The following is a 144,179-nucleotide window of genomic DNA, read 5'->3' on the forward strand; positions in this document are numbered from 1 at the left end:
CAACCAGGGCACCAGTTGTTTGGAAAGAGCCACTTGCCAGCATGTGAAGTACGGCAAGCAGCTTGGTTTCTGTTGGGATGGTGCGGGGTGTCACCAAAGTGGGGGCCAACTGCAGTTCAATGTTTCGCAGCAGCTGCTGAATGGCCTGCCAGTTCAACCGGTACCTCTGTATGATGTTGTGTTCCCTGAGGCCCTGAAGGGTTGTTCTTGGGCGGAATATCCTCTCCTGCCTTCTGCGCTGCCTTTGGGGTCCCTGCTGGTGTTGTTGTAGCTGCTGTTGTTGCTGCTGGGCTCTGCGTCTGCGTGCACGCAGGATTAGGATCACCTCCATGGCTCCCTATTGCTGCTCTGCTGCTCTGCTGTTTGTTCTCTGTGTTCTGATTAAATACAGGTGTGTTTGCCCCATTTTAACGCCTGCCCTGACCCAGGCGTTAATTTTTTACGCAAATCGGGCTGTGCGTCATTTACTGGTTCCGCCTCCCGGCCGTGCGTCATTTTTGCCCGAAAGCATAAATACGACACACGGTCGTTTAAGCCATTTTTTTTACGGGAACGCCTGCCTTGCATATAATTAACGCAAGGCGGGTTGCCGCATCCAAAAAATTACGCACATGGCAGAATTTTTTTGTCCTCGGGCATCAAAGTTTAAATACAGGGCAACGTTTGCGCTGATTGTGCGTCAAAATGTTTGACGCACAATCGCGCACACAGAGTATAAATATGCCCCCAAGGGTCCAGCCATGGACCTGTTTGAGGACAACCTCATCCTGAAACAGCAGCAAACATGTGGACTCCCAAAAATGATTTAGGTGAAGGGAGCCCACCGCATCCCAGGTGCACCATGAAAGCCTGGAGCACACCCTTGTCCCATCATAGCAAGACTCATACATGTCCGATACTGGGACATGAGTACCAAGCAGCTCGCTGTGCCCCTCCATTGCATATAGGCAAAGCTCGGGTTACCCTCATCCCCAATTTCTGTCTTTGGGTCCAGAGGCTGCACCACAATTTCCTCTAGGTCAAGAAGGCTCTGAGGGAACAGGACAACAAGTAAACAATGACTTATCCGGCGCAGCTTTGATTAGCTGCAACATGCAAAACTCACTTTTTATCAAGCCCAGAAGCTGGTCATGATTGGCGGGATTAAATGTCAGGTCGCAGGAGTGTCAAGACACTGCAACCACCCTAAGAGGTGCCGGGGTGGCAGCATGGCAAAGGAGAATTATGAAACACTTGAAGTAGAAGTGCAGGTCAAAACTTAAAACGCCTAGTCTGAGGCATCGTCCTGCTCACCCGAGCAGATTTTGGGACTTATGGGGAGACAAAAGGGGCTAATGGGATCGTAAATGTGGCACTGGATATGCACCCAAAGTGCCTTGTGGGTTGCCTGGGAGCAGGCTGCGATGATCCTAAGTCGGTAGTTAAGAGCAAGATTGAGACAGAGGATATGAGGCACCAACTTGGTAAAGTCATTCCAGTAAGGTACTGGGTGGGGCCAGAAGGTGGTAGTGACACATTTTAGTTAGCAGTGTGTTTGGTTGGGGCAACAGGTGCTATGTGCATTTGGGAAAGTGAGCAATTTGGAATCTGCAACGCAGTGTAGCAGGGAGGGGGAGTGATGATTGCAGAGGGATAATTGCATAGTTGATAGTTGTTGTAGTTAATGTTCAAGCAAGATAAATACGGACAGTCAACATAGCTGAAGCATAGAGGATATTCACTGTCACAGTCTGAACCCCAGCCAGCTTAGGGCCAGCATCCCCGTGTGTGGTCCTTTAACCATACAGTGGGATGTCCAAAGTTATTATGTCAACCCTAAGGAATCCTGGAATGTCAATAGGCAACAAAGTCAGATAGGGAGTGGTACCCCAGTACATTAAACCAGATTACCCTGAGATGGTTCTCCAACAAGAGACTCACCTCCTAGGTAATAGGTGTAATGCCCTTTACCATTGGGGAAATAAAAAGATTACTAATGTGGGGCATACAATCTCTAGAGGAGTAGTAATGTTTGTGAGGAGAATGCTGTCCCTGGTCGTTTGGCAAATATGGCCCGATCTGCTGGGTCCCTAGGTGGTGCTCTCTGAGACCTGGAAGGGGGCATCTTAACCATACCTTCAGTAGATATCACAACAGGACTTCACAACTCAATACTACCAGCCCTAATCACTCTGCTACACAGAGCAGAGTCTTCCAGACTCCGGGATGTTGGTGAACGCAACACCGAGTGATAGCATTCACCAACATCCCCCCACACTCCTGGATTCAGTCAGATGACCTTTAGCAGACTTCCTCACTGTCCAGGCACTGACAAATGTGTGGCGTACCCTTAACCCAGCAAGTCAGCACTCTATCCTTTTACATGGGGTTGCATGATAGTCTCTCAAGAATTGATGACTTTCTCACGCAGAGTCTCAGCTGTTAAAAGCCAGTGAGGCCACGAACTTAGCCAGGGGTATTTCTGACAATTCTCCCCTGTGGCTGGTGTATGTTTGAGCTGAGAAGACACACACTACCTGCATCATATGGAGCCCTTGGAGCTAAAAATTAGAAAATGGATGTTAGCCACAAAAGACCATTCTTTTCAGGTAAACAGCACATCAGTTGAGTCTCCCTTCATGTTGTGGTGGCCTATGAGAAAGTAGTGAAGGGGGTAGATCTCAACATGATGGCACAAGGGAAACAACTAAAAAGGGACACATTGAAGGTTCTTGAGCATGAGTTTGTGTCCCTTGAGGCCAGCTTACCTGATGAGGAAGGTTTAGAGGGAGCTCACATCCTAGCCCTGAAGCAAAAATTATACTGAGACGTGGCACAGGAAGCTGCAAATATGCACCATAGGGCAACACAGCACAACATCAATGTACTGGGGGACACAATAGGAAAAATATTGGTCTGGCTGGACAGGTATGAGGCAGTGGATAGATGGGTTTCTGGGATCTGGAAGGAGTCAGGGGAACTTGCTAGTAGTGGACAAACCATAGCCCAAATGTTTGCCCACTACTGTGAGAAAATCGATTATGCAAATTATTTTGCCACAAATAACAAAGCAGGTGAGCTTCTGGGTGACATCCCCCCACCCAAGCCTCACTACAGAGGACAGGGAAGCCTTAAAGGACACACTTTCCCTGGAGGAAATTGTAAGAGCCATCAGGTATGTAAAGCCAGTCAAAGCATCAGAGCCCAACAGGTTAACAATGGAACCCTATAAGTTGACAGCCACTTAGCTTACCTCACATCTGAAGCAGATGTATGAGCCGAGCCAGAAGGGGTGAGTACTCCTATTGGACCAGTGTCAGGCTTCCATAGTGGTCATCCACAAAGAAGGGAAGCCCAGGGAGGACAGTATCTGTATCCTGAGTCTACAGACAAGACACAGTTCGAAAAAATATCAATGACCTAACCAAGCATCCAGGGAATAACCACACCGATTCTTGGCAAATCATGTAAAACAATGGGAACTGATGAGACATGTCCTACACAAACAAGCTGCCATTCCCCAGTATATGATAGGGCAAGCCTGACATCAAGTACCTCAATCCATCATGAGGATGGCAGATCACCACCCAATGCCCCCTCAAACCCCTGAGTACGCTACTTTGACCCTTGACACCGTCAGGGGCCTGCTGATTCTGCACAGTGAACTGAGTTGAGGTGACCACAGTCAATCAGTGTTCGTACATGCAACAATGGTCTTGTATGGCCATTCAAATTGCAACAGGAGCAGTGATGACCAGGGTGCCATCACTGCATGAGAGCACCCCTGCCGTACAGATTGTATTCAATTTCATCAATCTGCCAAAAACATCCATGTTTGACTAACTGAACTTTGAAAATGTATGTTGTTAACACATCATACCTAAATGTATCCACACATGTCCCAGCTAGGTGGAGCAGGCTTGTTGCTGTCAATTTGCGGATGGACAAATGAGTACAATTTACATCATAAAATGTGTATGTCACATGATAACTTACAACTTATCATGACCAGTACAAATGTCCCCCATTGTGAAACATGTCCAGATGAAATGGGGGGGGAGGGTCATTTGGTTAGTGTGACACTACCTCCCAATATGTTGAAAATGGGTGGCTGTGTAATCATGGGATACCCTATGGAGGCCAGGAAGCTGTGTTGGGGAAAGGTCCTGGTCCAGGTGTGCAGGATCTTCAAGGTGGAGTGCAGAGACAACCAGATCAAGCATCGGTGGCCAGACCTCATTGCCAGGGAAGACGATCTCTTTGATCACCTTGTGGTTTGAGTTGGCTGAGCTGCTGGTAAGTAAACCTCTAACATTGCAAAATCCTCCTTTGAATGTGCATGGCAATAGGACATAAGGATAACTTTAGCATGCCATGAGAAAGGTGAGGACATCAAGGGGCAGATTTAAGGAAAGTGGCATTGCACCCAGTGCAGTGCCACTTTTCTTGCACCCCTTAGCACCCTCCTGCCGCCACCATCTGTGCGCTGTAGCTAAGATACGGTGCACCATGGCACAGTATACGGGGCAATTGCATCATAATTCTTGATGCTTTTGATGTGCTGTTCAGGGTTGTTCCCATTAAGTTGCCAAAAACCCTGACCAGTACATAGTGGGCCATTAACATATAATGGTGTGTCCCCTTTTTTTGCCACATGCTCTGAGCAGGCGTTAAAATGTGCAAAACAAAATGAAGCTAAATGTTCCTTTACGTTTCAATGTGCCATTTCTTCAGCCCCCTAACAGGCAAATGCCCACTTTGCATACATAATGGCTGGCGCAGGCATAATGTAGCACAAAGGGTGATAAAGTTGCACAATGAATGCATTGTGCCACTTTGTGAGCCTATGGGCAACATTATGCCTATGCCATGCATGATGTACTCCAGGGGGCTATTCCCCCATTATGGGGTCCAAATAATGAAAGGCACAAGGAAAACAGAGAGAAATCTTTGTGTTAATCATTCCAGTGTTTTCTATGCCTGCTCAGACCAGGCATCAAAACGGGGCCCACCATTAATTATGATGGGCTCCTATGTACTGTCCAGGGTTGGACCAAAATCTTGGCACTAACCCTGAACTGTACATCAATACTGTTCACAATTATGATGCTGTTGCCCCCTACCCTGCACCATGGTGTGCCTTATCTTGGATACGGCTCACACATGGTAGCGGTAGGGGGGTGCTAATGGGTGCAAAGAAAGTGGCGCTGCATTGGGTGCTGCAACACATCCCTATTATCTGCCCCTAAGCTTTGCACAATTAACAGTGTCCTGTCCCCCAGTAAGTGTGACGGATGAATCAGAGACATGTATGTATGGGTGAGACGTGTCATCAAAAAATGCTGTTTACAATGCATGTTTGTTCTTTCTCTACCCAACAAAGTTACTGATGACATGTTCTCCTCATGTTTTAGCTTCCACAATGACTCCAGCCCGGAAACAGAAATTCACAAAACAGGTAGAACGGTTCCAGCATATTTGCAAGGTCCAGGCTAGTAACAGGAAGATGGCAAGGTGGTACCGCACGGAAAAGTCATCCGGGGTGTGGAAGGCCTTGTTTAATGGGGGACCAGCTCAACAGCCTGCATTCACCTCAACTAAAGGAGTGTCCTCAGCACCCAGAGTCCGTGGTGCTCCTTCAGGTCTGGCACCCTCAATATCTGCAGCACATCAGACAGCACCAGTGCCTCAACAGTCACCATCATCTGCCACTGGGTCCAGCTTTGAGACAGACATGCATAAAGACCTAGCCATGGTCAGAGCTAGGTTGGGCAGACTTGAGGCCGACAATGCCAGAAATTACAACTTACTAAACTATATCAAGACGAAGCTGAAGAAGTTGGAAGTGTGGCCACTCACCACTTCCCTGGTCCTTTTTTCCCCCAGTGTGTATTGTTTTAGTGGGTTTTAGTGTGTTAGACATAGGTTAGGTAGGATATAGTAGGTTAGTTTTAGGATATAGTTAGTGTAGTTTGGGGGTGAGATTTAGGCATTGTTTTTGTTTGGGGGTAGTTGAGTGGGGGGGTTATGTTTAGAAGTATATATACAAAGAATTTAAAACAACAAAAAAAATAAAACAAATGTAAAACATACAAAAAAATATATATTTATTTAGAACATAGCATTAATTAGTATATGTGTAGCTTTAATTCATGTTGTCCTACACGTCTATTGTCTCTTAAGAGGGGTGAGGAGACAATGTTTATTGAGTGGCGATATATGTATTTGTTAAGTTTAGAACAGAATAGATAGCTGTAGGGTTAAGTTAAGACAAGTTAGTATAGGTTAGTTTAGTGTGTGTTAGTGAGTAGGTTAGGTTTTTAATAGGTTGTGCTTTTATGTACCAATAAATCCTGTTATTTTTTTACAATTAGGTGTCCATGAAGATTGACTGCCTGCGTGTTCTCATGTCTGCACTGGCCAAGGTGGGGAAATGCCTTAGGGTATGCATTCTGTATTGATTTATATGTATAACTATGTGTATCCCCAATGACCAAGGAGCTGCCTAATTGGCAGTGCTATGACATCAGCTACTCAAGACAGTTTTCAGCACAGTTCCTGACACTTTGATTGTATATGGATATAATATCTTTGACAGGTAATGATGCAACATCAAATGTCATTGCTAAGGTCTGTCACAATCATTTTAGAAAGGTTTTGCACATTAAACTCCACCTTATTTGGGGGATGGATACTGGCACGCTGACAGATGCTTGTCACGGGTCTTAAATATGCTCCTTTGTTGTATTGATACATTCATAAGGGAAATTTCCTAACACTTGAGTTCTGAACCATTCATGCCACATATCAACTTGCATGGATATATGTTCAATACATGCTTGGGAGGCTCTGTAAGTTGTTTGTAGTCCACAATACTATTGGTCACCTTTATCATATTTAAGTCCTAGTGTGTGCCTTTGTGTCTGACAGTAAGCCACACGTCATTTGGTTCTGTTCTCATTGAGATTGCTTCACACAATGCAGACATTTGTATGAGTTGATTAAACACTGAAAAAAGTGCATGGTACATGTGATTATGGTGATTTATTTACATGTGCAAGTTCAGTTTCCAATGCAGTACAATGTCCAGTTCATTGACCCCAGGAGAGATCACAAGCCATTTAATGTACATTCAGAGTCCAAGGGTGAGAGACATGTCATGAGACATGTGTAGGAGAAGTATGCATTAGTGAGGAGGTGTCCAAATTGACGATAGGTGGTTGAGTGAACAGGGCACATTGCCAGCTGTCACAACACTGTTGTTATACCTTCTTGTAAATATGGAGCAGTGGTTAGCGCCACCGGATCATCTCAGGAAGTGACACTCTGGTGGCGCTAGGGGCTCCTAAATCTGCCCCTGAGTGTTACACTTGGGCAGGTGGATCAGTGGCAACAGTGAAGCAATTGCTGGGATAGCTGAAAAATGTTTGGCACATATAGGAGGGAAGGTGTGGGTGCATCTGAAATGTTGGTCTATTATTGCCCAGGTTTCAAGGAAAATGACTAAGTGCAACGTAGCGCCACATTTGGCAGTGCCACAATCCATCACTTTCAATACGGTTGGATGCACCATTTTAAAGCGTATATGGTGCAGCCCTGTGTTGGCCCCTGCATAAGAGAAATGTTTGCTGCCGAGTGCCAACGCACACAACCTTGTGCCATGGTGCAAGGATGGCTGGGCGTTAGAGGTGATGGATTTTTGGCAGGAAGGGACACCTTCCTGCTGAAAATACAATCTTTTCTGGGCATTTGCACTTTCTCTGTGTATTACACGTTGTGTATATGGCGAAGTACATAGTGCCACCAGAGCGTCCCTAAAAGTGAGGCTCCGGTGGCGATGAGACCTTTTTATTCTGGCACTATGTGTCCCAATGCAACCCTTTTGCATGCATTCAGTGTGTCCTATGTGCCTCCCCCTTCTGTCATTTGTAAAATTCCAGATAGTCCTCCCCTGCAACTTACCGTCCATTAGTAGTAGGTCTTGGTAGTCTGTGCTGTCCTGCGATTATAGTGACCAGCTCCTCCAGGATGATCGCTGGCATCATCTCCTCCAGGTCCTCCAAGGGTGTGGGACTTCTACCTCCAGTCTGCAGTGCTGCCTTTCGGTTCCTGGCAGGTTTCTCTTTAGTTCAGCACTTGCAATTGTGCCAGAGCTTCTTACAATCTGCGACAGTCCTCTTCAACTCTGCCACGCTGTTGACTTTATCTACTATTGCCTGCCATTTAGCCTCTCTCCTACCTATTGGCAATTTGGAGGTGACAAAGAGCTAGTGTTGGTGCTCTGTCTCTGACCAAGATGTCATTCTCCTCCTGACTAAAGCAACACTTCTGCTTCCTCTTCTCCTTATCCTGGAACTTTGCTGGTCCCTCCTGACTCGTACTGGGCTAATTGGGATCTCTCTGGGGTCTCTCCTGACCTGCATTCTCCATCTTGTCTCCCACTTTTTATTTTCTTGCTTGCGCATTCTTTTTTTTACACTAATGCTGCTCAATATGGTGCTAACATGCTTTGCATAAAAAAACATGCTGCACAGCGTTCTAACACCACTTTTACAGCATTAGTGTCATTTTCTTTCTGGCATGTCGTAATGGTTATCGTCATTTTTTTACGCTAATCATTCCTTAGCGCCATGGTGCGTCATTTTTTAAATATGGTGCATGGATGGCAATGAGGAACGGCAGTTGCACGTCATTTTTCTTAAATCAGGGCCTTAGTGTTAGATCAGGGCTCTACAACGTGTATCCAGGACAGCCATATCCAATGCAGGTGGGTTTAAATTCTATGTACATAATGTAAATTTGCATGCAATTAATCTAAAATTTTAAATAATTAACGTTGTCTGTAGTTATTCTGAAGATGTAGCGTAGATCCCATGCTTCTGGATCTATGCTAGATATTGCATAGCGTAGCTGCATCTGCCTTGCCCGACTGCTGTAGTACACATATGGGTTCATTACGAGTTTGGCGGTACCAGGATCGCCATGTTGGTGGCGGCGGTCATACCGCCATTGGGGCAGCCGAGAAGACGGCCAAATTATGACCATGGTGGTCTTCCCAACAGAAGACAGCCAAACTACCGTCAGTACTGCCAGTGTAGTCCTGATGCCACAAACGGCGGTAGCCACCTAAAGGCTGGCAGACACCATGGTCCCGCCTGACATATTACAAGGCTGCACACTGCCAAGGTTTCCGCCGCAGTAGCACCATCACGGAAACCCTGGTGGGAACCAACTCTATAAAAGGAGACACTCACCTTCAGGAACACATACCTGTCTGGAGCCGCCATGGAACCTGAACTGGACATCCTCCCACTACTCCTGCTCGCACAACGACTCCAGAACCAGCAACGGCGACAAAGACAACGGTTGTGAGTACACACACCTACCTGACACTGTAGGGAAACCCCAAAGTACACATGCACACACAAAATACACATCCGGGACGGCTGGCGAGGGCGACACACACGTAACCACACACCCATATGCACACACCCACATCCCACATACACACATGCAGACCTATAGTGCACACACGCACACTCATACTACACACACCACAGCCAACACACGTGCTATACACACACCAACCAGCAGACACACAGAACCAGCACAGTCTAACACAACAATACACAACAGCACTGATTCACACAACAACACCACAACTACTCAAACGCTTCAGCAAGCGATTTCATTACACACCTCCACATGACACTACATACATACAATAACACGTAACAACACCTGACAACCAATATACACAATCACACAGCCATACAACGAAGCGTATGTCATACCACGCTAATACAACACACAACGCATCTGACATATCCATCACCACACACACGCACACACAACAACCATATAAGGGCACACAACACCACAGTTACACGTCAACACAAACAAAAGACAGTTTATCAATATACATGTATGTACCAAACACAAACATCCTACACACAATACACAGCCATCACAGTGGGACAAATGGCAGTGCAACACACACACATGCTGGCCAGATGCAACAGCTAGCACAACGAACACACACACACGTCACACACACACAAACCAAAGCTGCCAAATACAAAACAGCCATGTGGAAAGAAAGGCAGGACAAGCATGTTACCATCAAATCAAACAACAGGTTGGCCCAGATATATTAAATATACAAAAAATTGAATAGAAAAAACTATGTACAAATAGAAGGCCATTGGCCAGTCCAAAGTGCCAAAAGCACAAATGGCACCTCTGTGTGCCCCTGCATGACTCCTGACTGCTAGATCACCTCCACAGGGTAGGGGTATCAAGGGGGCAGGTAGGCACCTCAAGGATTAGGAGAGCGGGGGGCTTTGGGGCTTAAGTTTGGGAGAGGGGTCTTTGGGCTTGGGCTTGCGAGAGGGGGGCTTAGGGTGAGCTTTAGGGGAAGGCTGGGAACAATTGGGAGGGGTCGGCAACTCAGCAGGGGTAGGGGCATGGGTACTAGCAGGGCAGGGCAAGGGACGACTTGGAAGTAGAAAGGCTGGACTTGGGGAGGGACAAAGACCGTTTGGGATATCACGGGTGGGAGAGGAGTAGGGAACAAGGAAAACTCAGAGAGGAAATGCTTCTTAAACATACTGGGGCAGTCATGGCAAACAGGTTTGGGAGTGGTTGTAGGAGGTGTTGGTATGGATATCTTGGGTGCAAGTGCGTGAAAGGAATGCTTGTGGTGTGGGTGTGTGTTGCATGAGTGATTGAGGGTGTTTATGTGTCTTGGGAGGAGGGGGGGGGTGCTGAGAGATGCCATGCTGGATGGGTGACTGTCTGTTGGGGTGATGTCTGCAAATATGGAAGATGTGCTGCACGTGGGTGTGTCAGTGGTTGTGGTGGCTGCAGATGTGGTGACTGGGGTGGATGTCTGCAGTCTGATATTATGCTGACTGTGGGTATGATAGGAGTTGTGGCTGTATTAGTAAATGTTGTTGTAGTGGCTGCAGTTGTGTCTGGTGTAGTGTCGGTGAAGGAAGGGAATGGTGGGGGAGTCTGTGCAGGTAGAGGATGTTGGTGTGTCTGCAGGTGGGTGTTGTTTGTGTTCATGCCGGTGGTGGGTCTTGTGGTGCTTGAGGTGCTTGTGTTTGTCAGTGGTATCCTTGGCTGTTGAGGTAGATGCATGCTTGTGTGTCTGTGTGCTTTGGCTGGGATTGGGAAGAGGTAGGTGGAGGGGGGACGGTAAACAAAGGGTGACTGGCTGCCATCAGTGTGGAGACCAGAGCCTCAAAGGATCTCTGTAGGCTAGCCAGTGCACCATGAATGCCATCTAGGAATGCATTGCTCTTCTGGACTTCAGCTGCCAGTCCCTGGATGGCATTCACGATGGTCGACTGACCCACAGAGATTGACCTCAGAAGGTCAATAGCCTCCTCACTGAGGGCAGGAGGGCTGACTGGGGCAGGGGTAGAGGTGCCTGCGGCGAAGGAGACGCCCACTCTCTTGGGTGAGCGGGCATGGGTGGGAAGCTGCAGGGATGGCGGTGGTAGTAAAGGGGGTGGCGGACAATGATGGCACTGGGGTGCCCCCAGAAGGGTCCACCACCGCCATGGATTGTCCACTGGAGGAGGATTGCGAAGATTACGTGGAAGATCCGGTCTCCACCGTGGCACTCCCCTCGCACTCCATGCCACTGGGTCCCTCGCTGTCGTTAGTAGCAGCACTCTGGGTCCTGTGGCCTGCAGGATCCTCACTCGCCTGTGCCCCTTCTGCTTTGCCTGCCAATGCTGATGCTCATAAAGAGAGAGAGAGAGGAAGGGAGAGAGAGAAATAGGAAGAGAGAGGGTGTGAGAAAACAGGGCTGATTGCAGAGGCCCCCTAACTTTTTGCCTCCATTTTCCACTTTTTGCTGGTGTTTTCCTGACTCTGAGGGTGCCCTGGGTACTGCTAACCAGTCCCAGGGCCTGTGCTCTGTGTAAAATCAATATGCAAATTAGGCTAATTATAATTGGCTAAGTTAACCTACCTATAAGTCCCTAGTATATGGTAGGGCATGTAGGTTTAGGGACCACAGCATAGGTAGTGCACCCATAGGTGCACTGCTGAGGTGCCCAGTGTCATTTTAAAGGCAGGCCTGCCTTGTTGGTTGCTTTTAAGTTAAAGTTATATGCAAATTCGACTTTGGAATTAAAAGTAGTTCCAACGTCTTAAACTACCTTATTTTTACATATAAGTCACCCCTAAGGTGTGCCCTATGTGCCCCTAGGGCTGGGTGCCATGTAACTATAAGCAGGGACCTTGTAAAAATAGTTTTATAAGCCCTGGTGAGGTAAAAACAGCCACATTTGTTTTCCCCTCATTGTAGTGAATGGCCTCCATAGGCTAGAATGGGGAGACTTTATTTTATTATAATTTTAAAAGTCCCCTTAAGTAATGGATACCAAGAGTTTGGTATCAAATTAATTGTTATAATAAATCCCACAACTTCCAGTTGTTGGATTTAATATAACTTGTTCAGGTAAAGAGTTTTAGACTTTACCTGAAAAGTTGCTAATTTCAGCCCTGCATTGTTTTTGCTGCTGTGCTCTGATTGGCCAGCCTCTGGCAGCCTGGCCAGGCTGCCTTGATGAGGTGTGAAGTGGCCTGGCTTCACACAAAGAGATGTGTCTGTGGGGGGGGATTTCCCCTCAGAAGATGGTGAGGCAGGAAGGGGGAGGGCTGCCAAACTGGTCTTCAAAGGCAGAGAAGGACATTTGGAACAACCCAGCAACACCCCCACATCCTGCAACCCCAGACAACTAGGTGCACCCTTGATTAGATTAGGAGAGGGCAGGAGAGGGGTGTGTTTATGATTTTTAGCCACATCAGTGGGTGGGCTGAGCCAGGTGTAACCTCCAAAAATCTGATTCAGCCATGATGATTTTTGAAGAATGTTGCCTCCTGGGATTGACTTTTGCCACACTTCCCAGGGAGTGGTCATCACAGGGGGAAGGACCCTGCACCTGATTGGAGAATCAGGACCCCCCTGTTTTTCACCCAGGGGCAAGGATAAAACTGGCAGACCTGCACCCACACCTCAGTTCCCTACCACATCCAACAAGGAAGAACCAAAGGAGAAGAAGGATTGCCCTGCTGGACCCCTGGCCTGCACCTGGAACCTGCACTCAGAAGGACTGCACAAGCTGCACATGTGGGCTTCACCACAAGAAGGACTTTGCCTGGCTTCAACTGGTTCAAGGAGGAACTCCCTGTTTGGTACAGGTGAAAAAATGCTAACCAGAGTCCCTGCACCAACTCCTGAAGAAAGCAACCAGCTGACCACTGCCCAGTGGCCAAAAAGGAGTTTGCGCCAGGTGCATTCTGGGAGTTGTAGTCCACGCCCCCCAAGGATCATCTCAGAGCTTCTGGACCCTCGGGTGAGCTGTGGACCCCAAAAGAACCTTCAAAGAACATCTGGGAGAAGCCCCAGAAGTTTGGAGAAGTTTGGAGAACTTTTGAAAAAAAAGGTCCATAGAGGGACTGACCCGCCACGGCAACTCTAGCCGGCTTGCCTCAACCGCGACCTGGCCTGATTTGCAGGTTCGTCCCGGTAAAGAAAATCTCCAAAAAAGAGACTAAGGCCCTCATTCTGACCTTGGCGGGCGGCGGAGGCCGCCCGCCAAAGTCCCGCCGTCAGGTTACCGTTCCGCGGTCGAAAGACCGCGGCGGTAATTCTGACTTTCCCGCTGGGCTGGCGGGCGGTCTCCTTCAGACCGCCAGCCAGCCCAGCGGGAAAGAGGCTTCCACGATGAAGCCGGCTCGGAATCGAGCCGGCGGAGTGGAAGCTGTGCGACGGGTGCAGTTGCACCCGTCGCGTATTTCACTGTCTGCGCCGCAGACAGTGAAATACATTTCGGGGCCCTCTTACGGGGGCCCCTGCAATGCCCATGCCAGTGGCATGGGCACTGCAGGGGCCCCCAGGGGCCCCGCGACCCCCCCTACCGCCATCCGGATCTCGGCGGTCCGACCGCCGGGATCTGGATGGCGGTAGGGGGGGTCAGAATCCCCGCGGCGGTGCAGCAAGCTGCGCCGCCGCGGAGGATTCAATGGGGCCGCGGTACACTGGCATGGGCACTGCAGGGGCCCCCAGGGGTCCCAGGACACCCCTCACTGCCATCCTGTTCCTGGCGGTCACGACCGCCAGGAACAGGATGGTGGTGAGGGGGTCGGAATCCCCATGGCGGCGCAGCAAGCTGCGCCGCCATGGAGGATTCCTCAGGGCAGCGGAAAACCGGCGGGAGACCGCCGGTTTTCCGTTTCTGACCACGGCCATACCGCCGCGGTCAGAATGCCCTTGGGAGCACCGCCAGCCTGTTGGCGGTGCTCCCGCGGTCGTTGACCCTGGTGGTCAATGACCGCCAGGGTCAGAATGACCCCCTAAGTCCGAAGGTAAACTTTTAACCGAGGCCTCCCACGAACTGTAGGCGAGCAGGGCTCCATCGTGGTCGGCCTTAAACTTTGACTTTGCCCCGGGCGAGGTGCAACCAGATGACCCGATTGGCGCTTTTTGTTTCTAGGCGCTAAAAAAACAATAATTCTTTAAAAAATCATATCTCCAGTTCCCCTTATCCAATGTTATTCATTTTTGTGTCATTTTAAAGATAAAAATATAATCTATTTTTATAAATTGGTTTTGGATTTTTAAACTGTTTCCTTTGTTTTATTTAATTACTGTTTTTTGATATTTGAATGCTTTACATTCTGTCTCCTAAGTTAAGCCTCGTCGCTCGTTGCCAAGCTACCAAGGGTTGAGCTGGGTTTCATTTACTGAGACCTAACTGGACCTAAGTGGAGGTTAGTGGGCTATTGCTAAGTGTAGGTACTTACCTGCCTTCACCAATAACCCATTTTCCAACAGAGGGTTAACAAATACCTCACATACACACATGTAAACATGCACATCTGTGACAGTACATATCCTGGCAAGGCTGTCTCAGGTGCCAATACACATTTCCTACATAATGTCACAACATGTCACCACTACCCATCCCTGTATGCCAACCTTCACACCTACATCTGCATCCAAGTAAGTCAGCATGACTGGAGTCATCCACATTATCACCACCATAGTCATGTCTGCATGGACATCATGCCCAGGGTGAAGTACAAATGTCTCCCTGATTTCACATCATACCTCTCCATACTCTTATCACCCATTGGAAGTCCATCTGACTGAACCAAACACATTGGGTCTGTACAGTTACAACAGCTGATCAGTCAATGTCCTTTGTTAAATATCCATGACAGTGAAGACTACTCCACTCACGCACCACACAGCATCTGTCTGTCACATTACATGGCTGACCCAACACTCTGTACAGTAATGCTAATATAGATCAAATAACTGATTACGCCACTACAAGTTAGACACCCATACAGGTGACATCTGAGGTGTACAATACAATTCTGGGGTACAGGCATGTGATTAGTCTCACCCAATCACAGAGGAAGATCTGCAGACACCAACCACATATATATCACAACTAATCATACATCTAAGTGCATCTACAATGGCCCATATTGTACATATCACACATCCATACTCAATGACTGAGTGCAGTGTCACAAATGATGAACCTCAGGAACACACATATGACATCATGGTCCACATACAATACCACCACACATGCCATTTCACCAGTAGGACTTCACAACATGATAACACAACCCTCACTCACACCATTCCAGAATTGTGAATACCTGTACCTACGTCCAGACAACACACATCTCAGACGGTAAATGCATGTAAGCATTATGCACACATGGCCAATACCACTGCTTTTGCACTGACAACACATCCCACTATTACACAGGGCGGCCTCAGGAGAGAAAATACAACCTTGATTTCACATCATCATCTCATAATTCATACAATACCCAATCCTGTCCTAATCATCCATTTCAGCTAGGCCAAGGGTAGCAGACATTGTCGCACTCCATCACATGTGCCCCCAAGTAACCATTGAGACATGATGTAGGCAGCAACTAAGCTATGTTGCACTGTAATTGCTAGGGCATTGCATACATGGTATTTACTTTACATATTGACAATGATGAGGACTGCCTAGGCACTTACCACCTCTATTACTATCCCATTGGGTTCAAGGTTTCATCCCCACAAGTCTAACGCTTAGAAATGCATGATGATTGCAATCAGACCAAATCAAAGGTACATTTCAAATTATCCCACTTTAGCAACCTTCACATACCCCATAGATAGCAGATGACCAATACCTGGGGATACAACTATCAAGCCATTATTGCAGTCCTATACAGGCCATATTTTTGGTGGAAATGTAATGGCTACCTCACATGGAGTCCATACCATTACCAGTACTTGATGTATATAGTCCCTATGATAAAAGGTGAGTCACACAGTTGCCTGTACAGGTGTGCTAGGCAGATGGGAGTTGACTGACACCTTAGAGCCACAAATGCCCAAATGCAGATGGATGGAGTAGGTCATACTCAATGGGTAGGGTGATACACAAGCTCACATCCATAGTAAAGGCAGGATGGAGTCACACATGTGCCAATGTGATTAGACCATCTCCACAATGCAGACATGGAGATGTCTTGATATGGGAGATGTACATCCCCTTGGAGCACACCATCAAAACACATCTACAACTTATACTCAGGCCTGGTGATTGCTACCCATTCCCAGTAGTCTACATACATGTAGCATTGACTACATTGTCACCTAGGCTACATGGAGACAGCTAATCCGATACAAACCGAGCCAAGTCCCAGGATACAGTCAGTACTCACCCCTTTGTGGCTGCTGTGCTCCCCTCAAATGCCAATCTACCTCAGGATAGGCCACCACTAAAATGCAGGCCATTGGAGGAGGGGGGTCAGGCTCCGACAGGCACCCCTCCCTTCTTGGGAGGACATCCCCAGCTGGGCCTCCGTCCTCTTCTGGGCCCAGCGTCTCAGGTCCTCCCACCGCTTGCGACAATGGGTGCTCCGCCAGCTGTGGACCCACAGGGTCCATACTTGCTTGGCGATGGCACGCCAGAACCTTTTCTTCTGATGGGGGTTCACCTGCATGGATGACACAGACAAAAGGGTAAAGTCATGTACATTGGCACCAAACCAACAGGAGTGGCCTATACACATCTGACTCACCAAGTGCCCACACATGCCCATCCTCTCTGCCCATACGGCTTCACTTTATGGCCTCTGCATGCATATACTCCCTCACCGGTACACTTACCCCATTCACCATCACACGAACCCCTATCATACATGACTATGGCATTGGGCTCACCTCCTCCTCTGGTGCCCCATCGAGGACCCCTTCCACAAGCTTCTCCAGATCTTCTGGGGTGAAGGCTGGGGCCCTATCACCTGCAAGATGTACCAGAGACAATACACAGCAGCTCAGGTGGTGGAGGTCTAGCTAGCAACAGTGTCAGCAGTTAAGTGAACAAAGTTGCAGAAAATGGCAGTCACGGCCGCCGCGTACAGGACCGCCAATGCCGGCGGTCATCGCCACTGGCCCCAGTCTGCTATAGGCAGCAGTGGTAACCAATCACAAGTTGCATGGTGGTTACAACTGCCTACCGCCATGATGACATATGCAGGTGGACATATGGCACTTCCAACTGTCCAGTGCAGCAGGACAGGCGGCTGCCATTTTGTGCCCACATCATGCATTGATGTGTCAATATAAGTGCACCATACACATATTCGGCCAAATTGTGGAGTAAGCCTATGTTGTGCCATTGTGGTAGTGCAAAGACATGTGACATGCATGACACAGTGACGTGATGTGACAGTATATCTGTTGATGGGCATACTTAGATACTCGGAGGCACATAGGCGGTGGAACTATATTGCTATATCCCATTACTATTCTAATGATCAGTGCAGGACAGCTCAGTCTGCCACATATGGTACATTACACATTTTATATATGTCCTATGCGACTTACAGGTTCAGCATTGTGCTGCAAGGTTGGTGTCCAAGGCGCTTCAGCATGGCCATTATAGTATACGTCAGCAGTGCTGTGCATGTCCTACAGTGTTAGGTGTGTGCTATTTCGACATGTTCTGCTTACGTGTGTCAAGTGCATTTCTCAATGTACATTCTCACCTCTCTACCTAGGTATCCTGCCATGAGGAGATTGAGACAACCACCAGTGTACCATCCACTAGTTGACCTTGCAACCATGGGAGAGGCATATCATCCAGACTGTGATGTAGAAGCCACAGGGTTGGGGGGGATTGATGTGGGCTGGGTGAGGCGGGGAGTGGTAGACTGACCAAGTGTCCCAGACGGGCCAGGTAGGTCATCAGTGTCCAGACATCCAGGCGTGTTGTCCTCACTGGGGCCTTAATCCTGAGGTGGGATGTCAGTCTCTGGTATCCTCTCCATGGTGGCACTGGCAGGGGTATCTGTCTGTGGGTGGAGTGAGAGAGGAAGTTCAAAATTGAATGTGTGTTTAGTTATCTCTTTATCATATGCATACATGATTCCCAGCAATGACAATGACATATGCTGCACAGCATACCATTGGTAGTAGTTAGTCGTCTGTGACGTGTACCATACTCGATTTAGTTTGGTATCATTCAGGTTTAGTAACTCTGGCTGTGTGGATGGGTACTGGTACATTCTGATAGTTCACATGACTGTTCTGCACTGTTAGCTAGTGACTATTCAGGCTTGCTAGTTGTGAGAGGAAATGGCAGGACATTGCAGCAAGGTGTCCCAGTGGGAGGAGGGTATGGGAGTATGCAAGGTTAATTGTCCTGTCTGTGCATGTTGTGCATGGAGTCTGCCATCTTACATTCCATACCATGGTCGGTCAATTTCTGGGTTTTGAATCTTGATTAGTGGCCATTTAGATTAGTCACAGTGCTGTAGCTGTGTTTAGCCTTGTTTATCATTGTGTTGTGCCACTGCATTGCTGTCATTGCCATGTAGTGGTCCTTAGACGTACCATCTAGTTAGTATAGCTAGTCCAATAGTCATACATGCAAGGGATGTGATGTGATGTGCACAATCCAGGTGTTCACATAGATGGGCTAGTGCATTGTGGGTGTCATAGTGATATTATTAGCCAATGCTATCCGTGCCTTTGCCAAGGGCTGTGTGGGCAGCTGCGCTGGGTGGAGGTGTGGCATGCAGGAGAGGGGCATTAGGTGAAGAGGTGGGATGTGTAGTGAGACATGCAGAACATTGGGGAGTATTTGGGTGATGAGAAAGCATGCAGGACATGACAATTGTGTGACATGGAGGTTGTGGGTACTTACCAGAGTCCTATCCGCCAGGTATTCCAGTCAGGCCCTCAGAATGCAGAATGTCCAAGACCTTCTCCTCCCAAGATGTGAACTGTAGGGGAGGAGGTGGGGGCCCAAAGCCAATCTTGTGCACGTTGATCTGGTGTCATGATGTCATGGAACGCACCTTCCCCCTAAGGTCATTCCATCTCTTCCTGATATCCTCCTATGTGCGTGGATGGTTGACTACGAAGTAGACCCTGTCGACTATTCTCTTCCACAGCTCTATTTACCTGGCTATTGAGGTTTGCTGGACCTGTGCTCCAGACAGTTGTGGCTCTACTCTGAAGATTTCATCCACCATGACCCTCAACTCCTCTTCTGTGAACCGTGGGTGCTTTTGTGGGGACATGGTAGTGGTTGTGTTGAGGGTGGGGGGGTGTTGTGTGTATAAGGGTGCAGTGTAGGGTGATTGATGGGGTGTGGGTAGTGCGTAGTGGGTGATGGACATGTGGTGTGTGTGTGCTCGTTATGTGTGTTTTGTGTTGGTAGTGCAGTTGTGTTGTGTGAGCTGGGTGAGATTTGTATCTGTGCCCATGCTGTAATGGTGCTATATGAGTGTATTTGCCTGCTTTCGGTGTATGTGGAAATTGATTTTGTAGCACAGGATCGTGGGTTGTGTGGGGGGGTGTTATAGAGTGCAGTGAGTAGGTGTGTCTGGTGTGTGTATGTGTGTCAGGTATGGGATATTCAAACTGTCCATTGTGGTGTGCTCTGACAGTAATGGGTTCTGAGCGCTGTGGTTCGCATCGCCAATAGTTTTCCGCTGTGAAAGAACTGCTGTGGTTCATAATCTGGTGGGTGGAATTTTGTCGGACTGGTGGTGCTGTTGGTTGACCGCCTCTTTCCCGCCCTCCTGTCTCCTGGCGGTGTCGAATTTCTAGCTGTTTTTGACAGTCTTCATGGGGTGAGTCGTAAGACGGCGGTTTAATTACTGCCAACATGATGGTCTTTTGGCGGCCGCCAAAGTCGAAATGAGGCCGATGGTCTGAGTTTCCTATGGGCAGAATGGTCTGAGCCATCAGTCCCTCATAGCACTGTCTATCACACATTTATGGTGTTTTATACTTTCTCTAAACTGTTGCATCTCTGACATTTCTAGAAGAAAAGTTCCTCACCCACGTCAATGCTCTGATATAATGGCTCAAATTAATGCTCCTTCTGAGAAATGCCAAGACCATTTCAAGCAAACGGAAAATGAGAAACTAAAATGACCTCACTCAAAATAACCTTGTTATTCCACAGGTCTCTACCTTTCTTGCAGTAAGTACATTGATTATTTGCACTCAACTCTACAAAATATATTCTTTATTGTTTCACAGAGATATTCATGGTCATAAATCATTTTCCTACATACAAACGTAGCTCATCCGCAGATCTAAGGTACATGAGTTCTAGGAAAAAACACCAATTGACAACATTTTGCTGTATAGGTCACTTGGGTAACAACTTATCACTAGAATAAATTAGGGGGCGGATTTACTGCTCTTCTATGCACAACAACACAGCAAGACAGCTTGCTACGCTGTGTAGTGTGAGTGGGCAGAAACGCTACCTATTTACAAAAATCGAGAGCCTTTCTTCCCCATCCTTGTGCTGGAGCACTGTGCGCTATCACCATCACAGGCAGCATTGTGTATTTTGCAGGAAAGGATGCGTCTGGCAAGGACAATGAAAGTCCTTAGTAAATTTGCCCTTTAATTTATTTCAGAGAACAATAACGCCATGTGACATGGCCACGTTTTTTAAGTTTCCCTTTGTGTTGCTTTTTTCAGAGTATTTATTGTGAAAGATAGTTTATTGCTTCCACATTTGAACAGTGACTCTGCACTCAGATGAAATGGCATTGTACTTATCAGTCTTGATAGAGCGTTCCGTACCTAATAAATTACCTGTATCTGGACGCTCTTAGGTCGATGAATCTTTTGACCAAGTGGGGCTCTCTTCACCCGAGAGTAATCAATTTAATCAAATCAATAATCAATAACGAACATAAGCAATGCCCTGATCAACATAACACTTCACAATTAATCCAGAAAACATTTCGGCGAACCATGACCTTTCGGCCATGAATAACCACACCAGTTTATTCAAAGTTAATGAATTTATTTCCCTATATTAACAAAGCTAGCACGATATAAATGTGTCTCAACACCAAATGATATATGTAAATGAACATTAATAGCTGTCCATAACGGCGAAACAGATGCAATCTATGCAGCATTTGAATAACAATGCATTCGATAATAGCAACGCAAACCACTAAAACTATAATCTGTAATGGGCTAATTGCATACATTGGTCAGCATAACAAGGTCTCAAATTGCATCGTGCATCAAATGAATCCTCATCTGTCCTCAAATTAGCATCTGCATGTGGGACTTCATGCAAAAACAATTTAGCAACATTAATTTAGAAAAACTCCTAACTAGGGCTCTTATCAAAAATCAGCAGTTGGTTACCTAAAAAGAAACACAATGCAATTGTACATTTTTCCTTTCATATTTACCAAATTCAATCAGCATTCAAGGAAGTCTTCGTCTCACAGGTACCGGTTTCGATCAGCATGGGACGGGGGCAAAGGGGCAGGGTGGACGGGGCAATTGCCTCACAGCGGCAAGATAAAAGACAAAACTACTACTTCATGCAAAGGGACAGATCAAAGTTAAAGTCTCTAGGGCGAGAATTACTTAAAGTCTCTAGAAGATGGCAAAATGACGAAGTCAGCAAGATGAGCCATAATGGCTGCAATGTCCTGCAAAATGGCGGGTAATGGGCGATGGCAAATGGCAAAATGTCCGATGTCTATAGCAAAAAAATGGCAATGGCAAAAATGGCTGGTAATGGCAAATGTCCGGGTAATGGCCGCTTTCTCCTTGTGCACCAGGTTTTAAATAAACAACAGTTCAAATCCAGTAGGGTCTTCCATTGGAGGGTTCATAGGTTGGCTTCAAATTGTCCAATCAAAAACAACAGTTCTCAAGCTTCTACCTAGGCATACATTATCCTTGGAGTCGGGAACGTAAGTTGCAACATATTTTACCAATTAACTCACTTTCAGAGCGTCCATTGTCTGCACCTGCAGATTGACCTTGGAGCAAAGAAGAAGATGCCAGGCTGGCACGAAACCTTAAAGATAAGCATGTGAACCGATCTCACTGGAAAAGTACAGATTCAAGCAAGAATACACGTTTATTAGCACATTGGAAAAACACGAGCATCTAAACCGTGAGACAAGGCAACTAGGCCAAAGCCTCCACTAAAGTTATGCTAAGTTAAAACATTTCAAACAAGCAAATCATGGCACATGTTTACGGTTATGTCAGATTAGTACAATTCTAATACATCACGTTATATAAAGCACGCTTATAAATGTTGGCGAACTACTCTGAGGGCACATTTGTCCCCGTACAATCTTTATTAGTTCGGTTAAAGTCACACTTGATTATTGCATCACTACGTTTATGCGCTAATAAATGTAAAACCTTCGTTTCTGCGTCATCAGTCTTTTATCAGAGAAAACAATTGATACGGATTTTGCAAATTGCACGTAATGCAGTAGAGTAGAATTACTTCTAGTTTTACTCAGTACCAAGCATGAATGTTGTGGTGCCACTGTGCAATCCTCATTGCAATTGCAGTTTTACTTCAAACTGCCACCATCTTTTGAGCACAACACTCATAATCTGAAGGGCAAAATGGTTAGGCTTTTCCAGGATCAGTTATTTATGTGGTTGGGTGTGTAATAGCGTTGTGGCGCGTGTGACTGGTATGAGATGTAGTTCTTTACGTAGTTCATTGATTCCTAATATTCCACTATACCTATTTGCATCGTGAAACGTTAAATGCTTTTCTTGTAGACGCAGTGATATGTTCGGTCACACTTTCTGCCTATGAAAATCTATGGCTTTTGATATTGCCAGTGTAAACAAGTTGTGTGCCATTGCGCACACGATTTGCATAAACACTCAGTGGAGTGGCATACCACATCTCATTTGCAATATTATACAAAAAACACCTTAAAGCAGAGGTTTACCTTCATGTGAAGTCAGAATATTCTATTCTCGGTTGCAAATGTTTCCCTGTGAATGACGATTAGTGTTCTCTGGAAGTTACCCCAATCATTCACCTGTTTATGAAGTCTTACTATTAGACAGGGACTGACAACCACTGTGAAATGCCCAACCTAGACAAGTGAGTAGTCTCCTGCCCATCCCCAAGGACCTGTGATGGGCAGCAGGTAAGAGGAAACTGTTGAGTAAATATAAAGAGATTATCTACTCACCTCTAAAGTCACAGTAGCCACAGTACTGATTAATGTTAAATTCACCACTTGTATAAGAGGAGCCTACTGTCTTTGTCCTCTTCATTATGCTGCTGATTAGGTTTTCCAGTCTGAAGCACATTCCTAACATTCTTGAACAATGATGTGGTTATTCCATTGCTACAATATCCCAATCTAGACATAAGTGTGTGTTCGATTTTTTTGCTCCTTTACTTTTCTTAGGTAATGCACGAGAAGGAAGTTCCCATGCTTCATGTATTTCAGGATAACCATTAATGCCCACTTCCCCCTCCGTCTATGGGATTTCGACTCATTAATCGTAAGTGAAAAAGAATTATTAGTGTTTTGGCATGATGTGCTTGGAATTGTGAGTTATACTTTGACATATTTATGAATTGCATTGCTATTCCACCTAAATATTGGCCCAAACATTTATTCTGACCATAATATCAAGTATAGTAATAAAGCATGACAATCACTTAAATTTGTTTCTTGGCACTAAAAAAGTAGAAACATATGAACAGAAGAATTATTAATTAAACAGAAACGTTTTTTATCCTTTATAAAATGTGCAAAGGAAAATTGACTGAAAATAACTATGACCAAGGTATTCCATGTACTTGCTGCAGCCACAAAGAAAGCCCCATCTCCATAACTGGCTGTACTCAATTTAGGGACATGTAGAAGAGGATTGCTGGTTGGATATCAGAATGTTCAAGAACTTGTACAAACAAAATCTTGAAGGCATATACTCAGGTGACTGGGAATAGATTTATTTATGCACAATGGTCTTAGCCTTGAAATGAATTCTGGCATGAACTGGAAATCATTGCAGGGGTTTCCTGGCAGTGGGTCAGAGTTTTACAAACTGCAGAGAAGACACAAAGTGGAGTTCTGCTCCATTGTGACCAAACAATATCTTGCCCATGAGTTGCTTGGGGACGTTTTTATTTAACAGTTTAATGAATTGTAAATAGGAACTTAAATATTTGGGTATGGTGAATCCTCCCTCATGAATGCACTTGCTTCAGTCTTTGTTAAACTGGAGATAGAATAGCAGTACCGACCCCCAGCGTAGACACATTTTCTGATGTCTGTTAGACCCGAGTTAGGATAGCATATCATATTTGGTAATTTAAACACTATCCCCAATGCCTGTTAGATTGGAGCTAGAATGGTAAGTCAGATCTCCCAATGTCTGTTCTTCTCCAATGTTTGTTATTTTGTAGTTAGAACAGTAAAGCTGGCCCTAAAGAATGTATCTACTTTTTAAATGTTTGTTAGAATGGACATATAACAGTAAATTTGGTACCTCAGATGTATGTACTTTGAATTTAAAATAGTACATTTAATTCCCCCTCCGTATGTTTATTATATAGTTGTTAGAATTCTAAATCAGACCCTACCTCCCCCCTCATGTGCACTTTCCACAGTGTTGTTTACACTGGCATTAGAATGATAAATATCCCCTCCACTACATTGTAAGCACTTTTCCTAATGTTATTTAGACTGGAATTAGAATAGCCAATGTGACACCCCCATGTCTAATGCATGCACTTTTCCTAACATTGTTAGATTGGAATTGTACATCTACAATCAATTAGCAGAGGTAACCTCCCCTAATTCAATACAAATTCAAATCAAAGCAAATTCAATTATTTAAACAAATAATTTTTATTTCAAATTGCAATAACATTATTAACATTAAATACATATATTTGCTGGTATACTGTTGATATTTTTGGACTACAGCATTTTGGTGGTCAATATTTGTGCACTTTTATTTTGGGAAAGCAAAGTTGATATTTTAGTTATTGATATTTTGACAATATTTTTGTGCTATGATATTTTTTGTGGTTGATATTCTGTCATACAACAAGGAATGTTTAACTCTTGCATCACTTTTAACACTATGGGGAATGCCCATGGACCAATTATGGGATACCCCCTTGATGCATAGTAATGCACCAAGCTATTTGCATCACTTTAAAGGCTTCTTTCCAGCACAAAAATAGTTTGTACTTGAAAGCAAACTCTATCAGAAGGTGGAATTTTCTGAACCCTGCAACACCGCTCCCCAATTTTCAGGCAGCAAGAAAGACCGGGACAAAATAAAGAAATTTCTCTTGAAGTGACTAGAGTGCCTGCCACACTGGGAACCGCACTGACACCCAACGACCATGCACGCAACCTGGGATTCATCCTGGACTCATCGCTATCAAAGACCCAGCAAGTCAACGCCGTCTCTTCCTCCTGCTTCAACAGCATCCGCATGCTTCGGAAGATCTACAAATGGATCTCCACTGAAACCAGAAGGACGGTCAGCCAAGCCCTCTTAAGCAGCAAACTGGACTACGGAAACGCCCTCTACGCAAGAACCACGGCTAAGCTCCAGAAAAGACTACAACGCATACAGAACGCCTCTACACGCCTCATCCTGGACATCCCCCGCCACAGCCACATCACAGCCCACCTCAGGGACCTCTCTGGCTCCCCGTCAACAAAAGAATCACGTTCAAACTCCTCACCCACGAGGCACTGCACAACACAGGATCAGAATACCTCAATAGACGACTCTCCTTCTACACCCCGACCCGACAGCTTCGCTCCGCTGACCTTGCCCTCGCCACCGTCCCACGCATCCGCAGAACGACCACCAGTGGCAGATCGTTCTCCCACCTCGCCGCCAAGACTTGGAACACTCTTCCCACCCACCTGCGACAGACACAGTATCCCAGTTTGAAGTTTTAGGCTGTTTGTATCATTTTTTCATATCTAGTCAGACAGGTGTTTGTCATGTGCTGAGTCCTAATACGGGTCAGCAAAATCGCAACTGAATGAGAAACCAATACAATTAAGGTATGTCCCACTACAATTCCTTCTCTTTGTTCAATGCCAATGCAAACAGCTGCAACTGAATTCAGACAAGCCAGAAGAGCTAAAGCTCCTGGATCCAACACAGTTGACAGGTAAGCAATTGGCCTTATGATCCTCCAACATTTTTGAGTTAGGAAAGTTAATGCACACCAGTCTCTCCCATGACAAGCGAGATAGAACTCCATACCGTAATCAAGCAATTGAAGGATGGGTACATTACATATTTTTTCTCTTAAATCCCAGAAGGCCTTCTTACATGTGTCATCATATTGTACCAGATCTCTGTGAGTAAGCCTTATTAAAGGCTTTGCAGTCAGATAAATGTTTGGAATCCACTGAGGACAGTAGGCAACAAGTTCCCAATAACTTCCTCACCTCCATCTGGGTGAACTGAGGACCCTTTTTCAGAATTGCAGAAACACATTCTTTTGAGACTTTCCTTGCTCCTTTTTCAATCTGATGGCCAAGTCATATCTTTTTTTACAGTACTACATCTTTGTGGGTGAAACACTGTGACCATTGTCAGCTACATTATTCAGGAGTGGTCTGTGCCTAGTGGATAGTTCTCTTTTTTCGTTGATGCCACAGGAACTCCATCAATATATTGCAGAAGTACTGAGTTACTTGGCAACTGAAAATCCTCCAAATCGTTTGATTTTTAGTCAGATCCTAAGGAAAGACTTTCAGTATACTGCTATGGAATTCAACATCAAAGGAAGACTTTATTTTGCAACTGGAATGCAAAACGAAATTGACAGTCCTCATACAAAGGAATGGAGAAGATTGATTGGCATAAGTTAATTCAACAAAAGAAGTGTGTGAAGAAGTATCCTTGGACATTGTGGTTCTGCTTTGAAGTATGTGGTAGTTTTGATGGTTTCTTTGTCTCATTGGCTGGACGTTTCAGTGTCATCTGATGTGACATCCATGACAATTGTGAATTTCTTAACTGAAGTGTTTGCAAGGGAACGGAACCCAAAGATTATATTGACTGACAATGGAGTTCAGCTCACCTTGAAGTTAATGTGTAATTTCCTACAATCGAGGCAATCAATTGGGCTGCTTCTATCTCCTCTATGATACCTTCCAATTGTAATCTTTTGAGCTCTAATTTAACTTGTTCTTGTAGACTCAAAGGGATACTTCTGACTTTGCTAGCAATTGGTTGTGCCCCCTGTTTCAAACAAATATGATGCTTGTACCCCTTAATGCATCCTACTTTAGAGTTAAAAACATCAGAAAACTCACTTATCAAATCATCACCAATGCTGTTAATTTTTTGAACCTGTACTTGTGGTACAGAATTAGGATTTAAAATAACTTTTGATGAGGCCAACTTTAAATAGTATCAAAAACTACAGGTACATATACTTTCAGCACAACATCTGTTTCTCTTAAATACAATGCTAGCCTCAAAATACCCCTTCAATTCAATTGGTTTTCCACCATAGCTGAAAGGAGTAACATCAGGATCATATAGTACTACTTTTCCTTGAAAATGTTTAAGATAATCAGACTCAGAAACCAGCGACACTTTTGCTCCCGATTCCATCATCATGGAAACGTTAACGCCATTCAATTCCACCAAGTCAGATGGATACTCACATTGAATGTTGGGCACACAGTTGACATCATTTACAACTTGAAAAATGAAATCATGTTCCCCCTCACATTCAATTTCATTGATTTTTGTTTTATATTTCACAGAAGACTTACAATTTATCAAATTTTCCCTTCTTCCCACATTTGTTACAAATAATGTTCAGAGCAGGACTATCCCTGGTATTGGCCAGATGAGTAAAAGAACCACATCTAAAACATGACAATTTTGGCTTAAAAATTACCTGACTCTTATTTTTGGATTTTACATTAAGTGCCTGCACATTAACTGAATTATCTTCGGGTTTGTTCAATTCTTCAGTACAAGTCATCGAGTGCTCCATTTATTTAGCTATCATTAATACCTCATCTAACATCGGGTCACTCTTAGCCCAAAGTGCTTCTCTGACTTTGTCACTCTTGCACTCAGCCATGAATTGATCTTGAATCCGCTCATCAACATTATCACTAAAATTGCACATTGAAGCCAGTTTACGTAACAATGTTGCAAAATCCTCAACTGATTCATTGTAATTTTGTTTACGCTTACCAAAATAATATCTTTGGAGTATAATAGAGATTTTAGGCAAATAATGTTTATCTGATTTCAGTAAAGTAATATCAAATTCATTTAAATCACCTTCCCCTGCTTCCGACGAAATAGATAGTAATGTTTCTAAATCTTCTTGTCCTTCAGCTCCAAGACAATGTTGTAAAACAGAAGTTTTCCTTTCAGAGGACAAGTTATTACCACAAACACGTATGAAAGTCCCAAAAACTTTTTTCCATTTAGGCAATGCAATTGATGGATCACCCGCAACAGATAGAAAAAAGGGGGGTGGAGTAACGTTTTGCATTTTATATTTTGTAATACATGTATATCAATACGTGAAAAAAATATGATAATTTGAAAATATGATAATATAATAATAATCTTGGTTTGTAAATTCTGATGAGTAAAGCTGGTTAATTTTCCTGTTAATGTTCATGTAAGTTAAATAGATGAAGCAGATAAAGTCTCTTCTGTCGAGTGAATCTTTAGTTCCACAAAGACTCTAGAAATGTTAAAATCCGTGCAGAACGAGATAACACCTCGCGAGTAATATTGAATTTCACTCAGCGCGAGTTGTGTTTATCTTTGAAAGCTTGAGCCGTGTACTCCAGCAATGCTCGTTGCCAAGAAACAAGTAAATGTTAAATGAAGCACCAAAACATCCGGCAATTTTTTTTTATAACTAGCACTGTAGAAATGTCAAAATGAGCTGCATGAAGACGAGCCGTCTGAGCGCGAGTAATCTTTACTTTTACTCGGCGTGAGGAGTGTTTATTTTTGAGTGCCTGAAGTGTGTACTCTGACGATAAGCGCTGCCAAGGAAACAGGTAAATGCTGAGGGAAGCACGAGGCAACTTTAATGATAAGATAGTAATCGTTGAAGAAGAAATATAAAATCTTGAAGCACCGATGACCAGGAAAATACAATTTTGAAATAGGAGAGCCATAATCATTCAAATTAATCCACGGTACCTTTTCCTGCAATAATAAGTGTTGAAGTTTCCATTGAATTTAAATCTTCCGTGAGTTCAGCCGGATCGTTGCCAAATTCTAGTAGGTCTTGCTCAGAATGTAAAAAGAAGCAAACACTGGTAATCCTTGGAAACAGTTAGATGTATTTATTTAGATATTCAATCAAAGAAACTCCAACCACCTTCAACATAAAGCCTCTCCATCGACTTTAGCTCCTTCCTTTCATCTCCATTCTAGAATCTCCCAATGGCCACAGGAAAGAGGAGAGAAGAGCATACCAAGTATAACATAAACAAACCTTACATAGAATAGAAAGAGAAACACAAACAATTCTATAAAATAATACTATACAATACTACACTTTGATCACTAACTGGGTCTGCACCTGATTTGCATTTTTCTGCATCTGGGGAATATATTTATTTTGAAGTCAAAATGGATTATGCCTACACTCCTGCTTCCAGTAGCAATTGTTACAGCAGAATTGACAAGCAGCACTTTTTCTTTGAGTAACTTAATAATTGCATCCACTCCAGAATTATTCACAACTCCTCTTTCATGACTTTGTATCTATATCATCTCAGTCCCAATTCTTGAACCATTCATTCCAGCATTATCAGGTGGCACAAAATCCAAATCCAAACCCATTAACTGATTCTTTCCCCATCTTTGAATCTGTTTGGTCTGGGCAACCATCAACTTCTCCTTCATCTTCTTCTGCTTTACGTCAAGCCAATCACTAATGTACTTCAATACCCTTTGTCTGTCAACACATCACACACTGCTGAATATGTGAACTAAGCTCTGGACGCAGATCTATAGCAAAGGCTGATACGAAACCACTAACACCTTCTTTCTCAGGATCTTCAACTCTGCTGTAATTTTTATAATCTTCATAAGCCTCTCGTAGAAAGTATGCACTAACTCTTTCAGCTCTTGTGTAGCTCTCAAGATCTTTGCCCAGTTAACTTTCTACTCTGGCACCTACCTTTTTCAAATACTTTATCATTGCTCTATATTTGTCAGCAACCACCTTCATTGGAGCATTGTTAAGAGCAATTCTAACTGGTTCTTCAGTTGGCCAAGCGACAGCAGGCTTATTCTCAGTCCAAATATCACTAGGAACAAAAACCTCAAATAATGTATACAAATCAATCAGGAGTATTTTTGAAATTGTTACTAATCTATGAATTTCCTTCTACCACCTTTTAGATTGTTCTCACAATTTTCTAAAAATTGTTGTGAATGCAAAAAGATCACCTCTAGTCCAAGTGCAATAGCATATAATTTTCTCCATGCACCTATCTCAGAGGTAATTATGAAACAGTCTCTAATTAAGAATCAGCCACCTTCATTTTTCATTTTCTCAAATAGATCAGTAAAGGGAGCTTGTAAAGTCACCAACCACAATTCTTGTATTTCTGCTTTAGTCAAATACATTTCATAGTTTCTCTGTGCATTCCTCATTCTGCTAATGTCAACCTGCCATTTGTCTGTTAACTCCTAAAACTTATCATGTGCTTCCTTCGCACACTTCACTGTTTCTTCGATCAAATATCTCCTTATCAACATTGTAAGACATCAGTGTATTTAAATAAATGTCTCTTGTAAACTTTCTCTAAATTCAGTCTGTTGAAGCCCAAACGTAATGTCCCTTTCTTTAAAAGGGCCAGTAGAAATAGTAGCAGACATGTAATTTGAAACTGGAGAGACAGCAATAGTATCTCTGCTAGTACTACTCTAGTACTCGGCAAAGTCATCATTACATTCTCAGGTGGGGAACTTACCGATGCACCTACTACTGCAAATTCTGTCAACCCCTGTGCCTGTAAATTTATACTCTCTCCTGCTGCACACATATGCCGTACTATGGAAACCTGCACCTGTCTCTGCATCCCATCTGTGTATAGAGGAGGTCTAAAATTCAAAATGTCATTTGAAAAGTCATCCTCTTCATCCCAGCCCTGTTCTCGGCTATGCTTCTCTCTGTCCTCCAAATCAGGTTTCTTGGTGTTTGCTGTTTCTTTCACTCTTGCAGGGAAAACCATTCCTCTTTGTACCATATCCTCTCTCCAGTATCTCTACGTATTGTTGCACTGTTAAAATGAACCCTTGAAACTTCTTTGTTGAGGGTTGGTGAGACTGATGAATAGATTTTCAGCTGATTTTTCACTCTCTTCCTCTCCTTCTGGGTATCTGTCTCCATCTTGCATTTCACCAAACCATATTTTCGAACCAACCAATAACCAAACTCTTCTTAAACACAAATCACAAAATCACAAATAGGAATACTGCAACAAAATCACAGTGATCAAACCATCAATTGAACCAAAAATCAACATCACATAACCAAAAACCTCACATGATGTATAAGAATCCATCAAGCAATACAAACCAAGATACCACAATATCCTCAGTAATACACCAGAACACTCTCAAACACAAGCATCATTCAACACTATTCATACTTACAATCCTTTTTGCTCAGGAACTGCACTGTAAGTTAAGAACTCAGCAAAAAATCTGCAAAGAAAAAACTCTTAGAAAATCCACTAACACATGGCAAAACGGTCCCTAAAGCAGCAAAGATGTGCTCTTATCTCTCAACCATAATCTGCTGCGCAATATTTGTTGGTGCGGGGAAACCCTTACATATGTGTGCCCCAAAATATTATCGTAACAACTCGTCCACAGGTTGATGAATTGAAGACAGAGTTAAACCTCAGTTTCATGAGGCAATGTGTCCCCGAGGTAAGACACCTCACAGCATATCAAATACAGTCAAATAAGGGCCCACTCTATAATTGATTTCTATATCAGGAGTACAATATAAAAGTTTTTTTTTTACAAAAATTTAAAAGTGCAGCTGTGAAATTCCACAACAGAAAAAGGATGGGAGACTTGGTCTTCTTCTTTACCTGTTTAGTGGATGCCATGATTCTGAAGGAAAAGGCCTGGTAAGCCTGTAAAATGCTAATCCCAATATGGTGGATTGTCCAAAGTAAACTATTGGTAGTTCCTAAATTCCTAATCCATGATGAAGCTTGAATCTTTACTTTATCAGTTTCAGTTTGAATAATATAAGGAAAGGACACTATTTTGCATGGCCCTCCCTCCCATTTTTGGACTCATGCTGATGGTGTATGGAGTTTCTTTACACAGTAGGGCGCTGCTGTCCAGTGCCCCATATTTGTTCTCTGACCCCTAAAAACATGTGGAAGTGGCCTGTCCAGGATTGCTATTTTTAATTTACCTTCAAGTCCCTAGATTATGACACTCTGTGTAACCAGATACTGTAAGTTAAATGTCACCAATGGACTGCAACACTTATTGTGCCATCAGTAAAGTGATAAGTGATAACCTAACTCTAGGCCTGCCACTGCATCCTAACTGTGCAGTTTTCAAACTGTAAGTTCAACCTGACAAAATGCACCTTTTACTTTGCTTAAGTGTTTTTTTTTTAAGTCACCCCCAGGGTAGTCCCTAAACACCCAAAGGGCAGGGTTCATGGTGTTTAAAACGTATGACGTGTATTTAAGTGTTACATGTCCTGGCAGTTATAAATCTCCAAAGTTGTTTTTCACTGTAACAAGGCTGTCTCTCCCATAGAAAAACATTTGGTTACATTATAACACTTAGGAATTACTAAAACCATGATTCAATTACTCAAATTAATAGGAATTTAAAATCAAATCTGATGGTAAAGTCAGATTTTAAATTTCTATTTAGAAAATGTCACTTCTACAACATTAGCATTTTCCTGCCTAAAGCTTCTAGTAGCCCTTTCAGATATAATATCCAGTTGTCACATAATATCCAGCTGTCACCTGGCAGCCTGCTGAGAGATATGAACTTCCCTTAAGTAAGGGAAAAGAAGGGGCTTGGCTGTGAGGAGATATGACCTTCTTGTGGCAATATTACCTAGAGAGTGTGGCCAGCACCTGGACAAGCTTCAAAGGGGCAGCCCATGTAACAGACAAATGTAACTAACACCTCGCACTACCCCTGCCATTCTTCAAGCGTCCGGAGTAACACCAATCCCAGTATGGGGGGGCATCACCAACACTGGGTTTGTAGGGAGAGTTTCACATTTCCCTAAACACACCTCATGGTTGTTCCCAGAGATCTGCCCAATGGATGAAAGATTCTACCATGTTGGATTTTGGGACAGCAGGACACTTGGGATTGTTTAGGGCCAAATACCCTGGAAGTTAAGTCAAAGGGGGTAAAATTACCCCAGGGAACATTTTTTCTTCTTAATTAGGGAGCCACCCTACCCACAAGATGGTGAAAGGCATAAAAGCGGCAACTCTGGCTACCTTCCTCAGAACACCTCTAGACCTGTGGATGACTGAAGGACTGCACCTGCTAAACCTTGAATTCAAAAAGAAGATTGTACCTGCTGTAGCCTGTGGAGGGAGACCCCAAGATTTGGACGTACTCCAATTTGTACCCAGGACTGAAGAGTGGTCTCTAAGGGCTGGTTGGCTTGCCTCCTGTTAAGCTCCACGTTAGAAATGGGGTCTCTAGTTGGCATTGATTTGCACCCAAGCTCACTTCCAAAGGCCCAGGAACTGGACTTGCCACCACTTTTCAAGTCAGGACTCTCAGCAAGAGAGCCCAGGCACTGGCAGGTGATGTTTTTGATGGCCCTGAGACTTCTTAACAGGAGGTAAGCTCAGTTCAAACCCTTGGAGAACCTTGGAAAACAGGATGTAAAAAGCAAAGTCCGACCTTTTACTCAAGGACAGAAGCAGCAAGCAGCAGGCCAGCACAACAAAGCAACAGGTAGAGTGGTAGTCCATCCTGCAGCATCCAGCTCTTATTCTTAGCAGAATGTCCTCAGTCCTAAAGTGTTCTAACTGTGGTGTCAGAGGTTCAGAACTTATACTCATGTCTGTCTTTGAATTAGGCAATCTTCAAAGAGGTCTTTGTAGTGTGCAAGACCCTGCCTTTCCCTGCTCTGGTCCCAGACATACTCCCGGGGGTTGGGTACTGCTTTGTGTAAGGACAGGCACAGCCCTATTCAGGTGCAAGTGTCAACTCCTCCCACCACTCTAGCTCAGGACACCTAACAGCCTGGTGATGGGCCATCAGGATATGCAGAGCATGCCTCAGCTCCGTATGTGACTGTCTAGAGTGAATGCACAAACAGCCCAACTGTCATCCTGACCCAGACGTGTATTCAGCAGACAGGCAGAGGCACAGAATGGTTAAGCAAGTAAATGCCCACTTTCTAAAAGTGGCATTTTCAAAGTCACAGTTCAAAAACCAACTTCACCAAAAGATGTATTTTTAAATTATTCCAAGGTAATTCCCATGCTACCTTACAGAATAGATAGTCCTTGCAATAATGAAAGATGAATTTAGCAGTATTTCACTATCAGGACATGTGAAAAACACCTGCACATGACCTACCTTTTAAACTCACTGCAACCTGCCCATGGGGCTGCATTGGGCCTACTTTAGGGGTTACTTACATGTAGTAAAGGGAAAGGTTTGGGCCTGGAAAGTGGGTGCTGTTGCCAGGTCGAAATGGCACTTTACAAATGCCCACACAGACACTGTAGTGGCAGGTCTATGACATGTTTACAGGGCTACTCATGTGGGTGGCACAATCAGTGCCTCAGGTCCACTAGTAGCATTTGATCTACAGGCCCTGGGCACACATTCTGCACTATACTAGAGACTTACTAGCAAATCATATATGCCAATCCTGGATATGACATGGATTAGACAGTTAGCATGTGCATTCTAGCACTGGTCAGCAGTGGTAGTGTGCCCAGAGTCCTAAAGCCAGCAAATATTAAATTCAGCACAGGATCAACAACAAGAAGCCAGAAGCAAAAGGCCATGGGAAATCATATCAAGCTGACAGGTCTAACACTCCAGGAACATAAAAGCAATAAGAAGTCCAAGATTGTGCTGAGCCCAGAGGCCAGTTCCAACTAGATATGCCCTGGATCCTGCTGGAGGCTTCTGGTAGACTTAGTTCTAGCTCCCAAGTAATGCCCCAAAAGGTAATAGACTCTTGTGTTGGTGTTTGAGTGTATTCTTCTCCCCCAAGGACTGCAGAACTGGGCACTTACAAATGTTTTCCAAATTTCCTCTAAAAAGAACCAGAGGTTCATACCGGGGAACACTGCTGAAGCCGCAGCCTCAACCGGTGTATCACAAGTTGGATTCACCTGGCCAGGCATCCCATGCAGAGTCTCTTGTGTCTACAACAACCATCTTCAGTTGCCCTGTGAATGCTAACAGACTTCACTGAGGCCTGCACAGAACCTGTATCCGACTGCTGACAAGATACTTCCAGATAGAGATGCTGGGCATCACCGTCATGTAGCTCCTTGCGTCAATAACAACTGTTCCTCATTTCCTACCAACACAGAGTTCCAACAATCTGTTTTTTGGATCTAACCTGCAGCCCGACCCACCGATGACCCAGTCAATGAATATTTCTCCCCAGGAAAATGACCAAGGTCCTGATTTACAGTTTGGCAGACGGGGTTACTCTGTCACAAACGTGACGGATATCCCATCCGCCGTATTACGATTCCATTATATTCTATGGAAATCGTAACACGGCAGATTAGATATCCTTCACAGTTGTGACGGAGTAACCTTATTCACCAACTCTAAATCAGGCCCTCAGTCAGAAGTTCCGTGAAAAGTTTTACCACGTTCACCGGCAACCTATCTTACTGCAGCCTTGAAAGAAGCACAGAGTGAACAAGAATGTCTTGTTTGAGAACGTAGTGCTGGCCTAGGTGAAAACAGCTAAATAGAGAGGAATAAAACAAGACCGCAAAAGTGGCTATTGTTAAAATAATAAATGAAGCTGAAAAAAATATATCTAGGTTAAAGTGCACAGTAGCAGGCCTAGTATGCTAAAATAACGTGCATGGAGCTATTACTAAAATGGCTACACAACACCCTCCCCTTGTCGGTTGAAGGAGGTTCAAAGCCTAATTATATAAAAATTACTAAAACTCAACCTAAGATATATGTGTAAAAGATGTCAATAATGACAAGTGAAGAGGACACAAGAGCATATATAAAAGGACAATTCTAAATGTTAACATGTGGCGTAAAAAGGGGCCGAATTTCAAGAGTCAGAGTCATTTTGCCAATTGAACCCGGGACAATGGAGGACAGTAAATCTTCCACTTTGGCAGGTGTTAGAGTTAGAAAGGCTTCGCCGAGAAGGACCAAGCAGCAGTCGTGTTCTATAACCTGAGCCTAAGCCATGGCAGCAGCATTCCATGGTGTGCCCTGTAATGAGTTCAGAGCTGCATCCTCCAGGAAGGGCAACTCGCAAACATACCCTCAACACGCATATCCGGTAATGAACCGTCAGCGAGAACATCAACAGATCAGCATCCAATGAAAGCAAGTGCTGCGTAGAAAGACAAACTTTCAGTGCATGTTCAAATGAGCACCAAAGGCACTGAAACACGGGCTGCACATAATGCAAAACTGGTCTGAATGACAGGGACCAGTCACACTCCAATTGCTCCATGACTGTTGCTCCAAAGTACTGCATCATGCGCTGGTGGGAGTGCCATTATTCCTCCTTGTTGCGGCGGGAAAGCCATTGCACATAAAAAATAGCAATAGCAAAATGCCAAGTATTATAGCCAAAGTTATTGGAAATACCCCGAAAATACTGGAGAATATTGAGTGGATGACTGATGGTATTAAACTGAATATGGAGGAGAAGGTGCGAACGAAACCAGAACCAACAGCCTTAAATTTGCGATTCCAGTAGTACTGGACACATTAAATATTCATCCCATTTGTTCACCAAAGTGTCTCGGAAAGTTGGTAATTAAAAGGGACTGTATCTCTGCTGACGACCTTGCCCCCTGAAGTGCACAGATATCGCGTGCAGATGTGAAGGCCACATGTTTTTGAAACGGTAAAGCTTTGAGTCTGTTCAACTTGTCAAAATTCACATTAGAAGTACCAATATGGGGCCAGATGTCAGCTACCTCTTTTAGTCTAGTGGGAGGAAAAAGTATGTTCCCGCAGCAAAGTAACAATCTTAGAGACCGAAAGAACATAAACTATTCTGGCTCGCATCCCACAACAGTCTTCACCATTGAGGAGAACATAGCTGCTGTTTGAAAGCACCTGGAACGCAGGTCTAATCAAGGGGACTGGAACTCCCTTCAGATAACAAGCCAAGTTCGCTGCAGACGTGTTACATGCCCCATGCAAGGACAGCTGTTTACAAACCACTGAATGGCTGACAGAAGTCTTGCATTCACTACCGCTAAGAAAGACTTCTTTCATGCCACTGAGATATTTGTACGAGAAGGGCCTCTCCCACACCTCATTGATGTAACTATCTCCCAGCCTTTCATATCTGCCTACCGGAATGTGTTTTAAACAGGATGTGAATTGTAGTGTGGAAATAGGCAGATTAATGAACCAGTGTATTAACCATTCAGCATATAGTATTTCAGCCACAGTAAAAGGCACCTTTTCTAACTTTTCGATGTTTAGCATGACATCCGTCACTTCGCTCTTAGCCATTAGTTGTTGTTGTCGCATTAAATTAAATGTAGAAAATATGTCCCTTGCGCTAACATGTTGCCAGGGAATGCGACCTGCCTTCAGTGTTTGAAGTGTCCAACCCAACTGCATAATGGACCTCAGCTGACTTTGTCCATGGTGTAAAGAAGACATATCAGTTTGTATTATGTCTATAGCAGAAGAGGCGATGTTACTTAGGGTGTAAATCTGGTCGGATAGGATATTGATCCCATTATCTACAACAGCTAATGCCTTTCTACAAATTCGCAATGGCATTAATGAAATAGCAATTTAGGAAATCACTAAATTGAGATTTCTAAATAAATAAGCCTTTGCTATGCAACGGGTCTAGCATTTGCTTGCGTTAGAGCTATTAGCATTGTAAACTCCTAACCTGACTTTTCTTGCCACATAAACTAATAATGAAAAGTAAAACAGTTTCACATATGCGAGCAGATAGTTGCCATGAGTGTGAAGGAAACACAGAAAAGGAAACAGAAGTTTGCTTGATGTGAAACTTATCGGCAAAAGTGAAATTGTCCATGTAACCAGCAAAAGTGCAATTATCCATGTAACAGGGTCGATGTCATGCAAAGCACTCAAATTCTGCCCAGGAAATGAAAAGATAAAGTACTCCAGAAACCAGCTGAAAACACAGAGCCCCGTATGTTTTCAGTAGTTTGCCGGTGCACTCGAGGAGGGCTAAACACCAGAAAAGGCATGACGTGTGCATGCCTTTCACAAATGGAATCAATCGATTTTTAAAAGACAAGCTCACAAACTAATAAAAGTGACGGGCGTGACGTGGGCTTAGTTAGAAGCCCACAGAGAGATTACAACATGGTCCAGAGCGCTTGCACGTGCTCGACCCTAAAAATGGAAAATTAAGAAAAGTGATTTTACTTTACATTTGGGTTGCAAATACAGCCATGCCTTCACCCTTATCACCCATGCAACACCCTCCCAAGGCACAGAGGAGTGTGGAACGTTCCCTTCTACTAGCACAACACCTCTGTTTTTCTTTTAACTGTCACTGCCAAGTGTGATAAAGGTTTTTTCCATATCCCAGGTTTGACTGCTTTTATAGCGCATGGTGGCTAAGCATGTGTGGTGTTGAATACAAATGATGGTATTTGACAGCTTAAGTTTTTTGATGTGGTAAATCATAGTGCCCCTGTAATATGGGTAAAGCATTTCTAGGAGCATGCAAGAGATTCCTTGAGAGACATGCAGTGGCTGACAAACTGTGTCACTATAGTGTGGAGGACCTGGGCAAAGCATCCATTGTCTTACCTAGCATTATGGTAGGATTCATTTTGGAGTTGCTGCCACTTGCCCCAATTCCAATTGTAGTTGCTGGAAGTTAACTACTGTGGCACCACCTACTCCACTTCCTCTCATTGGTTAATCCCTATTAGCTTTTGTGCTCAATCTCAAGCATACATACAAGAGCTTGCTGATTAATAGCTTGACCAAGCCACAATGCATGACAAGTCCAAGGGCCTGATTTAAATGTTGGTGGACAGAATTAACAGAGGTGGACAGAGTTATCTCCGTTGGCCTAGAGGAAGACTTAACGTTCACAGGTCACAACTATTCTGCCCACCAAGTTTGGAATTGACTGCCAATCCAGCAGTAATTTCTAAATCATTGTCAGGAACCGTCGTCGCAGGGTTTCCTGTCAATGCTGTTCACAGTTTGGTGCATGGCTCCATCAACATGACGGAGCTCTGCATCAAACTGTTTTCTTTATCATCTTCAAGCAGAAAATCCATAATCATGATTTTCTGTTTGAAAACAAAAAATGAAATGCTCCTATCACCATGCAAGTCCTTCCCCATGGCGAAGAGAGTTCAGCAGTTTTCATGGTCCCATACCGCCAGGGTTTTGCTGGCGGTAAGGAGCAGTGAAAACAGACCTCTAACTCCACCCATCTAAATTAGGTGATCTCAGTTCTGTAAAGCAGTGCTCCAGCAGCTTTGTAGAGGCAGCTGAACCTGTACTTCAGTATGCAAAAGGTCTGTTTGATGATGGGCCATGTTGTCTTAGGTGGCCTGCTGTACTGCCCTTCACTTCTGGTTCTTGGAGTCAAGTATGGTGTTAGTCAGTATCCAAGGAAGCAAGGAATATGCACTGTCTCCTTAAAAAGCCTGAGAAGGATAAACCAGCAGGTCACATTACACAACCAGTTCTGACCACTGTATGCATTAAGTTAGCAATTCTCTTACCAAGTTATGAGCCATCCCCTAATTCACCCTGAGACAGTCAATTATGTATTCCCCCGTGGCAGAACACGAAGGAGTCATGGGTGCTACTTGGGAATCTGCATGTAATGTCTTTTAAGATGCATGAGGCATCACACACTACCTGCACTTTGTGCAAATGGGTGCTTTTCATATTTAAATATATGAAATATTTTGCACAGGGGGGCATTTGGCAATATTTGTGCCATAAACATTGGCAATTACATTGGAATACTGTGCTACCCTGCAAACCATTACTCTGGTCTGTTGCAAATACTGGGCCATTTTTGGTAAATGTATGCATTTGTTTACTTTGCTAACCATGATGTCCAGAAACCTGTGACTAAACTTAGAAAATTCACTTTTTGACACTCCTCCTGCCACAGCAATGACTCCTGGGTGACTGCCTGAAGCCAAAAGGTGTAGACAACACTATACCTGCACATTAAGTGGAGCTGCATTGCTTCTAACTGTTGGGATCTGTAGCTGAGGGTTATGATTCAGCAATTAATTCCAAAATTACCTCACTATTGAGTCTGTACTTCTCCTATATCGCCTTCTCAGTCTGTTCAAAAAGGGTACCATCCAAAATGTTAGTTATCATGTGGTTATCACCAGATCCACATTAATGGCAATTGCATTTCCCAAATGACATTTTGCGACTATTCGCAATTAGGAAATCCTTTGCACATAGTGTTAGTGATCCGCTATTTGGAAATCCCTATTTGGGATTTCGGATGCGCTATGGGCCAGATTTACAAGGCCCTAGCGCCACAGAACCATCGCTTTTCGCAACGCTTTGGTGGCGCTAACCACTTCCCCATATTTACAAGGAGGTCTAATGCCACTTTTTGTGGCTTTACGTCTCCTTGTAAATATGGACCCCTCTAACGCTGTTTTCTGCATCAGATGAGCTTGCAATGGGCGTCGCACAGTAATACACATTGTTTTGATGCTGCCACAGATCTACACAAAGACGTAAATCTGTGGCAGCGCCAAACACGAATGCCACACCATGGGTGGCATTAGCATGGCACAACAAGGAGGAATAATTTTATTCCTCCTCATTTTTGCTTTCTTTATTCAGCAGCACACATAGAAAGAGCAAAAGGGCATGAATGCTTGTTTATGCTCAGAAAGGTGTCTCTTCCTGCAGATAAACAATTATTCAAAAATGACGATTTGGTACATTATGCAGCAGACATAGTAGTGTTAAATTGCCATTGTAGATTATTTATGTGCAGGAAGGGATAACTTCCTACACATAAACAGTCACACCCCTCAAAGCAGACAAGTGCAAGGATGCCTGAGTTGGTGCATGCTGTTTAATCTAGAGCCGGTGCAGGGGGAAACACAGGGGTGTAAATACGCGGCATCCTTGCATTTCAAAACTGGTGCAGCACGGCGCTGCTATTTTTGCCTCCGCACTGCAGTTTCTTGTAAATCTGGCCCTATGAGTTTTTGCTTGAAATGGGTCACACCTGGTGTGGCAACAATGCACTTTTTCCCCCACAAAAAAAAAATCCTGGTACAACCTGGCGTAATTTGTGGTGCGACAATTATGCGTATTTCATGTATTGCAGCTTGGAATAGTGGAAAATGCTGCGTCACTATGTTATCGTTCATTACTCACTCCATTTCGGTCCGCAGCGGTTCTTAACGTTTTGACTTCTATGGACTGCATCTGAATCATTACTGGAATCTGGGAACCTCACTGAGCCATCATTGGAAGAGAGGACCCCCTGCATAAGTAACTTCTATGATTTAAACCTCAAAACAATAAAAAAAAAGTATTGAAATATTTTGTTTAATTCACAATTAAATATACAAAGATGTTTACATTGGTCGATTTTGCTTCTCTGTTTGTATATACTTTATTCATTTTATTGTATTCATTGTAATATTTTTCTTAAATGTTTACAAAACAGTCACAGACTCCCTGACGGGGCTCCGGGAACCTCCAAGGGTCCCCAGGGCAGAAGCTAAGAACCACTGCCCTAAAGGATCCTCAGGGGCTTCGAGGCTCTGGTGAGCAGGTGGTCGGAAGCTGCCACATCCATGTCAAAAACGTTTCTGAAAAACTTTGCTTGTAAATGGTAAACCCGGTCTCGTTGCAAGATTTAGATTGTTAATCATTCCGGTGTGAGAAAATCTGAGCGGACAAAGGGCGCAGACTTCTCGATTGATTATCCCACGGTTCCTCAAAACCCTCGGGCATTATGGCTGGATCGCTCACAGATTTCATATTTCTCCTACTGGAGGTATTGCAACAAAGAAAGCAACAGAACATCATTGTTTAGACTTTTCTTTTCAGATGCCTGCCATAACCACCTTCAATTCTTGTCTCACTCACAACGTTTTACAATATATCCATTAACTGAGTGAAATTTCAAAAAAGAACGCTAATGAATGTCAGTTTTTGTTCCCTGTATTCCAGGAATTGTTGCCAAACATCCAACTACCATGTTTAATTTGCTCACAATATTTATCTTTCACATAATACTTGTCAGAAAATATTAGCTAATGCGTTATTTAGGGAAGCTCTTGCAAATGTCTTGTGAAAATATGTGGAAGGCCATGATTGACTGACCTCTCCGCCAACTGTTTTCTTTTTCCTTTATAGTGCTTTAACAGTTGGAGGATGTGACGTATCTGCAGGGGGAGGGGTTGACTTTAGACACATGGGATGGAGGGTGGAGCTTGCCAAATGTCCTCACAAAACTGACGGAAAGCACCTTCACAGGTGCAGAACCTGAACTGAAAAGGTTCAGACGCATCCTGCAGCCATCATCCCACCCCTGGAGAAAGCAAAAATAATGCTGGATTTGGATACTGGTCAAACTTGCCTTTCTTTGGCTCTCGCTCATACTCCTGGCTTACTTGTCTATTACTGAAAATCTTGTGTGTTATTGTTTCTTAGATCTCACCTAGTTACTGGTTCCTTAAGTTTCCCTTTCAACTTTGTTTGAGTCTCTCTGGCCACTGTGGTCGGGTCTACCTGCCACTGTTGGGGTGTGAGCCTCCTTTGCAAATTGCAGTGTTGCTCCTGCGTGATCATGCACCTGCCACAGCATTGACCTGGTCACTCCAGTGTGGAGGGGAGCCTCAGCCTTTCACATTTTGTTCATAAAGTCTTTAAAAAGCCTTATAAAGAATTAAGAGCCAAATCCCTTTGTCAAAATGTGTGTTCGCCCTTGTGTACAATTTATAAAATTCCTTGAGCCCACTCTTTTCTTAGAGAGAGACCAGATATTGTCCTTCACCTCCCACCAGCTCCTGGACAGGGATGGGGGATTACCACAGGGGAAGCTGTACTTCTCTGGTCTGATGGCATCTGTGTGGATGCCAGTTTCACATCCTAATCCCAAACAGGACATAGATTCAGAGTTGGAATCGCCAAAGGGAATTGCTCCATCACACACAGCTGAAGTCAGGTACCAATGGGTGGCATCCTGGCACCGCCACTCAAGAACAGAGTTGAAGGTTGGCATTTGACACAACCTCTGGGGAATTAAAGGCCATTTCTAGGTCTGGGTCTCACATATACTCGGAATCACTCTTGCGTTAAACTTGGTGCATGAATCAATTTCAATTTCTTCTGGACTAGCCAAATCAACTACTAGAACAAATAATACACAATGTATTTCTGATTGTGCTAGGCTGACGTAGAAATGGATCAAAAGTACACTGCAACCAAACCTCAAAAATATTAGGAGCCATGGGTACTGATTTTCCTCTCCCACCCAACCTGAGTGCCTCCTCTCCATATTGGAGTAATGTTCCAGCTAGGAGGAGTGAAGTCAGTGCACCAAGAGGACTAGCATGCAGCCCAATCACAATAAGCCTTCAGAATACTTGCACTGATCCTCCCCCAACAGCTTTACATTCAATGCTCTTGGCAACCAAAGGGCCATTTCTCCTCCATCGAACTGAATACATCTGCTGTTAATATGTCAGAGGTATTGACAGCAGAGTGCTTCTTTGAGAATGCGGTTCAGCAGGCTATAGTTTTTCTAGCAGAATCCTAGTAAAATAATCTTTATTTGATAGTTAAAACCATTCAAATGATTTAAAAACACACATTTCTCAATAAATGTTTTAACATTTAAACAATAAGATGATTTAACAGCATACTTTCAGCTATTCAGGGCATCAGGTAAGTAAGTTGTACATGGCACATTTGAGACCTCATGCCTCCTAATCCCCCCTGAGGTACAAAATCAAGTTACCAAAATTAGCTAGGATGGAACAAGACTTTAAAAGGAAAAAATATGGAAATAAGGCATTAAGGTGCTTAATGCTTGTTTTATCATTCAATTGTCAAAATCTAAATAACCAAATCACTGTTTTAAAATTTGTTGAAACAGGCAAAAATGGATCAATCCTTGATTAAATGTCAAACAGCAGTGTTTTTTGCTTGTTTTATTTTTAATAAAAGTGCTACCAGTGAGAACTCACACAAATTCATCTCAAGAAGGCGTTGGAACACAGGTGCCCTCATGAAGATTGTACAGTGCCTACGTTGTGATTCATATTTATGGTGTATGGGTCATTTCTTCTGAGGCTCTCTGACCATCTAGTTTCACAGCTGCAGTGTCCATAAACTTCACAAAGTGGGTGGTAAGACTTCTATCCTCAACCTGTAAGAAATTACTAATTGCCTCTTCATAGACCCTGATATTGAGTGTACTTAAGTGCGCATATGTGTTTGGCCAGCCACCTCAGGCTGGCCAAACAGACATGCGCACTTAGGTTTCTCAGGTTTGGCTGACCGGGCTGGAAAAACTGCACAGACCCAAGGGTTGTGTCTGAGCTGCAGCCCAAGCCGCTCAGACCAACCCTGATGCAGATTTTATGCTAAGTTTAGCCAGTGAATGCTGGGACACCAGAAGAGGATCAAGGCGGCAGATGGCGGCAACGGAAAGAGGTACTTTTTTTTTTATTATTTTTTTATTCACCACGGCCGCCCCTATCTATTTCTGCAATAGCCTAGATCTGTTGATTCTGCCAAATGCTTTTTTGTAATCAATCAAACATTTATGCAAGGATCTTTTATTGCTGATGGTCTTGTGCACTAGGAAGGCAAGCACCATTATATTATCAGCATGTCCAGTATTTTTACGAAAACCTGTCTGCAAACAAGTAATTTTAGGCCAGATGTATCATTATATCCAATAGTGATTACCTAATTGCGATTTTTTGCGAATCACAATTAAGTAATTGCTATTGGAATGTATGAAACGATTCACAAGAGCACACAAATGGACCTACCTCATTAATATTCATGAGGTAGGTCGAAATTTGCGAGCCGATGCGAATGGCTAAAATCACAGGGATGGTGGCCTGCAGGGCTCATGTCTGTGATTTCTTTTCAATAAAGCAATCTTTTTTTTTTTAAATGCAGCCCGTTTTCCTTAAAGGAAAAAGGGATGCGTTTAAAAATGAAAAAAAATATTTTCATTTTTAGGAGTAGGTAGTGGTCCCTGGGACCACTGCCTGCTCTTAAAAAATGTTTTTGCTTCCATTCACAAAGGGGAAGAGGTCACTTGGGGGGGTTATCACGGTCACAAAACAATCATACATACCTCTGCAATTTGGTATTACTAAGGGATTCCCTTGACACACCCCTTGACTTTCTATACTTAACTTCACATATTTGTACCTTTGTGATATGCATGTCTTCAAGGTATGTGGACGTAGAGTTAAGAATAGTAAACCCAAACATCCCTCTATGCACTTACCTCCTCAATATTGTGTTTTTCAATATAGTGATCGATTGCATATTCTGTCTTCAGTACCGCAATAATGTGATGTAGCGAGTAAATAGCTTACTTTTACCTCCGAGTTCTCATTCTGGTTTCTTGACATCAGAATTGTGTGTTCTTGGACAAATCGCTTCGGGCATCGATCACAAAACTTGTGGCACATGTAAGCGTAACTAACAAAAGGAAAAAACACACCTGCGGTTATAATTTTCCATGGGCATTTCATTGGCTGATCAAACATACGAATGCAGGCGATCCAGCAATGCAGTCAATTGTCCACAGCTCTGCCTGCACAGGGAAAGGCGGGAAAGTCAGCATTCCAAGATGGAAGGAGCACGGTGGCAAGGCAAAATGTAATGAACAAATACACATACAAACATACATTTGTAGCACTCACAAACAGACTGTGGGTCATGTTCCACATGGCAACACCCACAAACTTGCTCTGGCACTTCGTGTGGATATGGGAGAAGGGATTTCTCATTACGTCGAAAAAAACACTTTTTTCGATGTTGGGCAGGGAGGGTAGCTGGAAAAGTATAAATCACATAGGCTTCGAAGCAGACTCCTACTGGATTATGTGTTTCAGCAAAAAAATGTCTAAATGTCTAAATCTAGGCCGTTCGGGGAAGTCTTAAATTCATCCATGTATGTATCTTGCGAGCAAGGCACCCCTGTACCTATTTTCTGCGGAATTCAGGAGCACTTAAAAAGCTGCAACGCGCCAGTGAAAAGTGCTACATTAAATTAAACTTACTGCTAAAAATGAGAGACATTTTACAAATGCTATTGTTATATTTACAGTCTGTCTCTCCCAAAATTAATGATGCATTATGCTAGTGCAATGGGTAGGATCTTTCATCCATTCATTTATTACTGCCATGAACTGGAAGTGAGCAATAAGAACATTCATTAAACCATTAAATTCAGAGCAGGACCGCATTTTGGGGTGTTTATAGTATGGCCTTCTCTCTGCGCTGATCAAGTATAGAAGTCTACAACGTTATGCAGAATCCCTAGGTCAGTGGTTCCCAAACTTTTGACTTCTGTGGACCCCCATTTTATCAATACTGGAGCCCGGGGACCCCCACTGAATCATTATTGGAACACGGGGACCCCCGAGGAGTCATTACTGATAGCTGGGACCTAATATTATTAAATGTTTTAAGCAGCCGCGGACCCCCTGAGGAGGTTTCGCGGACCCCCAGGGGTCCCCAGCCCACAGGTTGGGAACCACTGCCCTAGGTCATTGAGAGTGAGGGGAGTCGGGAATCCCTGCTCCTTGGATAAAGACCCTGTAATGAACGGAAAGCCCATATTTATACTTTTTTAGCGCCGCATTTGCGCTGCTTTTTGACGCAAAAGCGGCGCAAACTTACCAAATACAATTGTATTTGGTAAGTTTGTGCCACTTTTGTGTCAAAAAATGATGCAAATGCGGCGCTAAGAAAGTATAAATATGGGCCTAAGTGTCCAGAATCCTGCATTGGAAAGTCCAGCCATTGCGATGGATCCCACCAGAGTGGACAAAGTGGAAGACTTCACTTGGGCCAAGCTTTCTGCTGCTGTTTTGTACAGCTGTTAAAATAAGGCGAGGTGTTTATGGGTTCCCACCAGATAATTGGCCTTTGAAGACCAGTCACCAGCATTTAGTGACACAAAGGAAGATTTTGCAGCTGTGCCAATGTTAAGCATGAGTTACACTAGTACCATGCCCTGCACCCAGGAACTCACAGGAACCACTGTGAGGAGTGTGTGTTCACTACCACCACATTTGAGTTCACAAGAGTGAAAGTGAGTGCAAAGTGATTGCACTGGCAGTCCGTCCCTTCCTGGCTCTGTGCCTTGAGTAGCTAATCTGAGGGTTTCAAGTGTCAGCGTGCTAGAAGTCCATACCTTTGGAACCAAACTAGAACCCACTCTGCAGCTGAGGCGTAGCACCCTTTGGCAATTAGGCACACAACCGCTGTAGATCCAGCATAGTAGGCTCTAGTCTTCTGCCAATCTCTTTGTGACTTCTGTCCTAGGGTCCACTTCCCAAGCGGAGCCTTAAAGGTCAATTCAAGTAAATGAATCTGATGCTGTAGGTCACACAGACTTTCTGGTGGCCAAAGAATCAATTTCAGCAATAACTACCCACAGAACCAGTTCTTGGTTAGTGGATGTTAACCTGTTGGATGCGGGCGTCGGCCACTGGCCGATGCCCACACACCCTCCCTGGTGCGGGTCACGACCAGTGGCCGACACCAGGAAGGGTATTAATAAATCCTCGGGTGCGTTGCACCCGAGGATTTATTATTTTTTTTAAACCTTCCCCCGGGAGACACGGAAGCTTCCGTGTCTCCATCCGCCCCCCACCCGCCCGTTTCAAAGGTGTTTTCCCCATCAAAGCAGGAAGCAGCCTTGCGGCCGCTTCCTGCTTTGATGGGGAAAACGGCCTTTACCACGTTCGGGAAGGCCTCGTAAGAAAGGGGAGACTCTCCCCTTTCTTACGAGGCCTTCTGAAAGTGTTTCCTGGCCCCCGATCGCAGCACAGCTGCGATCGGGTCCAGGAAACACCACTAGACGCCAGGGATTTCACTTTGGGGGGGGCGGCCCCCTCGGAAAACGGGCCACCCCCCCCGGGCATATTTTTTTATTAAAAAAAAAGGTAGGTGCCCCCTGGGGGGTGGGGGGGTGCGATCGCGCCCCCCCCCCATGGGAATTTTTTATTTCCCCCCCCCCCAAAAAAAAAATTGTAAAAAAATAAAAATGACAGGGGGTCGCCCGTGGGCAGGGTGACCCCCTGTGGGGGCAATATTTTTTTTTAGATGTTGTAGGGTTTCCCTGGGGGCCATTTTGGCCCCCAAGGAAACCATACAACAACTAAAAAATAAATATATATATATATAGATATATATATATATATATATCTATGTAGATAGATATATCTATGTACATTGATATATATCTATAGATATATCTATGTAGGTAGATATATATATATATAGAGGTAGATCTATATATATATCAAAGATTTATAAAGCGCGCTACTCACCCGTGAGGGTCTCAAGGCACTGGAGGGGGGAATGGGGGGAGGGAAAGGGGCTGGGAGGTTCACTGTTCGAAAATCCAGGTTTTGAGGCCCTTCCTGAAAAGAAGTAGGTTTTGGGTCTTGTGAAGGTGGGTTGTGAGGGCGTTCCAGGTTTTGGGTGCAAGGTAGGAGAAGGATCTGACCCCGGTGGTGGTGTGTTTGATGCGGGGGACAGAGGCGAGAGAGAGGTCAGCTGAGCGGACGTTTCGTGTGGGGGTGTGGAAGGTGACTCTCGTTAAGGTAGGCAGGGCCTGTGTTGTGGAGTGATTTGTGTGCAAGGATGAGGATCTTGAAGGTGATCCTTTTGTCAGTGGGGAGCCAGTGGAGGGATTTGAGGTGTGGAGAGATGTGTTCGTGTCGGGGGAGGTCGAGGATGAGTCGTGCTGCTGAGTTCTAGATGCGCGTAGTTTGCGCTTGAGTTTTAGAGTGGTGCCGGCGTAGAGGGCGTTTCCGTAATCAAGCCTGCTGCTGATGAGTGCGTGAGTGACAGTTTTTCTGGTCTCTGTGGGGATCCATTTGAATGTTTTTCAGTATACGGAGTGTGTTGAAGCATGAGGAGGTGAGAGCGTTGATTTGTTGGGTCATCGAGAGGGAGGAGTTTAGGATGATGCTGAGGTTGCGTGCGTGGTTGGCGGGGGTGGGTGCAGGGCCTAGCGTGGTGGGCCACCATGAGGGGTCCCAGGTGTTTTTGTGTGGGCCAAAGAGGATTATTTCGGTTTTGCTTGAGTTGAGTTTCAGGTGGTTGGCTGTCATATATATATCACTTTTGTCAATATGTGTGTGGTTTCCCTGGGGGGAAAAGGGTCCGACTTGTCTAGTGGCAGTTTTAGTGCCATAAAGAAGCGCAGAAGGTTTATATGCCTACTCCAAAGAGCAAATCTGTATTTTATGTAAATAGCTGAGTACATTAGTAAAGTCAGCCATTACCTGCGCTATAATACCAATGAAATGTATGTGCGGGGTGGAGGGCGGCTATGGAGAGATGAAGGGCACTTTTGCTGGGTGGTAATGAGGGAATCTGAGGAGGAGGGAGTGGGAGCACCAATAATGATTGTTGGACTGGGCGCAGGAGGTGCTAAAGACTGAGACGAATGGTATGTGACAAGGTGTTTTTTGAGTGTCTTGAAAGTACGTGCTGATTGAGGGAAGAAGCGCAGGTAAGGTGGCCTCTACTGTTGCACGTATCTCACACACACCATCGATTTTGTGACTGTCTACGTAGGCTAGTGTTTTAGAGCAACAGTTTAGCCAATAGCAGAGATGGCATCTTGATGGATGACTGCTGCCTGCACTCGGGTTATAGAGGACCGCTCTGACATAGGATCAGAGACTGAGACATCAGATACTGAGACAGCATCTGAGGGATAGGACCATGGCGCAGACTCTGGGAGTGATTTTTCAGTCAGAGGAGTCCCATTCGATAACTCCTCTTCCAGTACATTATGAGGGAGGTGATGAGGACAGTCCTGCTGTCCCTTCGCAAGCTGTTCGTGCAACTGGGTAATAGTGGGTTAGGCCAACCCAGAGAGCAGGTGAATGCGGCGGCAAGCAGAGAGAGAGAGAGAGAGAGTGCTCTCTTGGGAGCTACCCAATTTAGTTCAGCCCCAAATTCACCACCCAAATCATATTGTGGAGACATCAAAATTATCTATGGCAAAACAAACTGGTTTTGTAAGGCAGGCACCTGTGTTTTTCGTCCTGGATTCGGCGGCCATATAGAGAAACACACTAAACCCAAACATTTCTGGAAACTAGACATTCGGGGGAGTCCACAGAGGTGTGACTTGTGTGGATTCCCCAATGTTTTCTTACCCAGAATACCCTGCAAAGCTTAACTGTTGGAAAAAAAACTCATTTTTTCTTGCATTTCTGTCACACAAACTACAGGAATATGCTGGGATCCACAACATTCCTACCTCCCAGTGACTCCTCACCTGTCCTGATAAAAACACTACCCCACTTGAGTGCCTACACCTAGTGCCTGTGTCAGGAATGGATCACCCCAGGGTCAACAGCTGCCTCACGTAACGACCATCATTGACCGTTGTGTGATCTATTCCTGTCGCGGGCACCAGGCCTAACCACACAAGTGAGGTATCATATTTATCGGGAGACTTGGGGGAACGCTGGGTGGAAGGAAATTTGTGGCTCCTCTCAGATTCCAGAACTTTCTGTCACCGAAATGTGAGGAAAACTTGTTTTTTTAGCCACTTTTTGAGGTTTCCAAAGGATTCTGGGTAACAGAACCTGGTCAGAGCCCCACGAGTCACCCCATCTTGGATTCCCCTAGGACTTTAGTTTTCAAAAATGCACAGGTTTGGTAGGTTTCCCTATGTGCCGGCTGAGCTAGAGGCCAAAATCTACAGGTAGGCACTTTGCAAAAAACAGCTCTGTATTTTGTCAAAAAATGGGATGTGTCCACATTGTGTTTTGGGCATTTCCTGCCGCGGGCGCTAGGCCTACCCACACAAGTGAGGTATCATTTTTATCGGGAGACTTGGGGGAACGCTGCGTGGAAGGAAATTTGTGGCTCCTCTCAGATTCCAGAACTTTCTGTCACCGAAATGTGAGAAAAACTTGTTTTTTTATCCACTTTTTGAGGTTTGCAAAGGATTCTGGGTAACAGAACCTGGTCAGAGCCCCACGAGTCACCCCATCTTGGATTCCCCTAGGACTCTAGTTTTCAAAAATGCACAGGTTTGGTAGGTTTCCCTATGTGCCGGCTGAGCTAGAGGTCAAAATCTACAGGTAGGCACTTTGCAAAAAACAGCTCTGTATTTTGTCAAAAAATGGGATGTGTCAACGTTGTGTTTTGGGGCATTTCCTGTCGCGGGCGCTAGGCCTACCCACACAAGTGAGGTATCATTTTTATCGGGAGACTTGGGGGAACGCTGGGTGGGAGGAAATTTGTGGCTCCTCTCAGATTCCAGAACTTTCTGTCACCGAAATGTGAGGAAAACTTGTTTTTTTAGCCACTTTTTGAGGTTTGCAAAGGATTCTGGGTAACAGAACCTGGTCAGAGCCCCACGAGTCACCCCATCTTGGATTCCCCTAGGTCTCTAGTTTTAAAAAATGCACAGGTTTGGTAGGTTTCCCTATGTGCCGGCTGAGCTAGAGGCCAAAATCTACAGGTAGGCACTTTGCAAAAAACAGCTCTGTATTTTGTCAAAAAATGGGATGTGTCCACGTTGTGCTTTGGGGCATTTCCTGCAGCGGGCGCTAGGCCTACCCACACAAGTGAGGTATCATTTTTATCGGGAGACTTGGGGGAACGCTGGGTGGAAGGAAATTTGTGGCTCCTCTCAGATTCCAGAACTTTCTGTCACCGAAATGTGAGGAAAACTTGTTTTTTTAGCCACTTTTTGAGGTTTGCAAAGGATTCTGGGTAACAGAACCTGGTCAGAGCCCCACGAGTCACCCCATCTTGGATTCCCCTAAGTCTCTAGTTTTAAAAAATGCACAGGTTTGGTAGGTTTCCCTATGTGCCGGCTGAGCTAGAGGCCAAAATCTACAGGTAGGCACTTTGCAAAAAACAGCTCTGTATTTTGTCAAAAAATGGGATGTGTCCACATTGTGTTTTGGGGCATTTCCTGCCGCGGGCGCTAGCCCTACCCACACAAGTGAGGTATCATTTTTGTCGGGAGACTTGGGGGAACGCTGCGTGGAAGGAAATTTGTGGCTCCTCTCAGATTCCAGAACTTTCTGTCACCGAAATGTGAGAAAAACTTGTTTTTTTAGCCACTTTTTGAGGTTTGCAAAGGATTCTGGGTAACAGAACCTGGTCAGAGCCCCACGAGTCACCCTATCTTGGATTCCCCTAGGACTCTAGTTTTCAAAAATGCACAGGTTTGGTAGGTTTCCCTATGTGCCGGCTGAGCTACAGGCCAAAATCTACAGGTAGGCACTTTGCAAAAAACAGCTCTGTATTTTGTCAAAAAATGGGATGTGTCAACGTTGTGTTTTGGGGCATTTCCTGTCGCGAGCGCTAGGCCTACCCACACAAGTGAGGTATCATTTTTATCGGGAGACTTGGGGGAACGCTGGGTGGGAGGAAATTTGTGGCTCCTCTCAGATTCCAGAACTTTCTGTCACCGAAATGTGAGGAAAACTTGTTTTTTTAGCCACTTTTTGAGGTTTGCAAAGGATTCTAGGTAACAGAACCTGGTCAGAGCCCCACGAGTCACCCCATCTTGGATTCACCTACGTCTCTAGTTTTCAAAAATGCACAGGATTGGTAGGTTTCCCTATGTGCCGGCTGAGCTAGAGGCCAAAATCTACTGGTAGGCACTTTGCAAAAAACAGCTCTGTATTTTGTCAAAAAATGGGATGTGTCCACGTTGTGTTTTGGGGCATTTCCTGTGGCGGGCGCTAGGCCAACCCACACAAGTGAGGTATCATTTTTATCGGGAGACTTGGGGGAACGCTGGGTAGAAGGAAATTTGTGGCTCCTTTCAGATTCCAGAACTTTCTGTCACCGAAATGTGAGGAAAACTTGTTTTTTTAGCCACTTTTTGAGGTTTGCAAAGGATTCTGGGTAACAGAACCTGGTCAGAGCCCCACGAGTCACCCCATCTTGGATTCCGCTAGGTCTCTAGCTTTAACAAATGCACAGGTTTGGTAGTTTTCCCTATGTGCCGGCTGAGCTAGAGGCCAAAATCTACAGGTAGGCACTTTGCAAAAAACAGCTCTGTATTTTGTCAAAAAATGGGATGTGTCCACGTTGTGTTTTGGGGCATTTCCTGCCGCGGGCGCTAGGCCTACCCACACAAGTGAGGTATCATTTTTATCGGGAGACTTGGGGGAACGCTGGGTGGAAGGAAATTTGTGGCTCCTTTCAGATTCCAGAACTTTCTGTCACCGAAATGTGAGGAAAACTTGTTTTTTTAGCCACTTTTTGAGGTTTGCAAAGGATTCTGGGTAACAGAACCTGGTCAGAGCACCACGAGTCACCCCATCTTGGATTCCCCTAGGTCTCTAGTTTTCAAAAATGCACAGGTTTGGTAGGTTTCCCTATGTGCCGGCTGAGCAAGAGGCCAAAATCTACAGGTAGGCTCTTTGCAAAAAACAGCTCTGTATTTTGTCAAAAAATGGGATGTGTCCACGTTGTGTTTTGGGGCATTTCCTGCCGCGGGCGCTAGGCCTACCCACACAAGTGAGGTATCATTTTTATCGGGAGACTTGGGGGAACGCTGGGTGGAAGGAAATTTGTGGCTCCTCTCAGATTCCAGAACTTTCTGTCACCGAAATGTGAGGAAAACTTGTTTTTTTAGCCACTTTTTGAGGTTTGCAAAGGATTCTGGGTAACAGAACCTGGTCAGAGCCCCACGAGTCACCCCATCTTGGATTCCCCTAGGTCTCTAGTTTTTAAAAATGCACAGGTTTGGTAGGTTTCCCTATGTGCCGGCTGAGCTAGAGGCCAAAATCTACAGGTAGGCACTTTGCAAAAAACAGCTCTGTATTTTGTCAAAAAATGGGATGTGTCCACATTGTGTTTTGGGCATTTCCTGCCGCGGGCGCTAGGCCTACCCACACAAGTGAGGTATCATTTTTATCGGGAGACTTGGGGGAACGCTGCGTGGAAGGAAATTTGTGGCTCCTCTCAGATTCCAGAACTTTCTGTCACCGAAATGTGAGAAAAACTTGTTTTTTTATCCACTTTTTGAGGTTTGCAAAGGATTCTGGGTAACAGAACCTGGTCAGAGCCCCACGAGTCACCCCATCTTGGATTCCCCTAGGACTCTAGTTTTCAAAAATGCAAAGGTTTGGTAGGTTTCCCTATGTGCCGGCTGAGCTAGAGGTCAAAATCTACAGGTAGGCACTTTGCAAAAAACAGCTCTGTATTTTGTCAAAAAATGGGATGTGTCAACGTTGTGTTTTGGGGCATTTCCTGTCGCGGGCGCTAGGCCTACCCACACAAGTGAGGTATCATTTTTATCGGGAGACTTGGGGGAACGCTGGGTGGGAGGAAATTTGTGGCTCCTCTCAGATTCCAGAACTTTCTATCACCGAAATGTGAGGAAAACTTGTTTTTTTAGCCACTTTTTGAGGTTTGCAAAGGATTCTGGGTAACAGAACCTGGTCAGAGCCCCACGAGTCACCCCATCTTGGATTCCCCTAGGTCTCTAGTTTTAAACAATGCACAGGTTTGGTAGGTTTCCCTATGTGCCGGCTGAGCTAGAGGCCAAAATCTACAGGTAGGCACTTTGCAAAAAACAGCTCTGTATTTTGTCAAAAAATGGGATGTGTCCACGTTGTGCTTTGGGGCATTTCCTGCAGCGGGCGCTAGGCCTACCCACACAAGGGAGGTATCATTTTTATCGGGAGACTTGGGGGAACGCTGGGTGGAAGGAAATTTGTGGCTCCTCTCAGATTCCAGAACTTTCTGTCACCGAAATGTGAGGAAAACTTGTTTTTTTAGCCACTTTTTGAGGTTTGCAAAGGATTCTGGGTAACAGAACCTGGTCAGAGCCCCACGAGTCACCCCATCTTGGATTCCCCTAAGTCTCTAGTTTTAAAAAATGCACAGGTTTGGTAGGTTTCCCTATGTGCCGGCTGAGCTAGAGGCCAAAATCTACAGGTAGGCACTTTGCAAAAAACAGCTCTGTATTTTGTCAAAAAATGGGATGTGTCCACATTGTGTTTTGGGGCATTTCCTGCCGCGGGCGCTAGCCCTACCCACACAAGTGAGGTATCATTTTTATCGGGAGACTTGGGGGAACGCTGCGTGGAAGGAAATTTGTGGCTCCTCTCAGATTCCAGAACTTTCTGTCACCGAAATGTGAGAAAAACTTGTTTTTTTAGCCACTTTTTGAGGTTTGCAAAGGATTCTGGGTAACAGAACCTGGTCAGAGCCCCACGAGTCACCCTATCTTGGATTCCCCTAGGACTCTAGTTTTCAAAAATGCACAGGTTTGGTAGGTTTCCCTATGTGCCGGCTGAGCTAGAGGCCAAAATCTACAGGTAGGCACTTTGCAAAAAACAGCTCTGTATTTTGTCAAAAAATGGGATGTGTCAACGTTGTGTTTTGGGGCATTTCCTGTCGCGGGCGCTAGGCCTACCCACACAAGTGAGGTATCATTTTTATCGGGAGACTTGGGGGAACGCTGGGTGGGAGGAAATTTGTGGCTCCTCTCAGATTCCAGAACTTTCTGTCACCGAAATGTGAGGAAAACTTGTTTTTTTAGCCACTTTTTGAGGTTTGCAAAGGATTCTAGGTAACAGAACCTGGTCAGAGCCCCACGTGTCACCCCATCTTGGATTCCGCTAGGTCTCTAGTTTTAAAAAATGCACAGGTTTGGTAGGTTTCCCTATGTGCCGGCTGAGCTAGAGGCCAAAATCTACAGGTAGGCACTTTGCAAAAAACAGCTCTGTATTTTGTCAAAAAATGGGATGTGTCCACATTGTGTTTTGGGGCATTTCCTGCCGCGGGCGCTAGGCCTACCCACACAAGTGAGGTATCATTTTTATCGGGAGACTTGGGGCAACGCTGGGTGGAAGGAAATTTGTGGCTCCTTTCAGATTCCAGAACTTTCTGTCACCGAAATGTGAGGAAAACTTGTTTTTTTAGCCACTTTTTGAGGTTTGCAAAGGATTCTGGGTAACAGAACCTGGTCAGAGCCCCACGAGTCACCCCATCTTGGATTCCCCTAGGTCTCTAGTTTTCAAAAATGCACAGGTTTGGTAGGTTTCCCTATGTGCCGGCTGAGCAAGAGGCCAAAATCTACAGGTAGGCTCTTTGCAAAAAACAGCTCTGTATTTTGTCAAAAAATGGGATGTGTCCACGTTGTGTTTTGGGGCATTTCCTGCCGCGGGCGCTAGGCCTACCCACACAAGTGAGGTATCATTTTTATCGGGAGACTTGGGGGAACGCTGGGTGGAAGGAAATTTGTGGCTCCTCTCAGATTCCAGAACTTTCTGTCACCGAAATGTGAGGAAAACTTGTTTTTTTAGCCACTTTTTGAGGTTTGCAAAGGATTCTGGGTAACAGAACCTGGTCAGAGCCCCACGAGTCACCCCATCTTGGATTCCCCTAGGTCTCTAGTTTTTAAAAATGCACAGGTTTGGTAGGTTTCCTTATGTGCCGGCTGAGCTAGAGGCCAAAATCTACAGGTAGGCACTTTGCAAAAAACAGCTCTGTATTTTGTCAAAAAATGGGATGTGTCCACGTTGTGTTTTGGGGCATTTCCTGCCGCGGGCGCTAGGCCTACCCACACAAGTGAGGTATCATTTTCATCGGGAGACTTGGGGGAACGCTGGGTGGAAGGAAATTTGTGGCTCCTCTCAGATTCCAGAACTTTCTGTCACCGAAATGTGAGGAAAACTTGTTTTTTTAGCCACTTTTTGAGGTTTTCAAAGGATTCTGGGTAACAGAACCTGGTCAGAGCCCCACGAGTCACCCCATCTTGGATTCCCCTAGGTCTCTAGTTTTAAAAAATGCACAGGTTTGGTAGGTTTCTCTATGTGCCGGCTGAGCTAGAGGCCAAAATCTACAGGTAGGCACTTTGCAAAAAACAGCTCTGTATTTTGTCAAAAAATGGAATGTGTCCACGTTGTGTTTTGGGGCATTTCCTGTCGCGGGCACTAGGCCTACCCACCCAAGTGAGGTATCATTTTTATCGGGAGACTTGGGGGAACGCTGGGTGGAAGGAAATTTGTGGCTCCTCTCAGATTCCAGAACTTTCTGTCACCGAAATGTGAGGAAAACTTGTTTTTTTAGCCACTTTTTGAAGTTTGCAAAGGATTCTGGGTAACAGAACCTGGTCAGAGCCCCACGAGTCACCCCATCTTGGATTACCCTAGGTCTCTAGTTTTCAAAAATGCACAGGTTTGGTAGGTTTCCCTATGTGCCGGCTGAACTAGAGGCCAAAATCTACAGGTAGGCACTTTGCAAAAAACAGCTCTGTATTTTGTCAAAAAATGGGATGTGTCCACGTTGTGTTTTGGGGCATTTCCTGCCGCGGGCACTAGGCCTACCCACACAAGTGAGGTATCATTTTTATCGGGAGACTCGGGGGAACGCTGGGTGGAAGGAAATTTGTGGCTCCTCTCAGATTCCAGAACTTTCTGTCACCGAAATGTGAGGAAAACTTGTTTTTTTAGCCCCTTTTTGAGGTTTGCAAAGGATTCTGGGTATTAGAACCTGGTCAGAGCCCCACGAGTCACCCCATCTCGGATTCCCCTAGGTCTCTAGTTTTCAAAAATGCACAGGTTTGGTAGGTTTCCCTATGTGCCGGCTGAGCTAGAGGCCAAAATCTACAGGTAGGCACTTTGCAAAAAAACAGCTCTGTATTTTGTCAAAAAATGGGATGTGTCCACGTTGTGTTTTGGGGCATTTCCTGTCACGGGCGCTAGGCCTACCCACCCAAGTGAGGTATCATTTTTATCGGGAGACTTGGGGGAACGCTGGGTGGAAGGAAATTTGTGGCTCCTCTCAGATTCCAGAACTTTCTGTCACCGAAATGTGAGGAAAACTTGTTTTTTTAGCCACTTTTTGAGGTTTGCAAAGGATTCTGGGTAACAGAACCTGGTCAGAGCCCCACGAGTCACCCCATCTTGGATTACCCTAGGTCTCTAGTTTTCAAAAATGCACAGGTTTGGTAGGTTTCCCTATGTGCCGGCTGAGCTGGAGCCCAAAATCTACAGGTAGGCACTTTGCAAAAAACAGCTCTGTATTTTGTCAAAAAATGGGATGTGTCCACGTTGTGTTTTGGGGCATTTCCTGCCGCGGGCGCTAGGCCTACCCACACAAGTGAGGTATCATTTTTATCGGGAGACTCGGGGGAACGCTGGGTGGAAGGAAATTTGTGGCTCCTCTCAGATTCCAGAACTTTCTGTCACCGAAATGTGAGGAAAACTTGTTTTTTTAGCCACTTTTTGAGGTTTGCAAAGGATTCTGGGTAACAGAACCTGGTCAGAGCCCCACGAGTCACCCCATCTCGGATTCCCCTAGGTCTCTAGTTTTCAAAAATGCACAGGTTTGGTAGGTTTTCCTATGTGCCGGCTGAGCTAGAGGCCAAAATCTACAGGTAGGCACTTTGCAAAAAAACAGCTCTGTATTTTGTCAAAAAATGGAATGTGTCCACGTTGTGTTTTGGGGCATTTCCTGTCGCGGGCGCTAGGCCTACCCACCCAAGTGAGGTATCATTTTTATCGGGAGACTTGGGGGAACGCTGGGTGGAAGGAAATTTGTGGCTCCTCTCAGATTCCAGAACTTTCTGTCACCGAAATGTGAGGAAAACTTGTTTTTTTAGCCACTTTTTGAAGTTTGCAAAGGATTCTGGGTAACAGAACCTGGTCAGAGCCCCACGAGTCACCCCATCTTGGATTACCCTAGGTCTCTAGTTTTAAAAAATGCACAGGTTTGGTAGGTTTCCCTATGTGCCGGCTGAGCTAGAGGCCAAAATCTACAGGTAGGCACTTTGCAAAAAACAGCTCTGTATTTTGTCAAAAAATGGGATGTGTCCACGTTGTGTTTTGGGGCATTTCCTGCCGCGGGCGCTAGGCCTACCCACACAAGTGAGGTATCATTTTTATCGGGAGACTCGGGGGAACGCTGGGTGGAAGGAAATTTGTGGCTCCTCTCAGATTCCAGAACTTTCTGTCACCGAAATGTGAGGAAAACTTGTTTTTTTAGCCCCTTTTTGAGGTTTGCAAAGGATTCTGGGTAACAGAACCTGGTCAGAGCCCCACGAGTCACCCCATCTCGGATTCCCCTAGGTCTCTAGTTTTCAAAAATGCACAGGTTTGGTAGGTTTCCCTATGTGCCGGCTGAGCTAGAGGCCAAAATCTACAGGTAGGCACTTTGCAAAAAAACAGCTCTGTATTTTGTCAAAAAATGGAATGTGTCCACGTTGTGTTTTGGGGCATTTCCTGTCGCGGGCGCTAGGCCTACCCACCCAAGTGAGGTATCATTTTTATCGGGAGACTTGGGGGAACGCTGGGTGGAAGGAAATTTGTGGCTCCTCTCAGATTCCAGAACTTTCTGTCACCGAAATGTGAGGAAAACTTGTTTTTTTAGCCACTTTTTGAAGTTTGCAAAGGATTCTGGGTAACAGAACCTGGTCAGAGCCCCACGAGTCACCCCATCTTGGATTACCCTAGGTCTCTAGTTTTAAAAAATGCACAGGTTTGGTAGGTTTCCCTATGTGCCGGCTGAGCTAGAGGCCAAAATCTACAGGTAGGCACTTTGCAAAAAACAGCTCTGTATTTTGTCAAAAAATGGGATGTGTCCACGTTGTGTTTTGGGGCATTTCCTGCCGCGGGCGCTAGGCCTACCCACACAAGTGAGGTATCATTTTTATCGGGAGACTCGGGGGAACGCTGGGTGGAAGGAAATTTGTGGCTCCTCTCAGATTCCAGAACTTTCTGTCACCGAAATGTGAGGAAAACTTGTTTTTTTAGCCCCTTTTTGAGGTTTGCAAAGGATTCTGGGTAACAGAACCTGGTCAGAGCCCCACGAGTCACCCCATCTCGGATTCCCCTAGGTCTCTAGTTTTCAAAAATGCACAGGTTTGGTAGGTTTCCCTATGTGCCGGCTGAGCTAGAGGCCAAAATCTACAGGTAGGCACTTTGCAAAAAAACAGCTCTGTATTTTGTCAAAAAATGGGATGTGTCCACGTTGTGTTTTGGGGCATTTCCTGTCACGGGCGCTAGGCCTACCCACCCAAGTGAGGTATCATTTTTATCGGGAGACTTGGGGGAACCCTGGGTGGAAGGAAATTTGTGGCTCCTCTCAGATTCCAGAACTTTCTGTCACCGAAATGTGAGGAAAACTTGTTTTTTTAGCCACTTTTTGAGGTTTGCAAAGGATTCTGGGTAACAGAACCTGGTCAGAGCCCCACGAGTCACCCCATCTCGGATTCCCCTAGGTCTCTAGTTTTAAAAAATGCACAGGTTTGGTAGGTTTCCCTATGTGCCGGCTGAGCTAGAGGCCAAAATCTACAGGTAGGCACTTTGCAAAAAACAGCTCTGTATTTTGTCAAAAAATGGGATGTGTCCACGTTGTGTTTTGGGGCATTTCCTGCCGCGGGCGCTAGGCCTACCCACACAAGTGAGGTATCATTTTTATCGGGAGACTCGGGGGAACGCTGGGTGGAAGGAAATTTGTGGCTCCTCTCAGATTCCAGAACTTTCTGTCACCGAAATGTGAGGAAAACTTGTTTTTTTAGCCACTTTTTGAGGTTTGCAAAGGATTCTGGGTAACAGAACCTGGTCAGAGCCCCACGAGTCACCCCATCTCGGATTCCCCTAGGTCTCTAGTTTTCAAAAATGCACAGGTTTGGTAGGTTTTCCTATGTGCCGGCTGAGCTAGAGGCCAAAATCTACAGGTAGGCACTTTGCAAAAAAACAGCTCTGTATTTTGTCAAAAAATGGGATGTGTCCATGTTGTGTTTTGGGGCATTTCCTGCCGCGGGCGCTAGGCCTACCCACACAAGTGAGGTATCATTTTTATCGGGAGACTCGGGGGAACGCTGGGTGGAAGGAAATTTGTGGCTCCTCTCAGATTCCAGAACTTTCTGTCACCGAAATGTGAGGAAAACTTGTTTTTTTAGCCACTTTTTGAGGTTTGCAAAGGATTCTGGGTAACAGAACCTGGTCAGAGCCCCACGAGTCACCCCATCTCGGATTCCCCTAGGTCTCTAGTTTTCAAAAATGCACAGGTTTGGTAGGTTTTCCTATGTGCCGGCTGAGCTAGAGGCCAAAATCTACAGGTAGGCACTTTGCAAAAAAACAGCTCTGTATTTTGTCAAAAAATGGGATGTGTCCACGTTGTGTTTTGGGGCATTTCCTGTCGCGGGCGCTAGGCCTACCCACCCAAGTGAGGTATCATTTTTATCGGGAGACTTGGGGGAACGCTGGGTGGAAGGAAATTTGTGGCTCCTCTCAGATTCCAGAACTTTCTGTCACCGAAATGTGAGGAAAACTTGTTTTTTTAGCCACTTTTTGAGGTTTGCAAAGGATTCTGGGTAACAGAACCTGGTCAGAGCCCCACGAGTCACCCCATCTTGGATTACCCTAGGTCTCTAGTTTTCAAAAATGTACAGGTTTGGTAGGTTTCCCTATGTGCCGGCTGAGCTAGAGGCCAAAATCTACAGGTAGGCACTTTGCAAAAAACAGCTCTGTATTTTGTCAAAAAATGGGATGTGTCCACGTTGTGTTTTGGGGCATTTCCTGTCGCGTGCGCTAGGCCTACCCACACAAGTAAGGTATCATTTTTATCTGGAGACTTGGGGGAACATAGAATAGCAAAACAAGTGTTATTGCCCCTTATCTTTCTCTACATTTTTTCCTTCCAAATATAAGAGAGTGTGTAAAAAAGACGTCTATTTGAGAAATGCCCTGCAATTCACATGCTAGTATGGGCACCTCGGAATTCAGAGATGTGCAAATAACCACTGCTCCTCAAAACCTTATCTTGATCCCATTTTGGAAATGCAAAGGTTTTCTTGATACCTCTTTTTCACTCTTCATATTTCAGCAAATGAATTGCTGTATACCCAGTATAGAATGAAAACCAACTGCAGGGTGCAGCTCATTTATTGGCTCTGGGTACCTAAGGTTCTTGATGAACCTACAAGCCCTTTATATCCCCGCAACCAGAAGAGTCCAGCAGACAAAACAGTATATTGCTTTCAGAAATCTGACATCGCAGGAAAAAGTTACAGAGTAAAACATAAAGAAAAATGGCTGTTGTTTTCAGCTCAATTTCAATATTTTTTTATTTCAGCTGTTATTTTCAGGATAGGATCTACACAAATGACCCCTTGCTGAATTCAGAATTTTGTCTAGTTTTCAGAAATGTTTAGCTTTCCGGGATCCAGCATTGGTTTCACACCCATTCCTGTCACTAACTGGAAGGAGGTTGAAAGCACCAAAAATAGTAAAAATGGGGTATGTCCCAGTAAAATGCCAAATTTGTGTTGGAAAATGTGGTTTTCTGATTCAAGTCTGCCCGTTCCTGAAAGGTGGGAAGATAGTGATTTCAGCACCAGAAACCCTTTGTTGATGGCATTTTCAGGGAAAAAACCACAAGCCTTCTTCGGCAGACCTTTTTCCCCATTTATTTGGAAAAAACTAAACTTTCACTGTATTTTGGCTATTTTCTTGGTCTCCTCCAGGGGAAACCACAAACTCTGGGTACCATTAGAATCCCTAGGATGTTGGAAAAAAAGGACGCAAATTTAGCGTGGTTAGCTTATGTGGACAAAAAGTTATGAAGCCCTAAGCGCGAACTACCCCAAATAGCCAAAAAAGGGCTCAGCACTGGGGGGGAAAGGCCCAGCAGCTAAGGGGTTAACTACCCACAGAATCCAGTTCTTGGTTAATGGATGTTAACTACCCACAGAATCCAGTTCTTGGTTAATGGATGTCGATTCACTAAACTTCTGTAGATAGCGGAAGTGACATCACACAACCTCTGAACTCAAGTGCCCTTACTGATGTGATCCCTGGTGCCACCTCCAGCACCTAAAAGGCATTCACTTTGCTAATGAGCTATTCTGAGAATGATATGGGGTAGAAACTGTTGAAAATAGGGAGATGTCTTACAGCCTTTAGCTCCTCTTGCAGCTTCCATGAGCTCTAATACCATGGGACGCATGGACAGCACAAGGGATAACAAAGCGCAAGCCAGAGCTTGCAGCTACCACCACCGGCTGACGTCCATGCCTCATTCACTCAAGAGGCGGAACAGAGTACCTGGCACAGACCTAAAACAATCCTACCAGTTCTGGGCTTTCTTATTTAACAAAGTTTTCGTTTTTCAAAGGCCCTTCTCAGTGGACACTCATGTGTGCTATGGTATTTTCTTCCTTTGCTACTTGTTCCTTTGTTTGTTCTGATTGTGTGAACTCCAGATAGTTCTTTCACTTAGACCAGGACAGCACAATATATGTCCAGGAGGGATGGATCTTTGCAGGGTTATTATTCAAGATCTATACCTAGAACAAATGTGCATAGAACACAGGAACATGGAAATCATTCACCCAGCCACTGCTCATCCTGAAATCTATGTTTAGTTGGCCAACACAGCCTTCCATGGTAGCTGCATAGGACAGCCCCACCTGCCTGTTCTGCTCTACACACACTCTGAGCTCCTTGGAATGAATAGTGTGTGTCATCAGTCTTTCACAGCACTGTCCATCATACCTCCCTGCTCTATTTTATATCTATTTAATTTGTTTTATCTCTGGCATTTCAAAATGAAAAGTTCTTCATCAGCAACACCCACCTCAACGCCTGGAAAAATAACAAAATGGCTACAAAACAGGCTGCTTTTGAGTAATACACAGTCCATCTCTGGCACATCACAAATCAGAATCAACAAGAAAGTTTAGATGAATTACTTTTCCGGTATATGCGTTCACATCCTTCTAGGAATCGGTGCGGTGCTTAATAATACTGATCCCTACAAGTCTAGTCTGTTTCATTGAAATGCTCACGATCGTAAATCATTTTAGTGAATTTCAAAAATATTCAAAAAGTACCCACTGCTTTGTTCCTGCGACTCAGCTGCTCATCTCAGATACAAACGTTAAAGAAAAAATGCCGCCGACAAGATTTTAATGTGTGGTCACTTGAGCCGCTGCCAAATAAACTATCACGAGGGCAAACTTTGAGAAGACAACCCTAGATGTCTCATAAACATAACACAAGCCCATTCTTAATAACAACATATCAACGAGGAGTACAAACCTGATAACAATTAATTACTACAATGAATGTGCTCGGCGTTCACCGCAATCAGCCAATTATTGGGAAGCCGGATCACATCTGCGTCCTATCCTATATCAACCACCCTACCAGAGGCCCGCACAGAGGTCTGTCTTCCATGCGCCACACCTTGCTTAGGCCACGGTCTTCTGTGCGCTATACAGTGCAAGGCCATGGTCTTCTGTGTGCTTTTCAGTGCAGGGCAACGGTCTTCTGTGTGCTATACAGTGCAAGGCCACGGTCTTCTGTGCCGCATACAATGCAATACCATGGTCTTCTGTGCGCTATACAATGCAACACCATGGTCTTCTGTGCACCATTGAGTGAAAGACCACATGTGCTACTTTGGTACCACAAGAAACCCATTAAATAACTTGAGAGGCATTTTCTATGGCTCTCGGTCCAATCAGTTGGTATAGTGTGTTTCCTCTCTTCAGTATTGTCGTTTACCACTGATTTCTCAAGGCTTGGGTCCTCCCAAACTCCAATTAAATAACCAAGTTACTCCGAATGTACAGAGGCTACTACACTGGTGGCAAATTGAGCAGTGAAGGATTACTGCAGGTAGTAAGAGAGGGTCTGGAACTCAGACATTGACAGACATTGATCACACTCAATAACCTCAGGGTTCCTTCAGAGTTATATCTTATCAAGCATCGGCGAAGTCAATAAGTCAGGCAAACATGATGTTGAAGCAAATGATTGTGTTTGCAAGCTTTAGCGCACTGAAGTCAGACCTAGTGGCTTTTGCAATGCTGGTTTAACAAAGGGGCGAGGGATTTTCAAATTCAACTTGGAGAAAGAAAGTTAGGCGTAGAGCTGCCTAATTAGTTCATTTCAAGATGGGGATAGGTAAGTGCTGGTAAAAAGGCTTATAGAAATGCTGTCAGTGTAGCACTGGCAGGTTTGATGGAGTGCAAGGGGCACTGTTCAGTACTCTTAAGGCAACGGGAAGCCACTCAGAGAACTGACAGCCCCAACTGTGACAGTGTGTGGGCCATCTTAAGGAGTATATGGGTAGCACATATTGGCTTGGGTAGCAGAGTGAGATATTAACAGGGCTGCATGTAGGTGGTAAGCAGTGACGGTCCTGCTTGCAAAAGCCACAGAAAGACACATAGCAAAAGGGTGGCTTTTGGGGAGAGCACATGGGCAAGCAGAATGGATGGGAAACATGATGTTGGACACACGTATGAGAGTACAAAATAACTGTGCTGGGTCAGTTTACACTCTGTTGGAGTTTTCTAGTGATGGGGGATTATGATGAAAAGCTGGTGGGGTGATAAAGAGTGGCAGATGGTTTTGTACCAGAAAATGTAGGTGAAATATCTCCCCGCAAAAAATATATGTCTTCCATGGACTAGGTGGTGAGTTAAAAATAGTATGTCTACACTTATCTATGAATGTACCTTCATGGTATTGTGGTAGTAGAAATGCAGGCTATGATATTTCTGCAGGATGTTGTTTTTGCACCTGATATTCTGACATACAACCGAAGTGGAAGCTTGTGTGTGACAACAAAAGCAAGAGATGGAGCTGATTTATGACTTAGAAGCCATAGATGGAAGCAGAGACGGAGGATAGGGTGGAATAAACCTGTGGGAAAGAAGTAGGCCTTGGGTAAGATGGAGGCGAAGGTAAGTGGGACTAGCCAAACAGCAAGTGGAGAGCAATGTGACTGGGTCCTTGCATGGGCCAGTGGGTGGTGTTGATCAATGGCTTTTTTGGCATGGTTGTGCATAAATAGTTGATGTAAAATTCTCCACTGTGACCCCTACCCTCATAGCAGTTCACTGCTTTACGCACTTCCTACATTTAGTAGCTGACCATGATGCAGTGCAAGTGCCAATGACTACATGGCACTGTTCCTCAACCTCTGAGCTTGCAAGATGGGGGAGGTTGATACTGCCAGCTCCTATCCTCATACCAGTTCACTCTATACCATGCTTCCTTCATTTACTAATTGGCCATGATGCAGTGCAGCCCTCACTGCTCTCACTGCTGCTCCTCAGCCTTTAATCTTGTAGGATGAGGGAGGTAGAGCTACTATTTCAATCACTTGAGACTGGGAACTAAAAAGATGTAATAACTCATGCACGATAAGGACTAGAGAGGCCATTCATTTGGTTTCAAAATCCAGACTACTTGCTATAGTCAATGAAACACTACTTCAAGGCCTGGAGAGAAGTGGAAAAACAGTATGCCCATACAAGAGGCTGTAAAATGCAGAAGACTCCTAGGAGCCAAGGATATTAGCCAATGTGTAAGAGATAATGCAAGCTTAACACAATCAGCCATGAGAAGTTACTTGGTGGGTCATCAACTTCTTATCACAGATGTTTCCTGGATTAAGTCTGGTCACCGGGACATCTAAGGCCCATGCATCTGGGTCAACACTCCACAAAAGAAGCAGTCAGCCAGACTTTGCTATTGTTGCTTCTGCTCATAGACCAGTTGTCCTTACACCAGGCAATCTAGGCTCATGCTATTTCACAGCTTGATGCAGCAGTCGGGCTCCACCAGTGTCTAAATGTGGTCATGGCATACAAGAAAGACAGCAATCTCCAGTCTCCATACTTCTTCTCTACCCTAGCTACGAAAGTCTCCTCAATATGATTTATTGTTGTCAATGGACTGGTATTTATCATCTTTTGTGAACGCTGGTGGAAGCCAGAGCCAACCAAGGGGTGAGCTGTCTTTAAATTTGATTTAGCACTTTGCTAATCAGAGCTGAGTGCCTCTTTCTGGGATTTTTAAATTGTATTTTGTATTTATCTATCGCTTACTACTCTTAACAAGGCGTTGGAGAGTAAGGGAAAGGCAGGAGGAGCTGATGTTTTGAAATGGTCAAGTTTTCTGTGTTCCCTTTGGCTAACACCAAACAGGATGAGGTACAGGCCAGAAAAGAGTGATGGGAAGCTCAGCTATAGTAGTAAGCAGTGACGTTTTGTCAGACAGCAGTAGATTCCTATTGCCCAAAAGACACCTGGACAGTTTCACCAAAGGATCCTCAAGGCAACTGTGTATACAGGTTGTTAGGTCCACAGTGCAGGAGGCCTACAACATTGAAGTGAACTACCAGTCTATGCAATCACTCACCATGTCCTTTGCAGAAACGTTTGTAGGCACAGAAAAAGTGGACGCTGGCCCAAGGCCCCCTATCTTTAAAGGGGCCCCCTGTTAGCCTTTCTCAACAACCTCACACTATCGAAAGTTATAAAATAACCCAGTTAGTTTAAGTTCTTTTTTGGGGGGGCCAGGCCCATCTGTTTGGCCAATCTGGCCAGTGGCTGAGACACAGGGAGAGTTAAAGACAATACAAGTTTATTCTGGTGTGATGCAGAAAGCACTCAAACCTTTCCAAGTGCATATACCCAGACCTGCTGAAGAGACCTTTGCCTATATCAGCATGTGCCACTTAGTGTGCAGTAAAGATTTGCATTGCCTGGTCCTACTGTGACTCCATTGTCCTTAAGGAACTGCTGCCAGGCTGTGTGATCACAGCTTGCTGCCACCTGACCTACTTGTAACTCAGCGCAGGCAGTGAAGTAAACAAAACCACCCATCAGCACCTTATGCCCTAATTGCCTGACTAGCTGCAGTGTAGATTGTGGGTAAAAGGCTTGGCCAGACCACCAATCTTTCTGCATTTCTGGCAGGTAGACCATGTGTTAATGTGCAGTGCACAGCAGTACCAGATGGTCCTCCATGAATGCTCCATGGACCAGCTGCTGTAATAGTGCAATCACAGCCTAGTGCTACCTGACTCAGAGTCCCTGTTCCTCAAAGACAAGGGACTGGAGTGCAGTAAACAAATAAAGCACCTTCCGTATGCACAGGCCCAAATGGTGAGACACAATGGCACTGCACCACGTGCAGTGGACTTGTTCGAACAGCTAAACCTTCTGTTTCTCTGGTGCTGGCCAGCCAGAGAGGGACTGTTTGCTTCAGGGTTGAGTTCAGATGTAGGTTTCTCAAGGTAGAGGATTGGCAGTGATCCAACTAAAGTCATTGAGTGCATGAATGAGCTGAAAACAAATCAAAATTCAGAGTTGTTCTGAGAAGGAGGCCCCAAATGATGTTTGGTTCAGGATCCCCAAACGTCCCTAAAATGTCCCTGGTCCTTTGTGGTCTCCTTTCCCCCTTTGTAGGGTCTCTAAGTCATGAAACACATACGAAACACATCAAGTACATATAACACCTTACACTATGGAAAAAATTAAAACAAGATTTTACAGAGGAGACACTATTGATCCCTGTACAGTCAGGGTACAAGTAAAATGACCTGTGCTTTTTGGATTGGAATCAGCTGCTACAACTCTCTGTCACTCCATACCACAGTATAAATGTGTTGTTAAACCCCTCAACTATACGCTGAGTCAGGTATACTTTGGTGCACTCCCCTTGGAGCATGCCTTTGGTTTTTCACTGAAATGCCTAACCAAAAATATGTACCACCTCCAGTTGACTCACTAGAGTATTGAGCTTCAGGAGAAAACATGTTACAAGCCCAAACACAAATGGATATTGGTAATGCGGGAGAAATTAATGAGTTGTGGAATGACTTTATCTATCTAGAGCCTTAATTGCAAAAGGATTTTGCACCTGATTTAGACTTTGGTGTATGGATTAGAGTCCGCTGGAAGGGCAGAGGACATTACCTCTGCCATCCCAAAGGTGCTTCGCCCACCATATTTAGAGATGACCCCCAGCCCTGCGGCCATCTCAATACATTGAAAGGAAATGCTGCCACAGTGGGTGTTGTCGATGTACTAACAGTTTAGTGTACGCCATTAGATCGGAGGGTCGTCTTGTAAACTTGTGACATTTTTGGTTTTTCATAAACAAACTCACAAAGCAGGACTTTGTTTTAAAAAACAAACAACTAATGACCCCCAAACCTTGTGTTTTTGCTGCCCTTCACCGCCAGGTTTTTCCTGGGCATAATGAACATGAAATCTAGGAATTCCACTGTCCAGCCTAAATAGGGTAGATGGTGTAATGTCTTTTTCTCCAGTGGCCCCTTACTATATTGGGCGGTTGGAGGAAGTATTCTCTAAATGAGTCTGCCAAATTCTAAACTGGGATCTTAGTCACTCTTATGTACGTAATTGTATGACATGTAACATAGCATAACAGAGGAAAGCATAACAGAATTATATAGCGTAACATGGAATAACATAGTGAGTCATATGAGTGTGAGAAATCATGGAAACAACAAAGCTTCCTAAATGCAACCTGAGAAGGTAGTTGACAAGCCAAAGACTCTGCAGTTTTTGAACTGGCATGCAGATAAGTTTCCAGATAGGGTGCAAAGGAAACCAAGGCCCAGATTTATGGTGTCTTAGCGCCATTCCAATGCTAATTTGATGCTAATGTGACGTAGGAAGTGCAAAAGCGCCAGGCAAAATGTATGCAAGGAGAGCGTTCCAGCGCTGGGGGGGGGGGGGGGGGGGCATAAAAATGGCACAAAGGAATCCATGAGATTCCTTTGCGCCATTTTTATCTGCATTTTTTAACGCCTGCTTGGTGCAGGCGTTAAAAAGAGGCTCCCATTTTGTTCAATTGGCCCCTGGGTGCTTTGCAAAATTAGTGTCCGAAATTTTGACGCTAGTCCTACGAAGCGCCGGATTAGCGTAAAAAAATTATGACATGGTGAACTGTATTGTAAATACGGCACACACATGCTGGTGTTAGGGGGGTGCTAAGGGGTGCAAGAAAAGTGCAGCACCACTTTTATAAATCTGGGCCCAAGTTTGACATGAATAAGTGCTCTTATAGTAGACACAAAAGAGTCACCTAAGGTAAGTAGGAGCACTGTGCACAGCTGATGAAGCTTGAAAAACTGCCATGGGCATAGTATGAGATGACAAAACATAACAAAACAGTGGGGAATGGGAGATGGGAGTGCTAGGCTGTGACTGAGCTCACACAAGCCCCAAACAATCTGACCCACAAAAGTATTGGCTTCTATGAGAGCTTATTCCAAAACCAAAACAGGTCGTCCATAAACCCTTCTTTACTAGATCTCACTCTCTTTGCATGTTTTGAAATATTAACCGTGCTAGCTAGAAAATATGAGCGGACAGAGGGCACAGACTTCTCTGGAATGATTATCCCCCGGTTCTCAAAGCTATTAGGCATTTCGATGGTTCCCAATATTTTATATTTCATGTTCTGAATTCATTGTAACAAAGAAAGTAACACAGAGCATAATTGTTTACACGTTTCTAATCTGATGCCTGACGGCTGCAGTGCTTGTCTCACTCAGAACATTTTACAGCGTTTCCATTAATTGAGAAAATAATAAAAAAAAGAAGGCTAATGAATGTCGGTTTTTGTTTGCGTGCACGCCAGGAATTGTTTCCGAACACCCAACTTCAATGTTTTAGTTAGCTCGCAATATTTAACTTTCACATAAGAATTATGGGAAAGTATTAGCTAGTACGTCATTTCCGTGCGCTCCGGCGAGTTCCTTGGGGATGTGGACGGCCATGATAGACACCCGCTCCGCTTGCTTTAATAGTGTTCTGATAGCTGGAGGTTGGCACCGGGTTGGGGGCGGCGGGCTGGTGTTAGACACGTGGGGTGGATGGTGAAGTTTCAAAAATTTCGTACAAAAGTGGCGGCAAAGCACGCGCACTGGTGCAGACCATCGACTGCATTTAGGGGTCACCGGATGCAACACCTTGCTTGCCCTTTATGACCCCCCTAGTACTGCCTTCGAGACCCCTGGCCTCAGAGGTGGCAAAATCAGTGTCAGGATCATAGGGGCTCCCATTTCCTTGTTTTAAGTCAATTTTTCATTACGCCAGTAGTGAATAGTATTACATTATTCACTATTAGTGTAATAAAGAGTAAAGTGCAATTAGCTGAAATATTACCTTACCTGGTAGTTGTATTAAGTACAAAACTTTTAAATGTATGTTGTGTGCATGTTTGAGGGTGAGAGTGTGTTTATATGAAAGTGTAGGTTTGAAGGTGTGTGTGAGTGAAAGTAAAGGTCAAACGGCATGTGATGTCACTTCCACTACCCCTGGCATTTTGATGAACTGACGTTCGTAAAGAACCTGAACTGCAAAGGTTCATACACATCCTGCAACCAATATCCCACACTGAGGGGGCATATTTACAAGCCCCTGTGCACCGCCAGAATGTCAATTTTAGTGCTGGTTGGCGGCGCACACTGCAAGGCTGTATCTACAACCCCATGTAAAGCCATCCTGCATGGCTTTCCATGGCCTTGTAGATATCGACTGAGTCAACACACTGGGATAGGGAGGCATGCCAGGGGCGTTAGAGTGTGTGTTCCAATGTAACACCCATGGCATTTGACACATTCCCAGATTTATGATATTTCGTAAACCTGAGAATGCGTCAAAAGGCTATACCTCCACAGGGAGGCGTAAGGGAAGTGCAATGAGGAGAACTACCCTTATTTCGCCTTGTTTTTCCTTTTCAATGTGTGCTGCATTCTGCAGCACACATAGAAAGAGGAAATGCGTCTCGTCATTATTTCTGTGCAGGAAGGTACCCCTTCCTGCACAAAAACAATCATCCCTGCAACACAGATACCCATGCATCATTTGCGCATGGCAGGCCATTCTGCGCCAGTGCAGGGGAAAAGGACAGGAATACTCCATATCTCATAGTACGGTGCATTCCTGCCTTTTTCTTTTGACGCAGGACAGTGCAGCAACAATCCTTTCAGTGACTCCAAACATCACGTCACAGGGCCTCCCCCTGCAATGCTGCACAAGCAGCCAGCCCTGCCCTCTGGAGTGGACAGGCCAGGAAGAACTACCAGCTCCCATGGCTGCAGAAGGGAGTGCAGGCTGCATTGGAAGCCAGCCCAGGGTGGGCTCCCGAGGTTGTCCCACGACAAGGCATCACAGCGGTGTGCCCAGGTGGGACTGGGCACCCCCAACCAAAGAGGAGTGCCACAAGGCCACGTGGAAGTAGCTGGTGGGAGTAGTGGGAGTAGTGGGAGGTGGGTCCGCCGAGCAGCTCTCCAATGGAGAGACCAGCATGCGGGATGTCCGGGTGGGACTGTACACCACAAAAAGGAAATTACACTGTGGCGTGAGGTAGCATAGATCAAAATTCAAGGAAACCGCCACAGCGTCTCTCCCTGAAGCAGCAGGAGAGCAGCTCATTTAAAATTCACTGCTCACAGAGGAGTACCCAATAATGCCTGCCCACATTTCTGAAGTAAAAACCTACTCATTTTGGCGTGAGGTGGCCCCAGGAGGACAGGGTCAGCAACAAAGCAAAGTGCACGGAGAGGGTGAGCTGCAGGAGCATAGCAGCCTGCCCCCAAGAGGAAGTTTTGCATCTGATAGTCTTTGTATTCTTCTGCCATTCTTTTCATTATTTTCTCTTCCTTCCTTCTTTTAATTCTTTCCATAATCATTATTATTCCCCTTTTTATTCCCCAAATTCCAAATATGCAAATTATTACTATTAATATTCCTTCTATTATTTTCAGTAATATCCCATTCCAAATTCCCCCAATCCAATGTCCCACTGAAGCAAGTCCTTTTCCAACCTTCTCCCACACTCCTGGTTCTTTCAGTTCCTTCAAATCCGCACTCTCTTTTGTTAGATTAGCAAGCATAGTTTTAATTTTCACACTATTGTCAGGAATATATGTACAACAGTGTCGTGCACCAAGCATTTTGCAAACACCGCCATCCTTTGCTAAAAGAATGTCTAAAGCAAGCCTATTTTGAAGAGTCATAGCTCTTTCCGCTGCAAGCTCAGCATCTATCAGGATTATAGCACCTGAAAACTTTGTCAACATGTTATCCACTATAGTAGACAACTTTCTTATTTTAATGGAATTCAACACGACTCTCAACGAAGGAATCATGGCTCCAAATATATCTCCTACCACAGCAGCTGCGGTCTCTCTTTTCTTGATACGATGGGATCCAGATGTCTTTTGAATCATCAATAGGTCATCCAGTTGATAAACCTTTGGGAACACTATACCCAAATAACATCTTCCCCACCATCCCTTTGGAAGACGATAATAGGCATTATACCCACAAATGTAATATACACCTGGAATGACAGGGTCCAGTCCGTTCACCATGAATGTCCATTTGGCCTTAAAAATAAACGTATGTTTACACTCACTCGCTCCTACAAAAATATTGTCATAATAGGATTCACCCCGATATATACAAAATTTCCCTACATGCCAAGCATCTAAAGCTATTTTCCCTTGTGTCTTTATTGCAGCAAAATCATAATTATCTACTGAAGTCCTCTTATGTAGCTCCTTTTCTAATTTAGCATTCATTTGTGCTCTTCTATCATCTGTGCGATCTAAAAAGCTTATTTCTATTGCAGAAAGCGAGCAGGTAAAGTTTTCCCTATGAGCGTGAGCCGTTTCAAAAGGTTGCATTGGCTCGAAAAATTCCCTCATTATTTTAGCATCCCAATCTTTAGCAATCTGGCTTAGCTGCGCTATTATAGGAACATATGCAAAGGTAACATCATAATTTGAGTAAAAATACTGTATGTTAGTTTGACCATAAAACCTAGACATTACTATACTACATGTAATCCCGTATGTAAGAGGCATGTGGTGATAAATCACCCCTTCCTTCACTGATGTCGGTATCTGTGTACACACATAACAATCCTTCGCATCCATAGTCTCAACATATTCTGTTAGCAAGCGATAGAAAACATTATATGAAAGCTCTTTCTTATCATGCAAGAGCCTCTCATCTAATTCTAATCTTTTTAATGCGGTTAGTTCAGTGACAGTAACAGGAGCAAAAGTAGAAGCATCAATTTTCTCATTCTCACCCTTTCCATGCATTCCAAGCACAATTGCCATTATTATTAGTATACATGCAATTACCAAGCCTACACACACATATTTACAATATTTCTTTCTACTGTTTTGTGTAGCGTACCCAGTCATGATCTGTATAGAATCAGAGAGCTGGAAGCACCTGTAAAAGAAACTATTTAGCAATTCAGTTACAAAGCTGAGCGAGCGCAATGTTCACACCGTCTTCTTCAAAAGGCCAGTCACTTATCGGTTAGCAGCATTTGTCTCAATTCGGCAATAACTCAGTCTTTTATCAGTTCGGCAAGTGTCTCATCCAGTTTAGCAATGTCTCAGCTGGTTGTATCACGTTAGATTGTCACCAAGCAATGTCATTTATTACCCTTTCAATCAACAGAGTCCATAAAACTTTTCTTTTCTATTGGTATCTCTTCTTCTTCGTTCTCAAGGCTAAGAGATACAAATTCGTCAGTCCAATCGTCATGAACTACATATGCCCATTCAGGACCGGAATACCTTCTGTTCGGTATCCTTTTCCTTTTCAATTTTGCCTCTCTTTTCAATTCTGCCTCGCTGGTACTTTCCTCTTTGGCCAGGTCTTTTCCTTCACTTGAGGATTGTTCCACAACAGTCACTTCCTTTCTTTTCTCTTTCACTTTTGGCCTTTCTCCGTCGTTCAAACTTTCTTTAATCCTTTCTTTTATTGGTGATATACTTAGTCTCCTCTTTGCACCGTGTCCATTTGATGGACTTGCAACCTTTCCTGTGGAAGCTTGAACTTTTTCGTTCTGTTCTGCCTCGTCCCCTCCTTCTGGGGAATCAATCACGTTCTCCTTTTCTTTTTCTCTATCGTCTGCTTCTGGGAAAGCCCTCCTCTGATCAGGCTCTCCTGCTTTTTCACCTTTTTCGAGCCCTTCGTCACCGTTACTTTCGTCAGGCTCTTTATCACTTTCAGCTGCTTCAGGTTCTTTGTCACCTTCAGCTGCTTCAGGCTCTTTGCTACCCTCAGCTGCTTCAGGTTCTTTGTCACCTTCAGCTGCTTCGTCGCTGTCTGAACTTTCTCCTTGGTCTCCCCCAAGCGAGTTGGTCTCTTCGTCCTCAGAGAATATCTCTTTCTCTCCCATTTCTGCCTGTTCGCTTTCAGTTCGGTTTTGCTCTGTCTCAGCACTCAGCACTGTTTTGTCAGGCCCTGGCAGTTTCAGCGCTTCAACTTCCTCATCTGTGGGACACAACACCTTCTTTGTGTGACTGGCGTGAATCCAGTTGGGAACCCCCGCACACTTCACAGCGGTAGTTGTCGTCAGGATCACTTGGAAAGGGCCTTTCCAACGGGGTTCCAGACACGACTTTCTCACTTGCTTCTTTACCACGACCCAGTCACCTGCTTTCAGTGCGTGTCCTGGACCTTGGATCGGTGGCAAGGTGGTCGCTTCCACCTGGTGAGAGAAAGAGCGAACCACGTCAGCTAGACCCTTGCAGTAGTCTAACACCATATCATCTGTAATATTCAAAAGCGCGTTTGCGGGAACTGCAGGAAGTCTCATAGCCCTGCCCATGAGAATTTCGTGCGGAGACAATCCAGTCTTTCTATCAGGGGTGTTTCTCATTGACATTAACACCAAGGGCAATGCGTCAGGCCATTTCAAATTTGTTGATGCACATATTTTCGCCATTCTTGATTTCAATGTACCATTCATCTGCTCCACCAGTCCTGATGCTTCAGGGCGATAGCTACAATGCAGCTTTTGCTCAATGTTCAGCGCTTCGCAAAGTAACTTTATCACCTCGTTATTGAAGTGACTTCCCCTATCTGATTCTAAAGAGATCGGGAATCCGAAACGTGGTATCAACTCCCTCAACAATAGCTTTGCAACTGTAAGGCTGTCATTTCTACGTGTGGGGTATGCCTCAATCCAGTGACTAAAAATGCGCACAATCACCAACACATACTTTAGACCTCCATGCACAGGCATCTCGATGAAGTCCATCTGCATTCGGCTAAATGGTCCACTGGCTCTGCCAATGTGGCTCGCGTTCACAACTGTTCCCTTACCTGGGTTCATCTGCTGGCAAGTGACACATCGATGGCAAACTGCTTCTGCAGCTTGACGAAATCTGGGGTTAAACCAATCAGTTTTGAACAATCTTATCATGGCATCTCTCCCTAGGTGAGCTTGCCCATGATAGAACCGCGCAAGCTGTGATAAGAGACCATTTGGCAAAACAAATTTTCCCTCATTTGAAACCCATAACTCATCTGGTCTTTTTATACATTGTGATTTAATCCAGGAATCTCTTTCATCCTCCCTGACATTATTCTGTAATGCTTTTAGTTCATCTATTGTATCTACAACCTTCAAGGCAAATGCTTCAGCTGGTTCGAGCTCTGGTTCACTTATCGAATTCCATTCATCTCTGAGTAATATACAATTCAGGGCACAAAATCTTGCAACCTGATCCGCATATGCATTTCCCAGAGAGACATAGAGGGTCATTCTGACCCTGGCGGCCGGTGGCCGCCAGGGCCACCGACCACGGGAGCACCGCCAACAGGCTGGCGGTGCTCCAATGAGCATTCTGACCGCGGCGGTTCAGCCGCGGTCAGAAGCGGAAAGTCAGCGGTCTCCCGCTGACTTTCCGCTGCTCATTGGAATCCTCCATGGCTGCGGAGCGCGCTCCGCAGCCATGAGGATTCTGACCCCCCCTACCGCCATCCAGTTCATGGCGGGAAAGCCGCCATGAACAGGATGGCGGTAGGGGGGGTCGCGGGGCCCCTGGGGGCCCCTGCCGTGCCCATGCCAATGGCATGGGCACGGCAGGGGCCCCCGTAAGAGGTCCCCAAAATGTATTTCACTGTCTGCCTTGCAGACAGTGAAATACGCGACGGGTGCAGTAGCACCCGTCGCACCTTCCCACTCCGCCGGCTCGATTACGAGCCGGCATCCTCGTGGGAAGGTCGTTTTCCCCTGGGCTGGCGGGCGGTTTAACTGGAACCGCCCGCCAGCCCAGGGGAAAACTCGTAATACCCGCCGCGGTCTTTTGACCGCGGCGCGGTAATTTGGAGGGCGGGATCCTGGCGGGCGGCCTCTGCCGCCCGCCAGGGTCATAATGAGGCCCATAGTCTTGTCCTTTTGTATGAGCACTACATTTTACCACTGCAACTTCGGCTGGCATTTGAACGGCGTGTAACAATTCCCTTATTCTCTCCCCGTTCTTCACTGGGGATCCTGAAGAAGTCAGAAAACCTCTCTGTGACCATAGTTGTCCAAAGTCATGCACAATCCCAAACCCATACTGACTATCAGTGTAAATGGTAACTTTCATCAATGCAGACAATTGACATGCTCTTGTGAGGGCTACAAGTTCTGCTACTTGTGCAGAATAGACTCCTTGAAGCCATCTCGCTTCCAGGACACCTGTTACAGTGCATACAGCATATCCTGCCTTCAAAATTCCCATCCCATCTCTTAGACATGAACCATCAACGAAAACAATTTGGTCATTTTCATCAAGCTTAGTATCCTTAATATCAGGTCGAGGTTTTGTGCAAAATTCAGTCACCTGAAGGCAGTCATGCTCGACGTCTTCAGCGTTCTCAATTTCAGCATTTTCTCCAGGAAGCAAGGTTGCTGGATTCAACGTAGTGCACCTTTTCAGCTGCACATTCGGTGAGCCCAGAATTATCGTTTCATACCTTGTGAGTCTTGCTCCAGTCATGTGTTGCGTTCGGGAGCGGGTTAAAAGTATCTCAACTGAGTGAGGGACCATGACTGTTACTGGGTGTCCCATCACTATTCCTTCACTCTGAGTGAGGCTGATACCAACTGCTGCTACGGCGCGCAAACACCCTGGAAGTGCTGCTGCGACCGGATCCAAAGTAGCTGAAAAATATGCTACTGGTCTGTTTACGCCACCATGGGCTTGGGTCAAGACAGACAAAGAACATGCATCACGTTCATGACAAAACAATGTGAAAGGCTTTGTGTAATCAGGCATACCTAAAGCTGGAGCCCTGCACATGCATTCCTTCAATTCAACAAAAGCATCCATCTCGTCTCCTTTCAGCTCAATTTGATCCAAGGCATCCTTCTGGGTCAACTTCAGTAAAGGCTTTGCTAGAGTCGAGAAGTTGGGAATCCACTGGCGACAATAGCCCACCATTCCCAAAAACTTCCTCACCTCCCTCCTTGTCTTTGGTGGACTCATCTGAAGTATACTCGTTATTCTTTCCTTCATAATTCTCCTTGACCCTTTCTCTATCTGGTGACCCAAGTATTTCACTTTCTTCTGACAGAACTGTAGTTTGGAAGGAGACACCTTATGTCCATTCCTTCCCAAATGGTTCAACAGAGCAATGGTATCGGCTGTGCAGCCACTTTCTGTCTTTGATGCAATCAATAAGTCATCAATGTACTGTACTAGAGTTGACTCGAATGGCAATTCTAATGCTTCCAAATCTTTCTTTAGAATCTGATTGAAGATTGACGGTGACTCAGAAAACCCTTGAGGAATTCGACACCAACTGTACACTCTGTCTAAGAATTTGAAACAAAAGAGAAATTGGCTGTCCTCATGAAGAGGTACCGAGAAGAACGCTTGTGACAAATCGATGACTGAGAACCACTCGGCATCCCAAGGGACCTGGAACATTATCACAGCTGGATTCGGTACTACTGGGCAACATTTGACTATGATGTCATTTATTTTCCTCAAGTCCTGCACGAGTCGGACCTTTCCACTCGGCTTTATTAGTCCCATTATTGGTGAATTACATGAACTGCTTAACACTTCTTTCAGTACTCCCTGTTTTACAAATTCGTCAATGAGTTGGGCAACTTTCATGAGGGTGTCTTGTGCCATGTGGTATTGTGGGGTCTGGGGAAAGATTGCATTGGGCTTTACAGTCACTTTCACTGGTTCCACTCCTTTCATCAATCTCACCTCTTTCCCTGTCATATCCCACACTTCCCTTCCGACTGTTTCCCGTAATTCAGCTGGGATATCTTCTTCAGTTATCATTGGGAACAGACAAATCAGAGGGTAATCTTCATCGACAGTTTCCATCTCATCCCCCTCTACACTGTCCTCTTCTTCCCCATCACTGCTCGTCTGAATTTTGATTCCCTCGTTCGAACACATAATCGAACATCCCAACTTGCACAATAGGTCTCTCCCTAATAATGCTATTGGGCTTGAGTCACATACCACAAATTTGTGTAACCCTTGATAGTTACCAATGCTGACTGGTACCGGATCTGTTATTGGGTTTGTCAGGTGCCTGTTTGCTACTCCCACCACTTGAACTGTACTCCCGGAGAGTGGCAAATTTGGTACTTCACTGCTCTTAACTGTTGAACGTGTGGCTCCCGTGTCAACCAAGAATGAGACACGATGACCCATTACTCTTCCCTCTACGTACGGACCCTTTTGATCAACTTCCAAGGATGCTGCAAGCACACAATCTCCTTCTTCTTCTGAACTTTCACTCTCCCATACATTGTTTATTCCACTCTCACTGTGTAATGGGAACTGTTGTACGGTGCCATTTGTACTCATTACCTGACCCGAGACCTGTGGAGGAACCATCACTTGCTGCTGACTCATTGGTGCCAAAGGTATTTGCATTTGCTGATTAGGTACCATGGGTAACTGCTGTTGCATTGGCTGCATTTGCGTCATCTGCATACGAGGCATCTGCATCTGCTGCGGCTGCATAGGTTGTAATCCCTGCAACTGATTTACGGCCTGAAAATTTGGGTTTGGACCTCTCATTTTCGGTCCCCTCATTGTCTGAAATGCATTGACATCATTGTTTTGCTGACCAACACCTGCACCTGCACCTTCCTGCACCACCATCGGACACTCGCGTTTCCAATGACCGACGATTCCGCACACGTGACACGGCATCACCTTCTTCATTGCCTGCACACCAGTCACAACAGTGTTCAAATCCGGACCATTATTCGCAACACCTCCTCTGCCTCTGCCTCTCGCCTGTGGCTGAGACGCCATGTTTCCCTGTAACTGCGGCTGCGGTTGCGGTACCTGCTGTTGGAACCCTTGCAACCCTTGCAGACCTTGCCAGCCTGTCTGAGCTGCCTTAAGCTGCATCATCATCACCTTCTCTTTCAGCTTTTTCTGTTTCACCTCAATTTCATCGCTACAGTATTTCGCATAATTCAATACTTCGTCAATCGGTTTCGACTGCCAGCAAATCAAATGCGACTTTATCATCTGACTTATCTCTGGCCTCAGCCCTTCCACAAATCTAAACACAAAATGAAGCATGTCCTTCGCCTCTATTGTTTCCGTGCCACTGTAGTTCTTGAATGCCTTCAACAACCTCTCATAGTAACTATGAATCGACTCTTTAGTCTCTTGGGTAGTTCGATCGATCTTCTGCCAATCCACATTTTTCGCGGGTACCTTCGTCTTCAAATGCTCAATCACCTTATAGTACAAGCTCATCACCATAGGTGATGGTGCACCAGTCTCCCTGTCTCTCTCCGGTTCACTTGTCGGCCAACCTACAGCTCTCTTGCAATCCTCCCACAAATCTGCCGGAACCACAATCTCAAAGAGGGTGTTCAGGTCTTCCCAGAGACATTTTGCAAGCTTCACAAACCTATCAGTCTGTTGATACCATTCAATCGGCTTCTCTCTCAGTTTGGGAAAATCGTCCGTAAAAGACTGAATGTCGCTTCTATGCCATGGTACATGTATTAATTTTCCCCCTGCTGTTTCCCTCATTGGTAACATGGTTACTGCCTCGCTGCTCTGTGGTCTTTTCTCATTATGCTCTGTAGCACTGTCCCTCCTCTTTTCCTTTCTCTTTACCCACCTGCTTTCCCACTTGTCTAAGCACCTCCACACTTGTGCACTCTGTAGCAGTTCTCTAAGGTGCGCCTTCATGCCTGCTGACCTCATATGTTCAAAATCTGTGGTCCCAAAATCCAACCTGTAGCTTCTGCTCAAGTGTTTTGTCTTGTCTATGTCAACCCCGTTTTTGTCGGCTATTTCCTGCAAGCTCTTATGTACCTTGTTCACTTCCTTCGTAATCTTGGGACATAGATACCTCAGTTCTTCTTCCGAGTAGGACTCTAACCTATTCACACCCATAGTCCCTTCCACTAATTCTTGTGCTTCCATGTTCAACCTCATCCTATTCATATAATCTTCTCCCTTCCCACTGGCTGAGCTTTGTGTGGAATTCAGACTGTTGAACCACTGTGTCAGCTGTTGCGCATTCAACCCCATCAGCGTAGCATTCACATCGACTGCCATTGATGGTTGCGGCAACTTTTCAGTGTTCGATGTTAGAGGTATTATCAGTGGGGGACTCGACCTCACCAGTGTTGACTGAGCACATATGGGACTAAACTCCATCAAGGACCCAGATCCGGTTGGCTGGGCCGCTATCGGAGTTATCCCTGGAGTGTTTTCTATGCACCTCCTTTCAGTCCCATTCTGCAGCATTGATCCCTGACCGCTCATACCTAAGTTAGGCTGACTATACAAAGGTACTGGTGGACCTACAGTAATGGGTAATGATATTGCAACTGGGTTTTGTCCATTTCCCATGTTCTGAGGCACGTTCATTCCCATACTATGGGTCATCATTGCCGGCATGCCCATCTGGCTCCCCGTCATTTGAGCATGTGCTGTTCCCCCCTGCATCTGCTTTTAAGGCATCAAAAACTGGGTTGACTCGGCTTGTGCCAATGTCTGGTGGTGACCATTCTGTACTCCCCTTACGGTTTGTTCTAGAATCATTCCTGCACCGTTGTCACTGCTGTAGTACCCTGGCATCTGCGGCTGATAATTTTCTGCTGGTTTCAACATGGGCACATCTGGATATATTCTCCTAACCTGCGGTATCTGCGGGGTGAACGGCAGACTCGGGTCCTTGGATCCCGATGATGCTCCTGAACTCTGAGTTTCACTGTTCTGTACCGGTGCCGGAGGGGCAGAACTGGTACTTGGACCTTGTCCACTCTCCGCATAAGGCGGTGGACGGTCGTTCAGCAATTGCATTATTAACTCCTCATCCTCTAACTCCTCTTCTCTTCTCAACTTTTCCTCGTCCTCTCTATCCTTGGAACACTTCCTGTCTGTCTTACAGGTAGCTTTCTTACCTGTCTCCTCTTCTTCCTTAGTAATTGCGGGAAACAGTTTTATCCCCTGCAATACATCTGACCTCCACACCTTCTGTGCATTATCCCACCTAGCGTCCGCTAGTGTCTTTTCTACCTTTCTCATTCTGGTCTCGAACTTCTTTTGCTGCTGCTGTCTAGCCATTAGTTCCCAAATTGCTAGAGCCTCGAACTGGGCTGGCCTTGGAGGCACCTTCATGTCGTACATCGTGAATCTCAAATTCTCTAGAATCCTTATATTGAATGTCCCATGTATCGGGAACGCTACGCTCCCATGTTTCTCTGTCAGTTTGTGCCATTGCTTTAGCCAAAGGCACGGAGCTACCCCTTTTTCCTCCATTACAATGTAAGCTGGTGTACCTTCGGGCGGCGTCTCCTCTCCTACGCTCGCTTTAATGTAAGCCTCCCCCTTCATCGCACTCCTAAATGCTTTAAAGAATTTCATTTTCTCGTCCTTTTATTTCACAAAGTTTGTAATCAATAGGTGACTTTAATTCCCGGAATACTCTTCGCTTGCCTTTCCCCTTCCAATCGAGCCCCACGGACTGCGTCCAATCCGTGCGCGACCCTTCTCTGCAACCAACCTATCCCAGCGCGGCTCCTAGTGACGTCACACTCACACACACTGCGGCTGACAAAGCCTCGCGGCTAGTCCTCCTTCACTCAGCTCCTCTCGTAACAACTTCTGGCATGTATCGCGAGCTACCAAAAATAAAACAGATCTGTCGGTTTACTACAGGAAGGGTAACACAATCGCTTCAGGACCTTAGGGATTTTTCACTAGCCTCGGCAGTTATTCCATCTTTCTCGGTCCCCACGTTCGCAAGCAAATCTGACCCGCAGACCTACTCTCAACTTGTCAATGATCTATTCTAGTGCACTTAGAATCTTGTCAAAGCCCGAAGTCGAAGTTTCTTTCACTCCCTAACACACGTACCGGCTCGTTGACCACGCCCGATCAACCTACTAAACCGCCCAGACCACAACATAGAACAACATACTCCGGAGTCTCTTGACCTCGCAGGGCCCGTCTCAACAACAACAACCACGTGGACCTTTTTATGCACGAAGCGCCACACGCACATGAAGTTCGACGACTTCCCTACTCTCACCCTCGGAGTCGCACCTCCGCTATCTCTATGAAGTTCGACGACTTCTCTACATCTACACTCGGAGTCGCACCTCCGCTATCCTCTAAAAGAAAAAAAAATTCCTCGCAACCTTCTCACACAATCTGCGGCAATAAGCTGTGCAAGCGCAAAACCCTAACTTCACTCATACCATCACTAGTACTGCCAACGCCGATTCCACACCTCCATTCTCTTCATTCGCAAGCTCCGAGATCCCGGGAAAGTCGCGGTGGACCTAGCCCATCATCATTCTGTCAATCTGTTTTACCCAAGAAAAATCTAATTCAACTTCTCGAGTGGGGTCTCAAAATGCGTGCTCGTTAATTCAACACCATGTACTCTAAGAGTACAGGGTCCCAAAAGACGAAACCGTCCTCTGCTACCATCTACTGATAGAGCGGTCCGTACTAATAATTTACCTGTATTCGGACACTCTTTAGGCCGATGAATCTTTTGACTAAGTGGGACTCTCCGTACTCTTAGTCAGTCAATTTCATTAAATCAATGATCAATAACGAACATAAGCAATACCTTGATCGACATAACACTTAACAATTAATCCAGAATACATTTCGGCGAACCCTGACCTTTCAGTCAGGAATAACCACACCTGTTTATTCAAAGTTAGTGAATTTTATTTCCCTATATTAACAAAGCTAGCACAATATAGATGTGTCTCAACACCAAATGATAAACATATATGAACATTAATAGCTGTCCATAACGGCGAAACAAGTGCAATCTATGTAGCATTTGAATAACAAGGCATTCAATAATAGCAATGCAAATCACTAATACGATAATCTGTAATGAACTAATTGCATACATTTAGTCAGCATAACAAGATCTCAAATTGCATCGTGCGACATAAGGAATCCTCGTCTAACCTCAAATTAGCATTGGCATGTGGGACTTCATGCAAAAACAATTTAGCAACATTATTTTGGAAAACTCCTAACTAGGGCTCTTATCAAAATCAGCAGTTGGTTACCTAAAGGAAACACAATGCAATTGTACAATTTCCTTTCATATTTACCAATTACGATCAGCATTCAAGGAAGTCTTCGTCTCACAGGTACCGTTTCTCGATCAGCATGGGACGGGGCAAAGGGGCAGGGGTGGACGGGGCAACTGCCTCACGGCGGCAAGGTAAAACTACTACTTCATGCAAAGGGATCAAAGTTAAAGTCTCTAGGGCCGGAATCATTAAAGTCTCTTTCTCTCGATTAGAGAAAGCATCAAAGTCTCTCAAAATGGCGTCGCAGCAAAGTGGGCCATAATAGCTGCAATGTCCTGTAAAATGGCGGGTATCGAGCTGGTAATGGCTGTAATGTCCGTAATGGCTGCAAAAGGCTACTTTCTTCTCGTGCACCTGGTTTAAATAGACTACAGTTCAAATCCAGTAGGGTCTTCCATTGGAGGGTTCATAGGTTAGCTTCAAATTGTCCAATCAAAAACGACAGTTCTCAAGCTTTTACTTAAGCATACATTATCCTTGGAGATGGGTACGCAAGTTGCAACAATTTATACCAATTAACTCACTTTCAGAGCTTCCATTGTCCGCACCTGCAGATCGACCTTGGAGTAAAGAGAAAATATGCCAGGCTGGCACGAAACCTTAAGATAAGCATGTGAACGATCTCAGTGGAAAAGTACAGCTTCAAGCAGAAATACACTTTTAATAGCACATTGGAAAAGTACGAGCATCTAAACCGTGAGACCAGGCAACTAGGCCGAAGCCTGCACTAAAGTAATGCTAAGCTAAAACATTTCAAACAAGCAAATCATAGCACACGTTTACGATTATGTCGGATTAGTGCAATTCTAATACACCATGTTATATAAAGCACGCTTATAAATGTTGGCAAACTACTCTGAGGGCACATTTTGCCCCCGTACAATCTTTATTAGTTCGGTTAAAGTCACACATGATTATGTCACACTACGTTTACGCATTAATAAATGTAAAACCTTCATTTTCTGCTTCATCACATCCCCACCCGAGGTTTGGTAGGAGTCATCAATGATAACCCTTCAAGGGTTTTGCCTTATGTTGAAACACTCACCAGGCTGAAACTTTCGTTTTGAGCTTGGAGTGATACTCCCTCTAGGGGACAAAAAATATGGTTACAATGTTTGTGGCCTAAACATGTCTAATGTGCATAGTTAATATTAGTAGACACCCTCTAGGGGTGAATGGAGGTAATTGCACTTTTTTATATTTTTTTTAAAGTGCTGTTCTTTAGGGGTCATGGTAAATGTGCAGCATTATGCTGAATGCTTTTATGTTGCGTATTTCATGCAACTAATAATCTTGAAAGCACAAACCAGTCAAACATGGCTATAACATATTCTTGCAAATGCTTTATGTGAATAATGAGACAGCTACTCATGATCAAAGTGTATATGCTTTATTGCCAGCACTGAGTGCACTCACTCCACTGAAATACTGCATTTGAATACAAGTCAATGTTTTTGACATGTAGTTTGTTGGTCTAAAACTTCATTTGGAGAGACAAGAATGGTTATGCAATGTCAACCAGAAGTATTGCCATCAGCTTGTGTATATTTGTGAATTGTTGCATAGTATTGAGTAGTGTGTATGTAATAAATGTACTTTTTCCTTTACCAAGAGAAACAGCACAGCCTGGACAATCATTTATTGAGTGTTATTATTGTGTACGTGTGAATGGTGATTATTAGCCCACACCACCTCCCTGGAGTAGACCTTGGACTGCTCTGCTTCACTACCCTGTGAGAGTCAAGCGCTACAATAGCATGTTTGATTCCTAGTGGAGGACAAATGTGGACACATTACTTGTGCATGCCACACAACTAATGACTCATTTTCTAACACCGGTGTTCAGCAGTGGGGAACATAGTATCCCACTCCGGTGCGCATAGATAGCTTTTGATAAGTCCAGTTTTGCCACACATTACCTAAGCAGTAATGAGCAAATATTAGAGCACAAGTCTCCGAGAATAGTTCAAAGGTTTGGTCATGTGAATTAAAGGTATGAGAAGGGAAATCTCCTGCATACATACATGTCATGTGGAGAAATGTAGGGTCATATTTGAACGGTGTTGTTATAACTGGTTTGCATTCACAAAGGGTGAAATGCTGGGGAGGGGGAGCCTTCAAATACATTTTTACATAAAGTTGTTCCAGGCCATAGTGTACACTACAGACACTAAGCCTGCATGAGGAGGGTTTTCTTCTCTAAAGGTTTAGGGCCAGCAACTCATACCTACACCACAGATTGGGGTGTGGGGATGGACCTCACTTCGTTGGGCTGGGAGGTGATTGGGAGGGCCCTGAGAAATTCCCACACTTGTCAAGGGCAGAGCAGGTTTCCAAAGAGGGGAGTCCAAGCTAATCATTCTCCCTGCAGAAATGTTCCTGCTATTGGCAAAGGCCAAAATCACTGGAAGGATGGGGAGATAGGATTCTTTTCCACAGGCAGTGACACCCCCAGGGGTTCACGCAGTGGGCAACTCCAGAGAAATGTTCCCATGGTGGTGGGAGGGTACAAGAATGTTTTGGTTCCACAGCTCTCATAGGTTACCTGAAGGAGAGGGTGAGCAACCAAGGGGTAGCCCAGGGTAGAGACCAGCTCCAAAGGAGGGTGGTTCCCGAGGTGTCAGGTGGCATTAGAGTAGCCCCTTCTGTCCCAGGCTGTGGCTCTGAGCTGTCGATGAAGAAAGCTGCAGAGGACTGTGCCGGGCAGGCTTCTGAAGTTAGTATCCCCCAGAAGCCAGGTGGAGCCTATCTTAAGTGAAGGGATCCTGTGCTTCAGACTGGAATGGTGCAGGCCAACCAGGGATTTTTAGGGTTCCTGGACGGGCTTTCGAGATGTTGCTGGGAGACCGAGGAGGGCCCAAGGAAGTGGGCCTGATTGAAGCTGACCCAGGGATCATGGGTCCTTAAGAGTTACTCTGGGGGGATAGAGCTCATCCCCTGGGGAGGAAGGTGTGTAGACCCTGTTCTCTTGTGGAGTGACAAGGATAGAGTCTAGGTTCCTGAGGTCGTTTCCGTGTGGAGATACCAGTGGGGGAGTAAGTTGCCAGTTATCTGACAAGGCACCCTCATTGTTCCTCCCTTGACACTGCTAATGTGATGGTGAGTAATAGGCCAGACTGGTGTCGTTCCTGGGAGCCAGGCCAGGGTCAAGGGTGCTTCTCTCCAAGGGAGAGTTACCAAATGTTCTGATTGGGCTGTTCTTTTTTTAAGGAAGGCAGTCATCTCGAAAGGGTGATGGCAACTAGGGACCCCAGAAGCATGCTGTGGGTGAGGGTCAAGTAAGCCTGCATCTTCAGGATGTGGGGACCTGGAAGAAAGAAGGTGCTGGGTGGAATACTCTTCAAAAGGGGGACCAGCCAGTAACCCAGGGGGTAGGTTCTAGATCCAACCAGTGTGATGGCATCAGTACTGAGGCACTGTACCTTTGTCCAAAAGAGTGTGGGTCATAGTGTTGCGTAACCCAGGGCAAGGCTGGGGCTACTTCTACTCAGACCGCGTATACAAGTAGTGACCTAGATTCACCCAACCTAGAACCAGGAGGGTTCATAGTGCTGTCTGGGGTCCCTGTACGGAGAGGTGGTCTCATGGCTGTGTGAGGTAAGTGGTCTTAGTGGCCGACAGCCAGTGTAAGGTATCAGGGGTAGTGGACAACTGCCGAATAAGGTGTCCGGTCAGTACCCCTTGTCACTTGTATCACTGACTGCGTAAAGGATACCCATGCATAGTGGCTATTTCTTCACTGTAAGAATCACCCAGCTGCAGCGTGTGTGAGAAGGTGGTTCTGACCATCTAATCCGCCTGGATGTTTTTTACTTTTGATCACTTGGTTTTTGACCTTTTACTGTGGGGGAGCCTAATAACTTGTGAGTCACCCACAGTACACTCATGGTAACATGGTTTGTGCATGTTTACAGTCAGTGCCCGCCATTTAAGGCAAGGCAGCTGTGATGCAGCAAGGATGAGAGGCGCCTGGCTGGTTACACAAGGACCCGTGTATACGCATGTGCACTTGTGTGAGGGCTGCATGCGGGAGACTTCTGTTGTGGGCAGTCCAAGAAATGCACACAGGTAGCTTGGCACAGAAGGGACTATGCAGAGTGGGTAGTGACCAGGAATAGGCCTCATAATAGGGGTGTACACATGTAGGGAAAATGAATGCGCTTTACTGTCTTGACTGCAGTGGAACTCCATTCTACTCCTATGGGAAAGGCTGCCCTGGGATGGAACTCCGGTTCCCTAGGGTCCACAGACTTCTGAATTGCACCAATGTACACTGTAACCTGTATGAAAAGAACACTGCTGTGAAGTCCAAAAGCATATCTATACAGGGTATGATTCATCAAGGAATGTCCCATAATCTGTCCTGATCAGCTCAAGATAGATCAGAACCCAGGCCTTTTGTGACCCTGCTAGGCTGGGGTAATGACATTTCTCTTTATCTGCAGGAATAAAGGCCCCACCCATCAAAGACAGCAATTCACAGTGCTTAAGTCAGCTTTGAAGGAGGAAGGAATTTGCTGAATTCCTCTTCATCAATCAGCCTTCTCTCATCCTGTGCCAGGAAAAGGGCCTGCCCAAGGCCACTCAACAAAGGAGGGAGTCCAGACCTCTGAAACCAAACCAGAGGGGGGCTCCTATGAAGATTTGCTGGGGGAAGGTCCTGGCAGTGATGTCAGCGAGGGGTAGAGCTGAGTCCACCAGAGCACGTGGCAAGTGACTCCTGGCTGATGCCATTCTGAGCTATTCCAGGAGACTGTGCAGGGAGGTTGGGACAGTGGTGGAGAGGTGTTGTGGCACATCAGGAGAGGCCAGAGGTGCAGAACTGCTGGACACTCCCGTCCCCACTTAAAAGGTCCTGCGCAGGGTAGAGAGCTCTCTCTTGGATGTGCTTTCCTGCAGAACACTGGGACTGGAGGCTGGGCTATGGACAGCTGGAAGGAAGAACCCCCTGACTGCCCACTGGATAAAGGGCACTCCTTTTAATTGGCCCCAGGACCAGTTGGGGAGGAAGACTGAGCCCTGCGCAAAGAGGAGAGGCCCAGAGGAGAACAGAGTGAAATGCTGTTGCAGGGAACCAGTGAAACCTTCTCCAAAGGTCCTGAGGGCCAATTAGAAGCTTTAATTGTGGGTTGCATTAGGTTGCTTGTATTTCTGTCATTGTGTATTGTCTTTGTATGGTCTCTACAATTTTTTTTTTAAAATCTTTGCCCTTACTTTGATGTAAAATCAGCCTTGAAAAAGCCCCAGGTTTGCAAGCCATAAAGAGGTGAAACACTTGTTGGCTCTATGTTTGAAAATAGTGAAGACCACTTTGGGAATGTTTGAGGAATTCACAAGTCTGCAATCAGAAGTAAAGATTGGATTTCTGTATGAATTGAATTCAGGAGTCTGTATTAGTCATTGAATTAACTGAGGACAAAGGGACATATTTATACTTTTTGACGCAAAACTGCGCTAATGCAGTTTTGCGTCAAAAAAATTTGCGCCGGCTAACGCCATTCTGAAGCACCATGCGGGCGCCGTATTTAATCAATGACGTTATCCGGCGTTAGCCGCCGGCGCTGCCTGGTGTGCGTGGAAAAAAACGACGTACACCAGGCAGCTCCGGCGTAGGGGGATATGGAGCTTGGGCGTCAAAAAATGGGGCAAGTCAGGCTGAGGCAAATTTTTCGCCTCAACCCGATTTGCGCCATTTTTTCCGACTCCCAACCCCCATTGAAATGACTCCTGTCTTAGCAAAGACACGAGTCATGCCCCCTTGCCCAATGGCCATGCCCAGGGGACTTATGTCCCCTGGGCATGGCCATTGGGCATAGTGGCATGTAGGGGGGCACAAATCAGGCCCCCCTATGCCACAAAAAAATAAAAAATAAATACTTACCGGAACTTACCTTAATGTCCCTGGGATGGGTCCCTCCAGCCTTGGGTGTCCTCCTGGGGTGGGCAAGGGTGACAGGGGGTGTCCCTGGGGGCATGGGAGGGCACCTCTGGGCTCCTTCCGAGCCCACAGGTCCCTTAACGCCTGCCTTGTCCGGGCGCTAAAAAACGGCGCAAAAGCGTCCGTACGTCATTTGTTTTGACCCGCTCACTCCCGGGCGTGAATTTTGCCCGGGAGTGTAAATACGGCGCACATGCCTCGGAGTCAATTTTTTAGACGGGAACGCCTACCTTGCATATCATTAACGCAAAGTAGGTGTCCACGCTAAAAAATGACGCAAACTCCATGGACTTTGGCGCTAGACGCGTCTAACGCCAAAGTATAAATATGGAGTTAGTTTTGCGTCGGAATTGCGTAAAAAAAAACGACGCAATTCCGGCGCAAACAGAGTGTAAATATGCCCCAAAATACTTAAAACCTTCAGCTCTGTCCTGTAACACTGGAATCAATGTTTCTTGAATGGGTAGGGGTAACCCATCCTTCATGACATTCTGATTATTCAAATTACCCATTAATTTGGGGTGGGCAATGGCAGAGACTTTTACCCCAGCTTTTCAGTGATTACCAGACCCATCCCTCCATGTTCTGCGGCATCGCTCTTGTTCCTGTCTTCTCTTTGCTTTTTTCCCATGTTTTGTATGTCTTCTCCTTGCTTTTCCCTTGTTTTCATTGCTTTTTCCTCGTTGTTTGGGTGCCTTCTCCTTGCTTTTTCCTTGTTTTCCCTGCTTTCTGTTTGCTTTTTCCTGTTTTCCAGTTTTTGAGTGTACCCGCTCCTTGCTTTTCCCTCATTCTCAATGCTTTCACCTTGCTTTTCCTCCCGTTTTTGTGTGCCTTCCGGCTTTTCCCTCCCACCTAGCCCCAACCCCACCTCCCAGCACCCCTCGCTCCTCCGAGGTCCTACTTAATGGAGGCTGTGTTGCGGTGCGACCCCATTGAGCAGAACCCAGGCCTACCTCTCACCTTGTTGCTGCAATGCTCTTGCTCCTGTCTTCTCCTTGCTTTTCCCTCATTCCTACTACTTTCTCCTTGCTTTTTACCCTGTTTTGTGCCTTCTTGCTTTTCCATCGCTTTACTACTTTCTCCTTCCTCTATTCACCATTTTTGGTGTGCCTTCCCTTTGCTTTTCCCTCATTTTCACTGCTATTTTTTTCTTGCTTTTTCTGCCGTTTTTGTGTGCCTTCTTGCTTTTCCCTCTTTCTCTTTGCTTTTCCCCCATTTGTTGTGACTTCTCCTTGTTTTTTCCTCATTTTCACTGCTTTCTCGTGCTTTTTACCCTGTTTTGTGTGCTTTCACCTTGCTTTTCCCTCGTTTTCACTACTTTCTTCTTGCTTTTTCTCTTGTTTTTTGTGTTGCTTCTCCTTGCATTTCCATCGTTTTCACTGCTTTCTGCTTGCTTTTCCCCTCAAAGCCACAACCGCATGCTGCCTACTTAATGAAGGTGTGCTGTTGCATTGCTCTTGCTTCTGTCTTCTCCTTGATTTTTCCTCAGTTTTTTTAATGCTTTCTTCTTGCTTTTCCCTCGTTTTCACATTTTCTCCTTGCTTTGTCTCCTAATTTTTGTGTAGTCTCCCCACGCAACTCCACATCATCACCTCACTTCCGAATTCCAAAAGACCGTCAAAACCTGGCTGTTCAAACGAGCCTCCGGGGCACCCACAAGCACTTGGATACCTTGCCGGGTGATTAGCCACACTTTACAAATGAACAACTACACACAGAATCCAGTTCTTGGTTAATGGAAATCGATTCACTAGATATATAGAGGAAGTGACATCACTCTGAAGTCCAAAGTCCTTGCTGGTGTGCTCGTTGGAATGAAAGGTGTGAGTCATCAGTCTTTCACAGCACTGTCCATCATACCTCCCTGTTCCATTTTTAATCTATTTAATTTGTTTTATCTCTGGCATTTCAAAATGAAAAGTTCTTCATCTGCAACACCTACCTCGACGCCCTGGAAAAATGACAAAATGGCTACAAAACAGTCTGCTCGTTCACTCAAGAGGAGGATCAGAGAACCAGGCACAGACCTAAAACAATCCTACCAGTTCTGGGCTCTCTTATGTAAAGACGTTTTGCATTCTCAAAAGCCTTTCTCAGTGGACACTCCTGTGTGCTACGGTATTTTCTTCCTTTGCAACTTGTTCTTTCGTATGTACTCATTGTGTGAGCTTCAGATACTTCTTTCGCTTAGACCAGGACAACACAATATATGTTCAGGAGGGCTGGATCTTTGCAGGGTTCTTATTCAAGATCTATACCTATAATACATGTGCATAGAACACAGGAACACAGAAATCATTCACCCAGCCACTGCTCATCCTGAAATCTCTGTTTAGTTGGCCAACACTGCCTTCCATGGTAACTGCATAGGACAGCCCCACCTGTTCTGCTCTACACACACTCTGAGCTCCTTGGAATGAATAGTGTGAGTCATCAGTCTTTCATAGCACTGTCCATCATACCTCCCTGCTCTATTTTCAACCTATTTAATTTGTTTTATGTTCGGCATTTCAAAATATAAATTCTTCATCTGCAACACCCACCTCAACGCCGTGGAAAAATGACAAAATGACTTCAAAACAGTCTGCTGCTGAGTAATACAAAGTCCATTTTTGGCACATCACAAATCAGAATCAACAAGGAACTTCAGATGAATTACGTTTTTTGTCTATGAGTTCACATCCTTCTAGGAATCAGAGCAGTGCTTAATTGTAATTGTAATTGTATTTATACAGCGCTTACTACCCCTGATGAGGCGTTGAAGCGCTTTTCGGCGAGTAGCACGCAACTCCAGAACCCTAAAGGATTAGTGGTGGATTAGAAAAGGGAAATATTAGTACAGTTTAGTTGATTGAATATGAAACCCTTCGAAAATATTATGTTAATGATTTGTTGAAATGTCCGTGGTTTTAAATCATTTTAGAGAATTAAAAAAATATTCAAAAACTTCCCACTAATTTGTTCCCGTGGTGATCTTAGATACAAGGTTTCTGGGGAAAAAAAAACTGTTGATAACATTTTAATGTGAGGTCACTTGAGCTACTCCCAAAATAAACTAACATGGGAACAAACTTTGAGATGATAAACTTAAATGCCTGGTATAAATATAACACAAGCCCATTCTTAAAAACAACATATCAACGAGGAGTATAAACGCATTAAAATGTAATTGATACAATGGATGTGCCCTGACGTTCACTGTAATCAGACAATTACTGCATCTAGAAATCCGGATCACACCTGCGTCCTTCGCTATATTAACCATACCACTGGCCCACAGAGGTCAATTCTGTGCGCCATTAAGTGCAAAGGCCATGGTCTTCAATGCGCTATACAGCGCAAGGCCACGGTCTTCTGTGCACTGTACAATGCAAGGGCACAGTCTTCTGTACGCCACACAGCACAAAGCCATGGTCTTCTGTGCTATACAACGCAAGACCATGGTCTTCTGTGTGCCATACAGTGCAAGGCCATGGTCTTCTGTGCGCTATACAGTGCAAAGCCACGATCTTCTGTGTGCGCTATACAGCGCAAGACCATGGTCTTCTGTGCGCTATGCAGTTCAAGGCCATGGTATTCTGTGCGCTATACAGTGCAAGGCCATGGTCTTCTGTGTGTCATGCAGTGCAAAGCCATGGTCTTCTGTGTGCCATACAGCGAAAGGCCACATGTGCTACTATGGTACCACAAGAAACCCATTAACTAGTTTGAGAGGCATTTTCTTTGGGTCTCTGTCCAATCAGTCCAATCAGCACGACGACACCTTAGGACATTCGTGCAATTAATAATTATTATCAATCTCACTTAATATAATGTGTTTCCTCTCTTCAGTGTCATCATTTCCACTTATTTTTCAAGTCTTGGGTTCTTCAAACTCCAATTAAATAGCCAAGTTACTCCTTATGTACAGACTTGTGGCAAATTGAGCAGTGAAGGATTACTGCAGGTAGTAAGAGAAGGTCTGGAACTCAGATATTGACAGACATTGATCACACTCAATAACCTCAGGGTTCCTTCAGAGTTATATCTTATCAAGCATTGGCGAAGCCAATAAGTCACGCTTGTAAGCAAACAGGATTTTGGAGAACATGATTGTGCTTTCGTGCATTAGCGCACTGAAGTCAGACCTAGCGGCTTTTGCAATGGTGGTTTAACAAAGTGGCAAATTCAACTTGGAGAAAGTTAATAATGTGTAGAGCTGCCCAAAAAACTTATTTAAAGAAGAGGATAGATAAGTACTGGTAAAAAAGGCTTAGAGAAATGTTGTCAGTGTAGCACTGACAGGTTTCATTGTGTGCAGGGGGCACTGTTCAGTACTCTTAAGGCAACGGGAAGCCACTCAGAGAACTGACAGCTCCAACTGTGACAGTGTGTGGGCATCTTGAATAGTTCATGGGTAGCACATATTGGCTTGGGTAGCAGAGTGAGATATTAACAGGGCTGCATGTAGGTTGTAAGCAGTGATGGTCCTGCTTGAAGAGGCCACAAAGAGAGGCACAGCAAGTGTCTTTTGGGGAAGGCACACGGGCAAGCAGATTGGATGAGAAACATGATTTTGAGCACTCTTATAAGAGTACAAAATAACTGTGTTGGGTCAGTTTACACTCTGTTGGAATTTTCTGGTGATGGAGGGTTGTGATGAAAAGCTAGTGGGGTGATAAAGAGTGACAGATGGTATTGTACCAGGATATTTTAGATTAAATATTTTCCTGCAAAAATATATATCTTCAAGGTGCTAGACGTTGAGTTGAAAATAGTAAATCTACACTTACTTATAGATGTACCTTCATGTGGTTGTAAATATTCCGGCTATAATATTTCTGCAGGATGTTGTTTTTGCACCCGGAATACTGACATACAACTGAAGCCAGAGCTTGTTTTTGACAATATAAGCAAGAGATGGAGCTGATGTGTGACTGGCAAGTGATAGGATGTAAACACTTTAGATGGGTGTGATAAACCCCAGTGGGAAAGAGGCAGGCCTTTGGTATGAATGAGGGGAAAGTGACTGGAACTAGCCAATCAGCAAGTGGAGTGCAAGGTGACTGGGCCAACGCATGGGCTAGTGGTGATCGCTGACTATGTTTGCAGGGCTTTGCATAGATGGTGGATGTGAAATGCTCCACTGCGACCCCTACTCTCATACCAGTTCACTCTTTCACACACTTCCTACATTTACTAACTGACTATGAAGCAGTGCAGGCCTCATTCTTATGGCTCCTGTTCCTCAACCTTTAAGCCTGTAGGATGAGGGAGATGGAGCTATTGTTTCAACTACTTGAGACTAGGAACTAAAAAGATTTAAAAACTCATGATTGGTAAAGGCTAGAGAGACCATTCATTTGGTTTTGGAATCGAGGCTACTTACTACAGCCAAAGAAACACTACTTCAGAGCCTGGTGAGAAGTGGAAAAAAGTCTATGTCCTAAAAGGAGGTTGTAAACATGCAAAAGGCTCCTTCTAGTCAAGGAAATTCGCCAATATGCTATAGAGGTGCAAGCTTATCAAAGTCAGTCATGAAAAGGTACTTGATGGGTCATCAGCTTCTTATCACAGAGGCTTCCTGGACTGAGTCTGGTCAGCTTGACATCTAAGGTTCTGAGAGTCCAGGTCAACTCACTCACGCAAGGACCTCCACAGAAGGTACAGTCAGCTAGACCTTTCTCTTTGAACTTCTGCTCAGAGACCTGCTCTTCTCCTTACACCAGGCAATCCAACCTCATGCTATTTTGCAGCTGTGCACAGCAGTCAGGTTCCACCAGTGTCCAAGCTTGGTCAGGGGATGCAAAGAAATCAGCAATCTCGAGCCCTCTCCTCCATGCTAGCTAAGAAAGTCTCCTTAATATGATTTACTGTTTCAAGGGACCAGTATTTTATAATCTTTTGGTAAAGCCAGAGCCAACCAAATGGTGAGTTGTCTTTATTTTTGATTTAACGCTTTGCTAACCAGCGATGAGTGCCTCTTCCTGGGACTTTGAAATTGTATTTTACATTTATCTAGCACTTACTACTCTCAACAAGGCATTGGGAAGGCGGGAGAATCTGATGTTATGAACTTGTGAAGTTTTATATGTTCCCTCTGGCTGACATCCAACACAATTAGGTACAACCCCAAAAAGGGCGAAGGGAAGCTCAGTTATGATGGCAAACAGAGACTGTTTTAGCAGAGATCAGAAGTAGACACCTGGACAGTTTCAGCAGAGAATCCTCATGGCAAATGTGTATACACGTTGTTCTGTCCACAGTGAAGGAGGCCTACACCCTTGAAGTGAACTACCAGTCTATGCAGGCACTCACCATGTCCTTTGCAGAGGCGAATGCAGGCACGGGCAAAATGGACTCTGGCCCGGGGTATCCACCCTTAAAAGGGCCCCCTGTTAACTTTTGTCAACAGTCTCACACTATCTGGAGTTGTAAAATAACCCAGTTTGTTTACTTTCTTTTTTTGGGGCGGCCCAGGCTGTCCGGCCATTTTGGTCCCTGCTTGAGACATATGGATAGTTAAAGAAAATACCAATTTCATTCTGGTTTGATGCAGAAAGCAGTGAAACCTTTCAAAGGGCACATGCTGCACAAGCCTTTGCCTTTGTTCAGCATGTGCTACTCCGTGTGCAGTAAAGATTTGCACGGCCTGGTCCTACTGTGACTGAATTGCCCTTGAGGAGCTGCTGCCAGGCTGTGTGATCACATCTTGCTGCCTCCTGGACTACCCGTATCTCGCATCACAGGCAGCTAGTAAAGAAAAGCACCCATCAGCACCCTATGCCCAAATAGCTCTGATAGACTACCTACAGCATAGATTGTGGGCAGAAGAGTGTAGATTGTGGGCAAAAGGTTTGGTTTGACCAACAGTCTTTCTGCTTTTCTGGCAGGTAGACCAAGTGTCAATGTGCAGTGCAGAAAAGCATTCTATGGTCCCTCCCTGATTGCATCATCCCTGTGGAGCTGCTGCTGGGCTGCTGCAATCACAGCCTAATGCTATCTGACTCAGAGTTCCTGTTCCTCAAAAACCAGAGACTTGAGTGAAATAAACAAAAAAGCACCTTCCTTATGCACAGGCCCAAAAGGTGAGAATACCACAAGCAATGGGCTTGTTCAGTCTGCAAATCGTTCTGTTTCTCTGATGCTGGCCAGCCAGAGGGAGACTTTTTGCTTTAGGGTGGGGTCAAGATGTAGGCTGGATAAGGAAGTGGATTGCCAATGATCCAACAAAAAAGTAATCAAGTGCGTGGATGAGTTGAATGAGCACTCTATTTGCACCCTTCATGGAGCAGGGCTTTGGTTTCTCAGTGAAGTGTCTAACCAAAAACATGTACCACCTCGAGTTGACTCACAGAGTGCTGAGTCTTCAGGAAAAAACATGTTACAAGCTCAAAAACAGTGAAGGTGGGCAATGTGGCAGAAATGAATGAGCTGTGTAATTACTTTATCCACCCAGAGTCTGAATTTCAGGAAAATCTAGCGCTTGAGCTAGAGTTTGGTGTATGGATTTGAGTCTGTTGGGACGGCAGAGGAATTGCCTCTGCCATCCCAAAAGTACTTCACCCACTGTTAGAACTAGGGTTTGTGGTTGTCAGAGTATGCACCCTGTACAAGCAGCAACCACCACTTCAAGGTTAGTCCACTACCCACCTTAAATTAACCTGTGTTTACCTTCTGGTAGCTTGCCAGAGCGCAGGCAGGCAGGTTTAACTTAAGAGGCAATGTGTAAAGTATTTGTGCAATACAACCACACAGTAAAACAATGGAAAACTGCAAAAAGACTTCACACAGGTTTAGAAAAATAGAGAATAGTTAACGGAGTAAAATTAGATCAAAAGGACAAAAACATCCAACCAGTAGAAATTGAGATATTAATTTTTCAAGATTAAGCTAAAAATAGTGCTTAGAAGTCACTAGTGGTGAAAAGGTTACTTGAGGTCGTGAGGGACCAGTGCGAATCCAAAGATTAGGCCGACAGTTATGGAAAGTAGGCCGGCTACAGAACCCATGCAGGGTCTGCTGAAACAGCACCTTGGATAGAGCAAGTGTCAACGACAAGGAGCAATTGTGAAGTCCATGCTGTCATATTTTCCAAGCAACTGGGGGCCAGATGTAGGAAGCCGTTTGCATGGTGCAAACTGCGAAAATCGCAGTTTGCGCCATTCAAACAGCCGTCTGCGATGCACATTCACAATTTGCGAGTCGGTACCGACTCGCAAACTGTGAATGCGACTCGCAAATAGGAAGGGGTGTTCCCTTCCTATTTGCGACTCGCATCGCAATGCATAATTGCTTTGTGACCGCGAATGCGGTCGCAAAGCAATTCGCAGTTACCACCAGTGTCACACTGGTGGTAACTTATTCGCAAAAAGGAAGGGGTCCCCATGGGACCCCTTCCCCTTTGTGAATGTTGCCAAAAAAGGTTTTTCAGAGCAGGTAGTGGTCTAATGAACCACTGCCTACACTGAAAAAATGAAACCAAATGGTTTCGTTATTTTTTTTATTTTGCAACTCGTTTTCCTTTAAGGAAAACGGGCTGCAAAATAAAAAAAAAACTTCAGCAGGCCACCATCCCTGTGAGTGCAGGGACTCGCTATGGGGTCGCAAAATGTGACCCACCTCATTAATATTTATGAGATGTGTCTTTGCAACCCCATAGCGAGTCGCAGACGGTGTCTGAGACACCGTTCTGCATCTGGATTTGCGATTCTGAAATTGCGAGTCGCACCGACTCGCAATTTCAGAATCGCAAATTCTGACCTTGCTACATCTGGCCCTGGGTCCTGTGTCGGTTTCAAGCTCCGGAGAGATAAATGCAATGAGTTGTCGTCAAGCCGCACAGAGCGTTGTTAGTGGGGCATCCGGGCTGTGAATTCTCTGTCCTTGAACAGCCTCTGTGTTGGTGTCGAAGGGGAGATGAGTCGGTTCCAACTGGACAATGGTGATGATGTGTTGGTTTTAACAGAAAGCAGCTGCAAAACCCACTTCCAAAGCCCCAGACTGGAGGGGGCTCTTCAGGCAAGGGTAGAACTCACAGATGGAAGAGTCCAGCAGTACCAGGATAGTCTTCGATGTCCCTGAGACTAGAGAATAACAGTGGGCAGGCCACAAGCAACTGGAGTCACTGTGGGTTCAAGTGAGACGAGTCCAGTCCTTATCCTCAGCATGGCAGAGATCAGCAGGCAGCAGAGCAGCTTAGCAAAGCAGAGAAGCAGTTCTTTAGAACAGTCATTCCAGTCAGATTGGCAATTCATACAGCACAGCAGTCTTTACTCCAACAGAGTTCTTCCCAGATGTAGTAGTGTACTGATTTGGTAGGGTCAGAGCTGCATTACTTATAACCAAATGTGCCTTTGAAGTGGTTGTGATTTCGAAGCAGCTCCTTGAAGTGCACGGGTCTGCCTTTTATCCCAGCCCTGGCTTCAGGCTATCAGTAGGGGGTAATCAACCCTTTGTGTGGGGACACACACTTCCCTATTCTAGTGTAAGTGTCAGCTCCCCTCTTTCCTTCCTCCCCAGGAAAGCCCATCGGAATGCAGATGAATGCTGATGAGTCCTTTGTCACACCCCTCTTCCTGTGTTTGTGGCTGTCTAGAGGGAATGCATGTAGTATAGCTGTTACCTAGCCCAGACGTGTATTGAAGACCGGCTGCAAGGTACACAGAGCAGTAAGGGCAGAGAAATGTCCACTTTCTAAAAGTGTCATTTTTAAAACAGTAATGTTAAATCTGACTTTACCAGCAAAAAGGATTTATATTTACCATTCCAATGATATGAAACATGATGTAGCTACTCCTTTTTGGTCAGGAATTACAGCTTAAAAGTATATTAAGGAATTTGTAATGCTGGCCTATGAGAGAAGTAGGCCTCAGAGTAGTGAAAAACGACTTTAGTAGTTTTTCACTACAAGCACATGTGAAACTTAAAAGTACATTTTCTGTCTTTTACCAGGGTGACTTACATATAATAAAAGGGGAGTTTAAGGCTTGGCAAGAGGTTTTAAATGTGAAGTCGAAATGGCAGTGAAACTGCATACACTCGCCCTGCAATGGCAGGCCTGAGACACTTTTAAAGGGCTACATAAATAGGTGGCACACTCAGTGCTACATGTCCACTAGTAGCATTTAATTTACATGCCCTGGGTACATGTTATACTACTTTGCAGGGGATTTACAAGTAAATGTAATACGGCAATCGTGGATACACCAGTGTTACCAGGTTTAGGGGAGACGCACATCCACTTTAGCAAGGGTCAGTAGTGGTAAAGTGCTCAGAGTCCTAAAGCCAACAAAAATATACAGCACAAATGTGAGGCAAACAGGCAAAAAGATTGAGGGAAGTCCACCCTCAGGCTGTCAGATCTACCATCCACTAAATTTAGAGATGATCACCAGCCTGCGGTCATCTCAGTACATTGAAAGGAAACACCTTCACAGTAGTTCTTGTCAATGTACTAAACATTTGGTGTGCGCCATCAGATCAGACAGATGCCCATCAAACATTTGACATTTTGTGTTTTTCATAAACAAACTCACAAAGCGTCAACTAATGAGTCTAAAAACCTTGCTTTTGTTCTGTCCTTCATTACAAGGTTTTTCCATGGGGTGATGGACAGGAAAACTAGGAATTACACTGTCCAACCTAAATAGGGTGGAAGGTGTAATGTATTTCCTCCAACGGCCATCTAAACCATTGAGCTGTTAGAGAAACTCTAAATTGGGACCTTAGTCACTCTGGTGTACATAAATACATGACATGTAATATAACATAACAGAGGGAAGCTCAACAGAACTACAGTACATAGCGTAACATGGCATAATATAGTGGGTCATATGTGCATGAGAAATTATGGAAACAAGAAAGCTTCCTAAATGCAACCAGAGAAGGTAGTTGACAAGCCAAAGACTTTGCAATTTCTGAACACGCATGGATAAGCTTCCAGATAGGATGCAAAGGAAATCACGTTTGGCATGAATCAGTGCTCGCACAGTAGACACAAAAGAATCCCCTAAGAAAGATAGGAGCACAGTGCACAGCTGATGAAGCTTGAAAAACTGCCATGGGCATAGTATGAGATGACAAAACATAACAAAACTGTGGGAAATCGGAGATGGGACTGCTAGGCTGTGGTTGAGCTCACACAAGCCCGAAATAATTTGACCTTCAAAAGTGCTGGCTTCTAAGGGAGCTCTATTCAGAACTAAAAAAATATCTTACCATAAACACTTCTATAATAGATAAATATCACCTACTTCATAGAAAGCACTGGACTCCACAAAGGCTACATAAGATGAACCTGCAGGATACTCCATTATGCTGGAATTGCAACCTTAAACTAGGGGATCTAGCACATATAATTGGAATTTTGCATCAAAGCTTTCTTTTCAAGCTTGGAAAAATGGTTAACTTTTCTACAAGGAGTGGACAACATACCTCCTCAAAAATCTTCTTGGAGAACTACTACATGTCCTATTTGGGGACAACTGTACTTTTACCTTGAAAAAGCTGAACCACTGTGAATGTGTCATGAATCATTGTGTAGTGATTGCTCCCTGGGTCCAGTGTATGTAAATGTATGCCATAGCATTGATTTAAACCTTATATTATCTAACAATGTATTGCTTTCTAAGTACGTTTTAAGTACATTTTATACAAATCTATTTCTGTTTTCTCCCTTTACTGTTTCCTTCTATTGTCTTTTATTTTCTTTTTTTCTTTAGTTCTTATTATCTTTTAGCATGCCACTATACTTACATGTATTGTTCGTACAAACACTGTATGAATCTGCCTTGTACCCTAAAGGGTTTTCAATACTGTCATTTACAAAAACATAATGAAATCAAAACAGGGTGGCTTCTGTCAGCTATCTCTGGCTGGTCCTGGGTAGCTAGGGACAATTAGACATCCACAGAAAAGGCAAACGTAGTACATAAGCAATCACTAGTCAAACAACAATAGAGTTTAAACAAAAAGAACGTGGAAGAACCAAGTCAAAATAAGTAAAAATATACAGTTTAGTAAGAAATATGGCACAGAAATACAGAACATACAACAAAGGACTCACGCAACAAGAAGTGTTGGGTGTTATTCTAGGTGAAATGTAAGTGACAGGGGCCTCTTAGAAGCTGGAGGCTGGTACTTTTAAAAGTTTTTACCTTTGAGGTGCTTCTTTTCTGTAAGTTTGTCTAGTTTAGTGGAGGCTTCTGGAAGTCACAAACGTTGGTACAACTTCAAACGGTTCTGTTCCTTCAGGACTTTAGGACTGTCTCCTTAAATTCTATTCACAGTTATGAGACAGTCTGCACAACTCTGCTTTCAGGTCACAACAAATGTCTAGTTCCAGATTTTCGATTGCAATTTTGAGGCGGGCAGCAGCTTTCTCTGGCTTTGGACATTTCGCATCCTCTCTCTACAGTAGGGACGCTGTACAGTGCGAGCAGGTTTCTCTGGCAGCCTGAACCACTGTAGACCTGCAAGTTGCAGGAGACACCGTTGGTCCAGCGAAATTGTGGAGCGAAATTTCAAGGCAGAGTTGGAGTAAATAGTCTCAGATACACAGACATAATTTCATTAGAGAAGCAGCAGGCTTCTCTCCCTTTCAGCTCCAGGCGGATCCCCTCGATGGCCTGGGTCAAGCAGGGTGTTATTTACTAGTGATGCGATCCAGCCAATCATAGAAATTGCGTGGTTTACACTCTCTGTTTTGGAACATATGGGAGCACTTCTTTTACAGGTTATGCAAAACTATGCCAGAGTTTAATGTTCCCACAATGCAAAATATTGATCCCCTGTTTCAGTCCACTGCCTCCCAAGTGCACCCTAGCCCTCCCAGCTCAGGCCACTCAGCCTCTCAATGAATCTCCTCCCTGTATCTACTACCGCGTTCATGCTGCCTGCCAGACCTCTTTCTGTTGCTTCTAGATGAAACCCTTCTTGACTTTAAAGGTGCCACAGGGGCCATTTCAAAAATACATGTGCTGTTTCGATGCTCACCGCTGCACTCTCCACTCTCATCCCTGACGTGCTCTGGCTAATGTTTGGAAGCAGCATCTGGCATGCAGAGGCTAACAAAGGCTTGAAGAAGCTGTGCCCACAGATACATATGTGCATGCCTTTACGAATGCACTTCAACAACACTTAGGCAGAGTATAATTCTAATAACAACACAGGTATAAGAAAAATAAATAACAGGAATTTACATTCACCATGGCTGTTTTGAGGGCAGACTTGGATATTAGAACTTGCATATTAAAGGCTTAATCACATTTCAGCAGCAATATATCCAACAGGATGAGCTTCTAGAGCAAACATATTATATAAAATCGCATGCAGGGCCATATGTACGAACACTTTTTCCCATAGACACAGAATGGGTAAAAACCTTTGCTACATCTGGCCCGCAGTATTTTAGTAGCAGGTGAAAGCCAGTCTTCCATCACTGTACTCAGTGCAACTGTTCTGGGTTCTACACACAGTTGCTTTCTCTTCATACCTGGACTCTGTGCAACTGTGCAGGGGTCCTACTCACAGATAGTTGCTTTACCAGGGAGACCTATAGGACACTTGGGGAAAAGTAATTATCTTTTTCAAAAGAGCATATTTGATCTAGTGTGTACAGCGGGCCACAGACATTGTTAAGATAAAACCATCAGTGGTGCTGCACTGTACCACTCTGTGCTGTGAGGTATCCGTAAGCGGGTGCCCCGGGCACAGAGCAGACACGGCACCCATTTACAGTGAATGCACTGTCCACAGGCGAAGTCATGCCAGCACTGTGAACAACAGACTAGTGAAAGACGTACTGCCTATTCGAAGCCTCTGGTGGGTACAGGGTACCGCTACAAGCAGGTGCAGTGAGTGCCTGCATCCGCCTGCAGGGGGTGCCAGAGGCCACCTCGAGGAGTGGACTGACTGTACATCACCCTTATGTGGCACACACTCCTTGAACCTCCTGGCGATAAGATGCATGCACTAAGACAAAGGGTTCCATCAGTTGCACGCATTTAACACCAGCCTGATCCATAGTAAAGACGGGGCTGCTGTAGTGCCGGTGATCTCATCTATTATATCAAAGTACTTCGGGGGCACAAAAAGCTGGTGCACACCGCCATTGCTCATCCAAGGCACCTGATATATCACTAATTGGTAAAATCTAAGAAACTGAGGTAATATTCCAAAAATGTAGATTTTTGTACAATATTTTAAAATTTCATAAGATATTTCCTTCACATAGCAATTTAGCCTGTTGCAAAGGAAAAAGGGCAAAGCAGGAACATATATCTGTATTTAGTGCAGCAGCATTAGCCAAACACAAGCCAAAGATGACGTAGACATTGACCCTCCAGTTAACACTACATGTAAATCACATACTTTTCCAACACATAGGCATGTCTATTCAACTTTGAGGTAAATTTTAGTCAGTGCTTAATTTGTAAATAAAAACGTGCTGGTGCCTAAAAGCTCTCCTCTGAAACACTTGGCTGATGTGATTAAATGTGCGAGCACTGAATGGTGAGGCGGCGTAATCCTGAAGCCATTTTGGGATTCTCTAATCCATTTACAGCCACTCCCTGACCCTTCCACTCCCCTCTTGCAGCTTTCCTCTTTCTCCCGTTGTGATGCTTTTTCGTCTTATCCTTCCCTGCCTTTTCCATGTGTGTCGTTTGCTCGCAGTAAATGCTTGAGGAAGAAAAATAAGTGCCAGCTCTCCAAAATAAGTGCCGGTGCCCAGCACTGGAAACCACCGGCTCAAATAAAGCACTGATTTTAGCATTTTTTGGGGCAAAAGGTCTCCCGTACAATAGCAATGCTGAATTAAAGTTATGAGAGTGCCATGTGTTTTTATCAATCATGGACCGTTATAGTACTTTATCCAATAATCTCACTTTGACCATTGCATTATTTCCTACCATGACTAGACCCACAACACACTGTTTTCTTTTGTAGTTTGCTGAATCTACTGCTCCCCAAAAAAGTCTCGGGCCTAGTTTAAAAAGAGGTTGCATTTCCTGGGATACACAGTCCAAGAACTGCGCATTGTACAGATGTATCACTATGGTTGTGTGGAATTTAATCCACCCATCTAACGCTTTGTTAAGATAGCCATCACTTAGCTGTGATATAAGAAGAGATCAGAATTGCGAAAAACGTGTAAATATTTGAGAACATTTACAGAATTATTATTTTCTCGTTCACATAAGCTGCACTTCATTCCCTGACTTCTTTGACCTTCCCTAAGGAACAACTACCTCTACTCATGTAGGTGTCACTTACAAAGCGGTAATGGAGCACATTTTCTGTTGGTTCATTCAGTGATGATAAACTCTTATGTATAGCTTAGAAGTTTCAGGCTTTTTATGAATGGTAGATGTGCTATCTACCGGTGGCCTGCAAGTTTTTAAATGCATAAGTTATATTTGAGCATCTAAACGACTCTGAGAATCAGGTTCCAAGTATTTCCATTCTTTCAACTAAAATGTACATTTTTACCACTCACCCCTTCATCATCCGGAAACCTGCTGAAATGTCATCACCCTCCTCCAAAAGGAAAGAACCAGCCCTCAGCTTTACAAATAACCGCATTGCTGGTACAAATCTGCAGCAGTAAAACAGAAACCGCAATGATTCATATCACAGAAAAACACAAGCTATATCTTATCACAGTGAAAACTCATTTTAGCATCCCAAGTGTTGAGAGCTCTTCACAGAAAAATGCAAATAAGGCGCAAATTCAAATTGTAAAATGTAAATGTCAAGTATTTGTTTTCCTGTTGGCCTATTATAATGTCTGTTTGTTTTACTGCCACCTCCTGTAGAGAAAGTCTTTTGCACATTTTTCAGTCATCAATCACAGGAATAGTTTAAAAACAGTTCATGTCAAGAAATGTGTTTCAGAAGTCAGTGCCAGCCAAAAATCCTGTAGTGCTCTTTTACAAGGTATTGCTTTCTTGTGGCTGTTTATATCAGTAATGTATTTATACATTCAATCACCAGTTCGTGGTGCTTTAGCCCTATTCTAAAAAGAATAATAATAATTACTGCTGGTAGAGACTGGAGAGTACATACATTGTGCTGCAAATATAAAAAGTCAAAAAGAAAAATGTGAATAAAAAGTAGGTTGAAACTATTACAGTTCGTCACTTTTTTAACATGGATGCTAGCATGTATCGTATTCGGGGGAAATATTTAAAAAGGCAGTGCAAGATTAGTTCCTGGCTAATAAAATCTAACTCTTCAAACATTCCTAAACATTTAGCTATGATAGACATTCCATGTTTCACACAGGCCTCTGTATACATTGACAATGATATAATTTCAGTGACACACACTTACAGACTTCTTCTGAAGCATGGCATGGGAGCGGAATAACCAAGGCCACACATCGAAATATCTGAGACTCCCAAGGGCAAAAGCAAAGTACTGATTGAGTTCCCAACATTCTCTGTAATCTGTTGTAATACATATTGGAGTCACTGATACTCCCAAAGCTAAACTTGGAACACAGGTTTCACTACAAGGTTCACTGAAATATAAAGCACTCTGAAGGGCCTGGGGTTTAGAACTGGTAGACATACAGGGTTCAGAAAATGTAGCAGTTCACGTGTGGCACGTTGAGTACGTGGCAAACTGGAAGGTTCTCCAAGGCTCCGGAAGGATAAAAGTGTTGGTACACTGGCTTCCACTTTACAGGAAGGGCAGGTGCAAACTGATGTTTGGAACCAATGATACAGGAAATTGATGTATCTGTTGAGCTCAAACTTGCACAAAGGAACACAAACTAAGACCCTAGTAGCAGTGGGTGCAAGGTACTGATATTTTCATGGGTTCTGGGGGATGCTTGCAGTGACTGAAGCGCACTGGAATCACAGGTATTTGGGGCACAATGGTCATGGAATCAAAAGCGCCATAGAGCAGCACAGTGGTAATACAAGAGACTCAAGTGTAAAGGACTCTGAGGAATTTGGAAACCTCAGTTATGGTAGAGTTATGTCCCATGAAGCACCACAGTGGTAATACAACATGATCCTTGCACGCTAGGCTTACTACACATGGGGCACATGAGGGGGTCCTACATATGTGGATCACTGTATAGTTTACATGATGTCCTGTGATTGGAAATAGAGGGTCATATGTTGGTAAAGGCCACACAGTGCTGCACAGTTGAAGTTGGACTCGTGATGGTCAAAACATTGGCAAACAGATTGAATTTCACAAAGACATTTTCCAAGGTGCGTTGTGCATGGGCCACACGCATTGTTTCAGACACAAAGCCCAGAGATAAGATGGGTCTGTACCATGAAATTCCATTGTGGAAGTTGGCTAGTCTAGTGTGATAATTGATGTCTGTCTGCCAATCACAGGGGTCCTACTGGCCTAACACCTTACCTGTAATATATATCCAGTAAATTAGTAAGCTGATGCCACATTCATTGTGGACTGGCTGAACCAGCCAATGTATGTGCCTTCCTGAATGTGCAGTGCATCTGTAACCAAACCTATGGCAACAATGCAGACAGATTAAAAGAATAATGATATGGTATATTATAGTGTACATACAGTGCATTTCATAGGTACAGCAATGTAATATAATTGAGTAAAAAGATGCATCTTCTGCAGCTACCTAAGTTCACCCAAGCATACAACCCACAAAAACAACAAATTGTTTGTAATGTCTCTACACATCACAACATGTATGTGCTCCTCACATAAACATATTGTCAATCATAATGTCAGCACGATGAAGACAAAAACCCGCACATGGGCACTTCTTTGTTACAATGGCAATCCACACATCTGAAGATATCAAGCCTGTCAGGAGAGACAAGTGGAGCAAGGAAAGTGAGCCCCAAGCTGTGTTCACCTTCATTTTACAAATCACTACAGTATATCACAGTCAATAAGCCAGTTGCGTGGCTCAAAACTCACGCATTGATCCATATGCGCATTACATTGCAACCGTAGTTTTGGTCGTAAGCTGCATATCTGCGCCAGTGTGCATTTCAGAAAAAATTATGCATTTGTGAAAAATAGGTAGAACACAGGCAGGAAATGATGCATTGGGCGTGGCAGGCTGCAAACTAGGAAGTGTGAAGTTACTCTCTGTTAGTCTGTGCTTGGTGTGTCATTTGCTGTTGTGTGTGTGTGCTGCGTCCCGATCTTATTCCTGTCGCAGTCATGTATTGTGTAGTGTCATTGTTTTTCATTGTTTTTCCATTGTACTGTCAGGTGTTCATATTTTTGGGTATTGTTTGTTGGGATAGATATAAGCTGTAGTGGATTTAGATTTTAGATTGCTTTTTTGTGGGATTGTTTAGGGTTGGGAATATGTCTGGGAGGGGGTGTAATTTCAGTGAGCCACAGCTGGGAGGCCTGATCTGGCTAATAGCACACTACCTCCCAAGGATGCTTGAGGGGGACAGATGGGATCTGGTCCGCTGACACCATGAGAATATCTTCAAAGTTGCATGTACTACATAACAGCTAAATCACCGATGGGCATACGTGATCTCCAGGGAGGCCGACGTCCTTAACTTTCTGGGGCTTGAGATTGGTGGACATGTTGGTATGTATGTATGTCATGTCTGCATATAGTGATGTACCTTTATTCGGAAGGCTAAACTTAAACATGATATGTACTTCATTTGTCTTTTCCAACAATATAGGGATGTGCAACAGGTATGTCAGTATAAAAATATATGAGGAGATGATGTAAAGTAAGGTAAATTAGATCCTCGACAATGTGGATTTGAGGTAGGCCAGCACAGCAAGTAGGCTTGCTGTGCTGCCTTACACCAAAGTGTAAGGGTAGGAATACACCATATTCATCCAAGTTGGTGCATTCTTGTTCCTTCACCCTGCAATGATGCAATTGTGGCAGGCTAGCGCCAACACAGGCCTTCTTCACCATGATGCAAGGGTGCCTGTGTTGTTGTAAGGAGTGTGTTTGTGCAGGAAGGCGCAACTGCTTGCACAAAAAAAATCCTGTGACCCTTTCTCATCTTTCTATATATGTTGCTGAATGAAGCACACATGCAAAAATGAGAACACAAGGAGAGCTCAAGTCATATCTCCTTCTTGTGCCTCCCCTAGGGAGCCATATGATCTTTGCACATCTCAGGTCAACACATTTTTTTGTAAATCTGGGGAGGCATCATTATACATGGGTGTTGTTTGGGTACAGCCCCCACTAGGGCCATGAAATGTCTTCCTAGCCCTGAGTAAGGCATCGCTGTGATTAGTACTGTGTTGTCATTCTCCATATCTATGAGGCCATACTAAGCCACCTAAAGTGGCCTTGTGTCATCACATTTATTACAACGTATAGATTTGCCCACTGGAGTATCTCTAAAAGTTATGCTTGTGTGGTTCTGGAGGCTCAATAACCTGGCCCTTATGGACTTCTAGGGTAAATCGTGTCACCCATGCGCCAAGGTACAGTGGACTCTGCCATTATGCTGCCCAGCGTTACTCATTCTAGTTCATCCTGGACGCATGCATCAGACATGTCATTATGTGTACCCCTGAAGTCCAGCATCCTAGCTTGCAAACAGACTAGATGATTGCAATGAGCTGAGCGTAATGCCATATGCGTGTTTCTGTGAGTGTGCACTTCATGCATACTGTGATTTTATGGTATAGTAAATAAATATGTTTACGTAATAATACAACATTCACAATGCTATGTCCTCTTTCATGTCTTTTGGGTGACCAGCTTCCATTCTCATGTGGAGAGGTACAATTGTTCTGGGACCCTAATGCTACCAGTAAGTGTAAATACATATTATTGTTGGAAATGGCCTTTCTGCAGGGTCAGCCCCAAACTTTTTGCCTTCCCGCTTCTCTTTTTCTGACCTCATTTTTGCTGGCTTTAGGACTCTGCACACTTTATCACTGCTAATCAGTGCGAAAGTGCATATACTCTCGCCCTAAAAACTTGGTGACATTGGCTCATACCCAATTGGCATATTTAATTTACTTGTCAGTCCCTAGCAAAGTGCACTACATGTGCCCAGGGCCTGTTAATTAAATACTACTAGTGGGCCTGCAGCACTGGTTGTGCCAGCCACATAAGTAGCATCTAACCATGTCTCAGGCCTGCCATTGCACGGCATGTGTGTGCAGTTTCACTACCACTTCGACTTGGCATTTAAAAGAAATTGCCAAGCCTTAAACTCCCCTTTTTCTACATATAAGTCAACCCTAAGGTAGGCCCTACTTAGCCCATAGGACAGGGTGCTATGTAGGTAAAAGGCAGGACATGAAAATGTGTGTTCTATATGTCCTTGTAGTGTAAAACTCTTAAATTCGTTTTACACTGCTGTGAAGCCTGCTGCTTTTATAGGAGAGCATTAGGGCTACCCTCACATACTGTTTGAGTGGTAGATTCTGATCTGAAAGGAGTAGCTAGGTCATATTTAGTATGGCCAGAATTGTAATAGAAAATCCTGCTTATTGGTGAAGTTGGATTTAATATTACTATTGTAGAAATGTCACTTTTAGAAAGTGTCAAGAAAGAGAGGGGGGGGAGGACCGGGAGATTAACTGGTCCAGTGTACACTCTCCCAATAATAGTACAAGAACCAAAAGTACACTGTTCCACACAGAAAGGGACTAGGGAGACTTGAAAAATCCGGAGCAAGTGCCCTCAAGCATCACAATGGATGACTAGCATCATCATAGGGTAATGCTCCTCGCCAGGCCGGCAGTGCAACGCCTGACGGGCTCCCCACAGGGGGGGGCACCAGGCCGTACTGTTCTGATAGTGACTGGTGAGTTCAAACTATCTAAACAGGCATGCCTACATTCGGGCACCAGCACACAGAGGAGAGAACAGAAAAAATTGAGGATAAAATTGGTTATTCATCACCACGTATTTCATCATTTTAATCAATAGTCAGGGATGAAACCAAGATTAAAAACAAGAGAAAGTAATAGGTTGAGTGTCAATGCTCAATTACTTTCAGAGAGCAGTAAACTCGGAGGAATGTCACTCTAGAACTCCCCCTAAACCAGGGTCAACATGTTTTGCATCGTACGGTCCTCACCGGTTTGCCGTTCTGGAGGGTAGGTCCTAAATCCGGACCGGTGACTCCTGACAATTAGCCGAGTCCTTGGAACGTGCTTACCAAGGAGCCTGATCCCGACTTGGGGGTGGGCGACCTGAATGTGACTTAGCCAGCATACTTCAATGTAAGTGACCGACTTATACAATTCTTAATTTTTGTTGATTTGGAGAAGAGCTGACTTCTGTCTTGAAATTTTGGTCCTGATGAAGCGTCATTGGATCCGTGAGGACCGTATGATGCGAAACATGTTGACCCTGGTTTAGGGGGAGTTCTAGAGTGACATTCCTCCTTGTGCAGCAAAATCTTGATGCACAGACTGCAAGAAACGACGCACAGCCTGCATTGCGGTGAGAAAATCACTGCCTGCCGAACTGGAACAATGCAGCCGGCTCCCTGACGCAGCGCCAGCGTTGCGACCGGAACTTCAACGCACTGCCCACTGGATCAATGCATAGCCGAGCCGGAATGATTCAGCCCAACTTCCTGTGAGAAGAAGCGACAGAAATTTCCCTGCATTGCCCACCGGATCAACGCAGCTCCTGTGATTTCATCCTGCTTACCCAGGGTTTCTCTGCATTGTCCCCTGGGCGTCCAAATACCCCGCAACCCGAAGAGGATTCAAATCCGCGAGCCGTAAATCGATGAAAAGGCCCTGGCAGCATGAAAAATATTGACGCATCGTCTGTGTGCGCCCAGAGAAACTGACGCACACCTCCCTGTTTTCCACGCATCTCCTCCTCTGCGGTCCTTTGCGGATAATTTAGATGCAAACTAGGTACTTTGTGCTTGTAGGAGACACTTATCGCTTTTAAGAACTTAAGACTCTTTTTATCATTTTCTAAAGGTGATATTTCAACGTGTACTTATCAAACCTTGATCATTTTGACCTGCATTTACTCAGATAAATATTCTATATTTTTCTAAACCTGCGTGGTGTATTTTTCTGGTGTTTATACCGTGTTATTGCATGATTTATTGCACAAATGCTTTACACACTTCCTTCTAAGTTAAGCCTGACTGCTCACAGGATAATTTGGATTGTGTGTGACTTACCCTGACGAGAGTGAGGGTCCTTGCTTGGACAGGGGGTAACCTGGCTGCCAATCAAAGACCCCATTTCTAACATGCATGTACCATTATTATGTCAGTGTATGATCTATGTGGAAATGATCAATTGTGATGTGTGGTGGGAGGTAACACTCAGCTACCATCAATGAGCTGTCAGTCCTTGAATCGGTACAGAGCCTGCCCAAAGTGTCCTTAGCACTGCTCATGGACAATGATTATATTTTTTACGGTTAGGTCTATGTAAGCAGGCCCACATAAAGTACACATCTCTTAATGTATATTTAGGACCTTATTTACAGGGATTTGGCTTAGGGCAGTGCAGCACGTCACCTTGCTGCGCTGCCCTATACCAAAGTGAAAGGACAGGAATGCACCATATATATGAAATATGGTGCATTCCTGTCCTGTCTTCCTGTGCTTGTGCCATTTTGGCAGGCTAGCACCAACATAGGCACCCTTGCTCCATGGTGCAAAGGTGCCTGTGTTGTCAGCTAGAGTGTTGTTGTTGTACAGAAACGGGTACCTTCCTGCACTGAAACAATCCTTAGAGGTGTTTAACTCTTTCTATATGTGCTGCATTCTGAAGCACACATAGAAAGAGGAAATAGCAATAAGACATGAATATATAGATCCTCATTACGCCTCACTTCAGAAGGCGTAAAGATTTGGTGCCTCATCAGGTTCACATGCCCTTGTAAATCTGAGGCAGCATCAAACTCCATGGGTGTTGCATGGGAAATCACCCTGCAATGCCCATGGAAGGCATCCCGAGTGCTTAGTGAGCAAAGCAGCTATTTGTCCAGCGCTGCCTAACACAATATTTATGAGGCCATTCCAAGCCATGCAGGGTGGCTTTGTGTGGCTTCATAAATTTGATTCAGAGCCCTGTGTCATGCATGTATCACTTTCCCTGGCACAAAAGTACTGCTGGGCTCTCATAAATAGGCCCTAGTAAGTGAGGGCTGCAACGTGTGCAATCTTGTGAAAGTTCAAAAAAAGGAGGGGATGGGAGGATTTATGGTCCAGTGTATATCCTCCAAAGAACCTGATAATAGAATAAGATACACTGTTCCAAAAGAATAGGGAGAGGAAGTAAAGGAGTCCTGATCATCAGGAGCAAGAGTCCTCACACACCGTACTTGGTGTCATGCTTCATCATCGGACAGCTCCTCGTCAGACCGGCGCTGCAATGTCTGACGGGCTCCCCCCTAAAAAGGGGGGGCTCTTTGCCGGAGATCTTTTGTTTTTGCCGATGATGCCGCGGAGCCAAGTATGGGTCCGTGGGGAAGGGAAGTACAGGAATAAAGGATAAGATTGGCTCAGGACCCTCACTAAATGATTTATTCTTTGATGTTGGGAAATGGCCAAGATTAAAAAAATGGCAAGGGAGTGAAGATTGAGGTAATGCTCAGACACTCACACAAGACAATTCAATGCAGGAAGTCGGTAATTATCCGAAATTCCTTAATATGTGGTCGACATGTTTCGCGTCTTGATATGGTCTCAACAGGATCCTACGACGCTTCTTCAGGACCTATTAAATAATTGGACTTCTTCAATCGAAACCCAGGTGAAAAAAAGAAAAAATTATATATATAGACTCCTGCAATCTATCGTTTACAGTCAAAACGTCGTCAGTCACTTACTAGGATAGAACAGGACTGGCTTTTTCCTATCAGTCACCCATCTCCACTAGAGAAAGGGCTTCATGGGATCACGTAGGCCTGATGCCCAATACACAAACAATTTGTGTGCGTATCGGTGTCAGACGCAGCACCTACCCTCAGGCTCCGTTCCCGAATGGGAACGGAGCCTGAGGGTAGGTGCTGCGTCTGACACCGATCTTGTGAAAGTCCAGATGGGTTATGCCAAGGCAGGCCACTCTGCCTGTATTGTATCACCTCATCTACTTACACTTATGTTCATGATCAACCATCTAAACGTTTCTGGATGCAACACTAACTCCCAATTTAGGTTAACCAGGCCCATGGGTCAAAATTATAGTTTGTGTAATCATCATGCGTGTGAATATTTGGCCTACATGATATGAGATCTTTCTCATTTTGTGTACTGTTACAGTTTGTTCAACCACACACATGGCACTTGACTCAGTTTTACTGGTTCTAGTAGGGGATGCCTATGTAGTGACAACACATTGTGCTCGATCCCTACTGCTGTTATTGTTATGGCCAGGTACATTTCATTGTGTTACCATGTTGGACTATTTATCTCAGACATCATGTACATATCTTGCCTGTGTTAACAATGTATTTATATTTTCATCCTAGCCAACATGACTGCTGATGAGACCCACACCTTTAAGCAGCACAGAGAATGGTACCAACATGTACGGAATGTTAGTAAAGCATACAAGATGCAGACGTTTTATGTGCGGGTTAGAGCAGTGGATATATGGACCATTGAAAGACCCAGTACATCAGCAGTGCCAACGTTGACCACTGGCCAGGACACACCAGGGCCAAGTCAGGGCAGAGCAGGGCCAAGTCAGGGCAGAGCAGGGCCAAGTCAGGGCAGAGCAGGGCCAAGTCAGGGCAGAGCAGAGCCAAGCCAATCACAGCCAACCCTAAGTGTTGCTCCCCCAGCAGCCACTCGTCTGTCCAAATGGACCAGGAGGCTCCCTAATTGGGACTCAGGGTTTCAATACACCATAATCTGGGAGCTCAAGAGACTAAATAGCAAAGAGGACAATGTTCTAGAGGAGCTGCACCAGCAGGACACCTGGTTGTCCAACTTGAAGGAGGCTGTGAAACAGCTATCACAGCTAATTTGAACCTATGGTTTATTATTTCAGCTAGGTAGCTTTTAGATTTTTGTAAGTTTATGTTTTAGTTTTTACAATTGTATAACGTCTTAGTGGGTGGGGGATAATGTTTAGGCCTTGAAATAAGGAAATAAGAAATATATATATATATATATATATATATATATATATATATATATATATACATATATATATAAAAACAACAAAATACCCAAAAAATATAGTTGCTTAGGTTTTAATGTGTAGTTAGTTTATGTATAGGTGTAGTTTATGCTTGCATTGTGTGACTATGGGCCAAATGTACAAAGCTTTTTTCTTGTCGCTAATGGCCCGATTCATAGAATCAGGCTGATTGCAACAAGAAAAAAGCATTTTCCAATGTACAAACCCAATTTTGCCATTCAGTAATCTATTTACTGAATCGCAAAAAGGGTTTGCGAGTCTCAATTAGGAAGGGGCATTTCAAGGGCATCCCTTCCTAAATGCGAGTCGCAGTGGTATGAATGATTGTGTTGTGACAGTGAATGTAGTTGCAAAACAATCGCAGTTAACACCAATTTCAAACTAATGTTAACCCATTCGCAAATAAGAAGGGGTCCCTAAGGGACCCCTTCCCCTTTGTGAATGGAAGCAAAAATATTTTTTCAGAGCTGGTAGGGGTCCTACAGACCCCTGCCTACTCTTTTTTATTTGAAATACATCCCGTTTTCCTTTAACCGCTTGTGTGCCTTGGACGAGACCACCTCGTCCTGCTATGGGCCCCCGATGGCAAGGCACCCCCCTCCCCTGGGCAGGTATGGAAGGGGAATCGCTTCCCCTTCCACCACCGCCCCCGTGACCCCCGTGGCGTCTGATGACGTCAGCACGCTTTCGTGGGCTGACCTCATCAGAGGCCTTCCCTCCGGCGCTGGAAGCTCAGCTTCCAGCACCCGATCGAAGGAGAAATGCAAAGCATTTCTCCTCCGATCACGTGGAGGGGGCAGAGAAGCCTGAAAGGAGAGGAAAGGCCTTTCCTCTCCTTTCAGGCTTCTCTGAGCATTTCTGCTGCCCGATCGCGATGCGATCGGGCAGCAGAAATGCCACTAGACACCAGGGATTTTTTTTTGTTTTTATTTACTTCATAAGGAGAGCGGCCACTTGGGCAAGGGCCGCTCTCCAGGGGGGGGCAATTTGTTTTTTGGCTGTTTCTGCCCCCCATGGGGGCAGGTCGACCTAATACAATTACAATTAGGCCGATCTGCCCCCGGAGGGGGCAGAAACCCCCCTAGGCACCAGGGATTTTTTTTGTGTTTTTTATTTGTGGGGAGCCACCCCTTAGGCAAGGGTCGCTCCCCTGGGGCAAAATTAATTCTAGGCCGTTTCTGCCCCCCTTAGGGGCAGATCGGCCTCTTTCTATTAGGCTAATCTGCCCCCAAGGGGGCGGAAACCACTAGACACCAGGGATTTTTTATTTGTGTCAGTTTCACTTGAGGGGAGCGACCCCTTAGGCAAGGGTCCCTCTCCTGGGGGGGGGGAGGGGGCAAATTTGTTATAGGCCATTTCTGCCCCCCTTGGGGGCAGATCGGCCTATTGTAATTAGGCTGATCTGCCCCCAGGGGGGGCAGAAACCTCTAGGCACCAGATTTTTTTTTGTTTGTTTTATTTTTCTATATGTGGGGAGTGACCCCTTAGGGAAGGGTTGCTCCCCTGGGGGCAAAATTATCTTTTGGGCCATTTCTGCCCCCCTTGGGGGCAGATCGGCCTATTTTTTATTAGGCCAATCTGCCCCCGGGAGGGGCCGAACCCACTAGACACCAGGGATTTTAATTTTTTTGCGAAACTTTCACGCAAGGGGAGCGACTTCTTAGGCAAGGGTCATTCCCCTGGGGGCAAATTTATTTTAGGCCATTTCTGCCCCCCTTGGGGGCAGAGCTGCCTATTTTTATTAGGCCGATCTACCTCCAAGGGGGGCAGAATCCACTAGGCACCAGGGATTTTTTTTTTGCGCCAATTTCACGCAAGGGGAGAGACCCCTTAGGCAAGGGTCACTCCCCTTGGGGGGCAAATTTATTTTGGGTCATTAGATCGGCCTATTTCTATTAGGCCGATCTGCCCTCGTGGGGGCAGAAACCCCTTAGGCACCAGGGATTGGTGTGTGTGTTTTGTTTGGGGGGGCAGCCCCTTGGGCAAGGGTCGCCCCCCACGGGGCACATTACTGTTGGCCATATCTGCCTAGATCGGCTTATTTTTGGAAGGCCCATCTGCCCCCAAGGGGGGCAGAAAGCCCACCAGAGACCATGGAAGATTTCTTTTCAAAATAAGCGGGTGGGGGTATGTCCATACCCCCCACCGCAAATAAATGGGGCCAAAGTTGTTCTGCCCACCAGTGGTCAGATGGGGCAATTACGCCCGATCCACACCCCGGGGGGGTAGGAAGTCTACTAAATGCCAGGGAATTAAAAAAAATAGTGGGGTGGTGGCTACCAACCAGTATGGGCATGGTTATGCCCCCACCCCCACTGAAGGGGGTAACAGTCTTTCATCTCTCCCCCGCACGCTAAAACATCTTATCCCACGGCAAGCAAGTGGACATTTGATTATTTTGGGTTTTGGTTTTACATTTGGGCCATGAGAGCTTGGCTAACTCTCAAAATTGTCCCACTTGGAATGGTGAGGGCTGCACTTTTTGGACTTTGGGACGCTGCCATGTAGAAAAATCCACAAGACCTAGACACATCTGAAAACTAAACATCTGGGTGAGTCCAGGGTGGTGTGCTTCACATGCACCCCGCACCATTTTCTTACCCACAATGCCCTGAAAACCTCCATCTTTGCTGGAAATCACACATTTTTCACACATTTTTGTGATGGAACCTACTGGAATCTGCAGGAATCCACAAAATTCCTACCACCCAGCATTGTCTCATCTATAACGATAGAAATTCTGCCCCACTTGTCAGCCTAAAAATGTTTTTTTCCAAATTGCCCTTTTGGACCCACTTTGGTTCCCCCTCAATTTTGACATGTTTTTGGCTCTTCCCTGTCACAGGCACTTGGCCCACCTACACAAGTGAGGTATCATTTTTACCGGGAGACTGAGGGGATCGTTGGGTGGTAGGAAATGTGTCCCGGTGCGGTGATCCCACACAGAAATGTGGGAAAAATTAGATTTTTTTAGCTAAATTTGAGGCTTGCTGAGGATTCTGGGTAAGAAAACACTGGGGTATCCACGCAAGTCACACCTCCCTGGACTCCCTCAGTGTCTAGTTTTCAGAAATGTCTGGGTTTGGTAGGTTTCCCTGTATGGCTGCTGAGCCCAGGACCAAAAACGCAGGTGCCCCCCCTCCTGCAAAAACATGTAGTTTTGTATTTGATGTGTCCAGATAGTGTTTTCTGGCATTTTCTTTCACGGGCACTGGGCCTACCCACACAAGTGAGGCACCATTCTTATCGGAAGACTTGGGGGAACACTGGGTGGAAGTAAATTTGTGGATCCTCTCAGATTCCAGAACTTTCTGTCACTGAAATGTGAGGAAAAAGTGTTTTTTGGCCAAATTTTGATGTTTGCAGAGGATTCTGGGTAACAGAACCTGGTGAGAGCCCCACAGGTCACCCCATCTTGGATTCCCCTAGGTGTCTAGTTTTCAAAAATGTGCAGGTTTGGTAGGTTTCCCTAGGTGCCGGCTGAGCTAGAGGCCAAAATCTACAGCTAGGCACTTTGCAAAAAACACCTCTGTTTTCTGTAGAAAAATGTGATGTGTCCATGTTGTGTTTTGGAGCATTTCCTGTTGCGGGCACTATGCCTACCCACACAAGTGAGGTACCACTTTTATCGGGAGACTTGAGGGAATGCTGGGTGTAAGGAAATTTGTGGCTCCTCTCAGATTCCAGAACTCTCTGTCACCGAAATGTGAGGAAAAAGTGTTTTTAGCCAAATTTTGAGGTTTGCAAAGGCTTCTGGGTAACAGAACCTGGTGAGAGCCCCACAAGTCACCCCGTCCTGGATTCCCCTAGGTCTCTCGTTTTAAAAAAATGCACAGGTTTGGTAGGTTTCCCTAGGTGCCGGCTGAGCTAGAGGCCAAAATCCACAGGTAGGCACTTTGCAAAAAACACCTCTGTTTTCTGTGGAAAAATGTGATGTGTCCACGTTGTGTTTTCTGGCATTTCCTGTCGCGGGCACTAGGCCTACCCACACAAGTGAGGTACCATTTTTATCGGGAGACTTGGGGGAACATAGAATAGCAAAACAAGTGTTATTGCCCCTTGTCTTTCTCTACATTTTTTCCTTCCAAATATAAGACAGTGTGTAAAAAAGACGTCTATTTGAGAAATGCCCTCTAATTCACACGCAAGTATGGACACCCCAGAATTCAGAGATGTGCAAATAACCACTGCTCCTCAACACCTTATCTTGTGCCCATTTTGGAAATACAAAGGTTTTCTTGATACCTATTTTTGACTCTTTATGTTTCAGCAAATGAGTTGCTGTATACCCGGTATAGAATGAAAACCCACTGCAAGGTGCAGCTCATTTATTGGCTCTGGGTACCTAGGGTTCTAGATGAACCTACAAGCCCTATATATCCCCGCAACCAGAAGAGTCCAGCGGACGTAACAGTATATTTTAAAATGTAGAGAAAACTGGCTGTTTTTGTCACCTCAATTTCAATGTTTTTTTATTTCAGTTGTTATTTTCTGCAGGAAACCCTTGTAGGATCTACACAAATTATCCATTGCTGAATTCAGAATTTTGTCTACTTTTCAGAAATGTTTAGGTTTCTGGGATCCAGCATTGGTTTCACACCCATTTCTGTCACTGACTGGAAGGAGGCTGAAAGCACAAAAAATTGTCAAAATGGGGTATGTACCAGTAAAATGGCACAATTGAAAAATTGGGTTTCCTGATTCAAGTCTGCCTGTTCCTGAAAGCTGGGAAGCTGGTAATTTTAGCACTGCAAACCCTTTGTTGATGCCATTTTCAGGGAAAAAACCACAAGCCTTCTTCTGCAGCCCCTTTTTCCCATTTTTTGAAAAAAAAAAAAATGTTCACTGTATTTTGGCTAATTTCTCGGCCTCCTTCAGGGGAACCCACAAAGTCTGGGTACCTCTAGAATCCCTAGGATGTTGGAAAAAAAGGATGCAAATTTGGCGTGGGTAGCTTATGTGGACAAAAAGTTATAAGGGCCTAAGCGAGAACTATTCCAAATAGGCAAAAAAAGGCCTGGCACAGGAGGGGGAAAACGCCTGGCAGCGAAGAGGTTAAGGAAAACGGGCTGCATTTTGAAAAAAAACAACTGCTTTATTCAACAAGCATTTTCAATGCAACGGGTCTCGCATTTGTTCGAGTTAGAGCTATTAGCGTTGTAAAGCTGCGTGGAAAATAAACAGATAAAGTAGTCCGAACTCCAGGCTGAAAACATCGAGCCTTGTATACTTTTGGTACTTTACCGGTGCTGTGTAGGTGGGCTAAACACCGGAAAAGGCATGACGTATGCATGCCTTTCACAAATGAAAGCAAGTGGATTTTAAAAGGCAAGCCCACGAACCAATGTAAGTGACTGACATGGCATGGGCGTGGTTTTAAGCCCAAAGAGAGATTACAGAATGGACGGAACACTTTGTGCTCATCCATAAAAAGCAGTCACAGACATGGTGGTCTGCTGTCCCCAGCAAACCACCATCCCTGTGAGTGCTGCCATTCCCAACAGGGTTGCAAATTGCAACCTACCTCATGAATATTGATGAGGTAGGTCATTTGCGACCCCATTGGGAATTGCAAACAGTGTACTTAACACTGTTGTACATTTTGTTTTACAACACACGATTTGCGATTCCCAAAATTGCGGGTTGCAAAACCAAAGGTCATACAACTGGCCTTAAGGGTGTTAAGGGGCTTGAGGGGTTGATGTTAAACATGTCTGTTGTGGCATATGTGTAGCATAGAATAAAATAGTGTTAGGTAGGCAGAGGCCAATCATCCTTAATGGGGGAAGAGCTTCGCCTCACTGCTCAGCGCCAGCAAATGAAAAATAAAATGATGATAAAACAATTTTATTATAATTTTATTTTTAATTCCCTGACTGAGCCATGCGAGTGTAGGGAGGAGTGGTGCCTGGGCATTGCATGGAGGAGGATCGGTGGGCACTGTAAATGCTCATGTCGATTTGGCCGGCCGTCTCAGGACAGCCAAACCGACATGCGCATTTACATTTCTCAAACCCAGCTGTGTTGTACAGCCGGGTGGAGAAAAGGCGCAGGCTCCCTGTCCCTAATTGGCCGCTAAACCAGCCCACTCATGTCAATCCCTGCGCTGCTCTCATGCTGGGCAATTGGGTAACTGGATTGGGTGGGGAGTCTGGGAGCCTGTGCTGTGTAGCCGCCAGGAGCAGAGGAGCACTGAGGGTGCTGGCAGTGGGACCGGGAGAGGCAGCAGCAGGTGCTTTTTTTTAATTATTGTTTTCCACCAGCGCTGCCCCACCGATTTCTGTTGCCAGCCACCGCTATCGTATGTAGGTTAAGTTAGAGTTAAGGTAAGTTAGTGTAGGATAACTAGGTTTAGTTAGTTTGGTCTTAGTTTAGATAGCGTTAAGTTAGAGTAGGTAGTTTTAGTTGATCATTTCAATTCCTTACATAAAAAAACGTTTACTGCTTTTTCAACTGCTTAATGATTTACTGCTTAGAAGTTGTCATATTTGCTTATGTTGGTTTGAGGACATGATGTAGGAATTCCCTACAGTGTTTGTAGATATGTGCAACTTTGTGAGATGTCTATGGGCAAGAGTCAGTCAATTTTGCAATGGAGTAACTTAAGGGATCTTCATCAATATTTAGGCACTGTAAGTGGCTCTCTTTGTGTGAATGGATGCAAAGTTCACCACACGGAGTCACCGACTGTTGCACTGTTTGTGTGGGTTATGCTACATGTATCGTAGGGATGGATTTGTCAGTCCATAGTCAACATTCACAGGTGTGTTGGGACACACACTGGTGCCTGCCACTTACACACTCACCCTTGCACCATTTTAATATAACATCAGTTCTTTCTGGTTAGTATCCATTAAAGTGGTCTCCATCTGCTCAGAAACCTCTATCATCCTCGCCAATTGACTACTTGCTAAGTGTGGCAGCTCTAGCTTGTGAATTTGTGCAAATACTTGCTAGGTTTGATGAACATTGGTCTTACCTTGCGTCTTCCCCTTGGCATGGGTCTGTGACCTGGCTCATAATATTTGATGTGTGTATATAGTAAAAATTATGTCATGTGTAGTTACACTCACACTCAATGCATGTGAGAGCTCTCAGGGGCAGAGGAACACATTGACCCTATGTATACCAGTGTGCCTTACCATACCATTTATCATTTGACACAGGAACTAAGTTACTTAGTAGTTGCAGTTCATGCTTACTTCCATCCAAGATGTGGCTCTGAGCTGCTGCATCCTTCAGTAGCATAGATATGATACAAAATATGAAAGAGTCTGCCCATTGGCATCAGCATGTTCTTAGTGCATTAATACTGTAGTTATGTGATATCTCCAATGTAAGCATTGAGGCTGACACGTGTGCATGTTGACATTGTCATGATAAATGAGCAAGATATCTGTGGATGTGTGTGCATGTGTTAGTGGCTCAACTGCTTAAAAGGACCCAATTTGTGCAGTCCTGCAATTGTATGATTAGTTGGCCTAATTCACTGTGTGGTACTCAAGGTACAAATGGTTATTGTCATACCATGATGTTCAATAGATCAGAGGGCTTTGCGACCTAATTCCATGGCAATGGTAATCCATGATGCTTGACCTTGTCTATAAAGAGAAAGTGATAGGGACTGTAGCGCAATTTCCTAGAGGTGGTCAGACGTACCTTTTGTGTCTGCACACCCACCATAGTTTAGTTACCCCTATCTGCAACACACATACAACATGCAGCTTCAAGGTAGTGCATTTATTTACAGGTCTGTTCATAGGCTGATTCACAGTAGCAGTTCTTGCAGCAAGAACCCCAACACTGTCTGGGTGGTAAAGGATGTCAAGAGTGAGTTCAGGGGTATACATGTCATGTGACATGTGGAGGAGAGGAGTATTCTAGTGAGGGGTATGTCCAAATTGCTATTAGGGAAATTAAGCCTCAACGACAGTCCACAAAGGTATCAGATTAACAGGTGGATATACAAACAGGAGAGAGTACCAGTCGACAAGGGGCAATGGCATGACCATTAACACAGGTCCAATGGGAAACTTGCCAAGAGCCACAGACAAATGTTACTGGGTAGTTTTACGCTGGAAATTGGTAAAGTCCTCCTCTGATGTGTGTTGTGCCTCTCTTGAGGGTGGTTGTGTTGGTGCAGAAGGCATCTGAGGCACACGCACATCAGGGGCTGAAGATGTGGCTCCCTGTCCCCAGCAGCACTTGCCTCTGCCAACAAGGAAGGCAGCACAGCACTGAGAAGGACTTTCTTGCTTGTCATCACAGCAACATTGGAGTGAAAGGCATCCATTGTTGCTATATAGGAGTCCTGCTTCCGCTCCACAGATTCAAGGATGGTAAGTATAGCCCCAGCTGAGTGGGAACCAGCGATGTCAGCCAGGGACTGTTCCAATCTATGGAGAGGGGGGAAGGGGCCTCAGAGGTATCCTTATTGGGACTGAGGCACCTACGGGTTTCCTCTAGGGTGCCCATTATGGTCTCCAGTCCCGCCTGCACCTCATCTACCAGGTGACACTAGACTCCTACTGCCTGCTGTTGGACGACAACTTGGGGGTCCTCTGAGCCCAGGGCTGGCCTTGTGCTGGCAGAGCAGGTATGTCCCATAGTAGGCAGCTCCTCTGGAGTTCCAGTGACACTGTCAGCCCCTCCAAGAACTGGAGAATGTGTTCCAATGGAGTCCAGGGTTACTGAAAGGTGTCATCGTCCATGTAGGATAGGATGCAATTGCCAGCAAGTTGGTCATTCAGGACAGGCAGCTGGTCAGGAGGTGTAGTTTCTCCCTATGCAATATAATGGAGCTATGTCAATGGTGATCTATGCTAGATGTTAGCATAAGTAATCTGGCTGTCATACAGAATTAAATCTCATTCAGTTTCAGTTCAATATTGAAGTGTAGGACCTATGGGCCACATGTACAAATCTAGTTAGTGATCTCATAGGGTCTGATTCGCAAAATTGGGCCATTTGTGCCTGCTAAAAGTTGTTTTCTATGTGCTAACCCTATTTTGAGAGCTGGTAACTTATTAACAAACTGCAAATTGGGTTTGCGATTCGGTATTAGGAAGGGGCGTGTTAAGGGTGTCCCTTCCAAATTGCAACTTACACTGGCTTGTACAAATGTTTTGCGACCACAATTCAGTCGCAAAAAAAACAAAGTTTACCACCAACTTGAAGCTGGTTGTAACCCATCCGCAAATGAGAATTTTGGGTGAATATGTGAGCAACCTTTTTTAAGAGGAGACAGTGGTCCCACAGACAACTGCCTACCATTAAAAAATTAAAGAAAACTTCTAATTTTGGGTTTTGAAATGCATCTCATTTTCCTTTAAAGAAAACGGGCTGCATTTAAAAAAAAAATTGCTTTATTGAAAAAGCAATCACAGACATGGTGGTCTGCTGACCCCAGCACGCCACCATCCAAGTGATTTCAGGCCATTCCCAATGGGTCTCAAATTGTGACCCACCTCATGAATATTGATGAGGTAGGTCCATTTGCGACCCAGTGGGAATCGATAAATATGTCTGGGACACATTAGTACATTGCTGTTTTAGACTTCCTAATTGCGAATTGCAAAGATTCACAATTCTGAAGTCACAAATGGGATTCTACGTACATGTGGCCCTATGTGACTTATAGGAATTGAGGCGAAGTTGCACTGTAGTTGCCTTTTAAATGGCAGTATCTGCACTATTCACACACCACTCTGTGAGAAGGGTGATTGTTAACATCATACCACGCATCACACGGCTGGATGGTCTGCCTTACCAGTGTGTGTATGTTGTAGTAAGATCCACACCTGCCTTGGAGATTAGCTTTCTTTATCATGATGGCTATACTGAATGTGGTTTCATGTACTGATAGCACTACTTGGTACATTGCACCAAGTCACCAGGGTGCCGGCATTCCCTCTGGCCACTTCTCAGCCCACAACTTATAGAAAATTGATGTGGGTTTGGTCATGTACTAGATTTAATCATACAGTCTGCATTTCACAAAGTACACCATGGCAGTGTGCGTTGTTGTGCTGTCTTGCATGCACATTGACCATTCATGTGGCCAAGGGGTCATATTTGACACGCACCCACGCAATTCTACACAGCTAGCAACCTTGCTACACTGTGGGGATGTCTAAGGCATGTACTTTGATGGTTGTGCACTTTGTGAATATTCATGGGATTTTATTACACATACGCCTTGCTACATAGTTCCAAACAGTGGGCTCTGTGCACCAACTCTGAGGGGATTGGTCCAGTTAAACAAGGAAGATTGCTAGCACTGACAATCACCCCATTTCATCATTGCCCGAATTGGTTATCTGCAGGGTTTCACATATTGGTTGACTCTGCCCCACTCACTTGTACATGTACATATGAGGAGATGTTGATTCAAATATATCACTTTTTGATTTTTTTTTTACTCATGATGCCCTCCACTGTGGTGGAAGCCTGAAATGTGTTGCTTTACGTGCTGCAAAGCAGCCTTGTGTCATTTTTACTGCACATACCTCAGTTTTCTCTGCGGCAGCCATCCAGCAGATGAGTCATTTTTTTGACGCACCTTGTGACCTTACATCATGGTGTGCCATATCGTAAATACAGTGCAACCATGGCGTTGGATACAGTCATACTCTAGCACAACTTTTTCAATCTTTTTTTAATAAAAGCGGAGCACTACATTTACCGTGATTGACTTGTGTCGCTCAGGAAATGTAGTTCCATAGTTGATGCATCCTCCCTCTTTGATGTTTTAGTATATTCTCTCATGCTTTGTTGTACATTATCGTTGTAGTATGTTCTTGTATCATTGTTCTTTCAATAGTATCTGTCTATTGTTTTATTTGTAATCCAATTATGTATTCTTGCTCTGAAGTTATTTCCAAAATATCTGGATTGTAATTAGAGTTCTATAATAATGCAATACATAACATTGTTGCAAATAGTGCAAATAATGTAATCGTTATATGTAATTTATTATCATTAGTTATGATGCTTATTATTTCATTGGATACTTTAACGAAATGGGCTTCAACATATGAGGATGTCTTTGGTTTTATAGTAAGTCAAATTGGTTATTTAGTACGTTTATATCTTTCAGGTGGTTTTCAATATAATTGCCAATCAATATTAATTTACAAAAACCACATCAGTTGCTGTTTTTTCATGTAAGCCAGTTGATGAGGGAATTTCATCTTTCCATCTAGGCTGAATCTCCCTGGAAACGAACCCTTTAGAAACCCTTTGTTAGGCTCCGGCAGACAGGCAGACGGACACGAAGATATGAAGGAGAACCCTGTGATGTAACAGAGGGCACACGACATCTCTCTCAGTGAAAGCTTATAGGCTCAAAGAGCAACTGCCTCAGCCTGGACCCTTCACAGAGAACGTCAGCCAGATAAAACTAACATTCTAAAGTTTTAAAAGACTCCCAGATATAAGCATACATCTCCGTCACTTACCCAGAGTCCACATGGTCCTCACAGGCTCACTGCCATCAGAGATCTGTGTACTCTCCTCGACTAACTCTATGCTTTTTCCGGTTTGCTTTTGACTTTGGTAGCCACTTGCTTTCAGCTCATTAGCAGAACATTTCTTTTGAGAAAAGAACCTTAGCAGCGATGCCGGGAACTACCAACAGTGACAACCCTCCCCCTTAAGTATTTCACTGGCAGCATTGAAACAAATTAAGGGCAGATATTGATTGGTTTATGGGGTAAACCAACTAGCATTCAGGCCTTCAGCTTCCTGGGGATTGACCAATCGCCTGACTGACAAGACTCTTACTCTTGCCACTCTGACACTTACTCTTGCAACAAATGAGAGCTTAGACCTGACCAAGTCTGTGGGCAATCTCTTGACCCATAGTCGGATGTTGCCTTGTTTGTTAGGGTTATCACAACTGTTCTCGTTGAACCTTTCTAGGAAGCCCCTTTGTTTTGGATCAGTTGAGTTGTCTCGTTTGACCTACTAACGACGATTGTTGAAAATTAGAACAATAAAAGTATTTGGCCTGTCTATTTTCTATGTAATATGTGATTTAACCTCCTATAGCATTAAGGACACCCCACTCCTCCTTGAGAGCATTAATTTGCAAAATAATATATTGGAATATTCGCTTTCATTACTGAAATCGTATTCTCTTTTTGTTTTCTTCAATTCTTGTCATAAAGATAAGACACTCTCATTCCTGTCTTTAGCAGACTGGTACTTCTTGAATTAACAGCTGATATCGAGCCCTTTTCCTGTGATTCTCGAAGAGCATTTCATAAGAGTGCTGAGGATATCTATGGCGTATTAAAGGTAGCTTGTCTTCTCTATGCAGTTTCCTTTCCCATTGCAGACCGAGGCCCATATTTATGAGAGGCTTGTGCCGCCGTTGAGTCACTTTTAGTGATGCAGCGGCAGCTCAGACCTCTTAACCAAATCTATGAGGCCACGCAAAGCTGCTTTGCGTGGCTTTGAATGGCCTTGTATATATAGAGTTAGGCAAGGCAGCGCAAATTGCTGCGTGGCTTTACTCTCCACCAGAGAGGCGTTTCATGGGCGTTGTGGGGATTTTTCCCACGCAACACCCATGGATTTTGATGCATCCCCAGATTTACGAAAGCCTGTCAACCTGGGGATGCGCCAAAACCTTACGCCTCCCCACGGAAGGCACAGCAAGGAAATATATCTTTATTTCTCCTTCTTTTTTCTTCTTTATATGTGTACTATGTTCTGCACCACACATAGAAAGAGGAAAAAGCCTCCCAGGATTATTTTTGTTCCCCTTCCTGCACAAAAACAATCCTGCTGACAATGCAGACATCCTTGCACCATGGTACAAGCCAAACAGTGCCAGTGCAGTTGGAAGGGACAGGAATGGGCTGTATCGCACTGTTACGGCGCATTCCTGCTCTTTCCTTTTTTGACACAGGGCAGCACAGCAAGATGACCTGCTGTGCTGCCTCAAATTTTCGTAAATTTGGCCCCATAATGTGGAAGTTTCCTCTGTTACTTATCTGCAAGTGTCCACAGAATAGCTGATGACTGAACGTCAGGGGAATCAGCAATGGGGCCTCGGGGGGGGAGAAGAGGAATGAGGATCCCCCCCCCCTGGGGTTTTTGGGACAGGTGGCACGACCCGGGACGTGGTTGGGCGTCCGGGGTGCCAATTAAGGTAGGTCGGCTAAGGTATTTAGCCGGACATTTTGTGGCCACAGGCACCATTTTGGAAAAGGTGACCTGGTGGCCAGGACGTAGGCAGTGGGGCTCCGAGTTTGCTTTCCACGTGGTCTTGTTGGTGCGTAGGGTATTAGTAGCGAAGTACAGTTTTAAAGAAAAAGGTTGAGGAAGGTTTAATTGTAGATTGTGGTGGGCGTAGTCCGTTCGTGCGGTAAAATGGATGCTGATGCGAAGGTTTTGGAGGCCGTGGCGCTGCTAAGGCAGGCCGGCCGCATGGATTTACTGAGAGAAGGGGCCCTGGCGCCGGGCCGCCGGGCGCGCAGGGCCTCGGCTGGAGTCGCTGCGGCGGTTGCCGCCTGCTCCCCGCCGCGTGCCATCGGAGGTCTCCAGGTAAGAGGTGGGTCCCGGGGGGCGGTGGTGAAGGCTGGGAAGGGTGTGTCCGGGGCGGGAAAGGGGAGGGCCGGGAGGCGGGAGGGGGGGCCGGGATCCCCGAGGGTTTCCCCTGAGGCGGGGCCTCGGGGCGTCCGCGCGAGCTGGGACCCAGCTCGGCAAGGCAAGGAGGGGCCGCGGAGTGTAGCGCGGCCCCGGGGGAAAGGAATAAAAAAAGCCAGAGCGCTACAGGTGCGCGCTGCCGGCAAAAGCGAGGGGCCGAAGGTGAAGAGAGGAAAGGTGGGGCCGGGGGCCTTGCCAGGCAAAAAAGTATTGGGGTTTTCGGCTCGGGGGCCGGGCAACAGTGGCGGTGTGACTCGGACAGCGGAGGGAGGGGCACAGACGTCACAGGTAGGGTTCGGGGAGGGGGCCCAGGAGGGTATGTCGGGAAGGGACATAAAACGGGACCCCAGGGTCCCCATTTCAGAAAAATGGCCAACCATGCTCCAGTGGAGCAGAGATGAGGAGGGTGAAGGTCCGGTGGGGGGTGAGTGGTCTGATGGGGAGGGCCCCTTAGCAGATAGGTCCCTGCGGGCCCCCAAGAGGGCATATGGGGCTTATAAAGCAGGGAGTAAGGTGCTGGTTGACAAAGGTGGGTCAGAGGAACACGTAGCAGAGGGCGAGGAGGGTGTAGTGCTGACAGGTCAGTGGGGAGTTTGTTCTTCTCCTGGCACACCAGACCTTGTTTGGCAGGGGCCTTTGGATTATGAAGAAGACGACCCAGGCGAGCAGGACGCAGCTCGGTCACACTGGGAAGATGCGAAGGCTGGCCCCGGGGCGGCTAGCTGGATGCCATCAACAGGGCGGAGCGGAAGACGACAGAGGGCTGTGGACGCTTCGTCTGGGCTGTGTGGAGGTGTGGGTTTTGCGCCCCCCGACGCCGCGGCCTGGCAGGAGCAAGGTCCGGGCCCGTCCAGGAGGAGGTCGAAGGACAGAGGGGAGTATTCAGGTTGTGCGAGGTGTTGTGGCTCCGGTGTGCATGCAGTTGAGTGGGAAGATGTGGCGTCAGATGGGTGTTTGGAAGACGGCGAGTTGCGCAACAGTGGTAGTGAGACTGAGTGGTGGGAGAGGAAAGGGCGGGTGGCTTCTAGCCCTGTCTGTCAGTCGTTACAGGTGAAGCGTGCGGTTACGCGACCGGGGGGACGTCGCCAGGAGCGTATGGGAGGAGAGGCGCGGATGGTACAGGAGCGGCCCCGCTGCTATCTCCAGGAAAGGTTTCGTCTTGCTCAATGGTATCGGTGGCGTCGGAAGCGAGAGAGGAGTCGGTGCGATTGGTGAAAGGGGTGTACATGCAGGACACGGGGCTGTCCACAGAGAGCGACGGGAAAGTGGCAAAGGAAGGGCAAACTGCGAGTTCGGGTAAAAAGGGAATGGAAGGTGCGGAGGTCAACGGGGCAGAAAAAGGGGCAAAGGAAGAAAAGGAAGGGGAGCCCGCGTCAAAGAAGGTGAAGTTGCCCTATATGGGCACGGCAAAACCTCTAAGGGCGCATTTAATGACAGCGACGAAAGAAAAGATTTGGAAAGGGGAATATGTGGATATATTTAAAATCGGGAAGTCAGAGCAAAAGAAGGCTCCAAAGAGGAAGAATGGGAGCTTTCTAAGCGGCCAAAAGTGCCAGTAACGATAGAAAACTGGACGGCTGCATTTTTGATATTCGCTAACGTTTATTGCGAGCGATTCCCGGAGAGGTCTGTATCGTTGTTCAAATATATGGACATCATAAGGAAGGCGCAGCTCAATTATGGCGGTTATTCGTGGCGCCAACATGACGAGGAATTCCGAGCGCGCATGGCCGCGGATTCAGAGGTGCAATGGGGAGAAATCGATACGGACCTGTGGCAGCACACTATGGGGCCAGCAAAGTTTGGCAAAATTGTTTTTACGGCTAGTGGGTTGCCCATAATATATCGGCCCTTTCGGGAGCCCCAGTAGAACTACCAGTGTGGGGACCGGACGATCAGGGGCCTGCTGGGACTATAATAAAGGACTGTGTACCAGAGAGTACTGTAAGTTCCGGCATGAATGTTCTAAGTGCGCGGGACGCCATCCGGTCACAGCGTGTAGCGGGCAGCAGAACGCAGCCGGCGTGGGGGGAGCTACGAGTGGGAGTCAGAGTGCTAACTATGGAGGAAAGGAAGGGCAGCGCCAGTGGCAAGGAGTTACAGGTAAGGGCTATTACGCCGGTTAAGGTCGACCGTCTGCAAAGTGTGTCTCGAAGGTTATGACAGGCCTGACGAGGCAGAGTTGTTGGTCCGGGGTTTTCGGGACGGTTTTCGTTTGGGGTACCAGGGTCCGCGGGTGCGACGGTGGGCGGAGAATCTTCGATCCGTGTGCGGGAAAGAGGAATTGGTTCAAGGGAAATTGATGAAGGAGGTAAGGGAGGGTCGCATGGCGGGTCCTTTTTCATGTTGGCCCTTGCGAAACCTCATTGTGTCGCCTATTGGCATTGTACCAAAAAAAGAGGAAGGGCAATTCCGGTTAATTCATCACTTGTCTTGGCCGGAGGGAGCGTCGGTCAATGATTTCATACCAGAAGAATTCACAAAGGTGTCTTAGGCGTCGGTGGATGTAGCGGTGCAGATGGTGGATCAGCTGGGCCCTGGGACTTTGATGGCAAAGACTGACATTAAGTCAGCATTTCGGCTGCTTCTGGTGCACCCGGACGACTTTGAGTTGTTGGGTATCCAGTTTCAAGAGAACTGTTATGTGGACAAAGCATTGCCTATGGGTTCTCCAGCTCATGTGCGCTTTGTGAGCGATTTAGTACGGCTCTGCAGTGGATTTTCTGAAGAATTACGGGTCACCAATGGGTAACACACTATTTGAATGACTTTTTCTTTGCGGCGCCGGCGGGCAGCCCGCGTTGTGCGGCGGTGCTGAGCTGGTTTATGGAGATCATGGGAGACCTGGGTGTGCCCCTGGCTCCTGAAAAGACAGTGGGGCCAGCTACGGCGCTGTCATTTTTGGGGATCGAGCTGGATACGGTGGCAGGTATAGCCAGGTTGCCAGCTGACAAAAAAGCAGACATGGTCAGCCGGATTTACGGAATGTTGAACAGGTGCAAGGTCACGGTGCGGGATGTTCAAGTGCTGCTGGGCCATTTGAATTTTGCGTGTAGAGTGGTGCGAGCGGGAAGGACTTTCTGCAGAAGACTTTCTTTAGCGCTGTCGGGGCACGCGCTCCCACATCATCACGTGCGGTTAAAGTTGGGAGTGCGGGAGGATTTGCACATGTGGGCAAAATTCTTGGAATCATTTAATGGCATCCCCCTGAAGGTTTGGCGGGAGTGTGAATGGGACGCGCAGCTGTTTTCTGATGCGGCAGGGTCAGCTGGTTTCGGTCTGTACTGGGAGGGGCGTTGGTGCGCGGAAGAATGGGTGGGGATTGGAAGCATGGGGGTCGCAGCATCGCGTTTTTGGAATTTTTTCCACTGATAATAGCGGTGTGCTTGTGGGGCGTGGAACTGAGGCATTCGCGGGTGCTTTTTCGGGTAGACAATTTGGCGGTGGTTCAGATGGTTAACCGGCAGTCAGCGCGTGAGGCCGGATTATTACAGATGCTGCGCGTTTTTGTTCTCCAATGCTTGCGGAATGACATACATTTTAGAGCAAGGCACGTACCAGGGGTGAATAATGACATTGCGGATGCTTTGTCTCGTTCTCAGTGGGAGCGGTTCCATGGATTAACCACGGGCGTGGCACTGAGAAGAATTCACATGCCGGAGGCGCTGTGGAGAGTAGGCGAACCCGGATGCTTCGACTGGTTATGAACTCTTTGGCGCCGTCTACGTGGCGGGCATATGCAAAAGCATGGGAAGAGTTCCTGGGATCCGGGGCTCGGCGACGGGAGAGGCAAGAGGAAGTCGTGGAGGATGTGGTACAGTTCATTATGGACTTGATTGGTAAGAGGCAGTCTAGAGTCACGATTTCAGGTAAATTGTCGGCAGTGGGGTTTATGGGCAAGCTTCTCTGGGGTTACCCTCCATCGGCGGGGGAATTGGGGATGAGGATATTGCAGGGCTGGGAAAAATCGCTAGGGGTAAAAGGTCGGGCGCGCCACCCGATATCGTTGGCAATCCTAAAGCGTTTGCTACCGGCACTGGGAGATATTTGCTATGATGGTCATGAGACCCTTCTTTTCAGGACATTGATGTCATGGTTGTTTTTCGGCGCTTTTCGAGTATCGGAGTTGTTGGGCCTGGCGGGGCGGTCGGGCATTTTATGGAGGGAGGTTCAGGCGGGGATGGAAGGGTTGGCGCTGCGGGTTCGGCAATCTAAAACTGATCAGAAAGGTGTGGGGGCCACAGTAGTGCTTCGGCGTTATCCTTGCTGGGCCATTTTCCCTGTGTTTTTGGGGGACCAATTGCGGTCGGGATCTACGTTTTCGGCGGGACTGGTTTTCTGTCATGCGGACGGTCGGGAGGTATCTGCGGCGCAGCTTTTGGCGGTCCTGCGAAAAGGGTTGGCGGGTATCGGTTTGGATGCTGCGAGTTTTGGGACGCACTCCTTTCGGATCGGGGTGGCTACAGAAGCAGGAAACAAGGGATGGGATAGAGAGGAGCTGATGGCTTTGGGGAGATGGAGATCTCATTGCTTTAGGCGGTACGTGCGGGGTGGGGATTTTTAAGGAGGGGGAAGGCAGATGAGAATGGGGTGTGGTTTCATGTCTTTTCTCTTTTTCAGGTGTGGTCCTAGGGCCAGAAGCGGACTACCTGGAAATATGGGTGATCGGTCACTCGTTTGTCAAATGGGCTCAACGACAGGCTCGAAGGACTGCTGCAGGGGATAACCTGGGTCTTGATCCAGTGCGTTACCGGGTTACGTGGATCGGGAAAGGGGGAATGAAGTGGGAAGAGCATTGTCCAGATTTACTTTGCATTCATTTGGGGGAGAATGACTTAGTAAGATCCACAGGGTTGAATTTGCTGAAGGTTATGAAGAGGGACCTACAGCTTGTGATCGATCAGTGGAGGGGCTGCCACGTTATTTTTACAGTGTTTGTTCCACGTCGGGTGTGGAGAGGAGCCAGGAAGCCGGGGGCTATTGAGAGGGCCAGGCGTAAGATCAATAAGGAAATTAAAGGTTTTTGCGTGGGGCGCGGGATATCCTTTTTGGAACATGCAGATATAAGGTTCGAGGATGTAGAGTTCTTTAGGGACGACGGGGTGCATTTGTCCTTTGTAGGGATGGAGTTATACCTATTGCAGTTGAGGGAGCAGATGAGAGGGTTGCTACGGGAGCCCTAGTGGGGGGGGGCAGAAAAAGTCAGGGCCTTTTTTCTGGTGGCAGGGATAGCTGCAGGGCAGCTATTAAAAGCTCGGGGGAGGACGGAGTTGGCAGGGCAAGTCAGGTATTAGGACGGGAGGAGCATTAATTAGACAAGGACAGGCAGAAGACTGCTCATTAGCGGACAGGTTCAAAGAAGAGGGTAGGACGGGAGAAAGTAAAGGAGACAAGAGGAAGGAAAAGACAGGACGAGAGTAAGGGGGGGAGGGATCGGGGTAGGGGAGGGGGAGGGGCGGGGACAGGTGATTCGATGTCTAGTGAGGTTTTAGTTTTGTAAGGCAAAGGCCAGGGGGGTAGGTTTAAGGGCACCTGTTCCAATAAAGCGGCCTTTTACACACAATAAACGAGTCTCGGTTTGGTCACTCTGTCCCAATGGGGCCTCGGGGGGGAAGAAGAGGAACGAGGATTCCCCCCCCGGGGTTTTTGGGACAGGTGGCATGACCCGGGACGTGGTTGGGCATCCGGGGTGCCAATTAAGGTGGGTGGGCTAAGGTATTTAGCCGGACATTTTGTGGCCACAGGCACCATTTTGGAAAAGGTGACCTGGTGGCCAGGACGTAGGCAGTGCGGCTCCGAATTTGCTTTCCCCTCCCACCCTCCTTCACGATAGGTTTTGTTTTTTCTTGGAGCAGGTGTCCTTTTTTTTTATAGGTTAGGTGTCGCTTGGACAGGTGCGTGCCGCGACTGGGACAGCTGCAGGGCAGCTATTAAAAGTTCGGGGGGAGGACGGAGTTAGCAGGGCAAGTCAGGTATTAGGGCGGGGAGGAGCATTAATTAGACAAGGACAGGCAGGAGACTGCTCATTAGCGGACAGGTTCAAAGAAGAAGGTAGGACGGGAGAAAGTAAAGGAGACAAGAGGAAGGAAAAGACAGGACGAGAGTAAGGGGGGGAGGTATCGGGATAGGGGAGGGGCGGGGACAGGTGATTCGATGTCTAGTGAGGTTTTAGTTTTGTAAGGCAAAGGCCAGGGGGGTAGGTTTAAGGGCACCTGTTCCAATAAAGCGGCCTTTTACACACAATAAACGAGTCTCGGTTTGGTCACTCTGTCCCAATGAGATTGCGCTTCCCTAAAAAACATTACAGGTTCTGCCACTTGTTTCTCCTATTTGCTGCTGAGAGGGTAGATGAGGGGCAAGAAAACACACGAAGTAAACAGCTTCTAGATCTCTACTTACTTTCTGTTCCAGACTCTCCCTTCATCACTCCTGAGACGGTCGCAAAAGGACGTAATGTCATAGGTACCAAAGAGCAAGCTACGGATACCACTGGCTTTTCCTGCCTACCCGTAGTTATCAACCATGGTCCTCGGTTCGTGAGAAAGGACAATTTCGAGGAGGTTGTCTCTCATATGCCATTCTAATTATTTTCTTAGCTTTTTATTTAAGAAATGAGAAAACCCACTGCCTGTCTGAAAGAGTGCATCACTGCCATGATGCATGCGAGGACTGCGTAATGATGATCGCCATTAAGTAATTGGGGCATTGTTTTTCTCCTACTAAGTCATTCGTCCTCCACCCCCTGTCTCCCTCCCCCACCCTTTAATCGTTCCTCTTTTCCTATTAATCTGGATTCCTACTCGATCATTCGGCCTTTTCATCACGGGCATCCTTAACATGCACGTAACTATTGCTTCTTTCCCATGTTCTTTCTCGGACAGTATTCGCAGTTGCTCACTTTCTGTCACTATGGGCCAGATGTAGCAACAAAGCAAATTGGGACTTGCAATTTGCGAGTCCGTGCGACTCGCAAATTGCAAGTTGCAATTTGCTATGCAGAAAGGTGTCTCAGACACCTTCTGCAACTCGCAATGGGGTCGCAAAGACCCACCTCATTAATATTAATGAGGTGGGTCGCAGTTTGCGACCCCATTGCGAGTATGGGCACTCACGGGGATGGTGGCCTGCTGGAGTGATTAGCAGAGGGGCTTTTGCGCCTCGCAAACGGCATTTTTCGCTGTTTTCGACTTACAAACCCTTTGCTACATCTGGCCCTAAGTCCGGCAAGTACATTCACGCCTTCCGGCTCGGGTATTCATCACTTCCGGTTCAGCAATCCATCCTTTCCAGCTCGGCCAGTCGTTCCATCAGGATGAGCCATTGTTTCTTTCCAGCTCGGCCCTCCATCGTGCCAGAGTTCTTCCGGTCTTCTCTGTGCCAAATTAACCGCTTTAAAGAGTAATTTAGCATATTTCCTGCCCGGTCCAAAAACCTGTAACTACTTATCTGCAGAGATCTATATTTTAATCTGCCGTCATTTGAGCGTAGCTTGTGTTCTTGTAGTGTACCCAGGACATTGATTCTCTAAACAGCTTTGCGTTGGTTATTAAGATTTATAGTCCCTGCTATACAATCTGTTGAGAGCAACCATACTGTACTGTTTTCTTTATTACTTTTCTCACGCCGTCGCCTGCAGCTGTGTGCAGGGATGCCTGCGGAAGTAAGATACACGGATACACCTCCACGCAATCATCCTTTTATATATAGTCATTTGCCCCTTTCCCCTGAGACATTCATGGTTTGCGGATGAACCATTCATCATATCCCAATGAGCTGTTCATTCCTTCTCCCTGAACAGTTCATCGTTTCCATTGAGCCAATATACATTGTTCTCTATTTTCAGCCACTTTCCCTTTCCAATTTATCCATCCATCCTTTCCCAGCAAGCCACTTCTCGTTTGCCCCGTCCTAACCTTTATGTATACTTGAGCCACTGAACTCACCTTGATGAGTTGGTGGTACTGTATTGCTTTTCACATTTTTTTTATTGTGTTATAATATGTCTTGCATTATATGTGACGTGTTTCCCTCACTCCCTACTTTCTCTCATATGTCTCATCACACGTTCCTTGCTTCCCCAAAATTGCATTCCTCTGCTTTTTCTTACATTTCAAAATGAGTTACTTACTTGATTCTGTTGCTTTACTATCCCCTGTGTGGGAACCTGTAAAAAAGACATACTTTTGTGAATGTTTTTATTTACTACATTTTTGGTGACGAAGATGGGATCATCTGTCATTCATCCTTTTCTACATATCTCTCATCCTTTCCCATTCAGCCACTTATTCTCTCGATAAACCATTCACCCTTAACCATTTATACCTTGCTGTTGAGTAACTCATCCTTTACCGCTCAGTCATTCATCTTTCCCTAGGCAGACACATACATTACCCACTCAAACATCATTCTGAGCCAACTCAGACTTCAGTCAATCAGTCAATCAATGTGGACTTGTAAAGCGCGGCTAATCACCCCGAAAGGGTAACCAAGCGCTTGCAGGTCCCGGAAAAAGCAAGGAGAAAGCAGTGAAATTGAGAGAAAAGCAAGAAGAAGGCACACAAAAAGGCTGACAAAGCAAGGGGAAAGCAGTGAAAAATGAGGGAAAAGCAAGGAGAAGGCACACAAAAAGGCTGACAAAGCAAGGGGAAAGCTGTGAAAAATGAGGGAAAATCAAGAAGAAGGCACACAAAAAGGCTGACAAAGCAAGGGGAAAGCAGTGAAAAATGAGGGAAAAGCAGGGAGAAGGCACACCTGTCCTTACCAAACATTCTTTACCAATCTATTCAACCATTCACCATTTCCAAATCAATCATTCTTGCTTTCCCACTAACCAATTTATCCTTTTCCACTCAACAGTAAAGAATCAAGATACTGCCAGTGTCATTGCTATTGATGACCAGCTAGTACTAATCAAGTCGAATTGATGGGTCCTCCCATTTCTCTGTGTCCTGCCATCACCCCTTAGACCTTGTGGTACACTGTTCTCGCCACTAGGGTATTGCCTCAAGCCCTCAACTGTTCAGGTGTGTTCTACAAAACATGACAAATCCAAGAATATCAATAGCATTTGTTACCTCTAATGCCCTTTAGTCTTGCAAAGTCCCCCCGAATGGCATATTGAAGCCAGTGTTGCTTAGCATCTATTTGCAACCTCTAAAAAAGCATCCCAATGAGTCTCTAGAGTGGGCTATCATAACTACTTTGAAGGACCTTCACTGGCTACTGGCTTATAGTAAAAAAATAGCAGAGCTCGATCAGCAGAGCACTTACATACCCGTCAGGTTGTCAACGATCCTTCCACTTTTGGCATCTTCTTCAAGTTCCCAGAGACACTTCATCCCCACTCTTTCTAAAAAAATATGAGAAAGCTTGGTTGTTCACTTCATCCTCTGATTAAATCCCTCTCCACCTTTGGCTGTCCTCTCCCATGCGTATTAAGATTTAGACTTTATGGTACACCAAAGAAATTCAGAACTTAAAAGAACCATTTATGCTTTCCCACTCAACTAGTCATTTTTTTACACTCACATATGTATCCTTTCCCCTTCAGCTCATTGTCCTCCCCAGCTCAGAATTTTATCTTTTTTCATTCAGCCATTGACTTTTTACTACACACCTATTCATTTGATGTAGCTCATTCATGTTTTCTATCTCAGCCATTAATATTTTCCCACATTGCCATTAATCCTTTCTCATTAAGCCTTTCATCCTGTCAGAGCGAATGATCTTTCCCATCCAATCAATATAGCCTTAGAGCCTACAGGAGTGGGCTATACCAGCCATTAAGGGCCTGCTCCAGTGTTTTAGGTACGAGCCGCAGACGGCAAGGGCCTTTAACAAGGGAGCGGGATTTTAATTGCCGGTATAACCCAGCTACGAAGGGCTATAAGGCTATTAGAACATTCTGCCACTAGAGGGCAGAATGTTCTAATATTCCTTATCTACTTATTCTTGCACTTTTTTACTCTTGGTCAATCATTAATACATTTTTCCACCCTCAGTCAGCTTTTCATTCCTTTTCAACGTTTTATCCTATCGATCACAACAATCTGTTTTTTGCAAAAGTACACTTAATGATTACACATTCCATTTTTTACCTCATCAATCTAGTGTATACAGAAAGCAATCATTCTGAGGTTTGTTTTTTAATTACTGGTTTTTTTGGGAGTTGAGCCTGCAAGTGCATGCACTAGAATATGCATCTCGCTTGCGAGGCTCTGTTGTGTACAGTAAAGGGTTTGTAGCTCACCTGTTACTCTTCCATTTGTTGGCTTGCGTGGCACCATGCTTGACAGGCTCGTAATTCGTCCACTTCAGGCCGGGCATCATTTTCGTTCCTCTCTGTGGTGCAGGAACCAAGAACTGATTGATTCAACTTAATCAATGCCCGTCCCCTAATCCTGATGTGATCGAGGTACAATTTTGTTCTTTTTAACTTCTAGTGCTCTGCAAACAGAAGGGTTGTGACTGGCAAAAATGTGCCCAGCAGGACAAACAAAATTGCAAACTGTGTTTTTTTATAGCTAACTTTCTACTATTTTGCCACGTCGTCTTTTCTCACTTTCCACTCATGTTTTATTTTGTTTTTGCTCACGGGCGCTGTTCTCAAAATATTATCTTGTTCGAAACATTACAATGCAACGTTGTTTCTTTATTATGTGTAATTTATCAAATAATACTTTAATACATAGGTACTCGCAAACATTTTCCGGGGGGGGGGGGCAATATTTTGGCCCGTCATGTGACCGAGAGCCGCAATGATGCCAGCAGGGTGGCTGTGTTGTCCATATATAAAAGCAACCCAGGCCACTCAGACGGTGAACATAACAACTGACTTGCCTATAAGGGCCAGATGTAGGAAGGAAGCAATTTGCGAGTTGCAAATTGCGAGTCCTTCCGACTCGCAATTTGCAACTCGCAAATTGCTATGCAGTACGGTGTCTCAGACACCGACTACAACTCGCTATGGGGTCGCAATGACCCACCTCATGAATATTCATGAGGTGGGTCGCAAATTGCGGCCCCATAGCGAGTATAAGCACTCGCTAACATGGAGGCCTGCTGTAGTCAGCAGGCCTCCATGTTAGCGACCTGCTTTTCAATAAAGCATTTTTTTTTTTTTTTTAAATGTAGCCCGTTTTCCCTAAGGGAAAACGAGCTGCATTTCAAAAAATCCGAAACATTTTGTTTCGGTTTTTTCAGAGCAGGGAGTGGTCCCTTGGACCACTCCCTGCCCTGAAAAAATATTTTGGGGTCCATTCACAAAGGGGAAGGGGTCCCATGGGGACCCCTTCCCGTTTGCGAATGGGTTACCATCCACTTCAAGTGGATGGTAACTGCGACTCCATTTGCGACCGCATAAGCGGTCACAAATGGAATTGCATACCATTGCGAATCGCAAATAGGAAGGGAACACCCCTTCCTATTTGCGATTCGGAAATGCATTTTGCGAGTCGGTAACGACTCGCAAAATGCATTTCTGCATAGGAAACACGCATTTGCGAGTCGCAAACGGCAAATTGCTTCCTACATCTGGCCCTAAGTTCTCTATTTGCATTGTTGCCAGGGTTGGGGGAAGCATGAATGTTTTTAAATTCATGTTTCCAAACTATCACGTTAAAAAAAACAGACTTCTCAATACACTAATATACTAAGGTAAACGTTTTTGCGTGTTAAAGAAATGCACTTCTTTGTTTTTCTTTTTACAGACTTTCACACATTTGTTGCAAGATGTCTTAAAAAACAATGGGCCTGATTACAACTTTGGTGGAGGGGGTTAATCCGTCCCAAATGTGACGGATATCCCGCCCACCGTATTACAAATCCATTATATCATATGGAACTCGTAATACGGTGGGCAGGATATCCGTCACATTTGGGACGGATTAACCCCCTACGCAAAAGTTGTAATCAGGCCCAATGTGTTCCTAAAGTTATGTTGTGCAGGACATCTTCTTTATGTCTTTTCTTTTACATTAGTAAATAAGTTGCTTTAGCTGGAAATCAATGCTTGCCCCTTTAGGTAACATCTTTCGAAATATTACTCCACCCTCCAGTAAACAAGGACCAGTGCTGCTTTTCGTCAATGTGATGCACATAGAGGTCAGGAGGGCCGCATGCAGCCCCCGGGTCGTACTTTGAGTATCCACACTTTAACACATAATTGTGCAGTACACCCCAAACCACCCCACTCCAATCCGCCATACAATCCACTCCAATCCATCCCACTTTACTCCACACCACTCCACCTCAGTCCAGTCCAACCCACCCCAATCCTCCCAACCCACTCCAATCTAATCTGCCCCACTCACTCCAATTCGCCCCACTCTAATCCAAAACAATCTGCACCACTCCAAAACAATCAGCTCCACTCCACTTCAAAACTGTCTGCCCCACTCCAATCCAAAACAATATGCCCCACTCCAATCTGCCCCACTCCAGTGCAAAACAATCTGCCCCAATCCAAAACAGTCTACCTCACTCAATCTGCTGCACTCCAATCCAAAACAATCTGCCCACTGCAATCCAAAACAATCTGCTCCACTCCAGTCTACCTCACTCTAATCTTCCCCACTTTAATCCAAAACAATCTGCCCCACTCCAGTTCACCCCACTCTCACCTGCCCCACTTCAATCCAAAAGAACCGGTCCCACTCGAATCAGCCTCACTCCAATCTGGCCCACTTCAATCCAAAACAATATGCCTACTACAATCCAATCCACCTCACCCCAATCCAATCTACCCCACTCCATCTTATTTCACCCCACTCCAATCCACCCCACTCCTGTCCAATCTACCCCACTCCCATCCAATCCCCCCACACCAACCCAATCCACCCTAATGCCGTCTTCCCCACTCCACTCTGCCCCATTCTAATGCAAAACTATCTGCCCCACTCCAGTCTGCCCACTCCAATCCAAAACAAAATGTCCCACCCCAATCCGCCCACTCCAAAACAGTTTACCCCACTGCAATCTGCTGCACTCCAATCAAAAACAATCTGCACCACTGCAATCCAAAACAATCTGCCCCACTCCAATCCAAAACAATCTGCCCCACTCCAGTCCACCTCACTCTAATCTGCCCAATTTTAATCCATAACAACCTGCCCCACTCCAATTCGCCCCACTCCCACCTGCCCCACTTCAAGCCAAAACAACCTGTCCCACTCAAATCGGCCTGACTCCAATCTGCCCCACTCCAATCCAAAACAATCTGCCTCAGGCCAATCTACCCCACTCCAGTCTGCCCCACTTCCCTCCACAACAATATGTCCCACTCCAATCTGCCTCACTCCAAAACAATATGCCCACTCCAATCCAATCCACCTCACCCCAATCCAATCCACCTCACTCCATCCCAATTCACCCCACTCCAATCCACCCCACTTCCATCCAGTCCCCCCACACCAACTCAATCCACCTCACTCCAGTGAACCCTAATGCAATCTGCCTCACTTCAAGTCTGCCCCATTCCAATCTAAAACAATTTGCCCCACTCCAGTCTGCCCACTCCAATCCAAAACAATCTGTCCCACTCCAATCTGCCCCACTCCAACCTGCCTACTCCAATTCAAAGCAATCTGTCCCACTCCAATCCGCCTCACTCCAAAATGCCCCATTCCAATCCAGAACAACCTGCCCCACTCAATCTGACCCACTCCAATCACAATCAGTCTGCCCCAGTCAATCCAGAACAATCTGCCCCACTCCAATCCAAAACAATCTTCCCCACATCAATCCAAAACAACCTGCCCCACTCCATGCCATTTCAATCTGCCCTACTCCATTCTGCCCCACTTTGATTCAAAACAACCTGTCCCACTCCAACGTGTACCACTCCACCCTACCCCATTCCAACCTAAATTGATTTGCCCCACTCCAATCCACCTCCCCCTCATCCCACCCCAGTCCAATCCACCCCACTCAAACTCAGTTCAGCCCACTCTAATCCACCACAATCCACCACATACTACAATCCAATCCACCCCACACCATTCCAGTAGACCCCACTCCAATCCACAGCAGTTCAATATACCTCCACTCCAATCCAATACACTTAACCCCAATGCAATCCACCCCACTACAATCCTATCCACCAAATACACTCCAGTCCAATCCACCCCACTCAATACAATCCACCCTACTCCAGTCCAAACCAACCTACTGCAGTCTGATCCACCTCACTCCACTCCATTCCACAACACCCCCTACAATCAAGCCCACCCTACTCCAATCCAACTCATCCTAGTCTAATCCAACCCACCTACATCAATACAACCCACTCCAATCCAAATCACCCCACTCCAGTCCATCCAACACCACTCCAATCAAACCCACCCTACTCCAAACCAATCAACCTCACTCCAATCCAATTCACCCAGACCACCATAGTCCATCCCACTCCAATGCAATCCACATTAATCTACCCTAATCAGCCCAATCCACCCAACTCCAAACCACCTTAATCTATCACACTTCAATCCAGTCCACCCCACACCAATCCAAT

Source organism: Pleurodeles waltl, chromosome 4_1 (assembly GCF_031143425.1).
Source record: "Pleurodeles waltl isolate 20211129_DDA chromosome 4_1, aPleWal1.hap1.20221129, whole genome shotgun sequence".
In the NCBI taxonomy this organism is placed as follows: Eukaryota; Metazoa; Chordata; class Amphibia; order Caudata; family Salamandridae; genus Pleurodeles; species Pleurodeles waltl.